General features: G+C 39.4%; 7 protein-coding genes and 2 pseudogenes across 8 annotated transcripts; 6 read left to right on the top strand and 3 right to left on the bottom strand.

Moving 5' to 3' along the window:
• Positions 1–4,307: 4,307 nt before the first annotated feature.
• Positions 4,308–6,425, top strand: LOC122662768 (B3 domain-containing protein At4g34400-like). The gene is made up of 4 exons (XM_043858486.1): positions 4,308–4,434; positions 4,827–5,554; positions 5,699–5,841; positions 6,376–6,425. Exons 1-4 carry the CDS (start codon positions 4,324–4,326, stop codon positions 6,423–6,425), a joined length of 1,032 nt encoding a protein of 343 aa, XP_043714421.1. The 5' UTR covers positions 4,308–4,323.
• Positions 6,426–12,890: 6,465 nt separating this feature from the next.
• LOC122662767 lies at positions 12,891–13,874 on the bottom strand (annotated as a pseudogene).
• A 1,353-nt stretch (positions 13,875–15,227) lies between these two features.
• Positions 15,228–22,941, top strand: LOC122662766 (B3 domain-containing transcription factor VRN1-like). The gene is made up of 5 exons (XM_043858484.1): positions 15,228–15,331; positions 15,810–16,484; positions 16,680–16,950; positions 17,583–17,713; positions 22,638–22,941. The coding sequence occupies exons 1-5, from the start codon at positions 15,230–15,232 to the stop codon at positions 22,878–22,880; spliced, it is 1,422 nt and encodes a 473-aa protein (XP_043714419.1). The 5' UTR covers positions 15,228–15,229; the 3' UTR covers positions 22,881–22,941.
• A 15,534-nt stretch (positions 22,942–38,475) lies between these two features.
• On the bottom strand, positions 38,476–78,987 carry LOC122661678 (transmembrane protein 147). The gene is made up of 9 exons (XM_043857157.1): positions 78,966–78,987; positions 76,598–76,602; positions 54,038–54,131; positions 53,521–53,590; positions 49,958–50,017; positions 44,281–44,395; positions 39,945–40,060; positions 39,396–39,520; positions 38,476–38,860 (listed from the first exon to the last, which is right to left on the bottom strand). Exons 3-9 carry the CDS (start codon positions 54,112–54,114, stop codon positions 38,737–38,739), a joined length of 687 nt encoding a protein of 228 aa, XP_043713092.1. The 5' UTR covers positions 54,115–54,131; positions 76,598–76,602; positions 78,966–78,987; the 3' UTR covers positions 38,476–38,736.
• LOC122661677 (transcription initiation factor TFIID subunit 6-like) lies at positions 57,673–74,997 on the top strand. The gene is made up of 12 exons (XM_043857156.1): positions 57,673–57,878; positions 58,628–58,714; positions 60,134–60,235; positions 60,331–60,439; positions 61,473–61,576; positions 61,680–61,817; positions 62,193–62,288; positions 63,343–63,467; positions 73,037–73,169; positions 73,732–73,857; positions 73,941–74,052; positions 74,548–74,997. Exons 1-12 carry the CDS (start codon positions 57,753–57,755, stop codon positions 74,919–74,921), a joined length of 1,632 nt encoding a protein of 543 aa, XP_043713091.1. The 5' UTR covers positions 57,673–57,752; the 3' UTR covers positions 74,922–74,997.
• On the top strand, positions 76,625–78,325 carry LOC122662765 (pentatricopeptide repeat-containing protein At2g22410, mitochondrial-like). Its single transcript, XM_043858483.1, has one exon. It carries the CDS (start codon positions 76,625–76,627, stop codon positions 78,323–78,325), a length of 1,701 nt encoding a protein of 566 aa, XP_043714418.1.
• A 6,368-nt stretch (positions 78,988–85,355) lies between the features above and the next one.
• LOC122661176 (protein MIS12 homolog) lies at positions 85,356–101,016 on the top strand. 2 transcript variants are annotated; one of them, XM_043856515.1, is made up of 7 exons: positions 85,356–85,508; positions 85,618–85,675; positions 86,799–86,918; positions 92,527–92,616; positions 92,697–92,835; positions 100,559–100,696; positions 100,804–101,016. In XM_043856515.1, exons 1-7 carry the CDS (start codon positions 85,387–85,389, stop codon positions 100,863–100,865), a joined length of 729 nt encoding a protein of 242 aa, XP_043712450.1. In that variant the 5' UTR covers positions 85,356–85,386; the 3' UTR covers positions 100,866–101,016. The 2 variants fall into 2 exon arrangements, with proteins under 2 accessions (XP_043712450.1, XP_043712449.1); XM_043856514.1 differs by having other exon boundaries at positions 92,524–92,616.
• On the bottom strand, positions 100,891–104,636 carry LOC122662763 (annotated as a pseudogene).
• Positions 104,637–115,739: 11,103 nt separating this feature from the next.
• Positions 115,740–118,884, top strand: LOC122661200 (probable transcription factor KAN4). Its single transcript, XM_043856540.1, has 6 exons — positions 115,740–116,284; positions 116,378–116,454; positions 116,665–116,701; positions 116,850–116,982; positions 118,453–118,564; positions 118,644–118,884. Exons 1-6 carry the CDS (start codon positions 115,786–115,788, stop codon positions 118,821–118,823), a joined length of 1,038 nt encoding a protein of 345 aa, XP_043712475.1. The 5' UTR covers positions 115,740–115,785; the 3' UTR covers positions 118,824–118,884.
• Positions 118,885–120,278: the final 1,394 nt, after the last annotated feature.

Below are 120,278 nucleotides of genomic sequence, written 5' to 3'. Positions count from 1 at the left end.
CATTCGTAATGGTTTTACACCTTGCCGATCCTGATACCATGTCAATACTGTATTGGTGACACTGTATGGACAAGAGGTAAATCAATCAGAAAACCTATTTTTAAAGGAGGATCAAGGACAAATTTGTCAGATATAGCCGATCCAATACCATATTGGGTTTCGAGTTTACCGATACCATGCACTAAAAACTTGACATAAATTTTTTTTTTTTTTTCTAAAGACAAAAAAGTTGATAAAATTTGTTTTTTTTTTTAAAAACTCCAATTTAAAGCTCCTCTACCCCAGTAATAAAACTTAACCAGAAAAAAAATTCCCAGTAATAAAAGAAAGAAAAGGGGGGGGGATTTGCTCTTTAATAAGCATATGGTTAATTTCATGGGCAAAATAGTAATTTTATGTTCAAAATAAAACATCACCTCCAATGCAACTTCAACCACCGCCGTCTGCCATTGCTAGCGCCAGCACCTCCATCACTGCCACCAGTCCGCCACCACCTCCACAAAATTTTTGGGTATTCAATGATATTTTTTAAAATTTATAGAAGTTTCGGAAACAGAAATTATTGTGCATAACAAATGCGTTTCTGTTTCTTTTCTGGCCCAAAAATAGAAACTACTATGGTTACTGATACACCCGAAAAATAAACCCTCAATAGGCACGTAACATGTGGTAAGAAACCAATCAAGGGCAAGACACAAACTTTGCACAAAAGGCCACTCACCATTGTGAGAAGTGGTTAAAGATTTGAACCCCCACTCCATCCAGGAGGGGGTAGGACACATTCCCCAAATAAAGGGAACTACCTATCCCACTTTACCACGTACAAGGGCATAAGCGAACATGGGAAGACTCTAACTACCGATAGAACTCTGCAATCGTCTATCCATTGTATAATAAAGGAGCAACCCAGGTGTGAGGCATTTAACAACTTGCTACTCTCTCTGTACTCCCATCTCATTCTTACTGTTGGATGGAATATGACTAAGGCATTGGAGAGTCCCCCCTCGGAGTCCGCTCTAGGTCTCTTCTATGCCTTTCACCTTTTGCAGGTCATCCACGTCACCCACTAAGATTCCGACTGCAACAGATTAGCGTCGTCTGTGAAAAAATAGGGAGAGAGAGAGAGAGAGAGAGATTCATCATGGCAACAACTAGAAGTACATGAGGGATTGCTTCAAAACGGGGAGAGAGGAATCAAAACAACCCTGAACACAGTCAATGTATCCAACACTCTAGAGGAAGCCCTCCAAATCCATAGCAAGTCCCTTCATCCGCACCATGCAACGCCAACGTTGGAGGCGGGACCCAAAGACGAGCTACACAGTAGAAATACCAATGGCGTAACTAGGTCGCCCAGAACGTGCAGTAGCCTGATCTGCAAGCCCCAGTGGCCCAAGAATAGTTTCTTACCCTACAGCAATAGTTTCGCGAACCAACGCTGGCCATCTAGAAAAACTCCAAGATCCTGGCTCAAGCACAGTCGCACGAGGTTCCATGCACCCATGTACCTCAGGACAACAATGGGAGGAGGCCTAGCAGCTACGGATCTACTGATTCAGGTCGTAATCCATATAACCGTGCCAACGAACAATGATCAAAGAACAATGGAGATCAAGATGAGACACTCTCCAAATGCCAGCTGGAAGAACCTTGCAATGGGAAAACTACCCATGAAGACCTCAATAATTAAGCAAGTGAAGGAGCTCTAGGAGCGATTCCAAAAGGTGATGCAAAACCAAACCAGGACCGAGAAGCCAGTCTTCTCTGGCAAGACAGCCCTCTCTGATGAGATCATGAGTGTCTTGTTCCCGAAAGAGTTCACGATGTCGACGTTTGAGTACTATAACGACACTTCAGACCCTGTGCAGCAACTCTGATTAGCCTGACAATTGTGAAGCAGTGAGACACTAAGACCCTCAAAGACTAATTCCCCCCCCCCTTTTTTTTTTTTTTTTTTAGGATACAAGATCTGAACAAAATTATCCATATCCCCTAGTGTTTTGGGTGTTGTTGCATCAAGAAATTGTCCGGCGGTCCCTCAAGTATCGTAACCTGCAAAAGGACCTGGGTGACAAAGGAGAACCGGTGTGGTTCCGGCCTAGGACTCTCCGATGCCTAAGTTAGATCTCTCTGAGCAAATAGATGAATGATTAGAATTCAAGATGGGTCAACGGGGTAGAATACCTTCGCATTTATAGTGGAGTGTGGCAGTGTGGAGAGTCCCCGTTGATGACAAGTTGTGGATAGAGTTCCTAGGTAGCAGGGTTCTTCCTTGGTAGGTTGTCTCCCTACGAGAGGTAGTGTCCCAGTAGGGTCGATGTCCTTAATAGATAGACGCTTATACGTGTTGGATAGGGTCCTTGGTGCTTGAGTCCGTCTGGGACTGTGTGGCTGGTAGGCGATGGCCTAGTGTCCTTGAGGTGGTGTATGTCTTGTTGATGGCAGTAGTAATAACCTTCAGCACTTGTACTTTGGATCTTGGCGGCGATCCTGCCCCCTGAACTGGTCTACATCCGAAGTCGGCGCCTATGCCCGAGTCCGCACCCGTAGTCGTGAGGCCGCGCCCACCTAAGGCCGCGCCCGTGAGGCCGCGCCCATGAGACCACGCTCGTGGTCGTAAGGTCGCCTGTGAGGCCGTGCCCGTGGTTGTGCTTGCCTGAGGCCGTGCCTATTCTGCATCTGAGCTGGTTCTCTGTCGGGCTTGGGATGGCCCACCTCCTTGGGCCGGGGACACGTGGTGGCTCAATTGGCCAGCGCAATTTTGGGTTTATCAGGTGTAAAAACTCTATCTATTTTTAGGCCATCTAGGTCCACTGATTCATCCTAAAGATTTTATCAATTGTTTTACCTCATTGATGTTCATTATGACTCTTACCATTTATGCATGGCCTTTTTGCCAAGGTAACAACGTTTCCTTAATAAAGTATTGATACTGAGTTACTAACTAGCAAATCTTAGGTGCAATGGAATAGCCCTAGTTTTTTATCAAGCAAAAGAATTGGATTGTTAGAAAATGTCAAAGATCTTGATTCGGTACCAGCATTAATAGCAATCCTTTTTATAACCTTCTCTTGCAGTCCTATTTCATTCATATCAAATTTGAATCCCTAAACAGAATTGAAAATGAATTTTCAACTTTCCATTTACATCCCTACTCGTCACTGCTCCATCCATGAAGAAATAAGCAAAACAGTTCAAAACAAAGTTTAATTATCAGTATCACCAGACATATATTGGTTCCGTAACTGGTCCAATTGACACTAATACATATTAGTTAAATCAGCTCGTATAAGCTTGATTCGAGATCAAAAATCATTTTTTAATATCTCGAAATCATTTTTTTTCAATAAAAAAATGAAAAAAGAAAGCTACTTGGTCATGTGACTCCTGGGCTAAGACACAGGACCACACAAAGTTACAACCCAACCCCTCTTGAAAATAAAAATCTCATCTATGTTGATGCCATTGCACATACTCTCATTGGCCCCATGTTGATGCAGGAGCTACACGACCAAGCCTTAGCTTTATCTTGCCTCCTCAAAAAATTCCATTTTTTTGGACATGAACATGGTTTGTGGTATCAGGATCATGGGCAATCCACATTGGTGTCACTAACCACTAATCCTTGATACTTGACCGATTTTAAAAAAAAACTCAAGGGCAAAACTGTCAATTCAGATTGTCTACAGCGCAGCTGCCCTTAGCGGCCTGTGCGGTGTAGACTGGGCCGCACGCATAATGACCGCCTTACCCCCGCTTGGGCAAGGTATTTGGATGGGGGTAAAGCGGTCTTTGCATTGCACGGCTCAGTCTGCGCCGCTCAGGCCGCTACAGGCAGCGTGCGAAAGAGGATCTGGATCTCAAAACTGTCTGATATGAGCCGATCCGTGCTGATCCATGAAGGTATCATATTGATTTCCATAATCGCCGAATTGTCGGTTACTAGAAACGTTACAGACGAGTTGAACAATGGACTCTGGTGTTTAGTTAAAGGGAGTCTTCCCTTTGTCACGCTAACTACGTTTTCTACTAAAAAGATTTAGAGGCGAAACCTACGAGATTATCCAACCTTGTTTCCTTTTATTTGGAAAGTTCTAATTCTAAAATCTGGTATTCCGTATCTACTTCACACGAGATTTCTTTCCAAATTGGAAACTAAAACCAGAGGAGAAAATCCAGACTACCTCTCCTCTTCTACTTCTGTTCTTGTTTTTTTGTTCTTAACTTATTTTCTCTTTCTTTCCATTTCTTGTTTTCGTCTTCTGATAATCGTTGTCTTCATCAATTCATCAACAAGGTTCTCATCCTTTCACAGAAAAGAAAATGCGACGACGCCGGAAAATCCAAGAAACCTCCCGTAGGCCAAGTCAGCCGGAGCAGAGACCCCATTTTTTCAAAATAATTGTCAATTCAAGTTTTGAAAGTGGAGAGCTCGTAAGTCTCTCTCTCTCCGTCCATTGTTTGTTTGTTACTCTTTGAATTATCTCATGGCTTTTGGATTTCAGTTCTGTTTATTTCAGATTTTTATTCCATTTCGTTTATCGCGTGGTAGGCATTTGATAAAAGAACACAACTGAATTGATCGTTTTGGGTAAAAAAACAACTTTTGGTTTATGTTATTTTCCCCATCGCGTGATTGAGATTGACCCTTTTTTACTCTGCATAGAATCCCTGCATGGGTTCCAATTTCCATGCGTGTTTTCTGCAGAGAATGATGTGTTCGTGGTTGTCACTACACACATTCTGGGATCCGAATTCCCATGTTTCAGGGTGATGGAAAGGAAATCTTTTTCATTACATTTGATATTATTTTGGTGTTGTTACAGGTGATCCCAAAAGAGTTCACAAGGCAATTTGCAATGGAAATAGCTGATGTTGCAGTCCTCAAGGTTCCATCTGGGAGAAAATGGCAAGTAGAGGTTAAGAAAGTAGATGATTCAGTTAGGTTCCAAAATGGCTTGCGAGGGTTCTTGGAGTACTACTCTATTTCTGTTGGTCACTTTCTCGTATTCAGATACAATGGGAATTCAACTTTCTTGGTATTAATATTCAATCCAAGCGCTTGCGAGATAGATTATCCAACCGACAATGATGACGATCGTGAAGAATCTAACCTTCACAGTGAACGCTTGATTCTTGTAAAGAAAGAACCAGAGGAAGAGGACTTTGTGGAAGTGGAACCCTTGGATATCTCTACTCCATCCCAGTCTCTGCATTTTTCCACAGAGGAGGTTATTGACAAAGCTCAAGAGCTACTACAGATTACTAGAAGGAGGAGACCAGAAAGAAGAAGTTTTTCCCGAAAACAGAGGAGAAACAGAAATAAACAGGAATTGAGAGAATTGGTTGATGGGAGTAGACCAATTGGAGTCAAAGGTAAAGATCCTCTTACCTTTGATGTAGAGAATGAAATTGGAATGATTGAAGTTCCTTCCGATGATCCTAACAATCAAATAAGCATGTCTACATCAACAGAGTCTTCTTCACATGAAATGGAAGATGATGCTCAACATCTCAAACCAGATGTAGACAATTACGTACCTTGGGTTCCACTTCTGCCTTCTTCCACAGAGGAAGCTCTTGACAAAGCTCAAGAGCCACAAATTACCAAAAGAAGGAGACCAGAAAGAAGAAGTTCTTCTCGAAAACAGAGGAGAAACAGAAATAATCAGGAATTGAGAGAATTGGGTGATGGGAGTCCTTCTGGTGGAGTTGTAAGTCTTCAGTTCGATGAGAGTGAACCTTCAGCACCTGCTACTCATGAAGTTGAATCCTACTATTTGGAGCAAGAATGTAGAGAAGAAATTTCAGCTGAGAACAGTACTCCAACAGCCGAACCCAGTGGTGAGTCTTTTAAAACCAGGTGCTATTTTCATGCTGTAACTATCATAATCTTTCTTGTTTAATTATTGTTTTGATCAAAGATGCAGGGAAACACCTTGACCCTTCGCCTATGGAACATGAGAATGTGAGCATCCCCTCATCTAGGAAGTATAACAAGGTTATGGCAACAAGGAAGAGGTTGGTGACAAACAAACAAAGAGAGAAGACAATTTCTGCAGCCAATATGTTTGAAACAAAAAATCCTTCCTTTGTGATAATCATGAGGCCATCTTATGTGTACAAGGGATTGGCATTGGTAAGTTCTTGAATGTGCTCTCGCGATGCAAATATTTTTCGGACTTGAATTACACTTTTTACAATTCTAAAAAATGTTTTGTAAAGTTTTTGGGCTTATGTTTTTTTATGGAAACAAGCATTTGTTTTCTTTTTCTGATGAGACCTTTGCATCAGACTGTTTCAAAAGTCAATTAAAGCTTTTAGGTATGATGGTTTATCCAGTAATTTTAATATGCAAATCTTCTTCTTGTACAGTATTTTCCAAGAAGATTTGCCAAAAGGTTCGTGAAAGAAGGAATGAATGAGATTAAACTATCACTTTCAGATGGGAGAATGTGGATGGTCAGATGTATTCTTGACCACCATAGGGCAATGTTAAGTGGAGGTTGGGGCAAATTCGCTCGTGACAATAAACTGGAAGAGGGAGATTGCTGTGTCTTTGAGCTAGCTAAGGCTAAAGGTATGGATCTCAATGTTTTTATCTTCCGCGTTGTTGAAGAAGCAGAGCCAGTGTTGAAAGATAAAAAATAGGACTTACTAGGAATAGGGAGCCAAGTAATATGGTTTTTGAATTATATTTTTTTTTTTGTGTTGAACTGGATTCTTATTTTCTTTTGAACCATAAGGTATGGATCTATATATTAGTAGAGCAGGAGCAATATTGCATTGTAGTCATGTTGGGTCTTATCCTAATTTGTCTATCCATCTGTATTCATTTTTTCCTCAAACTACCTCAAATCCAACCTCTTATTCATACTGGAGTATTGGAATCCTCTATGACTCTTTTTCTCAAGAACAAACAGATAATGAACCATTGTTTGAGTGGTATTTGTATTCTTCTAGTCTTTTTGATGAATGAAATAGTCTTCTGGTATCTGCATGACATAGAAAAGAATGCAGATACCATTTCACTCTTTAATGCAAAAAACTTCGAAAAAAGGCGGTTAAAATTAAAACTAATATGATTAAAAGGGGTAATTTGCCTTTTACTCTTCCCTTCCCTTTTTTGTTGAGGGGGGGGGGGGGGAGGTTAAATCTCTTCATATGATTTTGTGGAAGAAATTTAGTAAAAATGCTGTATGTAATTTGACTTGCTAAAATATAAAGTTGAGAAAACAGAGAGAATGATTATTATAGTTCATTTGCTTCTTCCTTGTTTTTTTGTTTGAACTATGTAATTTGGCTTTCTAAAGTATATTAACTTAAAAAATATCAATATTCATACATTAATAATAGCGACGAGATACAATATTTCATAATTAAATTTCAATGATTATTATTCAGAACAGATGTTGGTAAAAACAAAGCTAAGAAAACAATGCAATTGCCACAGAAGCTATAAATCTAGATGATAGATGATGCAGGAAAAAGGATAGCCCTAGATATATGAAACTCCCTACCCCTCAGCCTCACCCTTTGGCTAGTTCTTTTGCACTTGAGTTGGATGATACTGGGAGCCTAATGTATGTGTACCTAAACTCCAACATTCAAAACTCCCCCCTCCCCCTAAAATACAGAAAAGAACCTAATTTAAATTTTTAGTTAAATTTAGCCTAACTAGATGTACTTAAGCCTAGAAATTTGTCTACATTAATAATTAATGTGATCACTTTTTATGACTTCAGTCTATAGAATTCGCGTTGTATAGAAGTTTAATTGAACTTATCTTTAGTTAAATTTGGTATGCAAAAATCCCAAGCTTTGCCATCACGAAGCTTGATCACCAACCATGAACTTGATTTGGGTCTATCATGGCTCCGAAAGATAATGTTTTAAAGGATTATCTGACCAATCGGATAAAAAAGCCAGCGAGCCACCAGATTGCAATCCGATCATTTGGCTAGCTAGTTAGACAGTTGGTTCTCCAAATGTTATGTTGGCTCAAAAGGTGATCCCCAATCCTTGTGAAAAAAATGACCTAAATCAATTGGACCAAGTTTTACTTCAAACACAGCCCACGGTGAAGGGAGAATCTTCTAATCTACGGGATCTAAACCTCAGACTGAGAAATGGTATCTCAATCCTTCAACAATAAGGGAGAAAGTTAATGATGATATTCACTATTCTAGGAGTTCAATCATAGCATCAATGACCATGGGTGTATGTGTGACGAGAGATGAAGGAAAGCTTTTGCCATGCCAAGATTGGCTGGTCAAAGATTAACCTAGTTTCACTTCACCAATGATTGCAGAGATTGACATGAGTCTCGATTAGACTAAGAAAGGGTTTTTTGACTTCATATAATAGGGGGTGGAAATGTCAATTCACCCTCCCAAAGCCTAACCAGATCAAATCATCAATCCTCACCATGCGGAAAACTTAATCCGGTCAAACATTTAAACTATCTTTTGTAGAAGTAAGATCGGTCCATGTTGGGCTATATCAAATGAGGTAATCCAATTTAGGCAGTGTCCCTCGGTAGTAGGAGTCAAGTTCAGTCATGTTTAACCGGGTCTTTACGAGTAGTGGAAACAATTTAGCATGTTAATGTTGGTAGGTAATGTTAAGGGTGTCAATTTGGGATCGGAACCGGGAACCGTTTCAATATCGTCCCGCTAAAATCTGGTACCAGACCGTCCCATTAGTAAATGAGACGGTAATGGTATCTGATTTTGGTACCGAATGATAAATGGGACGGGACGGTTTTGGGACGAGATTCCCAACGGTACCAGTACCGAAATACCAATTAGGTACCGAATGGTACCGAAACTACTAGTACCATTTAAAAAGAAAGAGTATATAAGATTTTTAAAAAAAAGAAAGAGAAAAGGTATAAGAATTACGACTCATTAGGGTTTCACTAATTGTCTTTTGAATACGAAGAGGAACAATAGGTCAACAACCGTAGTATGAAGTCTCTCCTCACAGAACCTGCTATAGTGCTACTTCCTCCTCCCTCCTCCCTCCTCCCTCGACCAACTACATCTACCAGGTTCTTCCTTTTTGCATTTCGTACTTCGTACCATACTACCATGTGACATGTGTGATAAATAGAGTTTTGTTTAGAAAAATCAAAGAGGAAACACAAAGGGATTCTTCCATTTTGTAGGAATTCTCTAGATTTAAAAAAATGATAAGCTTATTACATGTGATCTTAGGGAGTTTGAAGAAGTAAAACTATGATTTCATAATTTAAGTTGCTTTATAAAAAGCAATAGACAACTTAGATTTCATGATAGTGAAAAAATTCCACAACATTAATAAACCCGCCTTGTCAAAAATAATTAAACTTCTTCTCCCTTTTTCTACAGTGCCTAGAACCGTTTAAGAATTGGTACCGTCTCATCCCGCAAGTAATCGGGACTGGGATCTAGGTTTGGTCCCGTTAACTAAATGGGACGGTACTGGGATTGGCACTTTTGATACCGGTACCGGTACTATCCGGTCCCAAATACCGAAAACTGTCCCAATTGACACCCTTAGGTAATGTGAACCTTGATATAAAGGTGTTAATTGGTTCAGTCTAGTTGTTGTTGTTTTTTGGTAGAAAGCAAGGCTATTCAGACAAGCGTGTCCAACGAAATTTCTTAAGGGATCCTATCAAGTATCCTATGGATTGGTCTTGCATCAAAATTTCCGCATGTGTTTCAAGAAAATATATGGAGGTGTCATCTTAACCTGATTGTCTGGACTTTGGTTTGTTTTCTCCAGGTCTTGGAATTGAATGCTGCCTTACTTGGGTGTTAAGTTGGAATCGTTATCCCCTCCAATTTGCTGCCCCCTCCAATTCCTCCAATTCCTCACATGGGGGCGGAAATGACCACCCTACCTCTGCCTGAAAACACTACCCAAGGTGGGGTCCACTCCTCCCTATTAGAGGAATTAGAAGAATTGGAGGTGCCCGCAAATTGGAGGTGATAATTATTCGCTAAGTTGGGGTTGTTATGCGAGGGGATGAGAAGTTGTAAGCCCAAAAAAAAAGGAACAATGGAATTATTTTTTTTTTGGGGGGGGGGGGGGGAGTGTAGAAAACAATGGAATGTTTTTTTTTTTTTTGGAATTGGAGAGCTTTAATAGGGGGGGATAGGAATTTTTATCCTCTCTTGTTACAGCATGGTGCTGTAATACATCGTGCGGCGGCTGCAGAGGCCATGTGCACCATGTGGGGCCCGCTGTACCACATGGCCTCTGCAGCGCCGCACGATGCGTTACAACACCGTGTTGTAACAAGAGAGGATAACGATTCGGAGGGATAGGAGATGGGAATAGGCCCCAAGGTGATTTGAACTCATGACCTCTTATTTGAGGAGTTGGTCTTTTGCTATTCGAGCTGACCCCTTGGGGTTAAAAAATGGAATGTTAATTATACTATTTTGGCACGTTTTATCAATTCCACTCAAATTGCTAATCTCATTATACTATTTTGGCATAATGGGCTATTGGGCTAGCACCTTAAGAAGTTTAATTACATCCCATTCTCTAACAAAAACCAAAAAACATTCCGAGAAAGAGAAAGGGAATATAGGTCCAAAAAACTTGAGAGAAGATGCTACTGCCAAGTTCCCAGAGTCGGTTCAGATAAAAGGCTTGTCTACTCTTTTTGATCAGTCCAAATCTCTTTAATTTGCCATACCATTTCAGTAGTTTGGTTTATCCCTTTAAGAATACTTTGCACTTTCGAAGAATAGTGCTGGCCTGACATTATATAACGCGATCAAGAATCGATTAGGTTAGAAATTCTTGCGCAGATTAAAATAGCTAAGGTACCAACAATGCTATTCCAAGTCCATGGACCTCTTTTGACTATGATTTTAGCGGCAAATGAATATCCCTTCAAAATAATGGTCTTTAATAATTCAAGCCCAAATGATAGAATCCTCATTAATAAGGTGCTACCCTAGTTTCAGAAGGAGAGATTTGTTCCAAGTATTAGCATCCTGAAGACCTAAACTTCCAAACATTGTAGGGGCACACAATTTAGACTAGGAAATCAAATGGAGAGATTTAGAATCATGCTTAGCACCAATCCAAAATTTAGAGCAGATGGAGTCCAACGACGACAGTATTTTGTCTCTTTGGGAAAGGCAAAATAGGACATTAAATAGGCCGGAATAAAAGAAAGAACAGATTGAATCAATACCTGCCGTTAAATTGGCTTTCCAAATCGATAACCTGGATTCCACTCTCTTGACAATATGTTGAAGACCAACAACACGAGATGGTGGGAGGGGGGGGAGAGAGAGGTTGCGTACTTAAATAGACAGTATCAATAGACATTTCATTAATACCAAGAAGAGAACAAAAATATTGTTTTTCAAAGGAAGGAACATTCTTGCTAAAAAAAAAACCACTCTTTCCTAAATTGATAGATTGGCCCGACATGTCGGAAAAAAAAAAGCTCCAAAACAGATTTAATAGATTTAAGTCCATAGTAGTGGCTTTGCAAAAAAAATTTCCATAGTAGTAATAAAAAGGGAAATTTTCTTAAATCCACTAGATCAAAACAGAAATTGCAAAATAAGTAAGTTTCAAATTTGTTTTACATCCACTAATTCCATTTTGAAAAGATTTACTTAATTCCCAAAGTTGGTTAGTACTCATGCCACACAAGAGAAAAATAAAAGTAAACTTTCAAAATTGACCCAACCTCATTTATTGAAAGTACAAAAAAAAAATGTTTTAAACTGCAACGGAAAACAACCGTGAAACCCAAAAAAATGGGAAGATTGAGATATAGTGGGATGAAAAGATAAGAGGAAGTGCACCATTGTTGGAGTAAAAATCAAAACTCCAATTACCCCAAAAAAAATAAATAAATAACATAAAACTAAGTTATAGCGTAGAGTCCAAAGGGAATGGAATAGAAAACAAAGATAAACGGAATATACCAAAATTCAAGATCATCCAAAAAACAAAAAAAAACACCAAAACTCTAGCGTTAGAGTCCAAAAGGCATGCGGTGGTCAATGTCTCCATATGGCCCATGCTAACCATGACTCCATTTGCCACTCATCTGTTCTCTCCATTCCCAACCTCACTAAAGACCCTAATTTTCATTGTGTGGGTGGGTGACCATTTAGAGACAATTTTTTATAGAGCCAAATCTATTAAACTCAAACATCGTATAAAATGAAGGATCAGGAGAGAAAGGGAAAGAATATCAAGAGGGTATTTTGGAACAAATTAAAACCCTAGGAGGAGTTTGTGAACCCTAGGATGGTGGGTGAACCATCCTCTATGGGTGGAGGAGGGAAACTTAGTCGTAAAATGAAAGCTTAAAGTCAATTCTTATATAGCTATATTTAGAGTATCTTTATAAAAATAACTAGGAGATAGAGACACATACACTTTTAATATAGTTTTTTTTTAGGGTTTTTTATAATTACCATCCCAAAATCATTACTATCTATTATTACCTCCTCCAAAAACTTTCAAACAATTGTTATCCCCTCTAATGCATATTAACCACTAGCTGACCCCCACCGTTACATTTCCATTACGGTGGGGGTTAGTCGTGACAGTGTACCGTTGTCATGAATTTTCTAGGACCAAAATGCCCTTTTGAGGTGGTAATTGTAAATTAATAAAAAATAAAAATAAAAAAATCCCATCACCGATTAACCGTCCTTCTCCTCCTTCTCCTTCTTCTTTTTCCTCCTCTGCAACCCCAAACAGAGAGGTTAAAGGGGCGTCTCTCTCCTCTACTCTTCTCTCTTCCCTCATCCTCCTCTATTCCATTTCACTTCATTTCAAGTTTCAAACCTTCATAGTCTTTACTGAAAAACTAATCAAAATCGAGTCCAAAAACAAAATTGCTTAAAAAGGCATCTCTAATATATCCATTTCCAAGTTAGAATCAATGGCGACAAAGTGAGACGAACTATAGCAAGAAGGAGCCTTTGTCACTCTTGCTCTAACAACCTCCTCTCTTGAGCCCTCCTCTCCATTTTCTCCCTCCACTACATCTCCATCCTCTGCTGCTGATTAAAGAACTCTTGCAACATCTCCTGAATGCTCCCACCATTAATCCTCATTGATCTCTCCGAGGTCCTCGGCTGCTGCGGATGCTTCTCCTTATCAGCTTTCCTCTTCCGGCGGTTTCCACTCCTCTTGAGTTGCTCTTCTTCGCTTTCATCTTCATCCTCTTCATCGTCCTCTGAGAAATCATCAGAAGATCGATCTCCCGCACTCAGCTTCTTCACCTTCTTCTTCTCTTGCACATTCCCAACCTCTGATTCCAATAATAATCTCTGCATATTCTTCTCCCTTTCAACGAAAACCGCATGTAGCTCCTCAAAGAACGGACATTGCCATCCATTGTCTGGATCAGATGTCTCTTTCCCCTGCATAAAAAATTAACCCAAAAAAATCAGCCCAAAAAAATAAAAGGCAATTTTTTTCAACCCAAAAAATCAATCCCAAAAAAAGGTGGCAAATTTCGATCTGTGTTTTTCAAGAAATGATCAGATTAGGAATCACCTTGTATCGATTAATGAGATTCTTCCACTTGCACTTGCACTGATTAGGGCTTCTTCTGTAGCATCTCTTCTTCATCTTTACTGCAACGCTCTCCCACAGCGTCTTGTTTCGTAACAGTGAAATCACTCTCTAATTCGGCTCTGATCGCGATAAAATCTTTCGTCTCTTGATGGCTCCACTGAGGAACTCTATCGTCCTTCTTGAGTGAAATGCTCGTCGATTGCATCTCGCTGGAGGATGGTTGCACTTGCAGCGGCAAAGATGAGATCATGTTCAGTCGACCTAAGCCTTCGTTCTCTCCGCTTCCCATCATCTTCTTTCTCTCTCTCAGGTTTGGGGTTGCAGAGGAGGAAGAAGGAGGAGGAGATGGTGTTTTTTTTTTTTTTTTTTTTTTACAATTACCACCCCAAAAGGGAATTTTGGTCTTAGAAAATTCATGACAACAGCACACTGTCACGACTAATCCCCATTGTTCCGAAAATGTAACGGTGGGAGTCAGTTAGTGGTTAGTATACATCAGAGGGGGTAATAGTTGTTTGAAAATTTTTGGAGGGATAATAATAGATAGTAAAGATTTTGGAATGGTAATTATAAAAAACCTTTTTTTTTACTTTCGATAAATAAGGTTGGGGTAATTTTGGAAATAAATTCGAAACCCACTAATCTTGTAATTTTTGTTCTTATTTAATGGATCTAACAAATTTTCCCTAAATTGAAAGGATCCCTTTGTGGAATTCCTCTAGAGGGTTAGATATGTTCAAAAGAACTGCCCTCAAATTTATTAACATCACCTGCCATGTTGGAGACTTGGAGGGTCCAAAACATTATTTATTTCCACAAACAGCACCTAAAGATTTCAAGTTAAACCAAAATTTCAGGTTAACAGAGTGGAAGGAAGGGGTGGGGAGAGCTGATCAGACGAAGCGAAGACTGAAGAAGAAGAGTCCTTTCACTGTCCGACTCTGGGAGTTACTCCAAACCTTTTTCCTAAATTTAATGTGAAACAAATTAAAGTGAACTGCCCATCCAGAAAGGAGTTCTAAATTCAAACGGAAGTAGGACTGTTCTACTGTTACTCCGTTCTGAGTTCTGACACTTCAACGTGGCGCTGAGACAGTAGTTTAGGTCTGAGCAGCTGATTGGTGGCCGGGGAACTGATAAAGCTGCACTCGACTCGCAATAGGTCCGTAGAGATCTCGGGTTTATCCTAATTCCTAACTACAGTCTCTCGATCTCTCTATCTCTCTCTTTCTCTCTCAATCTCTCAATCTCTCAAATTGGGAGATTAATTTGCTACCTCCAAGATATCCTTAGGCTCAAGTGCGATGCAGCCTTGCCATTGAATTCTTCGTAAGGAGGTGGGTCTGTTCCAACTTCTTAGCTGGCGAAGCGCTTGTAGTTAGAGAAGGGTTAAAATAGGCTGTTGGTGAGTCTATTCGGAGCTTGGTGGTCGAATCTGATAATGATCTTCTGATTTCCCTTATAAATCAGCCATCCAATCCTTGTCCCTCTTCTGTGGACTGCGTTGTTAACGATATTCGGGTGTTAGCAGTAAATCTCCCCTCTTGTTCCTTTGTGACTGTTCCTAGGGAGGCAAACAAAATAGCCCATTCCCTAGCAAGGAAGGCTCTGTTACACTGTGGCCAAATTCCTCTCCTGGGCTCTCTGAGTTGTGTAATCAGGAAGCAAGATGCGCTGTTGCCGGAGAGACTCCCACAGACGGAATTCTCAGTCGAGGAAACCCCATTTTTTCAAAGTGATCCTCCATTCAACTGTCGATGACGGACAGCTTGTAAGTGCTCTCTCTCTCTCTCTCTCTCTCTCTCTCACACACACACACACACACACACACACACACACACACACAACACATACAGAGAATTAGGAACCTGAGCTGCTCAGATCAAAACCCTGTCAATAGAACACTGATTATTGAGTTATCCAATGTTTATCCACTATTCAGTCTATGCAGTAGACGTTAGTGGGAATGGAAGAACATAAGAGACCATGTGAGGTGCTCTTTATCATCAGGGTAGTGCCTAGTCCCCCCTCCTGGCTCCAACTGCCATATCCCAGTTAAGGGGCCACCGGCAGGGGCATGGCAATGGAAGGACCAAAACCTTTTCAATACTCTATTTTTTGTCATAACAATTTCTGCATGCCTCACTCTATATGTCTTTAGAAGCTTCCTTTTGTGCTGTATGCGTAGAACCTATTCAAGTGACTTATCCTTGCAGCCTCCTTACTTAACATTGTATGGGTTCTTGCAGGTGATCCCAGTTGAATTTGTTCGTAGATTTGGAGAAGATCTATCTGATTCTGCAGTTCTCAAGCTTCCTAGCGGCAAAGAGTGGGTTGTAGAGTTGAAGAAAACTGATGGAAGGGTTTGGTTCCACAATGGTTTTCAAGGATTCTTGGAGTATCACAACATATCTGTTGGATACTTCATAGTTTTTAGATATGAAGGGGATTCCCAATTCCTTTGTCTTATTTTCAATGATAATTCTTGTGAAATAAAATATAAGCTTCAAGAGTCGAATCTTCAAGATAATCTTGAAAATGAAGAAAGTGGAGAAGAAGAGGACACTCCAGCTTCCTTGAGAAAGAAGATTAAGAAACATGGAAAAAGAAGTTCTGCTGGAAGCCCGGTCACTCAACCTTACTGTCCTGCTCAGAAAAAAAGGAAAATGAATAATATTGTGGGAAAGCGAACCAAGCCAAATCCTTCGGGAGAGGAGGTGACCAAAGGATTTGAGAACCAACAGACAGCTGAAGATGAATCGCATCTGTGTTTAGAAGATGAATATGAATTGGCTTTTCTGAGGAAGGAAAGGCCAGTGACAAAGAAAGAAAGAGAAAGGGCAATTTGCGCAGCCAAGACATTAAAAACTAAAAATCCTTCATTCATGGTCGTCATGACACCGTCCTATCTGCGCAAGGGACTGGTATAAACTCCTTTACTTTGAAATTCTGAATTTGATTTGCATTGCTTTCAAATAGACATGTATTCTCCTCATTTCCCCAAGTCAAAAACCATTTATTTTTCAGCTGAGTCATTCCATTAGATGCCTTTCAAATGTCAATTGTAGTTTTAATTATTATGTTTCTACGTTTAATGCAATTTTTTTTCCCTAGTGCAGAATGTTCCTCTTGTATTTGCAAGGGATCATTTCTCCGTGGGATTTCACCGTGTCAAACTTCGGCTGTCAAATGGGGGAACATGGCCTGCCCGGTTCTTTCTTCGCAGTAGCATTAAAGCACTTCTTAGTGGTGGATGGAATGCATTTGCTCGGGAAAACATTCTTTTAGAAGGAGACTGTTGTGTATTTGAGGTGCTTAACAAGAAAGATATTGAGATGAAAGTATCAATTTTCCGTGTTGTGGAAGATTGGGTCCCACTTGTTGGATCTAGTAAGTGGAGTTTGATGAATTGATTCAAGATATTGGTGAATTTTTCTTGTGCATTGTTGAACTGCTTTTTCTTTGTTTGTTTCTTTATTTTATGGGAATAAGGTGTGGTCTGTTGGTCCATCTACATGCTTTATTCTTGTTATTGAAGTAGGATGACATGCGGCTCGAGTAAAGATAGAGTTTAGAAAATAGAAATTGATTTTGTAATGGTATAAAAAAGGAAACAACAATGTATTAACTGATGACTTGATGCTTGCTTTGGAATAAGAGGATGCTCATGTTCACTCTTAAATTTGGGAATATAAGTGGCGTGTGTAAGTCATCGATATTGCTCCAACACTAGGAAAGATTATTAGCTGTCTGACTAAATAGATCCAGTAGTTTAATGGTCCTAACTATCTATGAGAATCAATTCCATCTGGTTGTATGATGGACAATCAGTTGAAGTATAGAAAACATACCAAGTGTATTGTATAAAAAGAACTGAATATGTAATTCTTGGGTCCACATGTTCTGGGCTTGATCTAGAAATTCTAATCATTTACTTGATTAAATGAAGTTTAACTTGATTTATCTGTGATAAAGAAGAGAATGCCATCATCCTGTTGCTAAAGGTTACTTATTCTCTACAGTTATTGCAAAGACAAGGATTCCTACGACTATCAAAGAAAGTAAAGCCACTCAAGCAGCAAGAGAGTTCAAGTCTGAATATCCATTCTACACGGTTTATATACATCAAAGCTATGCTCGGAGGTGTGGGATGGTGAGCTCTCAACTTGGAAACTAAATGCTGATAGAAATTCCAATAAAATTCTGTTATAAACTATCTTCTAGCTGACTTTCCCCCGCCCTTTTTTCCTGAGCACATTAATTAGTTTCATGTAGTTTGCAATATCTATTTCATTTTCCTATTGTCAAATATGTTTGGTGAATGAAAGAAATAATTGTTAAGGCATCACCATTAAATGAGCCTGATGAATGAAAGAAACAATTGTTAAGGCATCGCCTAGGCAACAAGACACTCCTTGATGCTCAAGATGTTTGCTCGTCTTGAGTATCAAGATGCTTAGACCCAGGAATAGAGGAAACTATATGATCAGATTGTTCAATTAGGCTTTAAAGGGACTCTATTTTGGCCCATGGATGGGTTCTATGGGTCTTGGGCTTTTCCTTTTTTAGTGCATTGATGTACTGGGTCTCTTTATAAGCCCATATTTGGGGCTTTTATCCTGTGTACAGGATTAATTATTTGTCTGAAATTTTCTTTTAGTAGGTTAGCTGATTTTAGTTGGAGTCTACTAGTTATTTTCAACCTATTAAGAAAGTTAAGTCCTTTGTGGAGTCTATTATATATATATATATATATATGTAACTAACTGATGCAGGCCCAAACCCGCAGCCTCAACAAGTGGCCCAACCGAGCCAAGACCAAGCTTCAAATTGACTCGGTTCAAACAAGGCCCACATCAGTAGTTCAAGTTCAAGGCCACATTAGTAGTATAAACCGTGCTAGATTCCCTGCCCATGTCTGAAGGCTGACTCACCTATGAACCCTATGCGGGATTGTTTCTAGAAGATCCCCTTTGAGTTGTCAGTGTGAACACAACCAGCTGTAAGGAGATCTTGCCAGCCATTTTCCTATTTTTAAGATGCTATTGAGGAAATACTTTCCTATTTTTGGGGAAGAGCACGCTAAGGAAGAATTGGAGGAGTTTCTAGCCGCCACTCTTGCCACATCACCCCTTTGGATGATTTTGTGGTCTACCCTCTTTCTTTCCCTATTTTTATGGAGTAAAGCAATATGGACAGTGTGTGAGGCCTCTTTCACCCCATATTTTGCTTGAGATATTTTAGGTAAGCTTGACTAACAAACTCGCCAAGCTGGAGGAAATTCCTGCTCACGATTTTGGATCCAACCTCCTCTCTTATTTTATTGGGAAAAAATTTCCTCATGGACAGCACCCTTAGTACACGATTTTGGGAGTGTCCCCTTGCCTTATTTTTGGAATGAAACACAATTAAAGAGGATCTACAACATGGGACGATTTTCATGAAGAGAGCACTCAAGTTGGCCGAATTACTTCTACAACACCCCTTCCTTAATTTGGGTTTCTAATTTTTGTATTTATTAATTTTCAAGGAGCCTGGCTTAAATTGTGATTTACTTTGATATTTAATTAGCTTCTATTTTATGATGTAATTTGCAATTAATCTTAGCCGTAGGATTTAGTAGGCTTAGGGATTAGAATTAGATTTTTGGTTTCTTATAAATGTAAGAGCTTTGCTTTTGGAGAAGGGAGAATGAATAGGAGATTTGAATGAAATTGAGACTTTAGTCTTTTGGAACTCAAGAGAATGTTCTTGCAATTGCTTTAGCCTTGTTCGATTGATCAACTCTGTGACGCATCTGTGCATTTTGAATTCTTCCCGATCCACAACTTCCACCAAGCTGCTCCAAGTGGTATCAAAGCCTTGGAGGCGAACGAGAGACTGTAATGGCGCCAAGGGAATGAGGTGCTCGTACCGTCCGCGTCGAGGATATCAATGCAAGAGACGAACGTTTGCTCGTTCAACAAAAACTTGTCGAACTACGCCTTGAGAATGGATCTTTTGCGCATTCAGCAGGAAATTGTCAAACTTTGCCTTGAGAATGAACGTTTGAGGAATGCTTCGCAACGTCCGAGACTGAATGAGGAGACGTCTGTTGCTTACTCTTCGTCTTCAAAGAGTCGAAAATCTGTTCGAATGAGGAATACTCATCGACATAGATCCCTTGATTGGACTCCAACAATATGGGATATGAGCTTCAATGAGAATGAACCAAAAATTACAAGTTCGGCTTCACAAGTCGACATCGAAGGTGATCAATTCGTCACCTAGGTTGATTTGAGAGAATCTCCTAAGTTCGGCAAATACCAGGATGAGTATGAAGACAAACAAGGAAGGTTCGAAACACATGAACCAGAATTTGTTTTAGAATATGTACTTGCCATCGACGATGTTTTTGAAGCTGTGCGCAAGAAGAACAATGATGTTTTCAACATCGTATGCGAGAACAACGATGCTGAAAATTTTGCACATGACCATGTCACACCGCAATCAGAGTTGATCATGTGCAATATAGACGAGGGAACAACAACAAAAACATGTATTAGTTACTATTATTGTGACTAATGATTCATTTTCAGATTCCTACATGAAAGAGGCAATGTCGACGACAGAAATCCTTGACCCCCTTTCATGCTAACAACTGTGAAAACAAATTTTATATTTTCAGGTTGTGAGATGGCGAAGGCGATGAATAATGAGGTTGTCGTAATATTTAATACAACTTGTGGTGATGTACGATGCCCACACCCTACATCACATTGGGAAGACAACGTTCACCTGTTTCGTGATCCATTTTGAGTTGTCCCCACCTTGTAGAACTCTACTATTTCGAACTATGAACGAAAACTATGAGCCAACGTTGTTCATATCTAGCAAAATGAACGTCATTTACAAATCAGTACCCAAGGTGCACAAGTAGCTTCTTTGTGTAGTCGACAAGATGAATGGAGTATTCAACTTGTTTTTGTTTGATCTCAGAGGACGACGAGTATCATTGATTGGGCAAGAGTTCGAGGACGAACTATTTTTCAACCTAGAGGGTATGATACAGGCCCAAACCCACATCCTCAACAAGTGGCCCAACCGAGCCAAGACCAAGCTTCAAATTAACTTTGTTCAAACAAGGTCCACATCAGTAGTTCGAGTTCAAGGCCACATCAGCAACCTAAACCGAGCAAGATTCCCTGTCCATGTGTGAAGGCTGACTCACCTATGAATCCCATGTGGGAGTGTGGGACTGATTCTAGAAGATCTCTTCAGTGCGTGCCACCTAGTCAATAAATCTTGGACGATCCCCTTTGAGTGGTCAGTGTGAACACAATCAGCCGTAAGGAGATCTTGCTAGCCACTTTCCTATTCTTAAGAAGTTATTGAGGAAATACTTTCCTATTTTTTAGGAAGAGCATGCTAAGGAAGCATTGGAAGAGTATCTAGCCCCCACCCTTGCCACATCACTCCTTTGGACAATTTTGTGGTCTACCCTCTTTCTTTCCCTATTTTTATGGAGTAAAGCAATATGAACAGCGTGTGAGGCATCTTTCACCCCAAATTTTGCTTGAGATATTTTAGGGAAGCTTCACTTACAAACTCGCCAAGCTGGAGGAAATTTTTGCTCACGATTTTGGATCCAACCTCCTCCCTTATTTTATTGGGAAAAAAATCCTCATGGACAGCATCCTTAGTACACAATTTTGGGAGTGTCCCCTTGCCTTATTTTTGGAATGAAACACAATCAAAGAGGATCAACAACATGGGACGATTTTCATGAAGAGAGCACTCAAGTTGGCCGAATTACTTCTACAACACCCCTTCCTTAATTTGGGTTTTTAATTTTAGTATTTATTAATTTTCAAGGAGCCTGGCTTAAATTGTGATTTACTTTGATATTTAATTATCTTCTATTTTATGATGTAATTTGCAATTAATCTTAGCCGTAGGATTTAGTAGGCTTAGGGATTAGAATTAGATTTTTGGTTTCTTATAAATGTAAGAGCTTTGCTCATGGAGAAGGGAGAATGAATAGGAGATTTGAATGAAATTGAGACTTTGGAACTCAAGAGAGTGTCCTTGCAATTGCTTTGGCCTTGTTTGACACACCTATGCATTCTCGATTCTCCCGATCCGCAGCTTCCACCAGGCTGCTCCACTAACCCACCCCTCGATTGTGATTTTGGAATGGAATTTGACTGTATTTCTTTTGGTAATTGATTGCTGTCTTCTCTCTCCTTTCTCTGCCACAGTAATGGACTTCCTCTCTCCCTTTATTTCTTCTTTCTTCCTCACCCCCACAGCTCCTCACCCCCACAGCTCTCTCTCTCTCATATTAATTCTTTCTTGTCTCTCTTTCTTGATTTGCTTTATATTTCAGATCCAATTTTTTAAGAAAGCCCATCTCTTCCCTCTCACAATATTTCTCTCATCACTACCTACTTCTTTCCTATGTGATCTTTTCTAAATTTCAAATTGCAACCCCTTATTCTGCTACCATTGACCATCCTTTCTCTCTCCTCTTTTTCACCTCATTAAATTCAATTAATTAAATTGTTTATGTTTGATTGTTATTCTGAAAATTGATCATTCAGATCTGATATTTATTCCCTTGAAATCTGTCCATCTGATCTGATTATTTTTTCCATTAATTTTAACCATTAGATCTAGATTCAGATCTGGCCCATATTTAGCCGTCAGGTCAGATTCTTCTTCCTCCAATCCTTAAGTGAGCCCATCACTTGCAGATCCAACGATCAATCTGCATTACTATAAAATATAAATATGACTTTCTATATAATATGTCAAACTTAATAATTTAAAATATGGCCTAGAATGTAAAATGCACTCTCTTGGGTAATTTGGCCCCTGCCTTGTCGACACTTTGGCAACATGGCAGCTGGCCATAGCCTAGTCTCACCCTGATGCCATGACTTCTATCATGAAAAACAAAGAGTTCATCCAATTTTTGGCCAAAGGTTCCCCATATACTTGAGGATTGGAAGTTTGCAACTGATAATTCCTATTTTAATTTACTGTAAAATATGAATTTATAATGACATTAAGTGAAATACTTCTTTCTGGTGCAGATTATGAAGGCTGACTTTGTCAAGAGCCATATGACAGATGAAGTAGATACAATCACACTTCAGAATTCAGATGGGAGAAAATGGTCTGTCAAGTGTTTTATTAAGGATGGTGCAGGTAAATTTGGTCGTGGTTGGGGTGCATTTGCAAAGGAAAATAATGTAGAAGAGGGAGATGTTTGTGCTTTTGAGCTTCTTAAAAAGAAGGGTACTGTTTTGAAGGTCTCCATTTTAAAAAATCACTGAACATGTGGTGAAACTGTAATACTTGGAGAGTTAAATGAAATTTTACTTTCCTGTTTTCCTATCCGGAGAAGAAGGCAGGGGGGGGGGGGAAGCTATTTAGACTTTTCCCTTCCAATTTTTTCTGCTTTATCAAGAAGGAAGTAAGTTTGACAAATAGACCCGGTTTTTGCATGTGAATGTTTCCACACTCTGTTTTCACTTGAATAAATAGACCTCAGAATTGACAAACAAGGTCAGAGGATTGGATGAGTCAGCCAATAAAAGAGAAACAAGGTGATGGAACCAGTTTGGATATCTGGTTGTTATTGGGATATCTTACTTTAAGAAATATCATGTTGCACCTACTGAATTCTCCACCTAATACTATGGATTGACCTGGAATAATCTGTTTTTCAAAATTTTTTTCCTTTTCAAATTTGCATGTCATTTCTCAACTGAAATAGTCGGAAAATACAAAGCCTGTAGAAATAATCAGTTGCCTTAATGGTCAAAGAACATAGATGATGAGATCGTTCTTTGATCAGTGATGGTGCCCTGTCCATTGGTCAGCAATCTGTACCAGCGCTGTGTATGGCAGCTCCAGTCATTGATCCAGCTACGATAGCCATTCTTGGAAGGTTAATTTCCTCTCGTGCCTCCTTCGTCCAGTCTCCAGATGTGGAGGTTGTGTTTCGAGCCCGGCAACAAGGTACATCTCTGATCTGCCATTTCTCTTTCTCTGAATCATGGTTTTGATCCTTTCTGTTTCCTTTCTCTTGCTGGGAATTTTTATTTTGTTTTCAAACGTGTAAAAGGAGAAGGGTTACTTCCTGCCTTTAAATACATTGAAGATTTCCATTTGAAAATCTATTTCTTGTACATCGAAGGCCAGATCGAAACCCAGCAAAAGTACATCACAAGACTGGAAAAGCTATCTGAAGATAACCTGTAATGTAGACTAGTCCCAAACCAGAAAAATCCAGCTAGGGACTAGTACAAAACAGGATTGAAGAACTGGGGAACAAACCAGAAAATTGAGTAAAAACAAAGGTGCTGCAGTATGAAGAATTTGACAGAAGGGATAATAGGGTAGGGATCCACCTGCAGTGGGTTATGGAATCCACCAAAACTCGTGAAGAGAATCCACTCTTCCACTAAAGAATCCACTTTTGTATTCACTTGGAATCATAGTTGCCAAGGTGGTTGAGGGGGGGAAAAAACCAAGGTGCTGCCTTGACAACTATGCTTGGAATCCACCAAACACATTACTGAATCCAGGACAACAACTACTGAATTTACAACAATAAATTTTAGGAAATCTAAACTGTAATGTAAGGCTAGATAGGAACTATCCAACCCCAGTCAGGATCACTGGCACAACTCAAGTACAGGTACTGGTTCTGACTTGTAATAGTATATAAACTCAATCCAAAGATAAATAAACAAGGTCGGTGAAATATGGGAGGGTTTCAGAATTATAAAGTAGGATCACAAAATAGAAATAACAGTTTACAACCAGATCCAGCCTTTGGATCAGACACAAATTACTATTGAAGGAGAAGCCTGAGATGGGTAATACTCCCGCAAATTCTGGACTGAAACTGGTGGCCTGATCAGATGATATCAGGGCTTGAAGTTTGTTGCAATTGGACATCAACAGAATATGGCCGCAGGGTAGGAATTTGCACTTTCATGGACCAGCTTCTGTGACACTCAATGGGGTAGACTTCTAGGGATCTCCCAGCAATAACAGTGATGGAAAACATTGCCTCGATTCTTCACAGGGGGTGAGTTTGCAGACCAATGAAAATAGAAACAAAAATGTAAAGTAAGGAGAAGGGGGATCAAGTAGAAGAATGCAGTTTGGGGATAGAATGGCTCTCTCAGCCCTGGTCTCTCACCGGTTAGACTCTCTGAGTCTCCCAGCCTCTCTCAGGACAATCAATTTGCTAAGAAGCAAGTTTTCATTCAACTAAAATTGCATGCAGGCCTCTAAGGGCATTACATTATATAGACTCAAGGGTTGAGCCCAAAATAGAAACAATAAAAATAGAAAGTGCTTTGCTACCAAGTAGCTTACAACCAAAATAGAAACTTCCTATAAAATCTAGCTGCCATAAATCAAAATAGAAACTTCTATTTTAGAGAAAAAAATTAAAAATAGTAACAAACTGAAATTAGAAGCTACCTAAGATTCTATTGCAATGAAATAAAATATACTTTCTAAAACTGAAAATAGAAACTAAACTTTGGCAGCATTAGGATAGAATCTTCCTCCACTTGATATCTCCAATGAGCCCACAAGATCTTCTAAAAATCATTCCCAAACAAGGCAAATATTGGCTGTGACACTGTTCACGTGAACACGAATAGTAACTCGGGTACTATTCACATGAGCATTAACTTTGTTTTGAATTTTATTTTGGTCCTTCTCTTCTGCATGCTTTGATCTACATCAAATTGATATTACTTAAAATCATCGGGGAGGCCTACGGCCTACACAACTATTTATAGTTTTTGGTAACTACTAATAGGTTTTGCATTAGTACTGAATTAGATATAAGATAAACCAAAGAATAAATAAAAAATAGCGACCTGTTAGGCTCTCTTTGGTATCAATTTTATTTTTGTTTTTCTGACACAAAAAAGCGTTTTTGCAGGCGTTTGGTATCATTTGTGTACCCTATTTCTATTTAAAATAAATCAGAATAATAGAAAAGCCATAATAGGGTCAAGACCCATTTATCTATTATGGCAAAAAATCGTTTTTGGTCATTTATGTGGGTTCCATTAATGAACATGTGCACAATTGCTACTTAAGTGGGGGTAAAATAGTGAAATTAATGAAAATTAGAAACCGAGCCTGCCTTGTGCCTCTCTCTCTCTCTCTCTCTCTCTCTCTCTCTCTCACACACACACACACACACACATGCGTTTGACTACCTATATTATAAAATATAAATAACATATATTGTATATTATATAATATGTAACAAAGCCTTCCTTTTATATTATATATTATATTGTATTATATAAAAAAGCCTCCATTTTATAATATATTATATTATATATAACAAAAACCTTTCTTCTTATATTTTATATAATAATATAATACAAGAAGGAATACTAGTCCCTTGACTCCCTTCACCACCAATTAAAATTATTTACACATAGGTAGTTACCAAACGATTTTTCATTCTATACTCTATTATATCTAATGGTTACCAAACGGTTTTCATTTTTTGATAAAAATGGTTTTCATTAATGATTTTTTTTATTTAAAATACGCCATAAGCAAAACATAAAATGATACCAAAGAGAGCCTTAGGAAAAGGTTGACTGTAGAGATAAAGATAAGAGATAAGCTGGATTGCTAAAATTAGGCTTGGTCCAGTTAAAGATAAGATAAAATAATAATTAATAGGTGAAATAGAAAACAACTACTAAGACTCTAATTGCCATATTCCTACCTTCTACTCATATTTTAGGCCCATTAAAGTGGCCAAATATATTGAAAACCCATTGGAATAAAGGCCCAACATATATATAAGTATATAACCCAACTCAAGGCTTATGTCACCGAAAATAAGCCCATTTTTTTTTATTTATCTGCATCAATTCCCCCCTTGTTACTTTCCCGAGTTTTGAAGTGACGTAGAATCAGCACCACACGATCAACTTTCATTCTGAATAAAGTTCTTGCTTCTCTCAAACTAGAAGAATAATATCAGTAATATTCGAACCCATCTCATCAAATAAGTGATGGCTTTGATACCAAATAATGTAGATTAATTCCGAACCAGAAAAATCCAGCTACAGACTAGTACAAACAGGATTGCTGACAGGGCAACAAACCAAAAAATTGAGTGAAAGCAGTGCTGCTGCAGGGTGAAGAATTTGACAGAAATCTGACCTGTTAAGTGTTAACTTGAATAAAATAGATCGAAAGCTAGAAGGGAAATTAGGGCAAGAATCCACCGACAATGGTTATGGAATCCACCTAAACCCGTGAAGAGACTCCAGTCTTCCACTAAGAAATCCACCAAGCACACTACTGAATCCACAACAGCAACATTCAGGAAATTTGAAGTGTTATTACTTCAAATCTGTGGGGAAGCCCAAGGCCTTTACATCTATTTATAGCCTTTGCTAACCAGTATTAGGATAGCATCAGGATTGAATTACAGATAAGATATACCAAAAGAAGTAATAAAAAAATAGAAACCTATTTTACTAAAAGACCGAATCTAGAGATAGAGATAAGTTGGATTGCTAACATCGGGCCTATTCCAGATAAACATAGTTAAAATAATAAATAAGAAGTGAAATAGAAAACAACTACTAATACTCCAACTAATCCTGTATTCTTACCGCCTCTATCATATTTTAAGCTCATTAAAGTGGCCAAATACAATGAAAACCCATTGGAGCAAAGGCCTAACATGTATATAACCCAACCCAAGGCTTATTTCTACTAAATAAACTCATATTTGTGATTTATCTGCATCAACCTGGCTGCAAATATTTATTAGGTGCTGTATATTTAAATGCCTGTCTCCCCCTCATTTGGGTAAGAAGCATAAACATAAAATCGCATTAAAACAAGGTTACCAAAATAGCAACCTCTGCAGAATCTTACAACTTACAAAATGAGTTATCCACCTCACCACACGCCCCATTACCTTGAAAACTATGTGCAAAGTAAGATCCCACCCTCTCACAAGGTAATAGCTACTCCCCTGCCTAGAGAAACAATTTAATCTTCTTACATACTTGAATTGTACCCATTGCCACCATGCCCAATTGAATTGGTGTCGAAATTACTGCTTTGTCCCTCCAAATAACTGCTGCTTCAACTGTCACATCTTGCTCTCTTCTATGAGCATTCGCATCTCCTTCCTCTTCAAATGCTGACAAAATATTTCTCCCTGGAGCTTCATTCAAGCTCAAAGCTTCAGCTGTCAACTGTTTGTGTCTCCTGACCAATTAATATCTGTGAAAACCTATAGGGTCAATGCCAGCAATGTTTCTGATGACTCTTAAATAAAGTTGAATCTGATGGTCTCATTGAATCAAAACTGTTATTTAAAACTCATAATAATGCAAGTGACATGCTTTCATGCACGTACATGATAAAACACATTCACATAGAACTTACAAGAACTGATTCAATTATGGTGGATATTTTGTGACAAATAAAAATAGGAAGCAATGATTTTGAAATAAGATTCTAAAAATACAAAACAATCCCAACTCTTTTTGATAGATGATGCCTGCAAACTGTCAAGACATAAACCTATTTGTTACTTCTTTCATCTTACCTGTTTGTTGGTTTGTTTTTATAAGTATTTCAAAAGATATGGAAAGGGAAGAACATTCCTCCACTGGTGAGAAAACATGGAATGATCCTTCTCTTTTTAGCTGCTAGATTATGGTTGAAAAGCCAAGAGCCTCCTGTTGGTATGACTTCCCCATTGTGTCCCACCCATTGGTAATCAATGAGAACATAAAACAATTCTCAAGAAAGACTAAAAAATATGTTAGATAGATGGGTCAGTGATATACATCTTCATTTATGCAATACACAGAGGCAGACTCTTTTCTTTTCTTCTGTTTCAATTTTGATATTTGAATAGGGTTAACATTCAGTCCCTAATGTGGTGGAGGGTTGAAAGACAACCTTCCAAACAAGATCCCTAGACAAACCCCAAATCTGACTGAAGTCATACCTCTCAGAATATCACCAAACTTTAGAAAACAATAGCCAATAGGAAGAATAGGATCTTCTCAAAAGATGGGAACAATCTGATTAGAGGCCTGGGAGTAATTTAGAAAACAGTGATCTGACAGGCGGAGATCTCAGAAACAGTGAAACTGAAATTAAATGTACTCTGACTGATAGATTGGTCTGAAATTTGGATCAGACCTCACTCTTGGTAGATTAAATCAAATCCCAAAATCTTATAGCATTCTAACGTCTGAAATGAAGTTAATTTAGAAAACTCTAAATCTAAAATATGAGAAACAGAAGAATATGTTGAATTTTAAGTAACCTCAGAACCAGGGCTAAGAACAGCCCAACACCCAGGTCAAGTTCAAGTTCGGGGACCTCCTTTAAATCCCCAAAAGTAGGGCCAAATCTGATTAACAGATTGACCAGAAGTTACAAATCTTTATAGGCTGAAATAAGAACAGAAACAGGGGATCCGCAGAAGTTAAAATGAGAGAATAGAGAGGAGATTAACTGTTGCGATTTAACACCAATACCATCTAAGAAATCAGAGATTACTGCTTGGTTAAAATCAGACCTCAACAACCAGTAACAGTTCTCGATTAGTGAGGAAACAGTACCTATTTTTTGCAAAAAACAGAGTATGAAGAATAGAGTAAATTACTTATGGTTTCCCACCAACTTGGATCAGCTTCCCAGTGTCCATGGCTTCTCACCAAGGCTTCCCACCTGAGACTGAATCGCACAGCTCCATTGCTCAATCAATTATATATATATGCACTGAGCGAGACTCCATCGATATCCATTCTATGATTTGTTTGACAGCTCACACTAGGCTCCACTTTAGATAGGGTTTTCGGTCAGTGCTTTTTCTCTAAATTTTCCTTATATATATATAAGCAGAATGCACCCAGACACATGGGGGTGGGCAAAATGACCGGCCTGGCCCCCCCTGAATGCCCAAAAGGGCCGCCATGTCCCGCCCCATGTGTCTAGGCGCAGCCTGCGCTACCAGGCAGAGAACATCACCCCTTATATATATATATATATATATAGGGGAAAAGATCCCTGCTTGGTGGTGCCCCCTATGCCCTCTCACAAGGCACTACGAAATGACACCCTTATCCCCTTGGTGGATACCAAGGGGTGCTCTCCCATTGGTCCAAGTGCTGGTGTAGAGACTATGCGACCAAGCAGGGATCTCTTGCTCATATATAAGAGGCGAGCATGGCCCTTGCGCGTGCATGGGGACCAATGAGATGGCACGCAGAAGCATCATGGGGGGCGGGATTTCCTCCTTTCATAGGGTGCAGAGCAGTCATATCACCCCTTACTGTGTCTGGGCATGGGTGGTGCACTCCCCCACAAACTTTTCTCCATATATCTATATGCTTGTGGTCTCAGTGATTTGTTTTATTCTGTTGTTTTGTAAGTTGCTGCTGCTGTCTTCCCACTACTAAATAGTCTTTTGATGCTTGGCCATTATATTGTGCATATGAAGGCCAGTACTCTTGAAACTTGACCTAGTTCGGTTGGTTGAACTGATTGACTTGTGACCCAGTCCTTAAAAGGGGGTTCGGTTGTAAATTCCATTTTTCGAAGCAAACAGTTGATTTGTTAATCATTGGTTCAACCCAGATGGTTGAACCGGTCAACCAGGGACAAGTTGAACCATCATTAACCCATCAATTGTTTCTCTAAAGTGTTAACTTTTAGGGTAAAGGCTGAGCACGTGGGTGTTGTGCCCAGCCTAAGTCTGTCTCTCTCCCACCCCCTATGGATTTGACTCCCCTGCCCTCCCTATCCCACCCTCTCCATTGGGCACAACCGCTAGCTCCAGGAAAGCCAGCGGCGTGCCCAACCCTCACCCTAAGTTTTATTAACATGTTTCAATGAGGGTTTCAACCCCAACCACCAATTAGTTTGAACTTTAAACAATTTACTGTACCACTGCATCAACCTGACTCAAGAAAGAAATCAATTTTATTTTGTTAGTATATTTATGCAAATACAAGTTCAGTATTTTGTTTTTCTAAACACCCCATCCAGCACTCAAAATGGGTTGAGGGACTGGCTGGGTTTCATGATATTTATGAAGATTTTGTTACTTGGTACTATATTCATGAAGTTTATGTGGGAGAGTTCCTAGATATGGACTTATGTGAATTGAGATGCTCTGTGATGGAGTTGTGCTGCCGTCATTAGTCTGGGAATATCTGATATGGCATTGGTCGGGTGCAGAGGTAATACATGCTGAAGCTCATGACCTTTTCAATCCCAAAATTTGGAGATTGGTGGGTGACCCTTGTAAAAGATTCTCAAACTAATTTACAAGGCAATTTGCAAAGTAATTGCCTGATGCTGCAGTCCTCAAGGCTCCCAGTGGGAGAGAGTGGTTTGTAGAATTAAAGAACATTAATCAGTTTGGTTCCATAATACTTGTCCAGAATTCTTGAAGTACCACTTCATTTTTTTTTGGTCATTTCCTTGTTTCTGGATATGATAATTCAAATTTCCTTTATTTTCTATTCAGGAAGAGCACTTCTAAGATGTAGACTATGTACAGTTATGATGATCTTGTACAATCTATTCTTCATAATGGATGTTAGATCCCCTGAAATGAAGAAAAAGATGAAGAGGACCCTGAGGAATCCTTTTGATGTCTCCCTTTCATCCCTGCCTTTGCCTGTTCCAATAGGAAAGGTTATTGACAATGAAATCGCCATAAGTGTTTCAGATACCAAAGAAGGTTCAATCCACTACAATGGCACTTCTGTAACCTGTCCTCGTGTACTAAAGAGAACTTCATTTGCATATCAAACCATTCCAAGTTTTGACAGGCCAGGGAAGAAGTGCGGCTCAAGAACAGGGGAAGGAATCAGGATGGATCAATCTGAAACCATTAGGATTACTAGAAAGAAAAACCAGTGAGATGTTAGAGAATTGGGTGATGGGAATTGATCAAATGGAATCAAACTTTTGACTGAAACTGAAGTGATTCCAATTCCCTCTGATGTCTACTTCACCAATCTTATTTCATTTATATTTATTAAGTTATACATAAAAAGAGTTCTTTTCACACCTATTTTTGTCAAAAATGAAAGCGAACACTCCTCTATAAAACATGAGAATGTGGGCATGCCCAAATCTGAGATGTATATGGGAAAAAGAAGGTGGCCCCTGTGGACACAGGAGTGCCCAAAATTACAGTCTTGCCCTCCAATTCCTCTAATAGGGGGGAGTGGACCCCACCTTGGGTAGTGTTTTTGGACAGGGGTAGGATGGTCATTTTCACCCACATGTGAGGAATTGGAGGAATTGGAGGGGATAACGATTCCTATTTCGATCACGTATCAGGTTGATACGGCTGTCTGGTATCAATATCATATCACGGGTGACCAATACCGATGCTGATACCGTGAACTAAATCCCCTCCATGGGAGGTGCAATCAGTGACGACTGATGAGTCACCTTCGGGCGCAAACTGGTTTCAATTCATTACAGTGCAGCGACAACAAACGTGTTGGATTCTATATATTGGAAGATTCAAACTCACTTTCTTCCCTTACCCTTTTCTTCTTGTTAGTAAACTTGTAAAGTTGTTATGAGTTAAAAGGAACCTCTTTTGGTTTAGTCTTACATTACACACAAACAAAAGTGAAGATTAGCTTAAAAGTATTCTTAAGACTTATATGGGATGTGGGTTCAAAAGAAAAGTATTCCTTTATGGGGGTTGCTTTGGGCTCATGTTCACGTATGAGAACGGCTCCCAGTTATTCAGATGGAATCCATCCATGTGGGTCTCACAAAGTGAATTCTATCTTAACAGTTGAGAGCCATTCTCGTACGCTCACGTACGTTAACGTGAGCTGGACTCGAGTTGAAGAGCCCTTTTCACCATGGTTCTGAGTATCAGTACCGTATCGTCTGTATCAGGTGATACATATCGATTTTGTTAGTCGTTAATATCGATACCGTATTGATAGCATGGTACAGAGAGGGGTAAAATGGTCAGAAAACTCATTTTTAAGGAAATTCAGGGGTATTTTTATCCGATACAGCCAATCCAAGCAGATACTGTATCGGTATATCGATTTTGCGGGTCGCCGATACTCATTCCGATACTGTGCACTAAAACCATGCTTTTCACACAATTGTACACGTCTATACATACATTAGACATTACTGTACTCTTACAAGTTGGCGTATTTAAAAACCCTAAGGAAAGTATACGATTCAATTCTACTGTCAACAATTTTACTGCAAGAGGACTGAATTCTACGTCAACCAACAAGAATATTTGGAAAGAAGAAGGAATAGATGGTGAAAGCCCAGGGAAAGAACTATGCTTCTAATGAGGTTCCTGATTTCTTCAAAATCTATCTTCCACTCAGCTCCGAAAGACTGGTACTTTCTCTCTCTCTCTCTCTCTCCTTTTTCTTTGTTTTAAAAATGAGGGCTTCCATGATATTTCTGCGAACAATAGCACTTAAAAGGGTTTGGTGAAAGCCACAGTGGCCAACTTGGTTAAGCGAATTAACACATCCATTCAGATCATTTATGCAGATAATGGGTCTTGCTGATGTGCAATCTCGAAATTGTTCTTGCTCTTCTTTTGTTTCTCTGTTAATTTTGATTTCAATTCGCATATAGCTTGAGCAAGACTTCGAATTTGTAGAATCTAGACACCAACTCGATGTGGGAAATACGGAAACGAAGTAGTTTGGGAGTTTCTGTTATCGATTTATCTTCACTATGATCCTTTTGTTTTAAATGACAAAATTTAACTACTTTGATTTGTAGCGGATACCACCAGCTTTTGTCAAGCATTTTAATGGAGAGATACCCAAAAAAGCCATCCTTCGAAGTCGTATTGGGAGGTCGTGGTGTGTGGTGGTGAAAAATGACAAGAACGACTTGGTTTTCCAAACTGGTTGGCAGAGCTTTGTGAAGGATTATCCTTTAAATTTTGGAGATTTCTTAGTTTTTAGCTACTGTGGCAATTCAGAATTCTATGTTAAAGTATTTTCTAGAACTGGGTTTGAGAAGGATGAAGCTTTGGCTTGTGGGACTTGCAAGACTACTGCCACCACAAGTTTAAAGGAAGAAGAATCAGGAGCCAAGGAAACTTTTAGCAAGCCTACACATGGTATTAAGCTCAATGGCTGAACAAACTGCAAGTTCTTATTTGTATGTTTCCCTCAACATTCTATACTTTCCTCTTTATGTTTATTGATGATTCACTCTCAGGCAGACCTGTTAAAAGTAAATTTGCTCAACCAAAGAGTAGCATTCCAGTTGAGCTTGATGAGGCACATTTTACTGCATCTGTTAGACCTAGACCATATATTTTGGTGAGTTTTTTCATCCACTAACATAGGTGCATTCATTTAAGTTTGTATTGCTTCACCTTTTGAATGTTATGATTTTCCTAGAGAGAAACAAAGGACAAAGAGGTCCCTGATCATGGTCACAGCCACCAATGTGAACCAACATCAGTTGAGAACCCAGTTATAGAGGAGATCAAACCCTTGAAATCTGTTAAATGGGAGGATGCCAAATGGATACTGAGAAAAAAGGATGGATCTTCTTGGTTAGAAATGAAGGAAGACACTTCCTCTGAGTTTACATCTACATCATCTTCCTCATATAGCTCTTGTGACAAAAAAGGTTTAGCAGCTAACTCTTGTGAAGAGTATCAGAATTTTGAGGTGTTCTCAAATCCTGAAAGGAGATGCAACGGAAAGAGTATAGGAGGAAAGAACACCAAAACATCTGGTATGAGGCCGATCGTAAGAGAACTGAAAAACCTCGACTGGGGTATTGACTATAAAAGAACAAAGGGGACAACGAGCACAAGGCGAAACCTCAAGAAGTGGAGATGGAATGGGACATGGAGAGTATCTAACTAACTGTTAAAGATGAAGACATTGTCTCTTCCTGTAGGAAGAAGCATGGTGATATTATAGAAAGAAAATTAGACACCACCACCAAGAACTAGACAAAGTAACTCTTTCCCCCTCCTTTTTCCTGAAACATGTTAACTGATGAAATTGTTTAGTACACTATTGCATATTTTCCCATCTGATGACCAATATGATACATACTAATTTAAGAGGTACTTGGTTAAGTTTATGGATTTCAGAGAGTGTTCTGCCCATTCTCAGATGTCTCAGGATAGAAAAATACTTACTACATTTTCTGAAAACTGTTAAATGGTTCAGGACCATGCGTATTTTTTTCTTTCTCTATAAATGTGTTGATCTGAATGCCAGCAATTGTGAGGCATGAATCTTTGTTATTAATGAATCTGCGGCATTGAACTTGTTTTGTTTAGTCGGTGCATGAGGCTCCCACCACTGCAGGGTCTGGGGAGGGTCATAATATACACAGCCTTACCCCCCCCCCCCCCGCTTCACAGAGAGGCTGTTTCCAGAGACTCGAACCCGTGACCACTTTGTCACAATGGAGCAATCTTACCGTTGCACCAAGGTCCACCCATTCCATTCCATGTGACCAACACAAACTTGAGTTCAAGTCTCAAATTTGATGAATGTTGTCTCTTGTTAGATGCTGATTCTTGACAATTCTACAGGTTGATAAAGCTTAATAAGTACATTGGTAGTTTACATTATTGCAAAAAACTGGGTATTGATGCAACTCTGAGATTTGAAGGATTGGTGACTCGGTTTAGCAGAAGCTTCAACATGCTTCGAATGTATTGGTTGATCTACAGTGATTAACTTGTTTTAGTCTCATCATGCTTAGCAACTAAACCTTTCATCCCTTTAATGATAGCTATTGTGGATGTTAATTGAATATGGTATAAAGAGCCTTCAAAAAAGGTGTTTATGCTGCAGGTGGTTAAGGATGCATAGCCACTTGAACCCCTTTAATGAAATGTTAGCAGTTTCAAGATTTGAAGATTTACCACACCAAAGAAGAAAAAGAAAAAAAAGGCTGAAACAATACGAGTAACTGTTCCATGAAAAGGCATAATATCATGATCCTTACCTTTTATTCTAAGCCCCCAAAAAAAAACGATCATTAATTTCCCGGGATCCAGGAGGGGTGAGTTTGGGGTCGGTCCTAACATTTGGCATTTTTGTTTAACATTACGAATCAAATCGAGTCGAAACTCTCTTCTATGTGCACTGCTACAGCCAAGATTTTCAAGATTGCAGCTATTTTGGGTTCGTTCTTCTCCGAATAGAAGCATCTGTGGAGGAAATAAAATAGCTAGATCAGGCTCCTCTCTTGTGAGACCAACAGCCAGCGGGTGCCTAGTAAGGCATACAATGGATGGGCTGCTGGGCATGCACTGGAATGCGTGCCAGATCCCACATAGGCACACATTCCCGCACGCACCTAGCAGTCCAGCCGTTAGATGCCTCATTGGACTGCTTCGTTTCTTTTCTTTTTTTGAAAAATTACATGATTAGCTACTTTTGGGTTTTCATTTACAAAACTGTCCACCATATGTTTGAGTTAACAAAAATAAACAAAAACAAGTTTAGTTTTATAAAACTAGACAAAATAGTGACTCTCCTTCCTTCCTCGATAGTTCCCCTTTGAAAAAATCTTCTTTTTTTTTTTTCCTCTGTTACTTGGGGTAGCAGAGAATAGCGGTGACTGGGACAAGGGTAGGGTTGCAGGGAACGGAGGATGCCCGGGCGAGAAGGCAATGAGAGGTATAAATGTCTAAAAAAGTAAGTGTGGGAGGGAGAGACAGTATTTTGTCCAGTTTTGTAAACCTTAACTTGTTTTTGTCTATTTTTGTTAACTCAAACATAGGGTGGATAATTTTGTAAATAAAAACCCAAAAGTAGCTAATCATGTAATTTTCCTTTCTTTGGTTCTCTTCCACACTCGATTTCTGTCTCTTCGTCTTTTGATTTAAAAACTCAACTTTTATGGCTGTGCAAACAGGATAAGGCCAAATGGCTGTTTACAATTTTATACCGATTCTAATCTGATCCTGTTCGAAATCGGTCAAACCGATCTGGTAACTGATTCCAATCTTTAAAACCTTGAGTCGAAGGCTCCCCACCTTGCTCATTAATGAATTAGGAGCTATTTGAAGGGGGATGAAGGAGGCTCTCTATCAGTTGAGTCAACGTATTAAGGTGGGCTGAGAACATAGCTAGTTAAAATGGGAACAACAAAAAAAAAATGCTTTGTAGGGCATATTTAAATTTTAAAATGACGTAAAATTTGAATATGATGGCCAAAAATTAAGTCAAACATTTCGAAAACGATAAAAAACAAAAATGAACAATATGAGTTTTAAACATTTAGATTTGGAAAATACTAGACCAAAAAAATGACAATATACACATAAATTATGGGACAAACTCATGTCTTACTTATTAAATGGGAAAGAGAACGCCACCCGATCGTGCAATGCACGCTGTCACTGTGCCTTGACATAGGAATAAGCGAAATGACAACTGCACCTCCCTGGAAACCCAGAAATGATCAGGGGTATGGTGGTCATTTTGTACACCCGTGTCAGGACGTAGGGACAGCATGTGGCATGAGCCGCATGACCAGGTGGTGTTCTTTCTCTTGATTAAATAGTACTATTCAATTTGTAGACTAATATTTTATAATATTAAATTAATTTTTTAAATAAAAAATTATGCTTTTTTTTATATATAGAGAGACCATAAACCATAACCCCTACCCCAAAATAGATCATCGTTTCATCCTTTTTTTTTTGGCTAATAAAATATATTAACGAAGGAACAAAGTTCCGAAGGAATCCGCCTACAAAGGAAGAGAGATACATAAAAGAGGGGAATCATGCCAAACAACATGATGCTTGTAAAGGGAACCCAAAGAAGCAAGTCTGTTGCAACTACATCGGCTTCGCAGAGAGAACAGATGAAGATAACTCTTTCAAACCTGAGGGAGAGCTTCCAACAGTCTGAAATTATGGCTGATATTCTCCAAGGGATAGACTTAGACGTCCTATTGAGAATGCTAATGATCAGATTTTTAACATGCATGCTGGATGCCATAGAAAGAGCGACCCTTACGACCAGGGCTTCCGCGACTAAAGCAAAATTCCATCCAATCCCGACCGAGAAGCAAGAGATGAAAGATGCATTAGGAGACGTACAAACACCTCCAATTGCCACCTTACTTGGATTGCCTAGACTTGCAATCCACATTGACTTTTACAAAGTTGCGAGGGGAATCCGAGGGGAAGGATTCCACTTGACGAAATCAACCTGTAATCCCATTTAGGTTTTTGTGCTAGGTTGGGAGGGGGGGGGGGGGAGGGGAATTTTTATCCGCTCCTATTACAGCACGGTGCTGTACTGTATCGTGCGGTGGCTGCAAAGGCCATGTGCACCATATGGAACCCGTTGTGCCACATGGTCTTTGCAGTACCGCACGATGTAATACAACACCGTACTGTAACAGGAGAGGATAACGATTTGGAAAGGAGGGGATAACGGCCCAGTAACCAACGTACAATGGATGTACAAATGTCAACTTCGTAATGATATTTTGTATTATATACAAAATCCTTCTATGCGTTACACGGAGATGGTACGTGGATGGTTGTAGCAACCACCACCTCCCCTTCTTTTTTTATTTTCTAATTTTCTTTTACTATCAACCTGCTAGCAAAATACCCATTTGTGTTGAGAAGCCACTCCTCCTCGTCAAGAAAACCAGGCCCAAGTCCTTCAAATTTGTATTGGGAAGGATGACATGGCATGGAGCAATGTTTTTGCCTTACATTACTTAATTCCTATTATTTGGGAAAAAAATCATTTATAAAAGTTAACCAACCAGTGAATCAAAATGTCATGGCATGGAGCAACTGCCCATCATGCATCATGAGGATATAACAAAAGAACAAAATTATGGTTGGGCTCAATGAAAAGTTCATATGATGTGGCCACCTGGGTATAAAATCTGCAATTGGAATTCTGCAAATAGATATGACTCTGCTTGTTAGTGAAAACCAGAAAAAAAAATTACAAGAGAGTTCCTCAACATTGAACTTGAATGAGGATAGACTTATTCTATGTTGGGAACTTAGAGATCCTTCAGCAGTGGAGTTGGAATCAACGTTGAATCCCCTTGCGAATAAAATGGGTTGGACCTTCCTCCGGTGGATAGCAGTTTCTAGGCAGAAGGTCTCTGACATGCAGAGAGAAGTTGCCAACTAACAAATGCCATCATAAGAGAAGATAAAAGTTCAAAGCCCACCACCTTTGGAAAGTGCCATCCCAAACCTCGCCTGAGATAGCTGTCGAAAACCAGAGAACATTAGCGAGGGAAAAAAAATATAGCAATTAAAAGAAAGTAGCAAAAAAGGCTGTGGTGTCAAGGATGAAAAGCTTCATTGTTAACATCCTAAAAAGCTGGTCAGCAGGAGATTTTATGAGTTAGGGTCAAATTCTGACACAGATAGGCAACCGATACAACTATAGCCTATTACTATCATTTCGGATCATCTCAAAAAAGCACAGGATTAGAGTGACAGTTTACAATTGGGAAAATAAAACAGGTCTTGCTTCAGTAGATTGGTGAGATCATTTGAAAAGAGATGTTTTCACTTCAGATGAGAAATTCCATAATGTCAAACTTTTGCATTTCTATTGTGCCAAAAAGAAGAGGGAACAGAGCAGCCCTCTTGCAAAAAGGCTATTGGCATGGGTGTCTATATGTGGAAACAAGAGAGTTGAACTCAGAGAACTGTCAGAACAGAAGTAATTGATCAAAATTCTTGCTGTTGTTAAGCAAACTTACAATTACTGGGTAAGTGATGAATAAAAGCAAACCTTGTGATAGTTGGCATAGTTGCAAGGATCCCAGCACATGCATAAATTATAGGAATCAAAGTCTTGGGTTTGTTCTTCCGGAGCCACATCAAAGATACCAGTGCAGCAAGAGATACAGTTAAGACCTGACCGCGCAGAATACAAGAAATTTGGATAAAAAATCATCAGAATAAGGCCCAAAAAATGCAAGCAGATGAATAATGCAAAGAAGAAAACAAAATGAACAAGGAAGTAAATTATTTAGAGCATTTTGCAGAAGACGAGACACTCCCAAATTTACCATTCCCAAATCCCACCACAGGACACTCTAGAAGATGAAAAGGTTTCTTCTTAACTTAAAACTACTTTTGTTCAGTAGAATTGAATGCGATTAACTTAATCTCCCTCCAACACAACCCCCCCCCCCCCCACTCACGAAAAAAAAATTAAATGCATTATACACTTGCAGCAATTTGACTATGATTTTTCAGTCAACTTGTCCACAACTGAGGAAGTTGGAAATTGTGGTGCAACTCATAGATAACAGCGGTTGCAAGAAAGCAATCTCACCAGATTTGCATTTGCCTCGAGGCCTTGCAGAATGTATTCATAAGTAAATTCTAAGCCTCTTGCACCAACCCAGAGAGGTGCTAGTCTGTGTAGAACAGAATCGGCAAAAGCCCATCCTGGCAGCAGAAAAAGATGGTAAGATAAGCAAAAGAAGGAATGAAAAATCAACTACAATAAGAGATTATGGAATGCTGGAATAAATTTCAAGCTCCATTTCTCATTACTGGTACACACTTGCAAGCATTTATGTGATAGACAACTTTTATGGGCCTAAAATATGGGTAATTAGGTTGCATACGGAATTAGTTGTTTTAGTTCCATACTTAGTTTTATTTTGGTGTTTTTGTTCATAAATTGAACCGGTTCAACCAATGGTTCAATTTAAGTGCTTTTAGTAGTTTTCTTTTAAGTTGTTTTGAGTCTGTTTCAGTTTCCTAGTTAGTTTAAGATACCTAATAGTTTAAGGATTGGGTTAGGCCTTTCCTTTTTAGTGTAGGAGTCTAGTTTTGAATCCTATATATAAGGTTGTAAGGAGGCAAGTATTGAACACGAATTTTGATCTTAATGAAAAGCTTTTGCTATTCTACTTCTCCATTGAAGATTTTTGTCTTGTGTTTGATCAAGGCTGGTGGGATTGGTGTTTGATCCAATTGACACGTTGTGATGGGAAGCCTGGGTGGTTCGTTGGGGGGATTGGTGTTTGATCCAATCAACACATGCGATGTGAAGCCTAGGTGGTTCTTTTGAAGCTCTCCTTCAAGGTCTTTGAAGATCTCCTTCAAGTTCTAGTTAAAGATTCAATTTTTCTTCAAGATCTACAATCAAACAAGCTGCTGCCAAGGAAATTCTGCAACAACAATGAGTTTGAATCATCCCCATCCCCTACAATTCTTCTTCTAATCCTCTCACAGCCCAAACCTAAGATTCCACTTCTTTTTTTTCAATTTTCCCAATACTCAAATTCTGCCCAGACCAAACCAGACAGCAAAATCCATCCTTTTTTGGATCGAACTCTCATCTCACCATAAGGAAAGCTCAATCCAAGTTGCTCCCTCATCTGACCATCATAAACCCTAAAAATCCATCTTTTCCTATTTTCAAAAACCTGAAACCCTAACCCTAACCTTGCTGCCCACTCAAGTTTATATACCTCCATCCATCAAAACATCTCAAGACCTTCACTGGTAGACTCCCCTACCTCAACTTAACATAACCCTAACCCTAATTTCACCAAAACCTTATTTTTGACCTAGCCAATTCACCTGTTCCTAACAGATCCTGGTTTACTGGCTTCTAATTGGTCTCCTACCAATCTAAAACTACATTAAGTGGTATCAGAGCCATGGATGAACATGGTAGACCATTGCTAGTGGCACCCGATCCTTTGGCAAAGGTTATCGAGATGCTTCAGCAGCTACTAACTGACCAGAGAGCTATGAAAGAAAGGTTTCAACAAATCAAATAACACCAAACCACTCCAATAAGGGATAGCAATCTACCGCTCGAAGAAGACAGACTACAGGGAACAGCCTAGACCTCCAAAGGCATTCGAGTTGAAGTTTTCCAAAACCCTACAACTTCCACAGACCAACCAACCATCAGATTCTGCCCAAACTTGGACTGAATCACTCTCTCACCCTAAGGAGAGCTCGATCCAAACCCTAGCCCAAACTGACCATCCTAAACCCTAGAATCCCCCATATTCCTCTATTCAAAAACCCAGGAAACCTAACCCTAACCTGTTGCCCATTCAAGTATACATACTTCCCTCCATCAAAACATCTCAGGACCTTCACTGATAGACTCCCCTGAATCAACTTCACATAACCCACACATCAAACCTTAACCCTAATTTCACCAAAAACACCTATTTTAGCCTAGCCGATTTAGTGGTCATGCAGATCTTGGTTTACTGGCTCCTAGTTGGATTTCTTCCAATCTAGGACTACATTAGAACATATCATATCTTTCTTCGTCTATTCTTTTCTCCCTTATCAATCAATCAAAACCTAGGTCAGTTCCCTACTTTCTATTTCTGTGCATCTTCTTTATTGGCTTCAAACTGTTGTCTTTGGATTGATCTGAGTTGCTGTGTTTCTATTTATCATTCATCTATTAAAAATCCAATCTTTTCAGTTTCTTGAATCCTTACTCCAAAAAGGAATTCTCTGATAGTTAACATCTAACCGTTGGATTTCAATTCTGCTTCCATACAAACCAATGATTACTGTTCTGAACAGTCCTACGGATTCAAATTGTCATCTTTGAATTGTTTTCTGGTTTTCCTAATTCAAGATGAATTTCAAGTTCAGGTTTTGTTCCACTTCTAATTCAGATTTCTACATATCAATACATCTGTTTTATTGTGTTAAATCTGATTCCTGAATTGGATTGTCCAGATTCTCCACCAATTCTCAGATTTGAGAATTTCTTCTTCAAGTAGGAATATACATCTGAAGAATTTGACCATTGGATTGGGCCTGAATTTTAGTATCATAGTCTCCTACTTAGACAGAGCACTCGACTGAACTCCATCTAGATCTGATACTCTAATTTTCGTTGTTATAAATTTCCTGAAATCTAGTTTCTGACCTGTTACTACGATTCTGGTTTCATTGGAGCTCACACGCACACAATGACAATTTTTTTTAAAAAATAAACACAACTTGTGATACCACCATGATGACGAAATAATGTAGGTACACTGGTAGGGAGCAAAAAACAAAAGCAATGCAATATTTGGATAATATAACATAGAGAAGAAGATACATAGAAGTGGAATCATCCTCCCTTCCTCGGTGTGTATGAGTGTGTGTGTGTGCATGCACGTGTGCGACTTGACGTGTTGGGGTCGGGGCCAATGATGGGGTGTTGGGGTTGGGCGGCAGTTTTCCATTAATACAATGAATTTTCATTGTAAACAAGTATTCATCATTTTTGGCATCATTTTGGATCATAGGCTTATAACAGAGAAAATTGCATAGTAGTCAAGGCACCGCCTAGGCATCCAGTCTCTTTCTTGGGTCCAAGGCGACAGTACGCCTTGTTGACACTATACGAGTTTACACTGATTTCTGTTTATTGCTTTGGATGAATATGCTTATATTATGGGGCAATTACTATCACTACCCTACACTTAGCCTATATTTATTAAAACTACCCTACCTTAAACTTCTTTTCTAAAACTACCCTGCTTTTAAACTTTTACATCTTCTTCTACCCTCATGTTTTTAAATACCCAGATTGCCCTTTCTTTTCACCTAGTAATCTGCTAATCTATTTAACCTATCATTCTTCTTCTATTTTTTACTATTTTTGTCATTAAAATAGTAAAAATTGAAAGCACCCACCCGCTTCTTCTCTCTCCCATTTTTTTACTCCGTTTTTTTCCTTCAACTTTTCTATTTAATTAATTTTTTATTCAGCATTTCATCCTCAACGTTCTTCTTCGAACAAATTATGGTTCTAAGTATCGGTATCGTTTCGCCTGTATCGGGCAATACGTACCGGTTTTGCTAGTCACCGATACTGTATCGATAGCACGGTACGAACAAGGGGTAAAATGGTCAGAAAACTCATTTTTAAGGAGATTCAGGGGTAATTTTGTCCGATACAACCGATCCAGGCTGATACCATATCAGTATCGTATCGGTTTTGCAGGTTACCGATACCCATTCCGATACCGTGCACTAAAACCATGGAACAAATCGACTCTCTTCAAAGCCCCCGATACCGAGCACTAAAACCATGGAACAGCTCGACTCCCTTTACAAAATTAATGAAAAAAAAACGAATGAAGTAAAAAACGGGAGAGAGAAGAAGCAGGTGGGTGCTTTCATTTTTTTACTATTTTAATGACAAAAGTAGTAAAAATTAGAAGAACGGAAGGTTAAATCGATTAGCAGGTTACTAGGTGAAAAGGAAGGGTAATCTGGGTATTTAAAAACATGAGGGTAGAAGGAGGTGTAAAAGTTTAAAAGCAGGGTAGTTTCAGAAAAAAAGTTTAAGGTAGGGTAGTTTTAGTAAATGAAGGCTAAGTGTAGGGTAGTGATAGTAATTGCCCCTATATTATATCCTATTCTTTGCTTATCATATGTTGATTTTCTCTTAATAAGTCAACATTAGCATAACTATATCATATTGCATTTATATGGCTTCTATGTTGCATATCAACATAATTATATAAAATTATCATTGCTATATTGCATATAATCATTAATGCATGCCTAGGGCACCCTGTCGCCTAAACGCCCCTCCAACACTTTGGGTTGCCTAGTCACCTCGAGTCCTTGACAACTATGGAAAATTGAAAGGCAAAACATTAAGGTTCTCTTACCAAGTCCAACAGCTTGAAATTTATGATTTTGCGATATGTTTCTGTGGGTCAACTGAGTCAAAGCGAAGTACAGCCCAACAACATCGATAAACCCAATCAAAGCTTTCAATAATTCCTGAAAAAATAAGTAACAATCAGTTATAAATTATAGTTGACATTTTGGGAGTAGTTCCTTGAAAGTAAGCAGGTTAGGTGGTGTTCCACAACAACAAGAGTAAGAGATGTGCTAAAACTTCTCCTAAGAAAAATAAAATAAAACCTTGGAGTAATGAAAATCCATTCCACTTACTCCACAGTTCATGGCAGATAGAAATAGATAATTTCTCAATCACCTCAATAAAGAAAAAAAAAAGGGGGGGGGGGGGGGGAGGATCTACTTTCGTAATGTTTTGCAAAACACAAAAAAGTGAATCTCTCCAGCGTAGGATCACACAATTGTTTTTCATCTAACAAGGAGCTATCATAAAGAAGAAGCAATAGAACCAGATGTAGTGATATTCTCAAGTTCTATGGGAGCTACAAACAGGAACGCCAAATGGGGAGAGTATAAACAATCTTCTTAATGCATTTGAAGTACTAGTACTACCAATCAAACTATAAATGTAAGTTCAGGTAAGTTTCCCATCATGAGGTACTACCGTACTGGTACTGCAGACTCAAAATCACATAATGATTCAAAAAGTATTTGTTGCTGTGTAAAAGTAGTACCATCAAGGGTACTAGTACTACAGGAAATTACCCTTATACAAGCTACCCTGGCCAGCTTCCCACTTATTTCCCCTCCGTGTTTTTTGCTCCGGTCAAAATTGCTGAGGATAGAGAAAATTCAGCAACGTTTTCTTTCAACAGGACGGAAAGGAGCTTCTACATATCACCTCATGGTATTCAGTGTAGTGCTTAGCCCCAAAACAAGATGGGGTATTGGACTTTCGACCCTTCACTCTTGGTTATTGAAAAAATAAAGCTTCTGGAGAAGGGCGGTGACCAGAAACAATTGTAACTTGAATGCTTGGGAGTTTGGAAAAGTACAATGAAGCATTGTGTTATTTCTCCATCATGTAGGCCTAGAGGTAGGCAATGAAAAATGAACTTTCTTTTGGAAAGATATAAGAGTCATGAAAAGCCGTTGAAAAAGTGCTCACATTTTTTTTAAGTGTCCACAACTATTCACTGAGGGATTACTTTAAGTCTTTAATAGACTCAATGGGAGAACAGTATGTCACGCTTCCCTCCTTAACTGACTAACCTTGACGGCATCCAACCAAAAGCCTGAGCTTCAGGGTGGAGAGGTCATTCCCAAGGTTATAAGCCCAACAGCCACACACTACCCAACTGATGTGGGATAAACTCCCCACCCATTCCTGCCATTCATGGTGGGAGGTAGATAGGAACAACTCTATAACCCTCCCAGATAGGATCCCAAATGATGCAGGTTTATCACCAAACTGGGCTTCTTTCCCTAGAAATAAGTCTACAGTTGGGATATAGACGTGTTGGGCTTTTGGTCCCATGGGCTTTCTCTGTAATAAGCCACTTTTATGGGCCTAAAGTAGGGGTACATACGTTGCACACGGGATTAGCCCTATACTAAATTTATTTTCATGTTTTAGTGTTTTAAATTGAACCGGTTGAACAATTGGTTCAATTTAAGTGATTTTAGAATATTCTTTTAGGATAGAATCTTTTCAGCTTAAGTTATATTTTAGGGTCCACACCTCTACACAAATTTTAGAGAGGGAGTGTTTTGTATTTAGACTCGGCCAAGGATTTGAGATTTCCTATTCCTAGGTTGCATAAAAATTTAGGCCTTTAGCTAATATAAATAAAGAACAACCGTGGGATCCTCTTTACTTCACTGTTTTATGAAATCTGCTCTTGCAAGCTGCTGCAACCTTCCTTCTAGTGAAGATCTACTTTGTGTGTGATCAAAGCTGGTGGGATTGGTGCTTGATCTAATCGACACCTTACGGTGTGAAGCCCAAGTGGTTCGTTGGTGGGATTGGTGTCTGATGACTCTGATCCAATCGACACTCTGCGGTGTAAAGCCCGGGTGGTTCTTTTGAAGTTCAAGATCTGATTTTTATTCAAGTTCAAGTTCAAAGATCAATTTTTATTCAAGTTGCTGCTGCTGCCGATCATTCTCTGCAACTGCAAGTAAGTTTGAGACATTCCCAACCCCATACTTCTTCTTCTCATCCTCTACAGCCCAACCCTAAGTTTTCCCCCTTTTCTTTTTCAATTTCCAATAAGTCACCCAGAGACATAACCGGCCATTTAAAATTCACCAAACTGCAGCCATAACACACCCTGTCCATAACACACACTCGATCCACAGTTCCACACTGCTGTCCATTCCCACCATTAAAACCCTAATATCCCACCTGCTCAAATCAAAACCCAAATAAGCGCTTCTGAAGTACCGCTATCTTGGCTCGGATCGTGGCAGGATCATCATCATCTTCATCTTTGGGTTTCTTTGTACCCAAACTCTCCCCTCTAAACCAGCTCCTTCTCAGACACTCCGGAAGCTCTAAGAAAGTTTCTGGAAAGGATCAAAGAATATCAACTAAGGCTAAACCCCCAAAAATGCATTTTCTAAATGGGTTTTGATTTGAGAAGGTGGGATGTTAGGGTTTTAATGGTGGGAATGTATAGCAGTGTGGATCGAGTGTGTGTTATAGGCAAGGGGTGTTATGGCTACAGTTTGGTGAATTTTAAATGGTTATAACTGTGGGTGACTTAGGGTTATGGGAGATTGAAAAACAAAAGGGGGAAAACTTAGAATTGGGCTGTAGAGGAGGAGAAGAAGAAGTATTGGATTGGGGATGTCTCAAACTTACTTGCAGTTGCAGAGAATAATCGGCAGCAGTAGTAACTTGCATAGTTGTTAAGGCGCCTAGGCGAACCAAGTCGATGGAAGGGGCTAAAAACCAAGGCGACATCAACAAGGTGACAAGGCATCGCCTAGGCAACCAAGACGAGAGAGAGACGCCTAGGCGATGCCTCATCACCTCGTTGGTGTCGCCTTGGTTTTTAGCCCCTTCCATCGACTTGGTTCGCCTAGGCGCCTTAACAACTATGCAAGTTACTGCTACTGCCGATTATTCTCTGCAACTGCAAGTAAGTTTGAGACATCCTCAATCCGATACTACTTCTTCTCATCCTCTACAGCCCAAACCTAAGTTTTCCCCCTTTTGTTTTTCAATTTCCCACAACTATGGTAACTTGAATAAAAATCAGATCTTGAACTTCAAAAGAACCACCCAGGCTTCACACTACAGAGTGTCGATTGGATCAGACACCAATCCCACCAACGAACCACCCGGGCAATTGAATCTTTGAACTTGAACTTAAATAAAAATCAGATCTTGAATTTGAAATTGAATAATAATCAGATCTTGAACTTCAAAAGAACCACCCGGGCTTCAGACCGCAAAGTGTCAATTGGATCAGACACCAATCCCACCAACAAACCACCCGGGCTTCACACTGTAAGGTGTCGATTGGATCAAACACCAATCCCACCAGCTTAGATCACACACATAGCAGATCTTCAATAGAAGGAAGGTCGCAGCAGCTTGCAAGAGCAGATTTCATAAAACAGTGAGGTAAAGAGGAGCCCCACGGTTGTTCTTTATTTATATTGGCCAAAGGCCTAAATTCCTAGGCAGCCTAGGAATAGGAAATCCCAAATCCTTGGCTGAGTCTAAATACAAAACACTCCCTCTCTAACATTCATGTAGAGGTGAGGACCCTAAAATATAACTTGAGTTAAAAAGATTCTACCCCAAAACAATATTCTAAAATCACTTAAATTGGACCAATGATTTAACTGGTTCAATTTAAAACACTAAAACATGAAAATAAACTAAGTATAGAGTTAACCCCGTATACAACCTATGTACCCCTACTTTAGGCCCATAAAAATGGCCTATTACATAGAGAGCCCATGGGACCAAAGGCCCAACACGTCTATATCCCAACCCTAGACTTATTTCTAAGGAAAGAAGCCCGGTTTGGTGATAAACCTGCATCACCAAGTCAAAAACCCCACTCAGATAGAAACTCGAAAATTGACTGAAAACTCAAACCTCTCAGAATAACACCAAAATCTAGGAAACAATAGTTGATAGGAAGGATAAGAACCCTTCAAAAGATGGGAATGATCCAATGAGCAGTTTCAGAGTTATTTAGGAAACAATGATCTCACGGGCAGAGATCCCAGAAACAGTAAAACTGAAATTAAATCCAATCCAACCAACGGTTATCAGACCTCAAGTTCAATAATTTAAATAAAATCCCTAAGGTTTCAATATAAACCAAAGGCTGGATTAAAAGTTATTTTGAAAATCCAAATTCTAAAATAGAGAAAATTGGGAAAAGAGAGAATTTTAGGTAACTCACAAACCAGCGGCCAGATGGCCATCAAACCAGGGTCGAGTTTGGTCTAGGGTAGACCTAAGACTCCCCAAAGTCTTGGTGGACTCTGTTTAAGGGTTTGGGTTTAATTGACAAAACTCTTCCTGCTAAAATAGAGTGAAAAACAGAGCATAAACAGGAGCTATAAATCTAGAATTAAACTCTGATAATCTAATTTAGACTGACCTGATGTTAGGGATTGAATATATAATGAAAGAACAATTAACCTTCTTGAAATCTGGTAGCAAACAACTTCAGCAACTAGTGATATCGATCAGAGAAGCAAACATAGCAGTAGTTGGCGGTAAACAGGGAAGAAGAAGGGTAAAACCTATCTCAGGTCGAAGGGTATCTCACCCATTGTATCACACAGCGCTCTTGCAGCAAGGCAATCTCAAAATAGCATTAATCAAAAAATCATATGTGGCTGAGCAGCCTTACATTGTTTAAATAGAAAGAAAATCAAAAGTCCTAATCCAACTAAGAAAACTAGAAATCAACTCCTAGTGTAAGTAGGAGTTATTACATTGTTTGCTGAAATTAAAAGCAACTAATAACAATAATCCTAAGTCAATTAGGAATGAAAATAAAGCTAATAAGCTCCTACTAAGCCTAATCCCATACCCCTACCTTGTACCCACATTTTAGGCCCATTAAAGTGGCCCATTACAAAGAAAACACATGGAATCAGAGGCCCAATGCATACATAACCCAACCCAAGGATTATTTCCACTAAAATAAACCCTCTAGGTGACTTATCTGTAGAACATATGATCTGTCTGTTACAATTACTTATATCTGAAGCTCATATTTCACTTCGTCCAATATTAGTCTATATCTCAAATTTCCAGGTTATAATTTAGATAAAGTATATATTTACGCGTCCTCCAAGAACATTTAATAGCTTGATTTCAAGCTGCAAACTAGAAGAATCATCCAGATTCATTTTCTCCTGGCCTAATCGAAGGAAAAATACTGGCGACTTTGTGAAACAAGCACAAAGTCACATAGACATTGGTATTTGGTAGATACAGTTGCAAATTATATTTCATACAAAGTTTAAGGGACACATCAGAAGCTATGAACTTGAGACATACTTATATTAATAGCTTTCATTAACTTTCCAGCTTTCAACTTTTAGACACACTAACAAAAGCTGTTACATCAAATCTTAGGAACAACATAAGAATTGTAACTTTTCAGCAATAAATATGACAACTTAAACAGTCCAATTTGGAGATTATGAATGAATCAGAACCTGATATGGATCAAAACTATCGTTCTCCGGTACTTTGAGAAAGGTTGCTATGCATACAAGCTGTCAAGACGAACAGATAGTGTTAGAATAGCTTTAAAGCGGGAAATGCTTTTTTTTTTTTAAAAACAACAACAACAACAACAACTACATAGCCTTATCCCAACTTAATGGGGTCAGCTGCCTGGATCCCAGAAGAGACAGCATATTAATAATAAAGAAGTAAAGGAAAGATAGAGGGGCATACAACATCGACCCAAACTCTAGGGCATCGAACCTTCTTAGCTACATACCGCTTAATAACTACCAGCCCAACAATTTGCTCCAAGCCTCAAAATGGAGTGTATTACAACAACAGCATCACAACATCAAAGTCCAACAAAAAGGGGTCAACCACATGGATCTTAGCTCTCCAATCAGCTCTACTTGAGGCCATACCTGGAACAAGGCCTAAGCTAAGCATGTCTTTCTTCACCACTTCTCTTATGGTTGTCTTAGGCCTGCCCCTAGCTTTTTTTGGTTCCCTCCATCTGGATCAGGATACTCTTCCAAACTGGGGGCATTTGAAGGCCTCAGTTGAGAACATGCCCATAGCACCTCAAACGACTCTCTCTAAGTTCATCATGCATTTGAGCTACTCCCAGCCCAGCTCTAATATGGTCATTCCCTACTTTATCTTTCCTAGCTTTCCTACACATCCATCTCAACATCCTCATCTCTGCAACACCAAGTTTATTTATATGGCACTTCTTCACAGTCCAGCATCCCGCCCCGTACATCATAGTTGGTCTAATGACAATCCTATAAAAGTTTCCTTTAAGCTTTAAAGGGATACGTTGATCACACAGAACTCTGGACGCACCTCTCCACTTCATCCACCCTATTTTAATCCTCTGGGCAAAGTCGTCATCTATGTCGTCCTTGTTTATGATTGATCCCTGATATCTACAGTGATCACTTTGCAAGATCTCCCTCTCATCAATATTCACCACCTCATTATCTGTCTGAGAGCTGCTAAAGTTACACACGATATATTCGATCTTAGTTCTACTTATCTTCAAACCTTTTGATTCCAAGGTTGTTCTCCATAGTTCCACTTTGGCGTTAATCCCTGCTTTTGTCTCATCTACAAAAACAATACCATCTACAAAGATCATACACCATGGGACATCATCTTGTATGTAATGTAGCTCCAGATAGGCAAAGGACCTACTAGAGGCCAAATATCTAGGATCTAATGATAAAGGAACCAAGGGGCTGCTGGTTCTGCAGTTGCAATCGGCAGAATTGTAGTTTTAGGTCAAAACTAGGGTTATGCGTAGGGTATTGAGGTTGGATTTTATTTAGTAATGATAGGTAGGTCTAGGGGAAGCTAATGGTATAGGTTAAGTTAGGTTTGAATGAGTATCTAAATTCCAGAAAATTAGGGTTAGGGTTTTGGGTTTTGGGAAACAAGGAAAGTAGCTAAAACGAGGGTTTACGATGGGAATCTGGACCAGGGCTTCTGGCCGAGTGCTAGGGGCAATGGGAGGGAGGTTCGGCTGTAGTATGGTGTAATTTTGATGGCCGGTTAGGTCTAGACAGAAATTTAGGGCTTTCGGGGTTTTACAGAGACAATGTGGATTAGGGTTTGAGTGGAGGAATGGGGCAGAGCTTAAAGTCGAGTGTAAGGGGTGTGGAGAGGGAGTTGTAAGCTGAATTTGGGTTGAATCTGATGAAGGATGAAGGCTGGCTGGAGTTAAGAAGATCTAGGGTTTTGAGGGGATTCAAAATTTCAAATAAAATAAAAGGGGATCGATTGGGGGAGGGATTGGAGGGTTAGAAACAGAAATTGAACTCAATCTTACAACAGATCCCACTAGCAGCAAGCTTGAACAATGGAGAAGGATAGAACCACCTTCAATGGAGATCCTCCCGATTGTCTCGATGCAAGGAATCGTAGGAGATCCACCTACTCTTTCCATCTTGATAGAACCACAAGGATGCAAGCTCTCAAGAAGCAGCAACAACAACAACAACAACAATAGCAGCAGCACAATTCTATTTTTTTTTTTTAATTCATCAGCTATGGGGGACCTCCCACGATATTCAATATTTTATAATAAAAGGCCAATGGCCCAATCCTAATCTAAGCAAAACACTCCCTCACTAAATCGTGGAGGGGTGGAGATCTATATAAACAACTTAAAACTTAAAATAAAAGAAGACCTAAATGTCCCTAACAACTTAAAATTAAGGCTTAATTAAATCACTTAAATTGAACCGGTTCGATTTAAGTTTACAAATAAACTGAAATAAAAACTATGGAAAATACTAAAATGCAAACCTAAGCTATGCCAAACTAAGCCCTAATTTCAGGCTGCTTCTTCTTCTTCTTCTTCCTTCGGGTGTGGGCACTTAGTGCTGCATCAGTATGCCTTTGGTTAAGTCGTCCATGATAAGCGCAAACAAATAAGGGCTTAAGGTTGATCTTTGGTGTAACCCGATTGAGATTGGGAATTCACTACCTTGGCCCCCCGCAGCCTGCTGTTCTAACGCTAGTCACCACATCAACATACATATCTCGGTCGGATAGGGGGATTATCATATTCGTATCCGATTAGTTTCAGACGGATTCGGATTCTCCTAAACGGATACGAACGCGGATCGAATACAGATTTACGAATATCCATTTACATCCCTACCCCCACTGTTCTAACGCTAGTCACCACATCAACATACGTATCTTTAATTATATCTATATATTTATATGATACCCTTCTCTTCTCTAGAATACTCCAGATTAGCTCTCCAAGGACTTTGCCGTAGGCTTTTTCTAGATCTATCAAGACCATATGAAGATCTTTCTTGCCCTCTCTATATCTTTCCATGAGTCTCCTCAGTAAGAAAATTACCTCCATCGAGGATCTTCCTGGCATAAATCCGAATTGGTTTTCCGAAATAGCAGTCTCCTTTCTCAGGTGGGTTTCAATAACCCTCTCCCATAACTTCATTGTATGACATTCACCCAAAAAAAAACTTCATTGTACGACTCATTAACTTTATGCCTCTATAGTTATTACAGTTCTGAATATCTCCTTTGTTTTTATAGATTTGGACCATAATGCTTCTCCTCCATTCATCTGTCATTTTCCTAGTGATCATAATCTTGTTAAACAACTTGGTTAGCCAAGATAGACTATAAAATCCTACATTCTTCCTCCTTTCAGCTGGCATTTTTTTTTTAAACCAGAAACTAAAATCTAACTAGCAAGGTAGAATGAAAACATGAGCAAACACATTTGGTCTAATGTAACCAAGGTCAATTGTACAAATCAATTCAGATGCAAAGACTAATGAGTCATTCTCAACTAATTCAATTCAGGCTTTTCTGTTGTAACCAAACCCCTAAAATCCATATATATGTGCCCATCAGGTGGTAAAAACTTACCCTCCTCTATTATGTTGAAACAGATCATTGCAGGTCAGCAAATAGATCCCATGTTCCCATTTAATGGTACGACAGCAATCAAACAATCTATCACAGTCAGAAGTGTATGAGACAAATGACACTAGTGTTTACAGACCTTTACTAGAGCTGCTCCAAGATAAACGAGCGCGGCTTTAACGGAAGTACCAAGCGTATCATACTCGGATCTGCACACAGATAGTCCACACTAGCTAATTATAAATTCTGATAAGACAAAGATAGGAAGCCAAAGTGCCGAAGTACCACATTAGAAAAATTCAATTCTATGAGAAAATACAAGTAAATCAGAGACCATAACTTAGCAAAAAACAATTTTTTTTTTGTGTAGGGGGTGGGGGGGAGAAGCTTCAGAACCATAATCTATATGAATATTCGATTTCAAAAGAATAATTCTTACCCTTGCAAAAAATTGATGAACGACAAATGAGAAATTGAAGAAAAAATTTAGAGAAGAACATGATCATTAAAGTCGATCAAGTTGGTCGAAAAGAAAAAAATTGTCCGGGGTTTCCCCTCCGAAATATCAGTTCGGGAAGTCAGATCGAAGTGGAGGAGATGTTTGAAGTTTCTCGAAAGATGGCAGTTCTGCAAATCAAGGGGAAGGGATGACTTACAATGGAGTCGCCGAGTAGTAGACGGCATGAGGACCGAAAGTAAGAATTGCACAGTTGAAGAAGTGAAACACCGTCATCTTTCTTTCTCTCTCTCCTCGAGCGATCTATGTCCCTCTCTCTCAAAACTATGCTCTGCTTATTGAGTCGGAACAGGAAGCGCGAGGCACTGCGTTACCAGCCAAAGCCGAATCGGTTCAGGTAGGAAGTGGACTGGGATATACGATCTTACGTACCTTTTGCTATACGACCCGCATAGAGAAGAGCCTCAACTCCAGGGGTGCAAGTTTGGCCATGTCGGTCCGAACCCACCCTTAGCCCGAATAGATTTTGGGCTGAAATATTTGGCCTTAAGGGCAGGTTAGGGCTGAAAATTTCTGACCCTGAGTCAGGGTCAAGTTTGGTCGGGTCGGGTTAGGGTTGAGGCATCAAGCTAAGTTTGGCCCGATCCAACCCGACCCTATTTTAAGTTATACTATAAAATATATATTGATATAATATATATATATATATTATAAACTTTAAACGTCACCCACATTTTGTTGTATAATATATTATATAAGAAGATAATAAGTGATATAATATATTTTATTATAGTTTATTATAGTTTTTTTTTTTTTTTTTTTTTTGGTAGAAAAGAAGGCTATTCATTCATGCGCACCCAACGCCAAACAAAGGAAAACAAAATACATAAAGCAGATAGAGAGCATGATAAACATAATGTATGGATATACAATATCCAGAACCAAGGAGTGAACATTGATCCAATCTCACATGCCATTGACTGGGTCATCCAGAGTATGGGATGGATTACAACCATATCCCTAGAGAAAAAACTGTAGACACAGCTAAAGATAAGCGCATGCACATACGTGCCATTAGAGGGGGGCCCATACGTGCCGAACAGATCAATGCCAAACTTCCCACGTGTGTCGACACGCTACCACAGTCTACTTTCAAATAAACCTGCTAGAACGGCAAAGGTCTGTTGGATTGACGAGTGGAGCTTCGATAGACAACAAAAAAATCATCTGAAACATTGCCACAACCTACTTTCGAACATTTCTGTAAGGATCTACTGGATTGGCGAGTGGAGATTTGACCGGCAACAGGAGAGGTATGGTGAAGGTTGAACGATAGCTAGAGCTTCTAAGTTGACGATAATCTCAGTGCCACTAGCATCAGGGTTAGCATTAACTACAAACAGACTACACAAAGAAAACGAAAAAGACGGGGCGGTGATGATCCTTGAACAGAGTGGTGGATTCGTCATCATTGTTGTCGACGTCGTCGCCAACATTTCCAAGGATCATGGTGGACGGAGCAGAAAAGGAGAAGAGAAGTATTACACGCACAAATGGCGGAGAAATGGCAAGCCAAACGGCGGAGAAGAACACGCACAAATGGCAGAGAAAAACACTCTCAAACGACGGAGAAGGATTTCTTTTGAGAAACCAAATGATGCAAACTTAGTAAACCAGAGAAGGGGTTTCGTTCGAGAAACAAGAAACCCGTTCGAAGACAGAATCAATCAAAACCTAGGAATTGCTTCGATTTCCGTGAGAATTTTATTATAGTGTTATTTTACGTAAAATTGATAATTTTCTCCCTGGCCCATTCCGGCCCATTTCAACCCATGCATTTCCTTCCCCCTCCCCATGATCAAGGCCCGACCCTAAGGGCGGGTCAGGGTTTAATTTTTTAGGCCCTAAGTCAGGGTTGGGTCAAGCCTGGGCCCAACTAAGGGGACTCAGGGTTGGGCTATGGTTCTATATAGCTTGGCCAGACCGACCCTATTGCAGCCTTACTCAACTCTACCTCTATTCCATCCAGCAACTAATTAGTTTCACACCACATCGAGTGTGAGCGTGTGGTGTATGTTGTGTATATTCGTCATTCCACGGTTCTAAAAGTCGGTTAATGTTTTGAGATTGATGTGTGGTTTGTGTGATTACACTTTCATCAAAAAAGAAAACTAACTTGTTTCACACATTCATAATTTTATTGGAAGCTGACAAACTGTGTGTTGCACTCAGGGATTGAGATCAATTTTACCTCTGCTCTTTATTGAAAAACAGGTTTTTTTTTGTATGATCTTACCCTGATCCAATCCTAATACCCAATCTAGGATCAACCAAGTAATAGTATTGGCTTCAATCGACATCAATACGATCCGACTGATCTAATACCGATACCTTAATCCTTGGTCCTAACTCCTAACCATAGAGATAGAAAAACTTCACTCAATTGTTTGTTTTTTAGGGGGGGGGCTTCTTAAGGCCAGTGTAAGAAAGAATTTGCATGTTACATCAATGAGGGGTTGAAAATGGTATAATTCATATGGGGTTCACATGGTCATAATAGGATAGAGAGTCACCATGGATCCCACTGTTTATTATGTGAGAGGGCTTAGGGACAATGTCATGCAATGTTCTTTTTCCCTTTTTTTATTACTCTTTTACCACATAGTAGAGAGTAGTGGTTGAGAAATCGATATCAGCTTGACTCGGTCAATTTTACCCTTACTTTTATTATGTTTTTTTACGATTCTATCCTTGATCTAATACCGATACCCAATTTAGAATCGACCAGATATTGATATCAGACTCAATCAATACCGGTTCGATCCGGTCGATCTGATACCGATACCTCATTCCATGGTTGCACAGTTTTTTTCCCATTAAAATTTGATTTGTTCTTTTCAAAAAAAAAAAAAGATTGCTTAAATCTGATTTATATCGAGGGATATATGTTTCAGTCAAACTTAATTTGGTGTGCGCAAATGCTATCAAAAGTGTTGTGAATAAAAATATATTTGTTTGATGGAAAAACAAAAGATATATTACTAAAGCAAAGGTAGATATACAGTATTCTTGGATTGAGCATACTTAGCAAGGTTCAATAAAATATTTGTTTGGACATCAAACAAATGAATATTTTATCGAATTTTTGGGTTTTAGCAATGTTTTACCATATTAAGATTTGTGGAATTTTTAGATTTGAGAAATTCATAGCATTAGAAAGTTGAAAATTGCATCTACCGTCGAAAATTCAGTTTTTAGTCATTGAATTAGAGGTTGACTTTTTTTTCTCTTTGAATTTTATTTTTTAACTATTTGTATTGGATTCAAATAGGGAGGTATTTGCTTATTTATGAATTTTATCTTAAATAAATAAAATTCAAAATCATTTACTTGAATGATTTTAGGCATAAGTAAAAGTGTTTGTTCGATGTTTGTCCTGATTTTTCACTAAGTGAACTCCTATTTGAACTTTATTTTTACTAAATCTGATAATGCCATTGTGTTTAAACGGCCTAAAATAAACTGAGTGTTAAGTTCTAGACAAACTCTAAAACCCGATGCAACCAAACTTTGCGTTGATAAAAAAAAAATACCAACTCGACCGGGATCTCGAGTCAACTCGGTTTTTCCAAAGTCGAAAATTAGTCGGCTTCAGAGTTTTAGTTCCATGTTTAATCAAATCGTCGCTGACTATAAACCCAAAGACAACCTCTATCTTCTTCTAATGGCAATGCCGCATCACAGTTTAGTTTCACAAAACCAGGTTGAGGAGGTATCCTTAAAGATTCGTCCAGAGTTGAAGCACCATTCACTGGGTAATTTGTCTTCAAGTCTTTGTTAATAACAGAAGAAGATGAGTTTTGAAGCAAAGTCTCCATTGTGTATAAATTGATGAAATATTTCTGAAGAGGAAGATGAGTATTGTGCCTAAAGAGACCATAGAGGTCATCGCACAGAGCATTGGGATTAGCAATTTGTCTCCAGATGTCACACTCGCCCTTGCTCCTGATGTGGAGTATCGTTTGCGGGAGATCATGCAGGTAATCGCAGTTTATACATTTTTTGTTGGCTGCTGCATTTGGTTTTCGTTTTGATTCTAGGAAATTTATTTTTCTATTGCTAGTTTAACCGTTACATAGTTTGTGCAATTGATACGACATGGTTACTGCTATGCTAATTGTGTAGCTTTAGATGAGGATGCGTAGATAATTGAATGCCAGAGACTAGGAACAATGGAACGATAAATTTATTTATTTTAGGGAACCTAGCACTGCTGGTGACAAGATGAGGAAAGTTTTCTAGGATGGTTCTACCTCGCATTTTAAGGTACAATGAATGTACCATGAGAACTGAGAATTAATTTCATTGAAACTGGAGGTGTGTGAGGGGAAAGCTTCCTAACTTCTTGTGTTGAACCATTGAAATTTTGAGGAATGATTCGAGTTGGAATCTGATGTTGAATTAAATAGAGTGGAGCAATTGATGTGGCTCACCCCAGGCAGATTCAATGAGGTTTGGTTCATTGACTTGAATCATTGCTAAGCTCATAGCAAATAAAATTGCTAATCCCATGAAATGGGTGCCACTGACAGTTGATAACTACTTATTGTTCATGTATATGGCTAGTGAATAATGAATTCTGGCAGTTTCTATTTGGCTTCTTTGTTTTGCCTTGATTCACATATGTATTTTGCCTTCCCTAATGTTTGTACTTCATATATTCAAATTTTTATTATCTTAATTCATCGACTGCACGGACTATGAGGAGTTAACTATTCTGAAAATGCAGGAGGCTATCAAGTGTATGCGCCACTCAAAGCGGACAATTTTGACAGCAGATGATGTGGATAGTGCACTAAGCTTACGAAATGTTGAGGTAGTATAGTTAGGTTTTATAATGTTGATAGCATTTATTTGGTTCACTTAGTTGCTGATTTAGTTGAAACGGTCATCACTTCATTCATACAGATTCTTATTCTCCTTAGGTCATTTCTCTTGTATTTGGTTGTTCGTTACCCATCAGATCTATTTTGTGCCAATGGCTACAAACTATTTTGATTCACTGTAACTTGCTTTTTGGCATGGTTGATTGTCAAAGTGTGATGATATATTCCCCCTTTTCTGAGCATGACTAGTGTCTATCAAAAAAATTTATCATGTAGTCTTATTGGCATTGTATTAGAGTTATTCATTACCCATCACACCTAATTTGTGCCGATGGCTACAAAATATTTTGATTCACTGTTATTGAGCTAAGGATGATCCTACTCACATTAGGCCAAGTGCCCAGGTGGTTTGGCCAATAGTGGGCCAAGGAAAGACCAATTTAGCTAGCGTATATAGAGGATCTGGCCTGTGGCAAAGATGAGCCGGTTACCATTAATTGGTTGCCAGTTCCTCCACATTTGGATGAAAGTAAATATTTTCGATCTGACAATGATACAAATATGAATATATGGGATCAAACCTTCTCCCCATCTCAAGGAGGGCCTACACTTCTATTTCCTAGTAGATTTTGCTGCCTCTTTCATGATCTTTTCTATAGGCAGAACCATGGTTCTTAATTTCGGCTTCGACAGGTACCGGTACGCAACCATGAGTCGAAATTGTTTCGTATCAGGTTTCATCCAGTTTTGACTAAAAAAATACCGTGTTTCGACCAGTTTCAACCAGCCCATGACATTTCGAGTTTGGCCCAGAAAAATACCAGCTTTCGACCAGGTTTTGATCGAAACCTGGGTAATCTCGGTTTCGGCCAGTGTTGAAACTGGCTTCGAAACCGAGATTTAGAACCTTGGTAGGACTATTGTGAGTGATCTAAACTTCAACCCTTATTCTTTCTTCATATTGTAAAGGAGAGCAAAGCCCGTAGTCTTGTTTGGTAGCACAACAACGAGCTTCCTTCATTGCTTCTTTGGCAGGTTTTGTTTGTCAAAGCTTGACATATTTCCACTCTTATGATCATGACCAGTATCTATTTTAGAAAAAAAAGAATTATCGTATTGTCTGACATTATTGATCATTGGTGCAACAGTAAGGTTGCTCCATTGTGACCAAGTGGTCACAGGTTCGAGTCTCTGGCAACAGCCTCTCTGCAAAGCGGGGGTAAGGCTGCGTACATTATGACCCTCCCTAGACCCTGCAGTGGCGGGAGCCTCGTGCACTGGGTGCACCCTTTTTTTCTTTTTTGAAAGTTGAAATTCTTTGGGTTCATTTTCCAAGAGACATAATCATCTTTAATTTCCACTGTAAAAATGCCTCCGTTTCTTATACACATCTGTGGCTCCTGTCTCAGCCAATTTATGGTTTTGCTTCTGGTGATCCCTTGCGGTTCAAAAGAGCTGTTGGGCATAAAGATTTGTTCTATATTGATGACAAAGATGTGGAGTTTAAGGATGTAAGAACTTTCATTTGATGTCTTTAATGTCCTTTCAATTTTTTTAGTGTTAAAGTTCCTCATACTGTACCAATATTCTTACGTGGCATATGTAGGTAATTGAAGCACCTCTACCAAAAGCACCACTTGACACTGGAGTTGTTACTCACTGGCTTGCTATTGAAGGAGTACAACCAGCTATTCCAGAAAATGCCCCAGTGGAAGGTCTGTGTCTGAGTTATTTTTTTATTATGATATTTTTTATGTTAGCTAGGAGTAAAATAGTAGTGGGTGGAAGGCTTGGTTGCACTCAATTTGGGTTGGTGGTTTCAGTTCATTGCATTCCTCTGTCAATTAGAATACTGACGGTCTCTATGAGTTGTATTACACCCAAGGGATGGGAAACTAACAGAAAATAGCTGTCTGCCATACTTTGCGTTCAAAGGCTTTCAATTATGAAGGATTTGATTCAGCTTCTGATTCCCCTAGATTTCCCTATTACTAATTAACCACATTAAACGAACCCTTGTCCTTGTAATTTTCCCAGTGTATGCTACTGTTGTCAGTAAGGATGCAGGGCTAGCTTGTACTCTTTACGAAAAGGTGCTTGACATGCTGGTAATATCTTGTAGGTCTTCAAAAAATTCATGATGATTTTAATTTGATGTGTTATTGTGTTAATCGTAATACTACTTCTTTAGGGCATGACGTGAGGGCGTACATTCCATTTCTTGAAATATTATTATTCTCTTCCATTTCAATTAATTCCTTTCTTTTTCATGACCACTATTCACTAATATCAGAACGGCATACAGGATGTATGGAGGCATTTACATCAGATTTTTTTAATCATTACTTCCTCAATTCCACAATGATGACTGTCCATTTTAACAATTCTTGCTTTTTAAAGTGTAGTAGTTATGTAACTAATTACCCTATAATTTTATTCAAAGTTTCCAACTACCATTGAGATCTTTATTGTTCATGTAGTTTTGCTTTTTAATTTTCAACAGAACACATAACTAAGGGTATTTTGGAATGTGGGAAAAAGTGAATGCAATAAATGATAGTCGACAAAGAATCTGGAAAATATTAAAACTCCAAACGGGACACTCTTTATGGCTTGGAGGATGTAGTTTTTCTTAATTTTTAAATCTTCATTTTCTGAAATGAATCAAAATTTGTTTCTTTGTGCTGCTGCTGATTTCCCTAGCTGGAGAATGCGCCTGATCTTAGATTGGTTTTGGTTGCTTTGTAGCACTTGTAGCTCCTCCTGAAAACAAAAAGTCAGAACACAAAGAGGATGCATTTCCTTCTGACATTAAGTTACCTGTTAAGCACGTATTGTCTAGGGAACTTCAGGTAAACATTGTATATCCCATCCCCGGCTGCAAAATCTTCCTGAGTTCTTCCCATCTAATTTTATATAATTCATTTTGAATTCATTGTGTGATTGCCTTTGCAGCTATACTTTGACAAGATCACTGAGCTTACTGTGAGTAGGTCAGATTCCGTCCTCTTTAAAGAAGCTTTAGTGAGCTTGGCTACTGATTCTGGACTTCATCCTTTAGTTCCTTATTTCACGTATTATATTGCTGATGAGGTATTGTAATCGACATGATTTTAATATTTTAACCAATACTCGATCATTTTTAAATGGATTTTAGCCTGAATCTCACACAATCCTAATGGCCCAAAAGTATTTTATTGATTGCCTTTATTTGAAGGTAAACAAATATGTTTAAATTAGGTCAGAAAAGAAGGCATTACTAGTTAACAAAGCCCTTTAGTATTGGCATTCTTCTTTCCTGTGATCCTTAGAAGACCTGCTCTATCAAGTGGATAGTTTGGATCCATTTGCATAGGTTGAGGCACTATCAACCATGAAGGGGAACTGCTAAGTGATATAATTTCTTGTTGAAAATTCGAAATCTTTTAACTAGTCATTCTGACTTGATTGTTCTACTAATAATTTCAGGTTACTCGAAGTTTGAATGATTTCCAACTTCTATTTGCTTTGATGCGTGTTGTTCGGAGCCTTCTTCAGAATCCACACATACACATAGAACCTTATGTAAGCATGGTATTATTTAATGCAGTAGTGGGAGTGCTTATAAACATGAGGCGCTGTGTATTTTATGCCCTGTTATGTTTAATAGGATGTCCGATATCTGATCCAATTTTCTGATTTTTAAAACAGATACATATACAGATCCTCCTATACCTGCTCTGTAATCGACTAGCTTAGAGCTCCTCCAGGAATGAAAAAGAAGAATTTATATATACAGTCTTTTTGGGCATTAGAACCTTTTATATGCTTGGTCTTTCTCCTGAAATCTATGATCATTTCATCTGATAGGACCTTATCCTCCCCCAGAAAAAAAAAACTGTGAGAAAAAACTTCTCATGGAAAACAGTTTGCTTCACCTCTTTATGGCGTCAATGCTCATGGTTGTCCATGGCATTGGTGGCACTGATGAGGTTAGATTTCAGCACATTAAACATTGCTACCCAGTTCTGCACTAGAATCTATAACTTACAGGCTGTGCGGGGAAAGTATATTGCCAGTCATTGCCTGCCTGATATTCTAATGTTGGTTGTATGATTCCATGGCTTCTTTTTTGGGTGGTTATGCTGATGTGGCCATCAATGTTGCCATTGTGGCAGTTGTATTGCTATAATTTACATGGCTGCCAGTAAGAACACTGTATTACGGGTTTGTGACAAGTTTATTGTTTCAATTAGGAGATTATTTAGGGAGATAGTGATGCAGTATGCAATTAATTGACCCTTAGTGTGGTGCCCTTGGAGGATGGTTTAACTGAAGTGGAATCCACCATTACGGGTTTCTCTAAGGAGAAAATGTTGTACGTTGTCATCCTTGTCGGATGATCTGTTGACCTTGATTATATTAACCATTTTTTGAACTGAACAGGAGAATTGTAATTAGGATGTCTAGAATCATGATTGGTTAATATGTAGCTTGGAGGCCTCCTTGTTCTGATTGTTGACTGGTGATTTGGATCTTCCTGCATGTGTGTTGAGGTAGCAAGTAGTACATACATTGGTTTACTTTGTTTTAAAGGTCTATCTTCCACTTATGTGACATGTTGCCTTTCCTTGTTCAGCTACACCAAATGATGCCATCTGTGATTACCTGCCTTGTGGCTAAAAGGTTGGGGAACAGGTTTACTGACAACCACTGGGAGCTTAGAAACTTCACCGCAAAACTGGTTGCTTCCATATGCAATAGGTGAGACATATATATATAGTATGTGTGTATACTGTTGTTGTGATTGTTGTCTGATATGTATGAAAATGAATGAAATTTCTGAAGTAAGATCAGTCATCCCAAGGCAAGCAACTTGGGTTTCTCTAGAGCTAAGCTTGATTTTCAGTCAACTGTTGTTCCTAAAGGATTTACCATATTTTTAGTTGAAAAGATGCATTCTTGATTAGGTCTCAGTTCACTTTCTAAGAATTCTGTAAGAAATGATTTATTGCACTAGATAGGATGATTGTATTTGTTTTTGTGATGTCTAAATAGGCTTTTGCTTGGGAAAACATGATCTCTTTTGTGTTCTTGAGTGCAGCAGGATAGGGAGGAAATTCTCTGAAATTCTAGATGTTTTAATGGAAAATCAGAACCTATATAATGTAGTCCTAGATAGCTAGGAGACCTACTAGGAGCCAATCAACCAGGATCTGTAAGCTGCTGGTTCGATGGGGGCAGAATTGAGGTTTTAGGTCAAATTTAGGGTTAGGGTTAGGATAATGGGGATGAGTCTTATATGATCCTAGGCAGGTTTATGGGAGTCTAATGAACTAGGTTTTATTGGTTTTGGATGAGTAGAAGTAGTTTAGATGTAATTGGGCAGCAACTAGGGTTAGGGTTTTGGGAAATAGGGAAGTGATGGAATCTAGGGTTTAGAGGTGGAGTTAGGGCAAGGGCTATAGGTCGAGTGTGGGTGGGGTGGAGGGGAATATATGCTGAAAGTTACAGCTAAATCAGATGGTTAAATCTGGAGTTATGGAGGTTGTGGTTTGAATTTGAAATAATTCTGATGGTCAAATATGGCTGGACAGCAAGATCTAGTGTTTAATGGAATTCAAACAAAAATAAAGGGGGATCAATTGGGGGAAGGAGTAGAGGATTAGAAGAAGAAATTAATGAACAAGTTGCAGCAGAAATCCATTGGCAGCAGCTTGGACAGAAGTGAAGGATAGAACTACCTTCAAATTGGGATCCTTCCGGCCGTTCATGGCGCAAGGAGTTGCAGGAGATCCACCTGCCCTTTCTTCCTTGATGGTACCACAAGGCAAACACTCTCAGAAGAGTAAAACAGCAGCAGCAATGGCAGCAAGCATAAAGCTAATTTTTATTAATCAAATTCGTGTTCAAGGTTTTGCCCCCTTACAACCTTATATAAAAGACTCAAAATAGACTTATACTCTAAAAAGTAAAAGCCTAACCCAATCCTTAACCTATTAGGTAACTTAAACTGACTAGGAAACTGAAATACTAAAGGAAATAGACTCAAAACATGGCTGAATTTATAGAGTCCTAATCCAGCCCAACTTAAATAACAATTAAATAGTCATATTACTACTTAAGTTGTCACATGACCACTTAACCAAGTCACATGATCACTTAAGTGATCACATGACCACTAACCAAGGAAATCTACTAAGTAATCCCGTATGTAACCTTATTACCCATAGTTTAGGCCCATAAAAGTGGCCTATTACATTTAAAACCCATGGGATCAAAGGCCCAACATGTATATAACTCAATCCTAGACTTATTCCTAATAAAAGAAGCCCATTTCGGTGATGAATCTGCATCATTATATGTGGTTTGTATTGCTTGATGGGAAATCAGCTATCAGGGAATGAAAGGATTTGTGAATGCATAATTGGATGTCTAGTTTGAGGGACTTATGCAAAGATCAATTGGAGGATTTGCTGGTAGTGGGTCAGATTGAAGGAAGAAAAGGAGAAGAAGAGGGAGAAGAAAGAAGAGAACCACGAATCCCAATTGTGGGGAGGGCAGAGAGGAGAGTGAAGAGCGAGAAGAGAGAAGCAACAACCTCACTATCTGTTAGGATAGACATTGACTAGACAGTGTCTAGGTTCGTTGTATCTTTATGACTAGATAAGGACTGTGACTCAGCCTTAGCTAGCATACTTTTTTTGTAATCCTTTTTCTTATTATAAACAACATTGGCCTCTATCATCTCTGATAAGCCAATCTATTCTCCTCAACTTGGTATTAGAGCCCAATACTATGGTTTTTTTTTCAAAGTTTATCCTGCGCTACACAAAGAAGTCAGCTCTACATGGTAGAGGCTTTGGCCTCCCAAGGCTGAGCATGGCTACCTGAAGATGTGCTGCCTTCACTTATCCACTGATTCACTAACCATACCATGGCTTTGTGCCTACCAACATCCCACTGGCCACTAGGCTCTCATCGTTAAGGGCTCTAGCCTTCTCTTGTGCACTGTTAGGCCCCGCCAAGTAATGCAAGAATCGACCTCGAACTAGGGAAAACAGCGGGAGATCGATTGCAACAGGGTCGATACAATGAAAAGAATAAGTTAAAACTGCAACTCTTTTTTTTATTGCTACTTCTCTGTTACATATGAAGAAGAATATAAAAAGGATAAGAAGAAGAAGAGAAGGGGGGGGGAGGTAGGGGAATGGGCTTGTCACCTTGGGTCTCTCACCCACAGCTATCCTAGCTGTTGAAACAAGGAATTTCTCCATAACCGATGGCAACAAGGCCTGGAAATTTTTTTCTCCTATTCTGTTTCTTCATTATAATGTGAGGCTTATTAATAGCTTAGGCAAGCTTACATTAGAAAATAGAAACTTCTAAAATAAGAACTAATTTAAAATAGAAACTTAGTAAATAGCAACTACTAAATCCTAACTAAAATAGAAGGTAACTAAAATTAGAAACTACTAGCCTTTATAGTTCAGCCTTCTAAACAAGCAAGGAAACAAAAATAGAAACGAACTAAAATTAGAAACTACCTAATATATTTTCTAAAACTGAAAATAGAAACTAAACTATGGCAGCTTTAGGATAGAATCTTTCTCCACTTGATGGGCCCACAAAATTTTCAAAAAAAATATCTCCACACAAGGAAAATATGGGTTGTGATACTGTTCACTTGAACAGTACGTGAACAGTGTTTTGGTCTTTTAACCTCTTCATGCTTCATCTCGGCTTGGGCTGAGGCTGCCTTAGGTGATGTTCCATCGAACCAACAAAAACTTGCCACATCATCAGACTAGGCTGCTTCTCACAGCAGTCAAATCTCCAACCTTGCTGGGCTGGTTTTGGGGCTTGTTCCTGCGGGTACATATGGACTTGTGATCTACATCTCCAAGGCCTCTGCTCCCTTGCGGTCGACACTAGGCCTCCGCTTGGCCTTTGCCTGCGATCACTGCCAGATCTCGTCGAGACCCTCCAGGGACTCTTGTCCTCTTTCCGGTCACCGACAAGACTTCGCTGCCTCGTTCAGGCCTCCCAAACCTATGTGCCACCCTGCCTAGGCCTTCTGGCTTGTCTGCCGCCTCGCCTGGGACTCACCCAGCCCTCGATGTGGCCTCCGCTCGCTACTAGGCCTCACCCAGGCCTCCTGCCCTCTTTCACTCTTTGCCAGGCCTCGTAAGGCCTTCCATCTTCTCGTATTGGGACTTCACGCCATCGACAATCATTGCCAAGGCCATTATAGGCCTTATATCATGTTGCTAATTGCTATCTCACTACTTGGTGTTTTATTGCTTTTGCTACCACCTTCGGTCTATGCATTTTCTCTAATGGGTGATTTCTATCTTGGGCTCCATCCCGCTTATTATTTGGGATTATCTTTACCTCTTTGTACACAAGGTTTTAGGTCTCGGTTTCGCCCCTGGTTTCGCCAGGCCAGGAAACTTAGTTCTGCCGAGATCTCGGCAAGATATTGTATTTTTCCCCTTCTCTACTTGGTGGTGGGTTTTGGTGGTCATATGGCTAAGATAGGTCTAGAAACTTAAAATCCAACATATTTAAAGCCTTATAAACACAATGGAAACTTTAGTTTTTACAAATTCAAACCCCAAAAGGTAATTTGACTTCGGACCCTAGGTTTGCAGTTTACGGCGTACGTGAGGTCTCTCCTAGGCTATTCCACATAATATTTAGAACACATATAATTAAAGTAGAGGTGTAAAACAACTTAAATAAGCATTAGGAATTAAAAAACATCAAACTATAAGCTATTTAAGCATTAGGCATCATATTCATAATCATACATGGTGATGGTTTGTCAATTTGTTATAATTGTTAGAAACTTGGAAAGAGACATAGATTAAACAAATACAAGTGTACTTAAAACTGTTCTTGAGATGCAATGCAGCTCCCTCTCCTGATGTTGAAGCTTCAATCTTGAATCTCCAAGCTTTAATCTTTAGTTGAGGTGAGATTTACCAAAAAAAAAAAAAAAAAAAACCAAAACCCTCACCTCCAAGTGTTTTTCCTTCACAGCAAAGCGAGAGAGGCGAGATTTCGAGTTGAGGTCGAAATCTCGCCAAGTGGGTGCCTTTCTATAGCTTGGTTTGGTCTCAAGTCAAATAAAGACCGAGATAAGTGCCGAGATCTTGGCGAGATACCGAGATCTTGACCGAGATATTGTCATTTTTTTGTATCGCCACTGGTCTCATCTCGAGAACTGACGAAACCGAGATAATTTCGAGATCTCTCCGAGATCATGTGCCATGTTTGTACATGGTGGAAAGTAGTGCTACCTCTACAAGGGGAGGTGAAGGTGGTGTGGTGGGTTATCTTAGAACCCGTGGCCAAAACCCTACTCTTTAGATAGGACCTACTAAGTTGAACGGGACAAATTATCTCACTTGGTCTTGTGCTTGCCTTATCACTATTCGGGGTAATAATTTTTTGGGGTACTTGAATGGTAACACCCCCAAACCTACTGATCCTATGGCAGCTAACACTTGGTTGGCTAATGACGTCCTCATCATTTCTTTTTTGTTGAATTCCATGGAACCTAGTCCAAGTTTTGTCCTGTTGAATTCTGCCAAGGAACTTAGGGATGCGGTCAGACATATGCATAGTCAAATAACTATGCACAGATATATGAACTTCGTCACCAAATCCGATAGGCTACTTTGAAGTTATCATTCCCTACTTACTACTACACTCTCAATAACCTATGGCAGCAGTTGGATTTCTATCATCTTGTTTCCATGGCCTATACTACTGGTGCTAGTACTTTTCAGAAAGAGCATGAGATGGAGCGGGTATATGATTTTCTCACAGGGTTGAATCCACAGAATGATCAAATCCGAGTACAGGTTCTCGGTCGTGATAAGTTCCCTACTCTATTGGAGGCTTACAACTTAGTCCAACTTGAGAAGCATTGCCTCTCAGTTATGATGCCTTCTCTTGCACCCACCAGATCGTCACTTGTTACTACTACTCAGGTGGATTTGAGTATTCCCAAATCCCAATAAACCGGTTGCTCCTGCCAAAGAGTCGGTTAAGTGTAACTATTGTGGACGGCCCCATCACATGAGAGAGACTTGTTGGAAGCTTTATGGTCGACCTAAAGGCGGGCGTGGTGGTAAACATGAGTTGTCTCGCCCTCAGGCTCATCTATCTGAGACTACCGATAGTTCTTCCTCTATGGCTTCTTTCTCCTCAGAATAGATGGCTGCTCTCCAGCGTATGATGACTCCACTCGGTCCTACAACTCCCACCATGGCTTCTTCTACTGCACCGGCTTCTCATCTAGCCCAATCAGGTATCTTCCACGTATCCTCCCCTACTAGTCCATCATGGCTTCTTGATTATAGAGCCTCTGACCATATGACTAGCTCCTCGGATATGTTTTGTGCCTATCTTCCTTACTCTGGTAAGGATAAGGTCCAAGTTGCCGATGGCTTTTTGTCTGCTATCTCTGGTAAAGGTTCCGTTTCTTACTTTACCACTATATCTTTATCTTTTGTTTTCCATGTTCCTATCCTCTGTGCCAATTTGCTTTCAATTTATCACCTTACTGGTTAATCTTAACTGTTGCGTTCACTTTTACTCTATCCATTGTGTATTTCAGGATCTGGTGACGGGAGCAACAATTGGGTATGGTAGGGTACGAGATGGGCTATATTTCCGGCTATCAGTACATCATCATCTCCAGTTTCAGCGCACATTATTTGTGAAGACAATGCTCTTACCCAAGTCCATCAGTGGCATCACCGACTCAGTCACCCTTCTTTTCGAATTTTTAATTATCCATTTCCTTAATAAAACATTTAATGTGGATCGTTTTACTTACAATATCTGTGAACTCGCTAAGCACACTTGGTCCCTCATATTTTTTTGGTGATAAACGATAATAAAAGCACCATTCCTTTTCTCTTATTCATTCGGACTTATGGGGACCTTCTAAAACTGTTTCTAGGGGTGGATTCTGTTGGTTTGTCACCTTCATTGACAATTGTACCCGATTAACTTGGGTTTATCTTCTCTGGTCTAAATCTGAGGCTTTTACTTGTTTCCGGTCATTTCATACAATGATCAAAACTTTGTTTAATGCCCAGGTTCAGATCTTGAGGAGTGATAATGGTACTGAATACATCGACGGTTCCTTCCTCCAGTATATTGATGAGCATGGGATTTTGTCCCAGACCTCCTATGTTTGTACCCTGGAACACAATGGCATCCTTGAAGGAAGAACCGCCATCTCCTTGAGGTCACCCATTCCCTGATGTTTACCACTCGTGCTTCCAAGTTTTATTGGGGTGATGCGGTTCTTGCTGCTGCCTTCCTTATCAATTGGGTTCCCTCCAGTGTCCTGGACTTCAACACTCTAGTTAGCATGCTTCCGGATCCCTCTCTTGCTTCTCACCTCCCTCCTCGTGTATTTGGCTGTGTGTGCTTTGTGCACACAATTCTTCCCTTTCTCAGTCCAAATTGGATTTCCGGGCACTTCGCTGTATCTTCATTGGATATTCTACTTCTCAAAAGGGATACAAGTGTTATCATCCTCCTTCCCACTGTCTATTGGTCTCCATGGATGTCACATTTCATGAAAATGAATCCTATTACCAGTCTTTTCTTCAGGGTAGAGTATTGAGGAAGAGCTTCCTTCTCTTGTGGTTGACATTATTCGGCTTCAGGGTGAGACAGATTATACAACTGGAAAGGGGGAATCTGATATCCCTTCCGTATTTGATATCCCATCAGCGCCAGGAAAAAGGGATTTGATTCAGTAAGGAATCACCATATTAGAGCTGAGTTGGGGGTTGCTCCGATTCATGATAAGCTACGAGAGAGTCGCTGGAGGTGGCATGGCCATGTTCGACGGAGGAGTGATTTGATTCAGATTGAAGGAAAGACATGCATAGCTTAGGCCTAAAATAACCATAGGAGAAGTGGTGAGGAAAGACATGCATAGCTCTGAGGCCTTGTATGATGTATGCCTTCGAATAGAGCTGATTGGAGAGCAAGGATCCATGTGGCCAACCCCATTTAATTTGGATAAGGCTATGTTGTTGTTGTTGTTGTTGTCTACTTGATGCACATCAGTTGACAAACCCGCGGGTAATGGGCCTCACTGCCAATAAGGTGCGGACAAAAACTCAAATAACTAAGTATTTGGGCCTGACTTGAAATTTGGAGCTGCTTTGTCAAATCAGATTTGAAATATCAAGAAAATTATGCACCTTGTCACCAAAAAAAAAAAAAAAAAAAAATCTATTTTCTGTATAGAAATTAGTACTAAAAAGAGGACCTATAAATTAGTATAGTTTAAGGCACTGTTCTATTGGAAATGATATAAGAGACAAATATACTCTTATATCAGTATGTTATAATAAATTTCAAGGTAACATGAAGGCAGCAAAGTAAATAGGCAAAAACACACTTTGGGCTTAAAAGAAGGAGCTATTGTATTTTTCCATTCCTTAAGAAGATAACAGAGGAAGTGGGTTTTGTGATGGTTGATACATTAGACTTTATGATTTTTCTTTTTCTGATAATTAACAAAATGCTAGTCACATAGCTGAAAAGATTGTACAGCTCTTTCCCAACAGGGAAGAGTACAACAGCACCAACAACTCAGCCTTATCCCAACTAAATGGGGTCAGCCACATCATCAGACCAGGCTGCCTCTCACAGCAGTCGAATCCACAACCTTGTTGGGCTGGTTTTGGGGCTTGTTCCTGTGGGTACATATGGACTTGCATGATGAATCTTCAAGTAGAATGCAACAACCGTCGATCTTGAGCCGCCTCTCCTTAGCTCTTTGATACCAAATAATGCAGTAGTCGACCTCGAACTGGGGAAACCAGGGGTAGATCGATTGCAGCCAGGATCGATAGACCTGAAAAGAACAAATTAAAAACTGCAACTCTTTTTTTTTTATTGCAATTTTTCTGTTACATATGAAGAACATAAAAGGATAAGAAGAAGAAGAAAGGGATATAGAAGAGAAGGGGGTAGGGGACTGGCTCTCTCAGCCTGGGTCTCTCACCCACAGCTATCCCAGCTGTTGAAACATGGAATTTTTCCCATAACTGAAGGCAAGCTTGGCCACAAATTCTATTCTCCAATTCTGATCCTTCCTTACTATAGGGGGCCTATTAATAGCTTAGGCAAGCTTACAAAATAGAAAGTAGAAAATAGAAACTTCCTAAAACTGAAAATAGAAAGTAGGAAATAGAAACTACGCAACCTAGCAACCCAGCAAGTAGCGACAGTGGCAACTTATTGAAAATAGAAACCAACTAGAATTAGAAACTATTAAGGCTTTATTTATCAGCTTCCTAAAACAAAAAGGAGGATGCTAAAATAGAAACTAAATAAATTAGAAACTATTAGGCAGCAACAAAATCTGTTATGTCTTGCTATCTTCACTGGGGCCCACATAATCTCAATTATTTGCTTGGACTTCCTTCTCCATTCAAGGCTTATGGACCCATAACACAGTAACATGTGAACAGTAGTTCGGGTACTGTTCATGTGAACAACAACTCTTTTTTTTGGGGAAGTAGTTCGGGCTGCTTTAGGTGACGCTCCATCGAACCAACAAAAACTTGCCACATCATCAGACTAGGCTGCCTATTCTTGAGAAATAGTAACTTCTAAAAATAGAAACCTAATGAAAATAGAAACTAGGCTTTATAGTTCAGCCAACATGCAAGGAACAAAATTAGAAACTAGTAGATATAGTAACTACTAAAAAGAAAGAAACAAAATTAGAAACTAGTAGATACCTAGACTTAATAACTAAGAAACTATTACAAAAATAGAAACTAAAGTTAATAGCAGCTTGTAATAGAATATTCCACCAACATCCAACAGCTAATCTTCACACCAGCTGTCCATATCAGCCCCCAAATCACTGTTCATGTGAACAGTAACTTCATTTTTGTTTAAAAAATTTGTCTTGGTCTCTTTTCTTCTTCATGCTTCTCTGGGCTGGGGTGTCTTAGGTGATGCTCCATCGAACCAACAGAAACTTGCCACATCATCAGATTAGACTGCCTCTCACAGCAGTCTAATTTTCCAGGTTCTTAGTTTTCAAGAAACAATAGTAAGCGCGTGGTCAGAATGATATGAAATATATCAACTGTTGGGAAATCTATCATGGAAACATTACTGGTAGGTTTCATGTTGCTATCGATGGAACTTACAATTTTTGGTCATATTAATATACAGCTGTTCTCTAAACAATTCTTATGTCCGTGACCACTATTTTGGTTGAATTCTTTATCCTTGAAATTCATGTCGAGAATGCTTTTGCTGTTTTGCAGATTTGGGCATGTTTATCACAATCTTCAGCCACGTGTAACAAGGACTCTGCTCCATGCATTTCTGGACCCAACTAAAGCACTGACTCAACATTATGGTGCTATTCAAGGGCTTGCAGCACTGGGACCAAATGTGGTAAACTCTTTTTTCATGCTAATGTCACGAAAGAAAGAGCCACCTGATTTCTTAGCCCTTCATGTTGGATGGTCTCAAGAATCAGAAGTAATATTGACAACTGTTTGATGGTGTAGATCTAAAGATGATGTGCACCCCAGGTGGGCTGCTACATCTTCCAAGGGCAAAATCATGTATTTTCTCAAATAAGAAAAATATATGTTCTTTATGTCTGTGAAACAATGATGCAATATTATATCAACTTGAGAAGAACAAAGTTTTGCACAAGAACCATAAAAGGATGTTCAACTTCTTTTCTATTGAAAAAGCTTTCATGTTTTTCCAAATATGAACTTTTTTGGCTAGTTCCTTTTTCTTTTTCACATCTCGGCTTCCTATGTGCAGTCTAATATCCTTTAATAATCAGTTCTTTTCACTTTGTTTTATTTTTTTTCCCGAGTATTTCACATGTATACCTGTATTCTTTCAGGTCTTTTTTCTTTTTCTTTTTTTTGAATTGGAATCAGCATTCATTCCTACTTGTGGATCTTGATTGAACATTACTTTTAACAAACTTGAGTAGGTTCACCTTTTGATACTGCCAAATCTTGAGCCTTATCTGCGACTACTAGAGCCAGAAATGCTACTTGAGAAGCAAAAGAATGAAATGAAGAGGCATGAAGCTTGGCGTGTTTCTGGAGCCCTTTTGGTTGGTATCTTGTATGAGCAAATGACTTTTATCTCAGAATTATGGTTACACTAGAGATGTTAATGGGGGTATGCACTAAACAGTGTGCTGCAGGTCAGTGCATGTATGATCGTCTCAAGTTATCCCCAGGTTTGCTGACCCCTCGAACAAGTGCTGTCTTCAGAACCAATTCCAGAGTTGCGACTAAAATGCCAAGTAAGATTGCAAGAAATTTCTATTGTTTTCTCTTATATATATGATATTGGGTGGGAAAGTAGCCCATGTCCTCAGCATTTGACAATAGGAGTATGAACAATCATGTCTGAACATACATCATGTATGGAGGGTGTATAGGTTTCTGGTTTTTCTCAAGCTGACATGAGTACATTTTTATATATCCTTCTCAGTTATTGAATAGATCCTGTACCCATGATTATCAGTCCAATCAACCCAAATGATAATCCACAGATTGTAGCAGTCAAACTAATTCATTATTGGTGTTAATCTATTTGCTGAAATGATATTTGAGACCATTCAGTTATCTCTAATTTACACGGATAGTACAAATGCTGAATACAAGCTCGTGCTCACACACATGGATTTTAACTGAATTTGCAATGTTTCCTCAGACTAGTCTCTCAGGTTTACATTCTCATCATAAGGACATCAAAATTGTATCAACTCTAATCCTTTGTTTCAATTCTTTTTAAGATAAACGCAAGGCGGGCATGGACCACTTGCAGCAGCCACCACTGAAGAAAGTCACAACTGATGGCCCAATAGGCGTGATGCCGACGATTTCCACACCTACTGGCAGGCAAGGTGGGGTAGATGGATTTCTCCATTTATCAGGGGAGTCTGGTGTTGGACCATCATCATCTGGACAGATCCTCAATGAGAACATCTCAGGCAGTAGTGGTACCAGAAACAAGGACGATGGTCAAGCACAGAAGATGTCAGCTATCCTTAGTCAAGCTTGGAAGGAGGATATGGATGCTGGGTATCTCCTGGTTTCATTGTTTGAGTTGTTTGGTGAAAGCATGCTATCCTTCACCCCAATGCCTGAGTTGTCATTCTTCTTGTGATCACCTGGATATGGGTTGTAAATGTTACAGTTAAGAGAATTTTTTGAATGAGTGGTTAAAGATAGGATATAATTAGTAGGGATGTAAACGGATTGGATTCGGCTCGGATAGTGCTATATCCGCATCCACATTCGATTAGCTTTCGGATGGATTCGGATAGTGCTAAACTGATAAGGACATGGATACGGATCGGATATTTTATCCGTTTACATGCAAATATAGCTTTTTGGATAGTTATAGCCTATCCGTATCTGCATCCGTTTAGCTTTCGGACGGATTCGGATAGTGCTAAACGGATATGAACACGGATATATTCGATTTTGGTGGGATTATCACTAATAAAATTCAGCACAAACAAGATTTCATTTGTAAGAAATGAATGTAAACCAAGAGATTCCCTGGTTGATTAAGGGGAAACCCTTGTAATGAAGGTAATCGAATAGCTGTTAATTTATATAGGCGAAGGTAATCGAATTAAAAAATAAAAATAAAATTTAATCCTAGTACTACAGTACCCCAAGAAACACACACTTGACCACCCAACCCCATAATTTTAAATGAACAAACTTCCTAAGAAAAAGAGCTTTTGATTCTTGATGAATAGTTTCAAATGAAATAAAAAATAATTGGGTGTTTTGGCTAAAGATTAGTTCATTAATTGGCCCAAAAATCATCTTTCAGAGTAGTTTCAAATGAAATAAAAATAATTGGGTGTTTTGGCTTCTATTGTTTAGTAAAGGTACAAGAATTTTTTTAATGGTTTTGCACATCACTACCACAGTGAATACTCATATCAATCACAAGCTCCATTATTACTTTGAGGTCCCATCATTAAGCATCTTGCTTAGGTTGTTTTTATCTCTTATAATTGCCCAATTGGGCATTGGCACTTGGGGCATTATGAACTTAAGAGAACAAATTACAAAACAAGTAGGATTGACTTTGTTTTACACCTATTTTTGGATCATTGTTAGCTCCATGTCCCTAAGTTCCTCAAATAAGGATAAAAAGATCACCCTACCCCTGCCCTACTACACTATCTGGGTGGGATCCACCCTCCTCTAGTCCTCTATTAGAGCTTTACAGGCACTTGGGGAAATGGAGCGGGTAGGAAATAAGCAGATAATTTTCCCCTATGTTTTTTTGTAAACCTACAGAAAATTATCACCTACGGTTCTCTGCCTGGTGCAATTCCCTAGTGTCTCTAATAAGAGTGGGGTGGATCTCACCTGGGCAGAGTGTTCGGTCAACGGGTGGAATGGTCATTTTGTCTCCCATATAAGGGAATTGTAAGAACCGTACCGAGCAGGGCAGGAACCATAGGCGATAAAGATCCATAAATCTATTTGTTTTGTAATTATTGTTTTAATCTAATAGATCTAGGAAATTATCCCTTTATGTTTTTTTGTGATAAAAAATTATCCCTTATTTATTGGGTCTTTTGATAGATTCACAAAAATTCCACTTACTACAGTAATTAAACAATGGGGGGGGGGGGAGCGTAGAAGCCATGCATGCACGGCTGCCAATGAGCGCGCTGTGACATATGGGTGGTGGAATTTCCCTTAAACAACATACGACATATCTGTGCACAGTGAAACCCGCTATGCACACATGGTCACTGTTGCGTTGCACGATGCGCACAGCAGCGGATAAAAATTGCATATCTTTCTAACTTTCTCTTCTCGCCACGACCAACGCATATGCTGAAGACAATCCTGAATCAAAGTATGATGTGTGGGCGCTTGGACTTTATTCTTCAACAGCTTAAACGTTCAACTACTAACCACAAACAACTCGCCCAAATCTTTGCCCAAACCATTACAGCTGGTCTCATACACACCACTCTCACATGGAACTGTGTCATTAGAGCCTACTCTAAGAGCTCCACACCCTTCTATGCCATCCTCATATACAATTACTTCGTCACAGCAAATTCTGTCAGTCCTGATAGCCACACCTACCCTGCCCTTATTAAGGCTTGCACCCATTTGGTTTCAATTTCAAAAGGGAAAGAGATCCATGCCCATGTCACTAAAATTGGCCTTGATTCTGATGTTTATGTACAGAATTCTCTCATCCACTTTTATGGGTCTACTGCACTCATTCAAGAGGCACGCCAAGTTTTTGACATAATGCCTCAGAGAGACTCAGCGAGCTGGAATTCACTTTTAGCTAGTTATAGCAAGAGTCCAGGTTTGCAGTTTGAAGCCTTGGTTTTATTTAAGGCAATGGTGTTTGATGGTGTTCAAGCCGATGCAGTCACTTTAGTCATTCTTTTGTTGGCTTGTACACAAGTAGGGGTAATGGAGTATGGAAGAGGGATCCATGCTTTTTTGGTAAAACGAGGGATTAGATGTAGTTTGAATTTGGAGAATGCTTTATTGAGTATATATGCTAAAGGTGGTGATATGGACATGGCATTTCGATTTTATCTTGCAATGAAGGACAGAAGAGATGTTGTCTCACACACGATTCTGATCAATGGGTATGTCGAGTCTGGGCTTGTAGATCTGGCTCGTGGTATCTTTGATCTGATGGTTGTTAAGGATCTGGTTTCATGGAATTCAATGATACATGGGTATGTTAAGGCCAAGCGTCCAAGGGATGCCTTAGAAATTTTTAAGAAAATGGAGATGGAGAGTGTAAAAGCAGATGAAACCACTATTGTTGGTCTGCTTTCAGCTGCTGCCAGCTTATGTGATCTCCAATTTGGTAGATTAGTTCATCAATTTGTCTTGCAACTAGATATAAGAATAGATTCTTTTGTTGGTACAGCTCTGATAGACATGTATGCTAAATGTGGGAGTTTCGAAGATGCCATGCTAACATTCTTCAAGATTGGGTATAGAGACACTTTTGCTTGGACTGCAGTGATTACAGGGCTGGCAAATTGTGGGCATGGAAGTAAAGCATTGACCTTGTTTGAGCAGATGGAGAAGGAAGGAATTGAGCCAAATGAAACCACATTTGTTGCTGCTTTGACTGCATGCAGCCGATCAGGCCTACTTGAGGAAGGTTGCCTTTTGTTTGATAGGATGACTGGGGTTTACAATATGAAACCAAAAGTTGAGCACTTGGGCTGCCTAATTGATCTGTTCAGTAGAGCAGGGTTGCTATACCAAGCGGAAGATCTCACTAGAACACTGCCAACAGAAGAAAGAGTCATAGCTTACAAGACTATACTCGGTGCCTGCATGAATTATTCTGAGATTGATCTTGGAAAGAAGGTTGCAGAAGAACTGATCACTTTGGGTCCCCAGAGCCACGGAGTCTACATCTTATTGGCTAACTTCTACGCTATGGCAGGTCAGTGGGAAAATGTGGTGGAGATTAGAAAACTCATGAAGAAGTTGGATATGAGGAAGGATGTGGGCATCAGTTTTATAGAAGCTTATAGGTAACCTGAAGAAGTTTTTGCAGACATTACAGTCACAGTTCAACCAGACAAAAATGAAAAGTGATTTTTTAAACAATAAAAAAAGCGGGAGCTGGGATATACATCTTTCACTGGTTATCTTGTCTTCTTTATGACAGTATCCATCAGTTAGTTCTATTGGATGGGTTGACAGTTGACACAGATACAGAATTTTTGTGCAATAGTACATTAACCTCAAGAGGAGCATACAATTGATAGAAACATAGCCTTAACACTAGATGGGCACTTTGCACCATTTAAACTCTTGAATGGTGTGACAATGTGTGTAGGAAAAGCTGTCATGGGAACGGCAGAGGTGTTAGTTGAATTTCAGAGGGCAAAGAGAGATTCCAAGTTGGGATAAGGTTATGGTTGTTGTTGTTGTTGAAAAAGAGATTCCAAGTGAGCTGCAGATGAAACTATACAAGTGTGAAACATAGTATAAGAAAGAGATTAGCCTCTCTGAGCACTAATTGAAACTTTTGCTAACAGCATCACTGAAGTTCGTTACCAAAAACATAATATTTCGGTCAACTACTGTTCAAAATGGCCAATTGATATAAAAGTTGGTGGTCTAATCTAGATTTCACGTTACCAATCAAATTATAAATGATACTGGGTATGACATCTCTCTCTCTCTCTCTTCCTTGATGATGAGTTGAGCAGTTAATCCAGAAGGCCTCTTTGAACAGAAAGAATTCCACAGGGAGCAGACTTGGACTATTGCTCAGATATGATAAAGGATAAACCAGTTTCCATTAGATAAGAAAATGAAAATCATACGTTGAAAGACACAGCTCTGTAATTCCAGAGAGTGGGGACATTTTTTTAATCTTCCAACAAAGGGTTGAACCTTTGAAGCTTTGAGTTAAGAGAATATGATCTGAAGTTTGGGAGGAATTTTCAAAGAAAGGAACACCTAAAATACAGAAGGCTTCTTGTACCAAAATCCCCCAAATCCCGGCTGCCTCCTGCATGGAAGACCTTTCTTTAAGGCATATTCAAGATTCTCTTCATATTTTGAACTTTTACCAGGTAGACACCAAACCACTTTGTTGAAAAATTTCTTTCGATTTTCTATCAGTTTTGTATTTCTATTAACTACTAGTGGATTACATAATGAACTTTCTGATTGAGATCATTTTTCTTTGCTCTTTTGATGCTTCAGATCATTGCATTTTGCGTTTTCCCCCTTCTCTTTGGAGTTTTGATTTGAGTATCATGTCGATTTCTACGGTTCGACCCGACCCTTTGGATCGACCCGACCCTTTGGATCGACCCAGATCCAATGGAGGAGTATCTATGTTCTTTACCCGTTTTATTGTAAAGATGAGTAAGATTTGGGGTTTTTCGTTGTAGGGTTTCTGGGAGAGAGCAGCAGCGCCGTTTGGGTGTTCTTAGGAGATCTCCATTGTAATTTTTCTCCGATTTGCATAGTGAATCATCTTCGCCTTCGCCCATGGATGTAGCACACCATACTGGTGTGTGAACCACGTTATATCTCTGTGTCCTCTTGCTCTGTTCTTGTTTCTTTTCGTGTTTTTGGTTGGTGTTTGCTATAACAAATGGAATATGTCTTGTTTCCATGATGAAAATTGATGATATATCAGATATTTTTATGATTATAGGATTCAAATAACAAAAGTAGAATGAGTGGTGTAAAGACTTCTCAATATCTCATAAGCTGTACCCAGATTTTGCTACCGTGTGCTCTACTTAATGCGCCTATGGCTCATGATCTTTTTAATTCAACTTTGTTGTGATGAAGATTCATGTTAATGATTGCATCGATCTTAAGTAGTTCTGCTTTTGGGGGAGGGGATCCTAAATATTTCTCTGTTAGTCCTATTTGTATAATATGTTGTAGAACTTGTAAAAGACGTACATATCTTCAGTTCAGTGTACTTCTAGTCCTAAAGGAGAACTTTGCATCTTGATTCAAGCGTTTCCTTTTCCTTACTTTTAGTCTACTGCTTGCTTTCAAATTCAGTGCCTCAATAATTTCCTTGTATTTTCCTTCTTCTTTTCTTCCCCTCTCTCCTTTTTATTTTTATTTTTGACTTACAGAAAGATCAAGCTTGTCCAAGCATGCTCTGCTCTTCTAGGCATGCAATTGTTGATATAGCCAATTTCACAAGTGGTGGAATTAATGTTTTTCTTCACTTTATTTTTTGTTTTTCCTTTATGCCACAACCATAACAACTATCAGATTAGCTTTCCTCTGATTTTGAAGGGGCAAGGTGTCCATATGTTCCTTGCTTTTGTACGTGTGCTGCGTATATTTTATTTGTTGAATTGCCCCTAATATGTTAGGTTCTTATAGCTATAATACTTAGTTTCCCCATTACAGGGAGTGTAGCCTTACAGGTACCAGAAGCATATTCTTATGGTTGACTGTATTATCTTTTGTTGCTACTGGCTGTAATCAATCCATAATATCCAGGGCACTGTTAGCTGGCAATTGTAAAGGATGAGTAGATATTCTCTCGGCCCCCGTGATGCTTTGGTGCAGTGGGGCGCGAAATGACAGCCCCGCCCCCATGGAAAGGTGGAAATCCCACCCCCCGTGATGCTTCTGTGCGTGCTCTCATTGGCCCCTGCGTGCGTTCAGGTGCTAGAGACCCAGACAGCGTTCTCTTGCCCTAATATAATGTCCATTTTATTTGGTGATGAGGTTTGCTAGGCTGAAAAGACAAGACACTAGAAACCTACTAGAAACCAGAATCGTAGTGAATCAGAAAACTATGAATATGGCAGAAACTAAACACGATTAGAACTTGCAAACCACAAATCTGATGGGGCTAAAACTAACATATGTTAATGAGGTGAGTGCGTGGTTAAAATATCAATGACAGCTAACGGTCGGATGGACAGAAAATAGAAAGTTTAGAAAAAAGCAAAATAGACGGTGAAGAGAACTAACTTAACTTTCAATCCACTAGTCCGATGGACATCAAACTTGGGTCGAGAGTAGAAGGGAAAGAGAATAACATATCTAAAATCTAGCCTAATTTGATGACTAAATTCTCTGAAATCACAGGCTAAAGTTTCAAACTTGGAAAAGGAAAACAACTCCTATCACAAGACCTGTAACAATATGTTAAATCAATAGAAGATGAGAAAAACTATAAGAACAACAATAGAGGATTAGATAAAACACAAAATAAGTTAGAAATCTGCCAAGACCAGGCCATGGTAAAGAGAGAATACCTTCTGGAAATTCTGCAGAGCAGTAAAGGAAGAGGAAGAAAAGAAAAGGGAAAAAGAAGGGAAGAAGGGGATATGACCAAAGGCTTCACCACCTATGGCCGGCGGAAAAGGCTTCACCAACAATCCCAAACCAAGGATTCACCACCTTGGGTAGCACTTGCTGCACCACAAGAGCTACTCTCAGCATCACCACCGAAGAGAAAACATTCAATTTATCAAAAGCCAAAATCTGTGGGCAGCATGCCCTTTGCTCATCACCATAAAATATTGATATTAGTAAATGCACTCCATTAATGGTTCAATACAGCTCTTCTTCGGAATGGGTGTGGGACAGAAATGGATAATGAGCCCTTCTAATGCTTGGAAGCCCTACAATGCCTTGTATTCCGTTGCACGGGTTTGTGGGCTAAATTCGAAGGGCCTGCAGAATTGAGGCCCGGAGTAATTGGCCCATCCTGTGTGTTATCTTCGTTACTGGGGCCCCGACGAAATGGGGGTCCATGCAGGGGCGGCAGCCCTCTTTTTTTCAAGATTATATGGGTATTTCGGTAAAACTGTCAATATATATGTTTGCTATGAATTGTAGCGAGGTATTCTCTATAATCTGAGAGAGGCGTGAGGACAAGCGGCTGTAACCCTATTCTCTATTGATAGTATGGTAGATCTCATCTCACCGTGAACATAGGCAATCTTGCCAAACTACGTAAATCCTTGCATTGTGTGATTGTTTTGTTTGCGATTTCCATTCTTTTCTGCATCATTTTAGGTCTTCGTTTCTACACTCGCATGTACAGTTTGTTATCGAGCTTTAATGGTTAATTTCCATCAAGCATAGAGTATTATCTTATTCTCCCTTCTCCCTAAGGTTGGATGATCATATGGCAGATTCCCTACAAAAGGAAAGTGTCTGTAGGATGGGGTTTTATTCTACTGTAGGATTGCAAACACTACTAGTTTGTTCTTTTGTTTGATTTTTGCTTCCTTCCATTATAAACTCATTTGTCTGTGTTTTTAAATATTCATTTTCATTGCCTGCTTTTAACAAGTATATTTAACCAATGTGGGTAATTTTTAAGAATCTTTGAGGTACATATTGTTCTCTCTTCCAGATATAAGTTTCAATTTAGAAATGACTGACCTTTCACTAACATATGTTGCATAGTTTCCTAATTCTCTTTTGTGTTTTTGTTTTGGATATCAGCTATTAATTGAGATATATTCTCTCCCACCCCCACCTGGTCCTTTGTGAAGAAGATGCATGAGTAGTCACATTTAATTTGGCCTGTATGTATTTTTCTTCCTTTTCCTAATGTTGTTTTGTGAATAACACCGACCACATATGGAGAGTTCAAGATTCAAGATAGTTTAGCACACATATGGTATGTGAATCTATTTATCTTAGATATTGACTAGTAAGTTACTGGCGAGTTTGGCTATGTTTTGGTAGTTTTTAGTTCTTGTTTATTGTCGGGCTTCACCTAATAATGCATGACATAACTAAACCCTACAGGTCGCCCTGATAAATTGAGTTCGAATCCTTCTCCAGCACGCCAGTGAGTGCAGTGCGCATTGGACGGCTGGAGCTGTCCGGCATGCACCCCAAGGACAGCTCCAGCCGTCCGATGCGCGCTGTACTCACTGACACTCTGGAGAGGATTTTCTTGCCTGATAAATCTGGTCAAAATTTACTGGGTACCATGGAACAATTGCTTTTGGATATTCTGATTTTTGAGAAATTTCACTTGAGATTTAGACTTGCAGTAATTTGAGGTGAAGTTTTCTATGTTTAAATTGATATGTTCTCAGGGATCGATTTGCATTGTACAACTTTTACTACTTGTTTATTATATATAGGTATTGGTTAGGAAAAAAGAGGAGGAAAAATGAGGAAAGAAAAGAACATACAAAGGGTTTAGATGGTTCGGCAGTATGCCTGCATCCATGGGAGAGGGAGAATACAATATCCTATGTTTCATGGCAGCATTGCAATAGCTTGAATAGAGTCCTCACTGACCTCACCTCTCTTCCTTGGCCCGAACCAATACAACTCAACACTCTCCCTCAAGTTGGAGCATAAACATTGTGATCACCCAACTTGCTAAAAGGAAAATGATATTATTCTTGACTAAGAGCTTTGATAAATGATGAGCAAGAGAACGTTATTTGGGTCTCTAGCCCTTGCATGCGCGTGGGGACCAATGAGAGCGCTCGTGGTAGCATCATGGGAGGGGGCAGGATTTCCATCTTCCCATGGGGGTGGGGCTGCCATTTTGCATCCCACTGTGTCTAGGCTCAGGGGCCACACGGGGCATGCGATCAAGTAGTGTTCTTTTTTCCCTAAAAAGATTTCGGGAAAACGGTTTCTGTGGGGGAGCGTGGCGCTTGTGCCCTGACATCTGGGGGTAAAATGATCGTCCCGCCTGCATTGATGCTTCTGTGCGCTCTCCCATTGGCCCACATACATGTCGGGGCCACACTCCCCATAGGAAACACTTCTCCAAAGATTTACCACTAGTTATAAATAATCCATGATAACAGAACTTGAAGTTTTTTTCTGAACAGATGACACTCAATCTCAATATGTCTGGATTTATTGCAATGTGTATGGCTACCTCATGTCACAATGTAAATCAATAGGCTCTGAATGTGGTATCTCCTAAGCCCTTGAGCATGTAATTTAACCAAGTCAATTCACAAGTTGTAGCAGTCATGGCTTTGTATTCGGCTTTGATAGAAGATCGTGAGACAGTTGATTGTTTTTTGTTCTTCCCAGATATGGGACTTTATCCAATAAAACTATAGTACCCTATAGTAGAGCGGCAAGAAATTGCACAATTAGCCCAACTCAAGTCGCAATTTGCGTATTTGGGGAATCTTCTCCAAATATTGTTTCTCAATGTTTGAATGGTGAGGACTCCATTCCTCGGCGTGTCTGATTTCCTCACAGGCAAAAATTTTAGGGGACAAGACTCTTGCACTGAAGATTCCCCCCCCATCGAGCCTGTCTTTTAGAGGCGGGGGACATTTATGCCCATCCAACTGTACTCAATGCAGGCCGTGGATGAAAACTTTGTCTTTCTTCTTCAAACCCAACAGAGTGTGTGATAATGGATTTGGTTGGTTCGGTTGAGTCATATGATGTAAACAATAATTCTAGAGCTCCTCCATCGTGCCCACTTGTAACGAAAAATTAACTGCTCCATTTCCTGCCCGGTCCAATTCCCAAGTCCCTCTAACAGGGGTGGACCCCACCCCGGCCAATGTATTCGGGCAGGGGATAGGGTGATCATTTCCACCTCCTATTAGAGGAATTTGGGGAAATGAATCAGGCAGAGAAATGGAGCAGATAATGATCCCACTTTTACAACCATGTGGCAGTTCAATTGGGCCCAAATTTGGTGGATATATATTTACACCAATAACACACTCATCAAATATCTTTTGCAGCCCTTTAGTAACTATAAAGTTTAGGGTTGCGATGTTTGGGTTAGGTCCGGGTTGAGTTGAGCCTGGATGGGCTGGGCTGACCATTAGGGACCTCAGCTTGGCCCAAAATTTTCAAAATCCTGGCCCAGCCTACCCGATAAGCACCCAAACATGGGTTATATATGTTTGAATTTTGCTCTAACATCCAAATAATAAATTCAAAGTTACCAGATAAACCCTGTTGGCGGGAAAGGAGGTTTTTGGTAAAAAAATTATAACTCGTTTGATCTCTCCGCATTTGCAGAGAATTCGTCAGTTCTGCCTCTGCTTCTTCAGAACAAGTTCTCTTTGCGATCTCCCAGAGAATACGAAACTGGTTCATTTGAGAGTATTGGGCACAAAGAGTTACCAATGGAAGACAGCGAAAACGATGCCATTTTCGATGCTTTCAATTTGAACCCTCAACTCTTTATAAACGAAGTGCTCAACGCTGTTGATGATATGGTCGATGGGGCGTTTGAGTTCTACGATCAGTATGTTCTTCTTTATCGCAACTATCCCCCAAAATCACTAATTCCTTTTTTTCCTTTTGTGGTTATCTCTGTCTGTTGATTCACACATTTCTTCTATATGCATCTTCAGGGAGGCATTAAAACTTTTGGCTAGAACGGGCGCAGATCGATCAGATGATCTAAAGAAGGTAGTGTTTTCGATTTACTGATATTTCTGTTTCCCTTGTAGATTTGGTGTTCAAATGAGAATGCTTTGTCCACTATAACCGTCTGTTTTTGCTTCATTGAGCTTTGAGAACCTGATGCCAGACGACATACTTACGATTGTGAGGGTTGAGGGTTTCAAAATTTCTTTTATGAGAAAGTGATGTAACTAGTGTTTTAAAACATCAAATCAGGGATTGAATTAGTCCCTGCGGATTCCGATCCAAATCGGATTGAAATCAGCTGGAATTGTTCCAAGAACCCTAGAACTGGCACTCAGAACTGAAAACTTACCGGTTCTAGGGTTTTTTTGGCATGGATCGGCCATATCGAATCAGCAGGAATTGGGATTGATCATGGCTGATTTTGATCTGAATAGGCCAATTCATTGATTCGATTCCCGATTTTTTGAAACCATGGATGTAACTGCATAATGTTAACGAAATGCCAAAGTGGCTAGAGTATAGTAGAGAATTTTGATTTGTCTTTCAAGATGTCTTATCTCGCCCCATTCCAAATAAAGGTGCTGGGTTTTTTTCCCCCTGGGGGATGGTGGTGGTGGTGAGGGGGGGGGGAGGAGAGCTGGGATATAATGAAAATGAAGGGACAGGTGGATGGAACTTTCTCAATAGAAAGCAAAAGGAAAGGGATGTAGCTCATAAGCAGTAAGGGTAACTAGATCCCGTGGATTCGGTACATCTCTTTAATAGTTTAATGAAGCAAAATCTGCCAGATGAATAATTTTAACTAGCACAAAGCTTAAATTGAATTTCCCTTTTATGCATTTGGAATTTCAATAGATGCACACGGTATAAAGTCAACTCCAACCAAAGGCTGCCATGGAAAAATACAGGTTGTTTTTTCTCCCACCCCCCCCCCCCCCCAAAAAAAAAAAAAAAAAAAAAAAAAATTGTCATGATATCTTGAAGTTTATGCTGCCTTTAGTGTTCATATCCATTATACAATTTCAAGTTTTCAACGAATGGATTTGGCTCAACACTTGTAGCTAGGAAACCAAACACTGGCAGTATTACTTTTGCTGGACAAGAGGAAAATAATATGACAAATGTGCTCCTAACTTCTTGGACCTTTGGTTTGTTTTTGTAGGGTATTTCTTCCATACATCATATGATTCAAGCAGTTGTAGATAAGCGACTTGGTATGTGGGAGAAGTACTGCCTTCAGCACTGCTTTGCTGTTCCTAAAGGATTCTCAATGCCGAAATCTGTATGTTCTCTATCTTAGGCATGTTACTAGCCACTTATACATTTCAATTTCACCCTAAATAGTTTAGTTATGTGTATATTGTATAACAATTGCAGCAACTGCACTCACCATTCACTTAGCGAATTTAATCTTTTTGAGGTGATCATGCAAATGATCAAGGACTCTTATTTTGATATCAAAGTTCAAATTACAGTTTCATCAAATTCTATTTGAACAGCAGTTCTGTTAGTCGTTGGAGACGGTCAATCTTTAATACTTAACATTCTGGCTTCACTTTCTCCATCTTCTATTTATGTATATTCCTAATATGGGATTGATATATGACCATAAAACACGCAGCAGATTACTGACTGGATAGGCTTTGAGTGAAAGTTGTAGAAAGCATCTTTCTGCATAAATTACTACTGGGATCTCAGGTGTTCAGGCTCATACTTGTAGTATGTAGGTCCGTTTGGTATTACAAATGCATTTCTGGATGGCGTCAATTATAAAAACAGGCATTCATTTTGTGAATTGACTGACAATCACTAGATCCCATTTACACGTTATGCATGACTGGACCGGCATGAACTGATCTGGAAAACCAGACTGAGCTGAACCAGAACCAAACTAGGCTTTTGGTCTAATAAGGGTTAGTAGGGAATTTATTTGTTTCTTAGAGTTATTCTTCTAATTGCATTTTAGTTTATATTAGGGAAGTTAGATATGTAGGAAAGTAACCCATCGTTGGAGTTGTTTTAGTTATTGAGTTTAAGTAGAAGTCTGTTTCTCTCTTTATATTATGATTGCAAACCCAGTGGTTATGCAGAAATTGAATGAGAATATAGTTGAGTTTATGTGCTGGTTTGCTTTGAGAGTCGACAGGCTAGTCTATTGCTGAATTCTTCGTCCTCCCTGTTCCGATTTCATTCTTCCGATCTGTTTCTCCTCAGGTCCGATCTCTTCCTTGATCTTTTAGCTTGTTCTTCTTATCTAGTATCTATTTTCCTTCTTTGTCTCCTTTTTTTGTCACCATGTTCTCTCTTACTGCTGGTCCCTGTTTTCGGATGAAATCTGCAGCCCAAAAGTTAGGAATCAAACTCCTTTATCCCTGTCCCTTTCACCCTGAAATCTTGTGCTTCAGTTACCCTCCTTTAGGCGACCAAAACTCCAGAACCTTGCTTCCCAAAACCAATCCTGTTGGAAGCTACACATCAGAACTCAAAACTGGTTTAGTTTCTGTCACAAAATTAAGTTGCAGGGATAAATATTATTTTGTTCCTTAGACTTTTGGTTCTGTTATTGATCACCTTGATAGGGTTGGTAGCATAGTTGTCAAGGCGTCCAGGCGCCTTGGTCTCCTAGGCGGGCACATTGAATGCCTTGGTTGTCTTGTTGGTGTTGTCTTGCGTCCAAGCCCCCTCCAATTCCTTGGGTCGCCTAGACACCATGACAACTATAGTTGGTAGTTGCTAATCATACCCTGGGGTTTCAGGTCGATCCATGGTTATATGAGAGAGATTTTTCACTTGGGAGTGGTTCTGGGATGTTGGTTGTATGTGTCATCATGGAGAAGAAGATGAACAATTCCGAAAAATTGCAACTAAGGATAATTTGTAAAAATTACTCAAAGGTCCTTGCATTTCAAGTTCTTTTTTATTTTGTCCCATTCTTATTTAAAATTCCAGAAGGCCATTCTCTTTCAATTTTAATTACCATTTAGTCCTTGTTATTGTCTTCTTCTATTTCAAGGGCCCAAAACTTCCATTTATTTACAAGATTGCGACGTGTTCTTCTATTTGAGAATTCCATGATTTTAGTGCCCCCATAGTAACCCAAAAGCAGGATTTTGGAACCTGGATTTGCATTAATTGGTTTCAGAGCCTAAAATCCTTCTCCATACCTTTAGCCATGGTCACTAATAGTGAGGTTATTCAGCAACTCAACTCCCATAAGGAAACTAGGGCAGGCATTTCTATCTTACAAACCAGGTTGATCACCTCTCCACTAGTGTTGATAACCTCAACACAACTGTTACTTCTTTTCAGAACCTGATGGCATTCCTACAAGCTTCCATTGATAGCTGATTCCTTCTGACAAAGTGAAGAGCTCAATTCAATTTGGGGATTCTTCCAATTCCATTCCATAGGGCCTGTATCACACTTGGGTGCCTGTATCACACTTGGGGATTCTTCCAATTCCATTCCACAGGGCCTGTATCACACTACACCACCCGTACAACGACCTTCATATGGGGCTGGCCGACCTTTTGATTTGTCAAGGCGTCACCTAGGCATCCAGGTGGAATTTTGGGGGCCTAGGCGACTGTTGCGTTAGTGTTATCAACCCTTATTATGCCAAATATCATTTAAGTGAATGTTTTATATTTGTTATTTCATTTACTTAAGATATTATTCATAAATAAGCAAATACCCTCTATTTGAATCCATAAAAATAGTTAAAAAAGTCAACCCCCTAGTTCAAGAACAAAAATTGGATTTTTGGCGGTAGGTGAAATTTTCAACTTTCTAATGCTGGAGTTTTTCTCAAATCTAAAAATTCCATAAATCTTAGTATGGTAAAACATTTCTAAAAACCAAAAGTGCGGTAAAATATTCATTTGTTTTAATATATAAAAAAATATTTTCATTCAGAGCGATTTTGAAAGCATTCGCGTGCATCAAATATGGTTTGACCGGAACATAACTCCTTCAACATAAATCAGATTTAAGCAATATTGGATTTGTTGGGAAGCTGGTTTTATGTTGTACCTAATACAAAAAGTCTCATATAAAAATAAAATCATTTGATTAGTCAAGCTTCGTAGAGAACAAAAATATTTCTCTAAATCAAGAGCAATTTAATTATTTATAGATAAATCATATTTTCTAAGAACAATATAAACCAAATGTGAGACTAGGTATACCAAGACAATGACCAATTCTAAGAACAGTAGAAATCAAATGTATGTTTTGATTGTTTTAAATTTCCAATAGCTTGCTTCTTCAGTTCTGTTGTCTTCTAGTTCTATGTTGATTTTTGATGATTTGATGTGGCTTAATATTGATTTTTGATGACTTGATGTGACTTAATGTTGATTTTTGATGACTTGATGTGACTTAATGTTGATTTTTGATGACTTGATGTGGCTTAATGTTCATTTTTGATGACTTGATGTAGCTTAATGTTGATTTTTGATGATATAAGGTATATATTGTAGCATACTAAATAAAGTTAGAAAAGAGGGGAAATAAAAAATAACACTTGGTCACCTAAGCGCTTAGGCACCCCTCCACCGCCTTGGGTCGCCTTGCCGCCTTGACAACTATTTTGATGATGCCAAGTTGGATGTCCTTGACTTTTATAGGGCTAATAATCCGGAACAATACCTTGATTAGACTCATACCATGGAGGTATTCTTGCCATGGTATGATTTGATTGAGGCCAGGAAGCTTTTGTTTGTTGAAGCCAATATGAAGGGTACAACTTGAGTCTGGTGGATCAAGTATTAACAGCAAAATCGGACCCGAGGTATTAGGTTGGTCAACACCTAGGCTGAGATTTTGTCAACCTACTACAAGCAACATACACAACTTCAGTTCTCACAGTTGTAACAGGGTAATATGATTGTTGGGAAGGCTACTCGCATTGATCCAGTCAAGTACCAGTGCGACTCTTCTTCAATTTAGAAGCACCACCAGAGAGCGCAGTGTACCTTCAGTTCTCACAGTTGTAACAGGGTAATATAATTGTTGAGGAGTATGTGGCGAAGTCTTACCTCTTAGCCACTAGGTTTGACTTTGAGTGGGACGAAGAGGTATTAGTGGCGCAGTTTTGGAACGTATTGCACCCTCAGATTAGTGTTGGATTGGCTTACAGTTGACTGCCTATAATGGGTGACGTCGTACAGGTAGCATATCAGGTAGAAGAAAGTCTGAAGAAGCCTTATAATCGGAGGAGCTTCCAGATACCTTCTCTAAGGGTGATAGTACGAGTAAGCACCTTCTCAATTGGAAAAGTCATTCAATAAGCCATAGGTCAGTGGTTCTTCTATGGTATTGTCACGGCCAAACCGCACTTATATTCCACCTTGTAGGCGTGGTTTTGACAGACCTACTCCAAAGCCAAGGGCTAAGATACAGTCCTTTACGTTTAAGGGGTACAGGCATTTTTTCCACTCTGTGTCCTCTTTCACTTTTGCTGATAAGGATGCTCTCATAGCCACTGTTTTGGAAGAGCAACAGAAGAACGAGATAGTTTATTTTGAGACAAAGCATGAGCCTAGTGAAGGCAGCGGTAGCAACATTGATGGTTGTTGAAAATTTTAAATACTTGAAGCCATTTTGGTTTACAAAGAGCAAGGAAATTCTGCTGGAAATGTATTATAGAAAGCTAGTTTTGTATGATCCAGAAAGAAGGTTTAGAAATCTTACAATTCAAGGTGTTATAGAAGTACCAGAAAAGCTCATGCTTGGATCAATTGGTAACTCAAGTTTGTTTTTCCAGCTGATCCAACCTTCCAGATTATATGATGCCAAAAAAAGAAGAAGAGGGAAAGATATGAACTATGAAACACAATCCACCCAACACGAAACTAAGTTTGTAAATCCATAGATAAATGGGATACAATCTGAATTATGTGTCTAAACTCATCCCAACACATAGATGCCTGAAAAACTCATACTATAATTAGCTCCCCAATGTACCCTACAATATTGAATTGGGTGTTGTAGAAAGTGGTTCTGTTAAAATGCTTTCCAAACGCGTTGTTTCTTTTCTGATTCAGAACACCTCTTACACCCTGTTACCAGTGTGTTTCTACTCCCACAGAAATGCTCCCCAGGAACAGAAAAAAAAAAGAAGCACTTCCAGCTCAGAAACACTCCTGCAGAGCTGTAAGTGTTGCGAATGAGCTTAGTTACTAGGGGATTTGGCTAGCTTTTGATAAATGCTTTGTATTTTCAATACTATAAATGCATCCAATGAAAATGTGAGTGGCTGACTGCCATGTTGCGAGCATATCGGACGTTTTTCAAACATTACATTCATCCGGTCAAAGGAATATCTTGTTTCCTCATCTCTTAATTATATATTAATGATAATTTTGTTGTTTCCTCATCTATTAATTTTATAATTTTGGCTAAAAATCAGTCGTATTATTATTATCTTTTCCTCATCTTGTCTTATTATGTGGCACAATGCATGAGATTGCATGCAATATTCTCAATGGAGGAACTTTCAAGTAGTTGAAAAAAAAGGGCAAGAAATCGTTGTCTGGTCGTGTAGTTCCTGCACCAGCGTGGGGGCCAATGAGAGTGTGCAGCAGCATCAACACAGGTGGGATATTTGATTTCACGGAGGGTGGGGCGGTAATTTCACCCGCTCTTGTGTTGAAGGTGCAGGGGCCACGCTACCAGGTAGCGTTCTTTCCCCCCACCCCACCATAAAAAAGAAGAAAAAAAGGTAAAAGTTACTACAAGGATGCTTCCGTTTGTGAACTTTTGAGTGCATGCACTATTTTTCTGTGCCCTACTAATTGCACGTAATATCTGACAATAGTTCAGCAGTTATTTATACTCATCAGGTTTTGATGAACGGTTATTTCTTTAATTCATGTCTTGTGAAGCACTCACCTGATGACACTTCGATGGATCAAGATGGACCATCGGATGCAGAACTTGATTCTCAGTTAGATTCTTTGAGAGAGAAGCTTTATGTGGTAATAGCACCAAGCAAATGGCTTTTTTCTTTTTTTTTTTGGGAAAATGGCTCTCCTTGTGATTCTAAGTGGCTATCCAGGTTGGAAATGAGTCCGTTGGGCTGCAGAGAGAGCTCCAAGCGCTTGAGAAACAGTCTATTATAAGCAATAGTTATGCGGGTTCTGTCAATGCGGCATTGCAATTATTTGAACAAAACTCAGTGTGTGAGACATCACAAGGTACTTCTATCCATTAAATTATGGTTATAGCTACATTGTACTTCTTCAGTAGGCTCCTTAAAGAGCCTACTCATGTAATATAGGTCTTTACTGCTAGTCTGCTAGCTATCACTAGGTCCCAAGGCTTAATTATGAGAGAGATTTGTGACCGAGGCACATGTGTGTTCATGGTTAACGGGAATCTCTGCCACGTTTGGGTATTTGTACAGTTCGTGGAGCTAATGAAAATGGATGTTTGGAGATTCCTGTTGCTGACATTCAGCAAAGAACATTATGAGAGTACAGTTTATACCTCTTTAACTGGGCATAAAATTGTGCTCTCAACTTCTTTTCCAGTGGAAATGAGTTCCTGCAATGTCATCTAAAGTAGTTGTGGGTTTGGTGAGTTTTGTTAAGACTTGTTAATAGGCAGGTTTCATTTCATATGCAAGCCTGCAGGGATGGCACTAAATTCTTACAGCAGAAGGTGAGAAACTAAACCTTGTTTCTACAGTTTCTCCTTTGATATGCAAACTATACTTTCCTTGTGGTAATCCTAGTTAGTTGGCTTTCTTTAATCATGAAGTGGATCCTCTACACTTATTTCTGAGGGGCATTACTAATGTAATTCCAGATGGATGTCAATCCAACTAAAACCAGAACCAGAATCTGCTTGGGTATAATGCAATCGGTTAGGGCAGAATGGAGGATTAGATGAACTGAGGGTTAGGGTTTGATGGTACGGATAGGAGAAGAAGGGTTAGGGGATTGGGATGAAAGCTTACTTGTGTTGGATGGATCCTTGGACTGAGAACAGATCTGAGTAACTAATCTTTGAACCTTCACACAATCGGCAGCAACAAACTTGACAAACTTGAATGCACTCGAAGGAGAGAAAACAGTGAACTAGTGAAGGCTATCTCAGCCTCACCTTCACAGCCTATCTCAGGACAGTGGAATGCATTAAAGCAATAATCTTCTTCATTAAATCGTGGGGGGCTCAATGGAGCTCTTTACATTATATAGCCTTCAAGGCTCGGCATAAAATAAATCCTAACTATGACTAGGACTCAAAATAGAAATAGGAATGCCAACTAGGACTAGGACTCAAAATAGGAATGCTAACTAGGACTTAGGACTTCTAATTAGGATTCAGATTTGCACTAGGAATCCTAATTAGATTACAACTCAATAAAAATAAAACATAGGACTTCTAATTAGGATTCAGATTTGCACTAGGAATCCTAATTAGATTACAACTCAATAAAAATAAAACAAATACTAAAAATCCCCACGATTGTTGCTAGTGTAGGGATTCATCCCTACACCTACCCGATGGTTACTTAGGCTGGTGTAGGGAAGAATCCCTACACCTGCGGCTGGTTTTAGACAGCCAGTTTACATCAATTCCCCCCTTCTCAAAAACATTCGTCTCCGACGAATAGATGAAAGACATGTAGCGCTCATAGAGATCAGGATCAAGGCGCCTGAAGTCGTCGGCGTGAATCCAGGTACTGTCACTATCAGGGCGATCCTTCCATTTCACAAGGAAAGAGTAATAGCTGCGACCACCCCGCATAGTAGTAAACTTGTTATCAAGCACATTCTCAATGACATCAGCAGTCGGAGTGGTAAACTGTGGGAGGCGGAGAGCATGTGCAGTATCACCGTCGTCCGAATGGTGGCCGACATAAAGAGTGAGATCGGCCACGTTGAAAACATTGTTAATCTTCATAGACGAAGGAAGCTCGAGCATATAGGCATTGGTCCCAATGCGTTGTTGCACCTTGAAAGGACCCATTTTGCGAGGGTGGAGCTTGTGATTGGTTCCAGGAGGAAGTCGCTTAGGAGAAATACGAACCATCACCAAATCACCAGGTTGGAATTCCACGTATCGGCGATGACGATCAGCTGCTGCCTTGTAACCTTCATTGTTAATAGCAATGCGTCGACGAACGTCGGTATGGACCTCGGTGATGTGGCGGAGGAACTCATCAGCGTCCACACTAACACGAACATGAGGAGGAAGAGGAAGCAAGTCCACGGGGCGCTTGGGTTGCAGACCCAAAACAATCTCAAATGGAGTACGGCCGGTGGTCCGATTGCGAACTATTGTCACGCGAACTCGGCGATATCAAGGACAGAAGGCCAATCTTTCGCATGATCACGAACAAGACATCGGAGGAGATTGCCTAAACTGCGATTAACCACTTCAGTCTACCCACCTGTCTGTGGATGAAAGGCGGTGGAGAACTTCAGCTTGGTATTGGTCTTCATCCACAAGGTCTTCCAAAAATAGCTAGTGAATTTGACATCACGATCAGAAACAATAGACTCGGGTAGCCCATGAATACGTACGACCTCTTTGAAGAAGAGCTTGGCGATGTGGGCATCAAATGTCTTCCGACAGGAATGAAATGAGCCATTTTCGAAAACCTGTCCACCACCACAAATATAGAGTCATGACGCTCCCGTGTAGATGGGAGGCCGAGAACGAAATCCATGCTGATATGTAACCAGGGTGCATGAGGCACTGGAAGAGGTGTGTAGAGGCCCGTGTTTTGCTTATCGCCCTTGGCAAGCTGACAATCTCGACAACGCTGAATCACCTGTTGGACGTTACGCTGAAGATGTGGCCAATAATACAAATCAGCAACTGCAGCATATGTCTTGCTAATGCCAAAATGCCCTCCCATGCCACCGCCATGTAGTTCCCTAATGAGGTGCTGCCGAAAGGATGTGTTAGGGATACATAGGCGTGTCCCGAAGAAGAGATATCCATCACGTAGGGAGTATTTGGCATCAGTTCCGCCTTGCTGTAATGTAGTATGAATGGGGGAAAAATCAACATCAGCTGTGTACTCATCTCTGATATGTTCGATGCCTGTGCTATGAGTAGAAGAGGTGGATAGGGTGAGAACTTTCCGACTTAGCGCATCAGCGACCTGGTTCTCTTTGCCTGCCTTGTACTTCAGAACGAAATGAAACTCCTGGAGATAGGCGATCCATTTAGCATGGCGGTTGCTTATGGATCGCTGAGAAGGAGATACTTAAGGGCCTCATGGTCAGAGAATAGAATAAATTCTTTGCCCACAAGGTAGTGTCTCCAATGCTTTATAATCTGGATCACTGCATAAAGCTCCAAATCATAGGTAGAATAACGCTGCTTAGCATCGTTGAGTTTCTCACTATAGAAGGCAATGGGATGATTTGATTGCATGAGAACTCCACCAATCCCAACATGGGATGCATCTGTAGCCACCTCAAATATGACATCAAAGTTTGGGAGCCGTAGAACAGGTGCCTCGGTCATCTTTTGCTTGATCAAGGAAAATGCTTTGGTAACAGCCGGTGTCCACTGGAATTTGCCCTTACTTTCTCTCATGCACTCAGTAATGGGTGCCATGATGCCGCTGAAGTTCCGAATAAAACGCCGATAAAAAGATGCTAGGCCGTGGAAACTCCTAACTTCTCGTCAAGGTGTGTGGCATCGCCAATCGACTATGCTTTGCACTTTCTCCGGATCAGCTTCAACCCCGGCTGAAGATATAATAAACCCAAGGAAGATAACCTTAGGTAACATAAAAGAACACTTTTTGAGGTTGATGAAGAGTTTCTCTATACGTAACACTCTCATCACTTGCTTTAGATGATCGAGATGCTCCTCGGTGGTGTGGCTGTAGATAAGAATGTCATCAAAGTAAACCACAAGAAACTTATCGATGAATGGACGAAGTACTTGTGTCATTACACGTATGAAGGTGCTTGGAGCATTTGTAAGACCGAAAGGCATCACCTTCCATTCATATAGACCATCCTTTGTCTTGAAAGCAGTCTTCCACTCATCTCCTGGGCGGACCCGAATCTGATGATATCCGCTCTTTAAGTCAATCTTCGAAAAGATGGAAGCACCTGTGAGCATGTCTAACATGTCGTCAAGTCTTGGAATAGGAAACCTGTATTTGACGGTGATCTTGTTTATTGCCCTGCTATCAATACACATCCTCCATGTACCATCTTTCTTTGGAGTAAGTAATGCTCTCAACAATAAACCCCTTGCGAATCAGGTCATCTACTTGTCTCTTAAGCTCGGCATGCTCAGTAGGGCTCAGACGATAAGTGGGCAGATTTGGTAGCACCGAACCTGGTACTAGATCAATGGCATGCTGAATATCCCTCATAGGAGGTAGCTCATCTGGAAGATCGTCTGGTACTAGATCTGAGAAATCATCAAGCAGATCTTTTATGGATTTGGGATGAATAGTGGTAGGGGTTGGTGACACTGCTCTTGTGACCAGGGCTAGTATCAACCCTGTCTCTTCACTTGTAGTAAGGAATTCTCGGTGAGGCAGGGACAGAATTCGTTGCTCCATGGGTTGTGCTTTAGTAGTACTAGTACTAGCATGTGGTGCCTTGCTGCCTGACCCTCCTTTCATTGGCTGTCTATTGTCAATAGTTTTCAAGACCTGTTGTTGCTTCAGCTGGGCAGCTCTAAGCCTTAGCCTCATCAATGGTACATTGAGGGGGTTGAGAACCAGTGGTTTCCCTTTGAAGTCAAAGAAACACTGATTTTTTGTACCTCCCGTCAATACATTGTTATCATACATCCATGGTCTCCCAAGTAAGACATCAGTCAGAATCATAGGAATTATATCGCACCAGACATTCTCCTCGTAACCAGAAATCTTGAGTGGCACTGAGCATCGCTGATTAACCTCTAAAGTATCATTATTAAGTAAGGATACCTTGTATGGTTGTGGGTGAGGTTCAGCTTTAAGCTTCTCTTCAATGACAAAAGCTTTGGAAACCACGTTGACACAACTACCGCTGTCCACGATCACTTGTGCTGTTGCTGTCCCGCTATCCATCAGTGTATAAAAGATGCAATGTCGACGCCAGTCCTCTCCTTTAGATTCGGCAACCAGAATGCGAGTTACTACATTTACCTCATAAATTTCGTCTTCCAAAGTATCATCATAGTCTTCTCCTTCAAGAGCAGTATTAACGGCCCAATTGTCATTAAACTGCAGGTCACAAACTTGGACATCTGGACTAGTTTCCATGGCTGCAATCACTGAATTGGACTTCCCTCTTTGGGGGCAGTACCTTGCATAATGACCATCTTGTTGGCAATGGAAACACTTGTTAGGTGTTTGACTACCCATGGGGTCCTTACCCTTTTCCTCTGTAGTTGGTGGAGCTCGGGTAGGGAAACCACTAGATCTGTTAGGAGTAAAGGTTCTCCTAATATCACCGGACTGCGGTGTGAATCTTCGCGGGGCAGCCTTGATTAAATCTTCAGCATCCATGGCCTTTTCAAAACAGTGATTCAAATTATATATTTCAACCACGCCTATCTTGTCTTTAATGTCAACCCTCAATCCCAACTTGAAACGGGATATAAGCTGGTCATCATTCTCATCTACACCCGTACGTGAGAGTAAGTCATTGAATTTATCAATATACTCCTCAACTGTTAAGGTACCTTGTCGTATAGTGTTCAGTTGATCATGCAAACGCCTCTGATAAGAAGGAGGTAAGTACTTCTCTTTGAGAATCTCTTTCATAGCTGCCCAAGTAATTGGTTCCATGTGACGACGGATCAACCTTGTCTTCATGTGTACGCCACCAATCTCTGGCTCCTCGATTAACTTAGTCGTGGCCAGCTGCATCTTTTGGTCTTCAGACAACCGAAACCACTTGAAGTAGTCATCTAGAGCACTCAACCAGTCATGGAATGCAATAGGGTCATGTTTCCCGTTATATTCCTTCAGATCCAGTTTTACCTTATGCTTATCATCACGATAATACTGATTTCCATCGTGATCTTCATCTTCTTCATAGGTAGAATTGTTATTGATCCTGTGTGTCTGTAGTGTGGGAACCCTCTGTGGTAACCTACGTGGATGTCGGTTGTTAGTGTATGAAGCGGCGACTTGATTTGTGATATTTCTTTGTGGAGGTGCGGTAGGACCTTGTTGTGACGAGTACATCAACTTTGCTTGATGGTCTTCACATCTTCAGATAAAACCTTGACTATCTCAGCCAGTTGCTGTAGAGTGGTTGGATCACTTGATTTTGGAGAACCCATAGCTAGGCTTTGATACCAAATAATGTAATTCCAGATGGATGTCAATCCAACTAAAACTAGAACCAGAATCTGCTTGGGTATAATGCAATCGGTTAGGGCAGAATGGAGGATTAGATGAACTGAGGGTTAGGGTTAATGGAGTTAGGGTTTGATGGTACGGATAGGAGAAGAAGGGTTAGGGGATTGGGATGAAAGCTTACTTGTGTTGGATGGATCCTTGGACTGAGAACAGATCTGAGTAACTAATCTTTGAACCTTCACACAATCGGCAGCAACAAACTTGACAAACTTGAATGCACTCGAAGGAGAGAAAACAGTGAACTAGTGAAGGCTATCTCAGCCTCACCTTCACAGCTTATCTCAGGACAGTGGAATGCATTAAAGCAATAATCTTCTTCATTAAATCGTGGGGGGCTCAATGGAGCTCTTTACATTATATAGCCTTCAAGGCTGGACATAAAATAAATCCTAACTATGACTAGGACTCAAAATAGAAATAGGAATGCCAACTAGGACTAGGACTCAAAATAGGAATGCTAACTAGGACTTAGGACTTCTAATTAGGATTCAGATTTGCACTAGGAATCCTAATTAGATTACAACTCAATAAAAATAAAACATAGGACTTCTAATTAGGATTCAGATTTGCACTAGGAATCCTAATTAGATAACAACTCAATAAAAATAAAACAAATACTAAAAATCCCCACGATTGTTGCTACTGTAGGGATTCATCCCTACACCTACCCGATGGTTACTTAGGCTGGTGTAGGGAAGAATCCCTACACCTGCGGCTGGTTTTAGACAGCCAGTTTACATCAATTACTGTCTTCCGAAAGAAAAGTGAATCGTGGATCAGATTTATTTGCTTAATGTGTATCATATCTGTTTTTTTAAGAACTAAAGCCTATAAAATTTGTGAGTGGTTTTCATAACTTCATATTTCAACCAATGTGATGGCTTCCTCTTTGGTCATTTCAGACTTACGACCAAATTTGTTTGTTTAACCCGTGTGCCATCTCCTTTAAGTCAGCTTAACCATATGGCAAAATATGTGCACAGATGTCATCATGGGAACAACATGATTTAGATTCTGGAAAAGTTTGATTGTCATCCCAACTGATTGGAGTCATCCATATGTCTTTTCTTGCCATCTCACTCTATCTAAACCCATGTTTTAAGGTGCATTACGTGGTTTAGACTGGAAGTTCAGTCTTGAAAATGCTCTAATAAATTAGTTGAATAAACCTGTTCCAATGGGACGGGCTAAATTATGGTTTGTTGTGTGATTAGACCATCACAGAAACCAATGAGTCATATGGTTCTGCACTAGCTTGGGTAGTCACTCTGATGAAATTTTCTATAGACATATCAGTAAATCTGCTCACGATCAAGTGACTTGTGTATGCAATCCCCCCTCCCCAAAAAAAAAACTAGTTGAGGTGTTAGAATGAGATAATTCGGGAGACTGTTTCTGCATTTCGGTAGATATGGTTACAGAGTTTTTGTACTTACGGTAAACAAGAAATTGGATTCAATGGCTGAAACCACGAAATAGTGGCTCAAAATTTGAAATACAAGTTTTGTAACTTGATTATTTTATGCAATTATAAAAACAACCTTTGAATTTTGAAGACATCGTTGTTCCTACAGAGATCAGAAGAATTGCATCTGAACTCCGCACCAGAATGGAGAAGCAGAAGATCAAAAGGAATGAAGAGAGTGAACATGTCAGAGCAGAAAGGATATATAATCCAAACAGAGATCGGTCTCTGATGTATTATAGCGAGGGTAATTTTCCTGCAATTGTGTTTATTTTGGTTGCTGCAATCTGAGTTAAAAGAAAAAGAGTAATTGAGTTGGGTATTTATGTTTTGAAGCTCTAATTTGTTCTATAGGTGTCTCCAATGCTGACCCAGAATATCTTCATGAGCTTGCAGCTGATTTAAAGAACTTGTGAATTTCACTTCCGTTATAGAATGGGATCATTTGTTCGTACTGGTTGTAAAGTGCAGTTTGATGCTCTGTAACCAGAAAGATCAAAATCTCATCCTGTTGATGAACATGGTTCCACTTTTAGATGGGTATTGAAAATATGGTGTCATCTGCTGACAAAGGTTGAAAGGAACGTACTATTGAGTTGACTATAAGCTTTGATGATGTAAAACCAATCAATGAAGTGGGGAAATTTGAGTCCGAAGTGTCCCCTCGCATGGTGGGCCTTCTAATGAATAGTATCTTTGGATCAAATTGGAAACCATGAGATCTCATGTTTTGAGGAAACAGATTTCTACTTTCCACCCCCCAAAAAATAAAAATAAAAATTATTTAAAACCGATGCCATGTCCAATTTATCTATTTTCAAATGGTGGAACTTGTGGGTTGATCCACCATGGACATATTTTGCCCAAGGACAGTTAGGGCTTTTTCTTTTCACACTTTGTTGGGTAATATGTGAAGCTAGAAATGCTTCTTTGTTTAGGGGCTATAAGCCCTTATCAGCTTGACAAATGGATGGGTTGGGGCTGTCCATTATTCACAAATGGAAGAATAACCAGGATTGTGAGGGAAAAATATTTCCTCAATTTGCCTGCCCGTCAATTCTCTTAATTCTCTTTAATAGAGGGAGGTAGGTCCCATCCAGGCAGTGGGTAGGATGGTGTGAGAATCCCAAAATTCATGATAAGCCTGAATAGCCTCAAAGATTACTTTTGCTGGATCCCATTTCCTCTTCCCAAACAATAGATCATTCTGCACTCTCCACGTCCATGCGATATATGAACATAAGCTCCTTAACTCTCTATGGTGTTTTTTCTCTAATCTATTGAAACATTTCTATTCCCCAATCCATTGAGACACCGAGAACTCGGCATGGGTAGGAACTTTGAAAGACAAAGGGCTTTCAAACCACACGACATTCGCAAATGGGCATTGGAGGAGGATGTGTTCTATAGATTTTGAAGGTGCACCACATCTCAGACATTGAGGATTCTCCTTTGAACGATCCCTCACCCGAAGCTAGACTGGCTGAACATGCTTGTCATAGGAATGATTTAACTTTTAGAAGGAAATGGTATCACCAAATAGCTCTCTAGGTCTTTGAAGGCGTCAATTCCCACTTACTCAATCGAGAAATAGAAGGGCGATTCCTTAGGCACTGCTCTTTGTTTTTGCATTGAAGATGATAGGTCATTTGAAACGAAAATCTACAATCCTTGGATGCTCCCCATGAAAGATAGTCCTCTTTAGGAAAGAGGCTTAGGTGAATTTGTATGATAGCTTTTCTATCCTCCTCGGTGAACCATAAGTTAAGTAATTCTATCCTCCATTGCCTTGTGGACACTCCACATCTTTGGGGGGGGGGGGGGGGGGAGATTGAATTCTGAAATCCAATAAGGATGTCATTCACCTATCTTCCCATACTTGAATCTTTAGAACAATTACCTATCTTCCACAGCAACCCAGACTTGAGAATGGTTATTCCTTCTAATATGCTTCTCCAAGCCCATGATGGGTTATTTCCAACTCCAGCCTCCAAGAAATCCACGTTGGGAAAATATAAGGACTTCAGTTCAAACAGATAATGACCAGGCTACTTTGGATAGCAACGGTCTTTGTGCATGGCTGGGTCTCGAAAACCAATACCTTCAAGGTCTTTTGATTGTGATAAGTGATGCCACGATTACCAGTGTATCTGTTCCTCCCCTTCTTCCCCCCCCCCCCCCCCAACCAAAGAAGCGGTACACCTCAGCTTTAATTTGCTCATTAATCGACTTGGGGATTTTAAAGTGAGAGGCTGCAAAGTTTGAGATCGCAAGAGCAATTGCCCTCAACAATACCTCTTGGCCTGCATGGGTTAGGTATTTTTGAGTCCATCCATGTAGCTTCTTGAAGGTTTTATCACTAATACTATGAAATAGTTCTGTTTTTGATACTCCAAACTTGGTTGGTAGTCCCAAATACTTTAAAGGCCCATCTCCATAAGAAATTTTAAGGACTTTGGAGAAGCATCTCTTCACTTGAGATGCCGTAATAGGGCACAAGAGAGGGACGGAGTTGGACTCCGCTAAGGACTCTCCCATGCTTAAGGACTCTGCTAAGGACTCTTCCATGAGCCTGACCGCTTGTACTATATTTCCCGCCTTGCAAAGACCATTAATAAGTGAATTGTATGTGCACACATTCAGTTCCAGGCCCTTAGCTGCACATCTCATGAAGGAGGTCATTTGCAGTTTCCAGCTCTCCCTGTTTACAGAGACCATCTGCCAGTGATGTGTAAGTAACAATGTTAGGGGTTAGACCCCCATTTGAACCATCTGGTTGTGAACAGCAAAAGCTTCTTTCATCTGACCTGCCTCGCAATAACCATCAATTAGTATGGTGTAAGTAATTTCATCAGGATTCAAACCATTACCAAGCATTTCATGAAATAACTTCTCTGCTTCAACCAATTTTCCACTTCTACAAAGCCCACAAATGAAGGCAGTAAAAGTTATAGTATCAGGAACAATTCGCCGGTTCTGCATCTCATTGGAGAGCCTGTATGCTGCCTGCAAATTTCCCAGTTTGCAGAATGCATCAATGGGCTATGCCATGATTCATCATCTCCCTCAGCACCCTCTCTGCCTGTACTACTTGACTGACCTTACACAGGAAAACAATAATGCTATTATAGGTAAATGCATTCGGCTTAAAACCTTTTAGGCCCATTTCCCCTATGATTTCGAGTGCCTTTTGAAGCTCCCCAACACGGCAGTAGCCATCAACAAGAATACTGTAACTAATAACATCAGGAACGCAACCCTTTGACTCCATTTCAAGGAGACGGGAGTGAGCTTCTTTCAATTTCCCTAATATACAGAGAGTGTGGATTATTATATTGTGTGATGCAGTGTTCCAGCACACACCCATATCAGGAAATTCACCAAATATTTTCAGTGCCATGTCAACACCAGTAGAGGTGTTCGACAAGCGAGAAAGAAGAAGGTTACAGGAGTCAACAAAAATAACCACACCGTAATTCAACATTTTATCAAACAGATTCCTTGCTTCATCAAACATACTAGCCTCAACAAGCACTCGGAAGAAAATATCGAACATGAGGGGATCCGAACCCCAGTCTTTATAAGTGTATATCAATCGTTCAACGAAATGACTGAATGAGAGACAAACATTTATATTGGGTTTCGCCCAGAAGTCGCGAATGAGTTCGTGACCGGTCCTCGGATGCTTAGAAGAAACGGCTATCTGAATGACTATGCATCGGGCTTCAAGTGTCGGTTCTTCGTCACCTGAATTTTTTGGATTCCCGTATATGTTTGGTTGGCAATACAAAGAAAACTCAAGCCCAAGGCTTTTAATGAGGCTGGGCTGGGCTGGGCTGGGCCAGGTTGTATTTTAAGAATTCCATATGGGCTGGGCTTCTTATGGAATGGCCTGAGCCCAGCCATATCAAGAAAAGTAGGCCTGGCCCGAATTATAAACAGGGTAGTCTGAAATTGCATTATACTTTAAGTTGCAAAACACCAATTGCTAGGCTGGCCTATGTTGTTTTATGAAAGTCATGGTTTTAGGTATCGGTATCGGTATCGATATTGGCTGACACCAATGTCGATAATGGATCGGTGTTACCATGAACTAACCCCATGCAAATGTAATTACCTACAAAGTGGCAACTCATGAACTTGCAAAGTTCATCACCAGTCATAGTGAATATTACAATCACAACCATTAAATCAAATTTGTCCTAAATAATATGTTCCAAATTGAGATCCTATCTCAACTATATAGCTTATAATGTATGTGCATGCGGTCCCTTTTTTCAAATTTTCTTTTCCTTCCCAATGAGGGTGTCCGGGCTTTCGGCCCGACTAGTCCCCTGGGCACACGCATATGTCCTTACAAACGTGCACCGGGTCAGCACCAGATCCTATGAGAATCATAGAAACCATGGGGCTAACCCCAAAGGGGTAAGGGTAGTCGAACTCAGCAAGCATGTCGATTTAGATTGGCATGCTCCTTTTTTCTCATTTGTTATACTGCATTTAATAACATTAAAATGATAATAACAACAACAACAACGAAGCTTTATCCTAACTAAATGAGGTCGGCTATATGGATCCTTGCCCTCCATTCAACTAGGTTATGCATGTCCTTCACCACCTCTCCTAGGGTTATTGTAAGCCACTCTTTTAGTTCTTTCAATCATCAAAATAATCTAATAACATGCGAAAATATTAAATTAATCTAAAATTGAACCATGATAATATATCTACTAATTTTTAAACCCGTTCGTAATATATTGCCAAATGGTGAAAGAGTCATTTCCATTTTGCACTTCTATGCGGTCCTTACTCCTAAGGGTGTCAATCGGGTGGTTCGGTTCAAATTTTTTTGGTTTCGGTTCGGGTTAAACACGGGTCGGTTCAATTCATAAAGCAGGTATAAACTGGTTTTGGGTAGAGATTAGATAGGGTTTTTAGGGTTCGAGGATCGTTTCAGTGTTCGGCTAGGGTTTAGTCCTATCAGTTGGACCAATCAATGGCTCGTTGGTTTAGCCTGAACGAGCAAAAATCGAATGATGCTCTAACCAGTAAACTGAAGCTGAGCCAATAAGGCCTCGATTAATTTTGGATCAGACTCGATCAGGTTGGGTTGGACCAATTTGACCGGTTCGATTTAGATTTTGACACCCTTACTTTCTTTCTTTTTTTTTAGTAAGAGACACCCTTACTTACTCCCTTGGACATTCTAAGTATTATGCTCCAAGAAGACCAGGGTTTCCTTTTCACTTCTATTATAAGAGAAGTCTATATGACACAAGGTATGTTTATGATGGTGGGCCAGGCCAAACTTACCTAGGTCTCCTAGATCAAGGCCTATTCCTTATTCTAGTAATTATTCCACATCTCTTATTCCCTTCCATTCATAAGATATACCATTAATAACCACATTCTGATAACGAGATAAATAAGCAATAAATGATGATAATTAATACCTTGGACTTTGTTTAAAAGTCCAAACTCCCACACAAATGAAATCTCTATTTATTTCTTGAGAGGGAAATGAAGTATATTTATAGAAATTGATGTTTATAGGGCTGTGGTTTTTCTAATACAAGGGGTGCATGACAGCTGATGAGGCTCTTGTTTATCCCTCACATAATTGGAAATAGTCAAGAGAAAGCCTAGGGAGGGAGGGATTATATTATAAATGAAAGTTGGTGCAATACCTAAGTTTAGGACAAAAAGATGTAAGGAAAAATCGTGGTCCATGTGCCAACTTGGGAAGTAGGAGTGTGACACTATCACGAGAATATTTAAAGGGCTCTCTATAATATGGAAGTGAGGAAAACTAGTGGATAGAGGTTTTCAATGACACATCTTTCATATATTTATTTGGGAGAATGTTCTATGTGTCACAGCGCAGGTTACGTTCAGGTATATAGATAGTGTGTGTAGGGGGCAAGGTGGTCATTATACCTACCCCCATGTGCCTTGGTGCAGCCTGAGCTGCGACACAGAGAATAGTGCCCCGATTTATTTTGGGAGAGAGTTCATCGCATTGCTAATGTGGGGAGGAATCTGCACACCACATCAATAGATGTCCTGAAAAGGTAATTCATATGAAGATCATATTTTCATAGTAGGTGAGAGAAAATATTTAAAAAAAATTAATGTGAGAGGACAACTGTACACTGGTGTCGTGGCAATCTTTTTCCCTTTTATTTTTGTCCATGTTTATGTTTTTTAGACACCCTTTGTGTGATTGTATAATTCTACGCAACTTAATTTATCCTTATCCCAATAAAATGGGGTTTGCTACGTGGATTCTTTTTCACCAAGACTCCAATTAGCTCTATTCAAAGCTATACGTATTTTTTAATAGTCAAAAAAATTATGGATTTTTTTTACCACTTTCCCTCAAGTGATTCTACTATATTATATAGTCATAATAGTTATAGTCATTTTATTTTTACCCTTGACTCTTTTAATTGATTTAATCTAAATCAAATCCTCAATTCGTACTGAAACATTCAAAGGTCCATATTTTACACATCCATACGACCACAAATGATTTTCTCGCAACTTATCGTGTAGCAGAATGTTCTTGATAACTCTATGTTTTTTCATTTCTTATTTTATTTTTTCTAGTTGAACATCTTCATTTCAATTATACTAAGTTTGTTTATATATTTTTTCCTCATTATCCAACATTCAGCTCCATTGTAATCTAATGATCGGGGGCTTGATTACAAAAATTATGATCATCCTTAGACCCTACAAGGACATTCCTTTTTATCTAATTGATAAAAGATAGTCCAAGAATGCCCGCATAAAGATAAGCCCCTTTCCATCAAGAAAACGAAACGTGTTGAAAATTATGGCAGGAAAAATCCTAACTTTATGTGAAAACAAATTGATTGGCAGGGAGGTGCGAGGGCGGCCCGGGGCAGAAATAAAAAGAACCAAACTGATGGGCCATACCTGGCCCACTATTGGTGTGAAAAGTGTGAACCCATCCTTAGCATGTACAGAAAAAATCTACACGGTCGGGGGAAACACTTTTTTGAATCGAATTCTACACTTGCTTTCAATTTATTTATGGGTCAATGTTCTGCCGCAGAGCACATTGCGCCTAGACACAGGGGAATGGTATTTTCACCATTTAGAGGGCGGGGTGATCATTGCACCAATCCCCATGTGTCTGGGCGCAACAGCCTGCATCCTTCTAGCTGGCTAGCTCAAAGAATGTTTTCCCATTATTTATGTATTGGTTATTAGGCTTTAATTTTGAAGAACACATAGTTTTGACTCATAGAATACATACCTCGATAAAACGGTATGGTTGCCCCATTGCGACCTAGTGATCGTGAGTTCGACTACTTCCTTGGACCCTAGAAGGACATAGGTGTAGGAATTAATTTATTACTTAATTCCCTAATTATGTGTCCCACATGATCATAACTTGGTGACCAAGAATATCTCAAATTATAATTGGATTTAATTAAGGGAACCTAATCTGCCTAACTAGGGGAAAAGAATCTTTATATAATTCACACACTTTGATGGGAGGGTGCATTACAGACTTTATGATACCATTTTTCATATTGGCATCATCACTAAGAAACATTATGAAAAATGAAGAGGGAGAAACTTAGAAGCTCTACTGTTCGTTCTTGTTGGTGTGATTCAAAAACGAACATCGTCATGATTAGTGAGAGTCAAAGTATCGTCTACATTATACATTGGTGAACGGTATACATCGTTTCCTCCTGTGATTCATGAACGCAATGGCAAGACCCTTGTGAATTCATATGTATATGGATAACAATCCCATAATAGGAGCCATGTAATTTTACATAGAAACAAATTGATTGGTAAGGAGGGACGGAGGGGGAAAATTATTGCCCCCAGTACTGTGGGCGGTCAAGTTCGTATCATGCGATTAGAGAACCGTCCATGTGTGCAGAGTGGACCCCACCGTGCATACATAGGTGATGTCCAACCGCACGTTGGCACTTGACCGCCTCCAGTACTGGGGGCGATAAAGATTCGACGGAGGGTGGGGGAGCCCGGGGCAGAAAGAAAAAAAACCAAACTGATGGGCCATGACTGGCACTCTCTATTGGTATGAAGTGTGAACCCATCCTTAGCATGTGCAGGAAATATCAACACGGTTGAGGAAACCATCTTTGATGTCCTCTCTTGCCAGTATAAGTAATGATTTTGACACCAAAGTTGGAACAGATGGTCTTTGCACCTAGGTGCAGAGCAGGGTTGATCACGTTCAACAGAGCCACGTACCCAAGGACAAGACTTGTCATTAATTGTTTGATCTACAGTACAGATTGCTTCTTTCAGAAGACTGGAGACCAGACCATAGAGAATGATGAAAGAGCTTCTTCAGGGTACCCTATCACACTTCCTGTTACTCCCTTTTAATTTTCTGTTATGGGAGTAGGTCTCCCTCCCACCCAGAGTCCCAGACCCAGTGGGGTTTTGGGGCAGTTTTGAGCCGCGTTGGCTCTCAGTTGGCACAGTAGCACTATCAATCACAAATCACAATCACGGAGAAGTGTAAAATGATAAAGAGGATATATAGAATAGTGGTATATAGCCCACACGCGCATGAGTTAGCGGTCCCGATTAATTATTACTCCATTTTGCACCTTAGTAAGTGGGTCCCGTTCTCTGCTCTACTGTTGGATGTCACTCTTGACTACAGTCGAAAAAGTGGAGTGTAGGTCCAAGGATATATCCAATGGTTTTAGTGTACGTTATCAGATCGGGTATTGGTAAATTGTAAATCAATACAGTATCGATACAATATTGGCATGTATCAGACAAATTTATCCTTGATTTTCTTAAACAAGCAGATTTTTTTAAACTATTTTATCCCTTCTCTATACCGGAACAGTGATATGGTATTGGCATGGGATCGAGATCGACAACTAACAAAAACGATACATAGTGCTTGATACGGACGATACGATACTGACACCTCAAACCATGATACCCATTTTCCGTCTTGTTCGTTTGGATTCTCCAAAAAATGATAGTTAAAACCTAAAATGATGTAAACAATAATAATAATAATAAATAAACAACAATTATATAATACACACAAAAATTTACGTAATTCAACAAGATAATCTATGTTCACGGTGAGATGAGACCTGCTTCACTATCAATGGAGAATAGATTACAACTATTTGTTTTCACACCTTTCTTAGATTATCACTACAAATTTATAGTGAAACCTTATACGATAATGGGAAAAAGAACTCTATCCAAATCTAGGAGTGTGACCAATGACAGCATTCCCATGAGTCTATATATCTCTCTTCTTCTCATATGAAAACACATCTATATCCCTTTATTTTGAGGAGAAGAGAGATAGACACATAGGAGTGTATCGACGTAGACCACACACACTCCTAAAGAGAAAACTACAAATAATTTATCAAAATATTTATATAGTCCTAAAAATATTTAATCCAAGGACGACGGACGAACGACACAATACAAGATATCGTAAAGAAAAAAAAAATTAACAGCTTTTGTTGTTGTGAACTTTCACCCAATAGGGATTGTTGGATTAGAATCTTTTCGCAAGCATAGAATTCCTTTTTAACCCTTTGACAGTACCATTGGATTGGTATCAAATCGATCAAGATTTAGGATCGGTCTAGAACAACATCAATCCAATTCGACCAATATTGACCCATCCAATCAGAGATTAGGAAGGACTCTTAGGGGGGTGTTTGGTTAGCTAAAATAATTAGTTCTTGTGTTGATATGGGTGAGAAATCCATTAATGGTGAACTCATTGTCGCGGGGGCGTAGACTAACACTGTTAATTCTTTTGTGGAAGAGGGAATAGTCGCAAGAGTTTTAATTACAAGATGTACAGAAAAGCGTGGCAGACGATCAAACTGAAAAAGAAGGATATTTTTTTCTTAGACAGATAGTCATAAAGACTATGGTACGGGAAAGAGGGAGAGAGAGAGAGAGAGAGGGTGATGAATGATGTCTGGGCAAGTGAGCAGAAATACGGAAGGGGAGAATAAATGCATTGTAGTACATCGAAGAAGGTGAGAAGGTGAAGAGGCTGGTGAAGGGAAGAATGGTGGCGTTGGTGGTGGCCTGGTGGGCTCCTTAGTCCTCCTGCTTTTGAAAAGACTTCTCTCGATCGTTTTATAGCGTTGTTTCCTTATTTCTACTCATCCTTAGTTCTTACCTTCTCGGGAAAGTGATTGCGCGTTGCGCACTTGCGCCCCACCCCTTCTTCCTTCCAAACACCTCTCTCTCTCTCTCTCACTCTCTCACTCTCTCACTCTCTCACTCTGTCCTTTCACGCTCTGTGAGACTCAGACACAGTCAGTCTCTCTCTCTCTCTCACTGCACTATGCACTCTGCAGTCGGCAGTATGCAGTGCTCTCATAGCCTCCACTCTGAGTGGGGCAGTGTCACGCTCGTACCGATACAACGACCTCATTGGCTCACTGAGTTTACCTCTCCCTCATGGCTTCAACCCGTCCTTCTCCCACTGTAAATGTACAATTACTCCTTCAATCCATTCCAATCCAACGGTTCTACACTCTCTCTCTCCACAGATTTCCAGTACTGGCACAGGGATATGGAATATTTATTCTTAATGGAAACTTACACAAAGAGAGGATTCAGAATAGACAAGGGAGGGAATAGAGCAGGTAGAAGTGGTGGCAAAGAAGTGGGTAACAGTGGCTGACTCTCTCTCTCTCTCTCTCTCGCAGTAAGCATTGGTAGCTGCAGTGGTTGGTTGGACTTGTGATTTTGGAATAAATAAGAGAGTCAGAGTTGAAAGAATAACCCCAAAGGCTAAAACCCTAAAAAAAAGACCATTTTTCGCGACCTTTGAGGTAAACCCAGACAAATGAGGATTATTGATCTCTTCTCTCTGCAAATTACGTATTAGGCTATTACCCTATAAAACTTATTAACTAAGCAAATTGGTGACTTTTGCCTTCTCTAACTGGGGTAGGTTTGGACTTTTGAAAAATTTAGATTTTAGAATGGAACGTGTTTGTGAGGCTGGCGTACTTACACGGGTTGACAGCGCTGAAATATGAGAAAGAAGATAGAACAGAAGAGAATAAAGAAAAAGGAAGAAGAAGGAAGTAGAGCTAGGTAGGTAGTGGGATTACTGACACAGAATTAAAAAGGAGAAGAGCTTTTTAAGTTTTCAATTTTATCAATCAATAATTATAAAAAAAATTGATTTGGGTTTGACTGCAACATCCTATTTCTGTATTATAATATCAAAATGCACGTTAGTCCATACGGCGATGTTCTCGGTGAATGATTCATTCGTTTTTTTTATACATTTTAGAAGAACTTGTTAAAAGAAAGTTTCAGAATAGGAAAAAGAATAGCAATAGAAGAGGTGAGCGAGGGAGAGATTGATATCTAAAGCCTTAAAATTGAAAGCTGGCACTTCTGTGCATGCAATTGCATGGCTGTTTAAGAGTTGCTGTAGCTTTGTAAGAAGGACAAGGTAAAAGAATCAAAAGAGTACCCAAGTGAGAGAAGTTAGGGAAAGGGATTTTAATTTATTTCCTTCTTTAGTCCAACACTCCAATTCTCCAACCCCAAAGTCCAAAAGCAAAAGACTATCATTCTTTGCTTTTGCTTATGCCTTCGAGACGGCGATGAGAGCGGATCGCGTCGTCTCTTCTGTTTTGCTCTGTCTGCAGATTCTCATATATTCTGCTGTTTATTTGTTTGTTTGCTTGTTTTGTCCCCAAAGACTCCAATGCAACTGCTCCTCCATTTGTAGATACCATAAGTATTACTTAAATTTCAAAACCCCTTTCTCAAACCAAAAAAAAAAAACCCTCTGTTGCAAGATTTTAATTTTTGGAATATATCAGTCGGATTTAGTCTCAATAACTCTAGAATCGGCCCTTCATATCTGGAACCTAACAATTTGGTTTCAAAAACCTTAGAATCGATCATTTTAGAATGTCTGGAATTGAGATCGATAATGGCTAATTCTAATTTGAATTGATTGATTCGATTGATCCAATTTCGATTTTTGAATCAATGCTTTGGAGCAACGAGTATGTTGAGACATTGAGAATTATAGAGGTATAGTCTTACATTGATTTCTTATAGTCGTTTGTACCTTCATATACTTGAGGACCTTTCTCTACCTAATTCTTTTATAAGGTTTTGAATTAGATCTTCCAACATGGTATGAAGTTCACGTCTCTTTGTTGTCTTTAAAATTTCTATCAATGTGTAGAGTTAGACATGTCGAAATTGGATCCGGTTCCGATTAATAACATAATGGTCCAACTTCAATTTCGTAATAAATCTGAGCACTCAAATATTTCTATGTAATAAATAAGTTTGGGTTCTTTATTGGTTCTGATTTTCAAACACTCAAATCTAAACATAACCCCTAAGTTTTTCTTTGTAATCACAACATAACCCACATATAAATTATAATTATTAACTAATCTTAAATAAATAAATATACATCTTAATTGGGTTTTAATGGTTTAATCTAACTGTATCCTCATTGGTTTTCAATTCGGGATCTGACAAAATGTCTCATACTCATTCCGTCCCATTTAATAATCGATACAGCAATCAGGTCTTAGAACCATCTCATTTGAAAAATAGGATGGATTCATTTGAGGTTTTAGCGGGTTGATTCCCATTTTTATAAGAATCTATACTGGAAACCTTGAAAACTCAAATATCGAGAAATTCCATGTGAACCAATGAGCTGAGAAGCATGATGTAAAATATATATGATACACATATTCCTCAAGTATAAGAAGACACCAAAGACCAGAACAAACCATTGTGGGATTATACCTTTATAATTCTCAACATCGCAATACTCTTCCTTAAATACTAATTTTATGATCATTTTAGTTTACAAGATAGTTCTAAGATGAATTCCCTTAAGATTAGAACCGACCTAGAACCCTCCCATTTGACACTTTTAGGTTGAACACTTGAACCTATACCTCCTGCTTATATTGCAAGCTAAAATCATAGGCTAAGGCATAAAGGCACATGCCTTTATGGCTTTATAGTTGTTAACTTGTAAGGGTGAAGAAAATGACCCCTTACTTAGTAATGTTTGAAAGAACTAATATTCCAAACTTGAAAATAAAGCAAAGAGAAATATTTCATTAGACAAACACATGGGATGTGGAATATCAACTCCCCTAATCTAAAGAAAACCATAGAAAAGGAACACTTAGGATTTAGGAGTGAGTGACCGACAAGAGACATGTTGACCGAATATCTCTATCTCTCTCTCTCTCTTTCTCTTCATTAGTAAAAGGAAAGTTATTCTAAGGAGGGAAATTAATGAGAAAGAGAGAGAAAACCCAAAAACTCCCATTTCCCGGAGAATCTAGAGCGCATCAGCCGCTGACCACAACTTCGAAAACGATTAACAAATGATTAAAAGTAATTAATCTTCTTGTTCTTATTCTTAATAGTATGGTTTTTTAATACTACCACCATGGACAGAAGACAATACGGGTAGCAAACACAACAAAGAAGTTAAGAAGAACCTATCACCTCGACAGTGTCACGCCCATATCTCACGTGACCGATGCCGGAGTATATGGTTAACCGTTCGATGATTGCCACGTGGGCCTCGACTTACGGGAGGGGCTCGAGAGGAGAATATTTGGACACGGAGAGGGAATATTGGGAGAAGACAGTAAAGAGTGAGGACAAATAGTAGCCGTTGAAATTAGTGGAAGAATGAAGATTTTATCTCTTTTAATTAATTAATTAATTAATCTCATAAATCTAATGGGCTTGGATGTGTTTGCTGGGCTCTCTCGCATATGGGCCACGCTCAATTGCATGTGGGTTGCAGCCCGATGTTACCGGACACCCCTACCGCGCTGACACTTCTCGCGATATATTCCTTTCTCCGTTATTTCTCACGAGACAAACAACAATAATATTCCCTTTATTTATATATATTTTTTTTCAACTTTCGTGCGCGGAGGATGGAGGATGGGATGATGGAGAATTTCTCCCCCACGTGCACAGCTCAACACATTCTACGCGTTGAGTATTTGTATTCGTATTCGTTTAGTTTCGAAAACCAATTTTTTAAATATGAATTCTTTTAAACGCATTCAATAACTAAGGCATAAAGAATTGGGATTGGATCAATCAAATTGGTGGTATCGGGTGATGCATTTGGCTTGGCCGATACCCATTTGATATCAGTCCAGATCAACCCGTATTAGACAGATTTGCTCTTGATTTATGTAAAATCAATTTTTTTTATTTTTTAGAATTTTACCCCTGCCTGTTGATGTCAATTCGAATCGATGAGTCGGGCCAATTAGATATCAATTACTAAAACCATGAGGGGGAGGGGAAGTCATTAGTCATGGTCTAAAGCCCTTAACAGGAATTTTGGCATATTGCCAAAGTATTAAAATCCTCTGTAGTACCGGCGGGGCGGCGATGCACATCCCATAGCACAGCAGAGGCCATGTGTGCCATCAGATGTGCACTGCTGCCCCACTGATACTGCAGAAAATCCTGGTCCATTGCCAAAGGTCTGAAGCTGATGCTGCTTAACTGGATATCTCGTGATTTAAAATGGTAATCTTATAAGTTATAGTTGGAGGAAAATTTTAAAAATAAAAATAGAAATTTTGGGAAATTTAAATTGAAATAAGGGGTCGCATTCTGTTGACGTGAGAGAGAGGGGGGACTTTTCTCAGTTCATTCCCATAAATTAGTTTGGGCATGGTATAAATTTTGTTTTCTCGTTTTCCAACCATTCCCTGCACCGTCACCATTTACTCCTTTGCATCTTCCTTTTCATTCCCTTCATTTAGATAAGAAAATGAACTCCCCCTCTCTCTCTCTGTGGTACCTCTACTTCCTTAAAATAAACCTATTTCCCTTTCCACTTTCTTTTTCTTCATCTGTCCACCCCCAATCTCTCTCTCTCTCTCTCTCTCTCTTTCACTCAGTCTCCTTCTCTTTTTCTGCATTCTTTTCTGACTATTAGTCGCTGCAATTCCTTCATATCTGTCCCTTTTCTCTTTCAATTTTATTAACCCTAGAGAGATCCTACTAAAAGCCTGCCTCTCTCTCCCTCCCACACCCACCCCCCAAAAAAAAACCCACCCCCTTCCTTCTCTCTCTCTCTCTCTCTCCCACAGTATAAACAATCTAAACATCCATGCAAATCATAAGGCACTCATGATATAATCACTACCTACTCCAACCCTTTTGGGCTCTCTCTTCCCTGCAAATTTCAAAACCTATCACTCTCTCTTTCCTTCTTTATCTACCTCCCATCACTTATACCTCTAGTCCTCTACTATTCTCATGTTCCTGACCTCCAACTCCATGAGAACTGCTTTGCCTTTCCCTGACCTCTCTTTACAGATCAGCCCACCATCAGTTTCAGATTCTGAAGCTAAGATGGATGTGGGTCATGATGGATGGATGAGAAGAACATTTTATGGTGAGAGAAGCTCAACAACTACAGATTCTGGAAGCAGTAGCAGTGATATAAGCCATGAACAAGGTGGGTTCTTGCACCCAAACAAGAGTTATGATCTTCTTAGGGTTGAACCAACTCTGAGCTTAGGGATCGATAAAGCTGCTTTGGATCCTCAACATCAACATCAACAACCCCAACCTCAGTTTCTACCACACAATTTTCATTACCTACACCAACCTCAGATTTACAGTCGTGAATTTAAAAGAAATTCAAGAGTGATTAATGGAGGTAGGAGAAGTATTAGAGCTCCTAGGATGAGATGGACTACAACTCTACATGCCCATTTTGTTCACGCAGTGCAGCTCCTTGGTGGCCATGAAAGTAAGGGAAATCATAACCAAAATTAAAAACCCAGATTCAATTTGTTTGAATTTGCATCTTTATCTTATTTTCAAAACTTTATATTTGTGACAGGAGCAACACCCAAATCAGTTTTGGAGTTAATGAATGTGAAGGACTTAACACTAGCTCATGTGAAGAGTCATTTGCAGGTAAGGTTACTGTGAAAAATCTCCATTGGTTTGCACTTAAAGAAGAAGAAGAAGAAGAATAGAGTATCTTTTATTATATTTTGGTAGTGGGAGACTGGGAGTGGGGTTTGATCCGTTTTGGAAAACAAGGGGTAAGGACAAAAGGGTATCAAGAGAGTAATCTTTGGATTGTGGACTTTTTTTCTAATTTTTTTCTTTGTGTTCATGCAGATGTATAGAACAGTGAAGAGCACTGACAAAGGAGCAGGTATTTTGATCTCCCCCTTCCCCCACCACCACCACCAAATGACCCTTCTCTTTCTCAATTTTGTCTTCCAAGATTTTGCAATGAATTATTTTGCTGAGAGTGTCTGATAAAGCAGAAGCAATGGTTCTGAAAATGATGAATGTTGCAGGGCAAGGGCAGACAGAGATGGGTCTGAATCAAAGGACAGAGAAAACTGCTCTAAGCCCTTCTTATGCTCTCAACACAGCTCCACCACCACCACCACCCTCACCACCACCACCACCACCACCAAAATCTTCAAGGTTTGTGCACTTCCACAGCTGCTCTATTTGTTTTTTTTTAAGCTTCATGTCCTTCTTTCCTTCTTAATAAACAAGCAAATCAATTGAACACCAATACACATAAAGAAACATGTCTTGGGTATTGGAGTTTTATCTAATGAGAAAAAGTTTTAATCTCCCAAGTTTATCTCGATCTTGATGATGGTAGTCTAGGGTCTATCTATAGGTATGAGACTTGGGTTCTACTTGAAAACTGTAATTAATGTCGTTCTTTGGTTGGATTTAGTTTGACTTTTTTTTTTCTATGGATCGATGAAGACAATCTATGAAAGATATTTATTTATCAGACTTTATTATCGATTAAAGGTCCAGTTTTGGTAACTGGATCGATTCATGAACAGAGAGCTTTAATCTTCCATCTGTGAAAGCTAATAGTATTTAATCTGATCTTTTCAGCATTTTCTGCAAATCCTGTTTGTCTTGATTTTTGTTCAATTCCCTTCTCGAGCTGCTTGAAAAGATCCTTTTTTTGCTTGTGGATCAGATCAAAGAAACCTTTAATGGTCATGAACATTGAACCTTCTCCACAGACATGTATAGAACATTTTCTTTGGGGAAAAAGGAATCTTTTAGTACATCTACACTGAGAGTCATTTCTTTCTATTTTTAATACGATTTGAGCACATTATTTCATCACCGTTATTATGTTATACTAACCTCTACCCAAAAAAAAAAAAAAAAATTATGTTATACTAACCAATAGGGTTTTTTAAGATTCAAGCTCTCCTGATGATCACTCCATCTTTGATAATAAACCTTTTTTTTTTTTGTGGAGATTAAATCTTAGATGATATACTAGGGTCTAAACCTACCTTCCTTTCCCAAAAATGTCCACAACACCCAGTACTATTAAAGAAGTTTAACCCTGAATAAATGATTTCTAGTGTCTAATTTAGTTTAGATTACAATTGATACAGATAAAGAAAATGGATTTGATTGTACTAAACCTAACTCATTTTCCAAATTATCCTATCTTTAACTTTCCATTTTTCCCATTCTTGTATATTCTTCCTCCTTATGTTATTACCCCAATCACATTTCTCATAATGTCTGGAAAAAGTAGGCTGCCGGAGATTTTCATAATATCACCATTAATGGCTATTGGTGGCATGCAGTCATCCTTAAAAAATAACCATTAAGGAGAGGGTGCTCAAGTACCTATAAGTCTTCACATTGGGATACTTACATCCGATGTGGAATTATTACTTTTGCCTTCCGCGTGGAACCCCAATATATTTGTGTCCTATGTTCTGCTATATTTGCATCAAGTAATGTAGCTTCAAATACTTATAATGATTTGATAACATTTATATAGTTATAATTTTATTGCCTAGATTTTGTTTCTAAGGGTGACTTTGGAAGACTATATATATATGTATCCAAATTTCTTCTTTCCTAATGCTTAACCTGAAAGCCTAAACCTTACTGCAGAAGTTCTTGGCCATCAATGGAAACAAATGTTTGGAACCTTTCAATGAAGAAGGAAAGCACAATAGAATGTTCTCATTCTATTTCAAATGAACTTACAACTCAAATGAACAAGGTATGAGTTTACTTTATTGGACTAAAGGCATTATAAGTTTTCTGCTATTTTCCTAAATCAGTTCCATAATCCAATGTAGGTTGATGGATATGGGAGAGAGCTTTGCACTTCACACAATGAGAAGGAGAAGTTATACCTGAGCACTTTGGCCAAATCTTCACATATGTTGCCTAACCTAGAGTTCACCCTTGGGAGGCAAAGTTGGCAAATGGACTATGCTGAACCTTCAAATAATGAGTTAACCCTTCTTAAGTGTTAAAAAAATTCTACCAAATATATCACTATTACATCTTTGAGAATCAAGGGCAGGGAAGGGAAGGGAAGGGAAGGGAAAGGAAAAAAGATCTTCTTCTTCCCATGAGCTTGTCTTATCAGTAATCTACAGTACTTTGACATGATTCCTATGTTGCTTCCATATATTGTGAAATCAAAATAGCAGAGAAGAAGAAGATGATGAGGGTTCGGTCTGTTGGGTTAAAAGAGTGAAAATAGTGTCTCTATAGACAATCATATGGGATTGTGATGATGGCATTGAAACATATTAGGACCCATCAGCTGGTACGTACTATTAGAATTTGATGGTCCTTTACTTGTTCAGCTGATAGGGAAAAGAAAAGGAAGAACTTCTAAAGACAATAATGGTTGCCTTTATCAGATCTGATAGCTAATGCCAACATTCAAATCATCATCTTCCAAGGAACCAATTGTGCCTGCAACTAAGCAGTACTTATGCATTAATGGAAAGTTAAAGAGAGACATTTTGGGGGGGGGGGGGGGGGTGGTTGTGAATGTGTGTGATGAACTCAAATCTCTCTTGCTTTGTCTTGTTAATATACAAATATGTGTAGGGTTGAGGAGGATGTGATGTGAAATAGGAAATGTAATGTAGAAGGAGGGAGTAGTCAATGAAGTTATCTTGGTAATTGTTTACGTAGGGGACCATGAGGTTGACAGGCTTGCCATCATCAATCATTTACTTTGAAAAGAAATTCAAATATTCTTTCTCTTTTCCATGAACCACCTCAAAAACTTTTTTTATATTATTAAGTCATCAACCTTACCACCATAAATGAAAAGCAAAATCTTTTTCTTTCTTTTTAAGTTAAAACATTTTAATGTTTTTGTTCCTTTGATCTAAAATAAATTAAGGGTGTTCGAAATTTGATTCAAAGAAAATATTTGTTAGTTCAATTGTGGATTTTGCAACCCACCTACATATCTCTCTCATTCGGTATCTTATTCATTTTGATTGGGACAATATTATTTGTTGTGTGGCTAATGGGATCCACTCTAGTGTATGGATGCTAGATTAAAGGGTTTGATTTAACGCGTTTCATCAACTTTGAATTAATGGTCTAGTGACAAACTTAGAATGATGCAAAATCTTGATTGCAATTGTCACTTGTGCTTGTGATGATTAGTTTGTCATTAGACCATTAATTCCTATTTCATCTCGAAATTAAAAGAGTAGTGTCGGTAGAGAAAGATGTGATGTTTTGGCAAGGGGCGTGGGTTTGGAATAGTATTGTGAGTGTTCTCCCTATATTGAAAAAGTTAAATTTGTTTGAGGATTGAGAATGAGAGACTTATTAGGATTTGGTTAGATCCTTGGATTCCATCAATGAAGCTTTTTTATGTTTGGCAACTTTCGCGAGGGTTGACGGTTTCAATGAGTGGCTCTCAGTGGAATACTAGTCTAATGTGTAATATATTT

This window comes from Telopea speciosissima, chromosome 5 (genome assembly GCF_018873765.1).
Source record: "Telopea speciosissima isolate NSW1024214 ecotype Mountain lineage chromosome 5, Tspe_v1, whole genome shotgun sequence".
NCBI classification, from domain to species: Eukaryota; Viridiplantae; Streptophyta; class Magnoliopsida; order Proteales; family Proteaceae; genus Telopea; species Telopea speciosissima.
Note: the sequence above shows the minus strand (reverse complement) of the source record. Positions and strands in the feature narration are given on the sequence as shown.

Bases quoted from the DNA above. Each gene is read 5' to 3' on its own strand.
- LOC122661677 (XM_043857156.1), top strand. From the start codon at position 57,753: ATGAGTATTGTGCCTAAAGAGACCATAGAGGTCATCGCACAGAGCATT. The intron at 61,577-61,679 runs GTAAACATTGTA...TTGCCTTTGCAG, and splicing joins TATTGTCTAGGGAACTTCAG to CTATACTTTGACAAGATCAC. The intron at 74,053-74,547 runs GTAAGATTGCAA...ATTCTTTTTAAG, and splicing joins AGTTGCGACTAAAATGCCAA to ATAAACGCAAGGCGGGCATG.
- LOC122661176 (XM_043856514.1), top strand. From the start codon at position 85,387: ATGGAAGACAGCGAAAACGATGCCATTTTCGATGCTTTCAATTTGAAC. The intron at 85,509-85,617 runs GTATGTTCTTCT...ATGCATCTTCAG, and splicing joins GCGTTTGAGTTCTACGATCA to GGAGGCATTAAAACTTTTGG. The intron at 85,676-86,798 runs GTAGTGTTTTCG...TTGTTTTTGTAG, and splicing joins GATCAGATGATCTAAAGAAG to GGTATTTCTTCCATACATCA.
- LOC122662766 (XM_043858484.1), top strand. From the start codon at position 15,230: ATGCGCTGTTGCCGGAGAGACTCCCACAGACGGAATTCTCAGTCGAGG. The intron at 15,332-15,809 runs GTAAGTGCTCTC...GGGTTCTTGCAG, and splicing joins CTGTCGATGACGGACAGCTT to GTGATCCCAGTTGAATTTGT. The intron at 16,485-16,679 runs GTATAAACTCCT...TCCCTAGTGCAG, and splicing joins CCTATCTGCGCAAGGGACTG to AATGTTCCTCTTGTATTTGC.
- LOC122662768 (XM_043858486.1), top strand. From the start codon at position 4,324: ATGCGACGACGCCGGAAAATCCAAGAAACCTCCCGTAGGCCAAGTCAG. The intron at 5,555-5,698 runs TCTGCCTTCTTC...GGGTGATGGGAG, and splicing joins TACGTACCTTGGGTTCCACT to TCCTTCTGGTGGAGTTGTAA. The intron at 5,842-6,375 runs GTGGTGAGTCTT...CTTCTTGTACAG, and splicing joins TACTCCAACAGCCGAACCCA to TATTTTCCAAGAAGATTTGC.
- LOC122661200 (XM_043856540.1), top strand. From the start codon at position 115,786: ATGTTCCTGACCTCCAACTCCATGAGAACTGCTTTGCCTTTCCCTGAC. The intron at 116,455-116,664 runs GTAAGGTTACTG...GTGTTCATGCAG, and splicing joins ATGTGAAGAGTCATTTGCAG to ATGTATAGAACAGTGAAGAG. The intron at 116,983-118,452 runs GTTTGTGCACTT...ACCTTACTGCAG, and splicing joins CCACCACCAAAATCTTCAAG to AAGTTCTTGGCCATCAATGG.
- LOC122661678 (XM_043857157.1), bottom strand. From the start codon at position 54,114: ATGACGGTGTTTCACTTCTTCAACTGTGCAATTCTTACTTTCGGTCCT. The intron at 50,018-53,520 runs GTCTGTAAACAC...TCGTCTTGACAG, and splicing joins TTGGAGCAGCTCTAGTAAAG to CTTGTATGCATAGCAACCTT. The intron at 38,861-39,395 runs GTTTGCTTTTAT...GGTTTTCGACAG, and splicing joins ACTATGCCAACTATCACAAG to CTATCTCAGGCGAGGTTTGG.
- LOC122662765 (XM_043858483.1), top strand. From the start codon at position 76,625: ATGCTGAAGACAATCCTGAATCAAAGTATGATGTGTGGGCGCTTGGAC.